The sequence below is a fragment of the Sebastes fasciatus genome, chromosome 4, assembly GCF_043250625.1.
Source record: "Sebastes fasciatus isolate fSebFas1 chromosome 4, fSebFas1.pri, whole genome shotgun sequence".
NCBI lineage: Eukaryota > Metazoa > Chordata > Actinopteri > Perciformes > Sebastidae > Sebastes > Sebastes fasciatus.
Window position 1 is genome coordinate 27,659,978 of NC_133798.1, and position 142,761 is coordinate 27,802,738.

General features: G+C 40.7%; 11 protein-coding genes and 1 long non-coding RNA gene across 20 annotated transcripts in view; 7 read left to right on the forward strand and 5 right to left on the reverse strand.

Moving 5' to 3' along the window:
* Positions 1-5,506: 5,506 nt before the first annotated feature.
* Positions 5,507-27,207, forward strand: rpgrip1l (RPGRIP1 like). The gene is made up of 25 exons (XM_074633319.1): positions 5,507-5,614; positions 7,529-7,613; positions 8,332-8,476; positions 8,948-9,261; positions 9,519-9,618; positions 10,908-11,051; positions 11,418-11,523; positions 11,957-12,103; positions 12,733-12,806; positions 14,018-14,157; positions 14,480-14,586; positions 14,715-14,765; positions 16,006-16,185; positions 16,997-17,114; positions 17,618-18,070; positions 19,316-19,458; positions 20,579-20,933; positions 21,260-21,531; positions 21,662-21,757; positions 22,750-22,891; positions 23,434-23,531; positions 24,496-24,682; positions 25,567-25,651; positions 26,326-26,462; positions 26,747-27,207. The coding sequence occupies exons 2-25, from the start codon at positions 7,535-7,537 to the stop codon at positions 26,893-26,895; spliced, it is 3,822 nt and encodes a 1,273-aa protein (XP_074489420.1). The 5' UTR covers positions 5,507-5,614; positions 7,529-7,534; the 3' UTR covers positions 26,896-27,207.
* Positions 27,208-27,677: 470 nt separating this feature from the next.
* LOC141766443 (uncharacterized) lies at positions 27,678-28,256 on the forward strand. Its single transcript, XR_012593636.1, has 2 exons — positions 27,678-27,817; positions 28,164-28,256. It is a non-coding gene; the product is annotated as an uncharacterized LOC141766443 (long non-coding RNA).
* A 1,942-nt stretch (positions 28,257-30,198) lies between these two features.
* nox5 (NADPH oxidase, EF-hand calcium binding domain 5) lies at positions 30,199-51,291 on the forward strand. 6 transcript variants are annotated; one of them, XM_074633370.1, is made up of 18 exons: positions 30,199-30,330; positions 32,409-32,548; positions 33,457-33,607; positions 33,799-34,009; positions 34,727-34,964; positions 35,711-35,885; positions 36,021-36,193; positions 38,888-39,070; positions 39,748-39,880; positions 40,395-40,537; positions 40,625-40,864; positions 40,945-40,989; positions 42,237-42,361; positions 42,519-42,603; positions 42,738-42,837; positions 49,573-49,739; positions 50,857-50,992; positions 51,099-51,291. In XM_074633370.1, exons 2-17 carry the CDS (start codon positions 32,429-32,431, stop codon positions 50,986-50,988), a joined length of 2,421 nt encoding a protein of 806 aa, XP_074489471.1. In that variant the 5' UTR covers positions 30,199-30,330; positions 32,409-32,428; the 3' UTR covers positions 50,989-50,992; positions 51,099-51,291. The 6 variants fall into 6 exon arrangements, with proteins under 6 accessions (XP_074489471.1, XP_074489472.1, XP_074489469.1 ...); XM_074633371.1 differs by having other exon boundaries at positions 51,102-51,291; XM_074633368.1 differs by having other exon boundaries at positions 50,857-51,291.
* LOC141766479 (nuclear factor 7, brain-like) lies at positions 43,726-48,621 on the forward strand. The gene has a single exon (XM_074633374.1). It carries the CDS (start codon positions 46,911-46,913, stop codon positions 48,315-48,317), a length of 1,407 nt encoding a protein of 468 aa, XP_074489475.1. The 5' UTR covers positions 43,726-46,910; the 3' UTR covers positions 48,318-48,621.
* Positions 51,292-54,908: 3,617 nt separating the features above from the next.
* On the forward strand, positions 54,909-85,965 carry ambra1b (autophagy/beclin-1 regulator 1b). Of its 3 annotated transcripts, XR_012593637.1 has the most exons (20): positions 54,909-55,246; positions 61,954-62,159; positions 64,082-64,140; positions 64,472-64,655; positions 65,560-65,732; positions 66,506-66,572; positions 66,650-68,166; positions 69,508-69,594; positions 70,407-70,592; positions 72,140-72,220; positions 72,400-72,500; positions 73,618-73,728; positions 74,319-74,507; positions 74,691-74,845; positions 75,904-76,043; positions 77,118-77,222; positions 78,228-78,415; positions 78,880-79,020; positions 83,294-83,436; positions 83,657-83,796. XR_012593637.1 is itself a non-coding variant. In XM_074633320.1 (19 exons), the coding sequence occupies exons 2-19, from the start codon at positions 62,028-62,030 to the stop codon at positions 84,172-84,174; spliced, it is 4,134 nt and encodes a 1,377-aa protein (XP_074489421.1). In that variant the 5' UTR covers positions 54,909-55,246; positions 61,954-62,027; the 3' UTR covers positions 84,175-85,965. The 3 variants fall into 3 exon arrangements, 2 of the variants coding, with proteins under 2 accessions (XP_074489421.1, XP_074489422.1); XM_074633320.1 differs by lacking the exon at positions 83,294-83,436 and having other exon boundaries at positions 83,657-85,965; XM_074633321.1 differs by lacking the exon at positions 83,657-83,796 and having other exon boundaries at positions 83,229-83,364.
* Positions 85,966-92,126: 6,161 nt separating this feature from the next.
* chrm4b (cholinergic receptor, muscarinic 4b) lies at positions 92,127-96,183 on the forward strand. Its single transcript, XM_074633323.1, has 2 exons — positions 92,127-92,186; positions 94,768-96,183. Exon 2 carries the CDS (start codon positions 94,773-94,775, stop codon positions 96,072-96,074), a length of 1,302 nt encoding a protein of 433 aa, XP_074489424.1. The 5' UTR covers positions 92,127-92,186; positions 94,768-94,772; the 3' UTR covers positions 96,075-96,183.
* Positions 96,184-98,035: 1,852 nt separating this feature from the next.
* On the reverse strand, positions 98,036-99,788 carry LOC141766446 (nuclear factor 7, brain-like). Its single transcript, XM_074633322.1, has one exon. The coding sequence runs from the start codon at positions 99,547-99,549 to the stop codon at positions 98,146-98,148; it is 1,404 nt and encodes a 467-aa protein (XP_074489423.1). The 5' UTR covers positions 99,550-99,788; the 3' UTR covers positions 98,036-98,145.
* Positions 99,789-102,038: 2,250 nt separating this feature from the next.
* On the reverse strand, positions 102,039-116,514 carry LOC141766448 (uncharacterized). Of its 2 annotated transcripts, none has more exons than XM_074633326.1 (13): positions 115,912-116,514; positions 113,781-113,874; positions 113,376-113,463; positions 112,225-112,561; positions 111,989-112,082; positions 110,682-110,769; positions 109,604-109,910; positions 109,051-109,144; positions 108,301-108,388; positions 107,018-107,336; positions 105,810-105,903; positions 105,318-105,405; positions 102,039-104,692 (listed from the first exon to the last, which is right to left on the reverse strand). In XM_074633326.1, exons 1-13 carry the CDS (start codon positions 115,970-115,972, stop codon positions 104,123-104,125), a joined length of 2,322 nt encoding a protein of 773 aa, XP_074489427.1. In that variant the 5' UTR covers positions 115,973-116,514; the 3' UTR covers positions 102,039-104,122. The 2 variants fall into 2 exon arrangements, with proteins under 2 accessions (XP_074489427.1, XP_074489425.1); XM_074633324.1 differs by having other exon boundaries at positions 109,604-109,952; positions 115,912-116,477.
* A 3,145-nt stretch (positions 116,515-119,659) lies between these two features.
* On the reverse strand, positions 119,660-125,375 carry LOC141766449 (uncharacterized). The gene is made up of 4 exons (XM_074633327.1): positions 125,237-125,375; positions 122,140-122,233; positions 121,965-122,052; positions 119,660-120,819 (listed from the first exon to the last, which is right to left on the reverse strand). Exons 1-4 carry the CDS (start codon positions 125,262-125,264, stop codon positions 119,752-119,754), a joined length of 1,278 nt encoding a protein of 425 aa, XP_074489428.1. The 5' UTR covers positions 125,265-125,375; the 3' UTR covers positions 119,660-119,751.
* A 2,244-nt stretch (positions 125,376-127,619) lies between these two features.
* On the forward strand, positions 127,620-135,055 carry kcnj11l (potassium inwardly rectifying channel subfamily J member 11, like). Its single transcript, XM_074633328.1, has 6 exons — positions 127,620-127,822; positions 128,992-129,154; positions 130,106-130,345; positions 130,428-130,697; positions 131,957-132,164; positions 133,065-135,055. Exons 2-6 carry the CDS (start codon positions 128,996-128,998, stop codon positions 133,505-133,507), a joined length of 1,320 nt encoding a protein of 439 aa, XP_074489429.1. The 5' UTR covers positions 127,620-127,822; positions 128,992-128,995; the 3' UTR covers positions 133,508-135,055.
* A 1,482-nt stretch (positions 135,056-136,537) lies between these two features.
* On the reverse strand, positions 136,538-137,567 carry LOC141766894 (CD59 glycoprotein-like). The gene is made up of 3 exons (XM_074634066.1): positions 137,532-137,567; positions 137,196-137,307; positions 136,538-136,764 (listed from the first exon to the last, which is right to left on the reverse strand). Exons 1-3 carry the CDS (start codon positions 137,565-137,567, stop codon positions 136,538-136,540), a joined length of 375 nt encoding a protein of 124 aa, XP_074490167.1.
* Positions 137,568-138,472: 905 nt separating this feature from the next.
* cd59b (CD59 molecule (CD59 blood group) b) overlaps positions 138,473-142,761 on the reverse strand; it is a 9,141-nt gene continuing 4,852 nt past the window's right edge. Inside the window, exons 3-4 of the mRNA XM_074633329.1 lie at positions 140,466-140,567; positions 138,473-138,851 (exon numbers count right to left, since the gene is read on the reverse strand). Coding sequence (XP_074489430.1) covers positions 138,643-138,851; positions 140,466-140,567 — 311 coding nt within the window. The 3' untranslated portion in view covers positions 138,473-138,642. The remainder of the gene's footprint in view (positions 138,852-140,465; positions 140,568-142,761) is intronic.

The following is a 142,761-nucleotide window of genomic DNA, read 5'->3' on the forward strand; positions in this document are numbered from 1 at the left end:
TTAGTGGTAAAATGAATGCCCAAAATACAATTCCAAATCGGAAAAGTGAGCTAAATGCAAGCTTTGTGTAAAATCTTGTCACAGCATCCTCCCCGAGTCAGAAAGTCAAATACAGTTTTAAAATTCTACAGAGAAGTCTGGAAATTTGAGTCTGGAAAAGTCTGGGATTTTTAAATGGCAAATGTGTAGAAACCCTGAATCCAGTTCACACTCTGGTCCTGCTAGCAGCTCTGTGAGGCCAGACTGAGAGAGGTGCTTTGAGCTTAATGCTAGCATCAGCATCCTAACAATGCTAACATGCTGATGTTTAGGAGTCGTGTGTCGAAGCTAACCCCCAAGGTGCAAAACTCTCGTGAGATGGTGAAGGTCAGGATAGGTCGTTGGACAGCGAGACTTCTTGCATGTTTTCGCAACTTGTGGGTTACCACTTAGGCATGACCAGCAGGTACAATGCTGCGTGAATGTGATATTGGAAATATGGAATTTGGAGCGATGGCGACGGATAAAACCAAGATGGAAACAGATAAAAACCAGGATGGCGACACCCAAAAAGTTAATTAAAAAGTTAATTCAGTGTCAACAAACTTGACTCTAACTTAACATTTCAAAAATACATTTAAAGTGTTGTGATTTATTATAAGACACTGGATATCAGACATATTAAAACGTAATTTCTCCTGTTTTATTTTATTTTATTTTAGTAAGTATCCCCATTAGTTGGTGCCATAGCAACCGGCTAATCTTCCCGGGGTCCACATTAAGCACATATAAACCGGTAGAATACCACACAAAATACAAATGCAAGATTAAAAACCTCAGAAATAACTAGTACAGATAAACCTTAGAGATATGAGACCTGAGATAACATAACAAAAACAAAACAAACACTACCGCCGCAAACGATTTACAGTCTCAGAGAAAACCTGAGTTTCTTTTTGAAAACTGATATACTAACAATGCAGCAGAGACTCTGAGGCAAAATTATTATTATTATTATTATTATTATTATTATTATTATTATTATAGAGAGAAACTGATCCATAAATAAAAGATTGTAGCAACACATTAGTTCTAGTGATTTTATTAGATTTATTATTATTGTGTCATGCATAGATAATCTGCCCAAACAGGCTTACTAGACACCATTATTTAGAAAATAAAGAAAAGACAAAGGCAGAAAACCAGGGTAGCAGCATAAATTACAAATAATATAAAACAAATAAACCATACTTACATTTTCTCCAAGCTTGAGAAACAAAAACTAATAAGCATTAAAATTAAACAGCCGTTTAATTTTGTCATCATCCGAGCACCAAAACATTTTTGAATTTTTCCAATTTTTTCAGATATTTCATTTAAAATAGAGATTAACTCATCATAGTTTGGACAATAAAAAAGAAAATGTGATTAATTTTCAACTGCACACAACCTGTTGTCCTCATGAATGTTTTTAAAATCTACCAACTTCAAGGGTCAGAGGAAGGTTCCTGTTCTTAACTAAAGACATCTGACTCCTTGATAAGTTTGCTAGAACATCAGATTCAGAGCAAAAATTGTGCTTGATTTGAATATATGTTCATAATTTTAGTTTTAACAATATATATTTCAACCATTTTCCTTCAAATCTAGCAAGTGACTTTCTTCTAATTGTGTTCATTCTGCATGACAAATTATTAATATACTTATATTGTAATTCAGCTTCCTCAAAAACAGCATGACGTTGTGTAGCCCATGGAGCATTTTGTGATTTACTCCAAAGAAAAACCTTCTCATTGATCCTGTATTGTAGTTTACTCTAGTTTACTTTACTGCACATGTATAAATACAGACACAGTGCAGTAGTAGTTTGTGAGGTTGTTAATGCTGCTGCCCTCATCACAGGTTAAATGTTGCTCTCATCCTGAAGCTGAACACCATCACAGCTCGTCAGACGTGTGAACCAGCTGCCACCTAGTGTCACATCCGATCCACCGATGATGATCAAGATCAGCTCCACGCTGCTCTCAGCTCACGTTCAACCTGCAGCGCTGCACATAAATCTGTTAGTAAAGCAGAAAACACATAAATATAAAACATATATGTCAGTCCTGTAATAATACATCCTCCACATGAAGGTGATCATGTTCAGTTTGTGTTGATTCAACGAGCATTTTGGAGGCTTTGTGCTGCTGTTCAATAGTTATACTGAGAGGTGTTTCTATTATTTAGTCCACCCTCCCTGAAAGAAAAGGGGTGGACAAAATATCTGAAACACTTCTCACTATAATCCTCATAGATTATTAAAATCATTTTGGTTCTTTTATAATCCAGTAATATATATTATTCTACCATGCATGGTGCATAAATGTGGTACTTTCAGTACATTTTGATGCTTTTACTTTTATTTTAGAATTTTTAAAGTTTACTTTTACTTTTACACTGTGGTATTACTACTTAAAGATCCATCCCAGACATGTTTTAAAACACATAAAAATACTGAATTAGAGCTGTCAGTCAATTAAAATATTTAATCATGATTAATCGCAAATTAATCACAATTTTTTTTATCTGTTCAAAATGTAACTTAAAGGGAGAGTTGTCAAGTATTTAATACTTTTATCAACGAGGGAGTGGACAAATATGCTACTTTTGCAAATGTATGTATATTGGAAATCAATTAACAACACAAAACAATGACAAATTTTGTCCAGAAACCCTCATAGGTACTGCATTTAGCATAACAAATATGCTCAAATCATAACATGGCAAACTGCATTCATACTGCATGAAACAGTATTTTGTGAGGACAGCTGCAGTACGTACTGAAAGTAAAAATAAAAAGTCTTGAGATTTGGAACTCAGTGTTTGTGACCTGGAGGCTTCACGTTTCATACTGGACCGTGATTGGCTCTAAACTAGTGGTGATATCATAAATCCTGCAGGTACGTCCAGGTGTTAAAGTGAGATTTAAGGTGAGAAACTCAGAGAAAGTTTCCTCCTTCAGCAGATCAATGAAAACAAACTTTGCACAGAGAAGGAACAAGAAGAAAAACTGAGTGAACGTGGACTCTAAGTAAAAGATCTCACTACAATAAACAGATATTGCCACGAATTGTTCGTTCCATGTCAACGTCAGCGCCCAGCAGCAGAGCTACGCTTCCGCCATTTTGGACTGAAAGCGACTACCGAACGCCAGTAAAACGTCCACCTCCAAAGACAAATTCTTGAAAATTACTCAAACCGATGAATCGATTATCAAAGTAGTTGGCAATGAATTTAATAGTTGACAACTACAATACACTCTACACTGAAGGAGGAATCTGAGCAACAGAGGATGTTAGAGACTTTTATTCTCTAGTATGGATCAAACTCCAAAAACACAGTCCAAAAGGGCTGTTGTAAAAAAAGAGTTACATCTCTTTGCTTCTATTCTCTTTGTCAGTACTTCTGCCATCAAAGTTAAATTGTGGATGTCATATATTCAGATGGACGTATCATAAATAAAGTTATTATTATTATAATTAAACAGCCTGACTCTCTCCCGACAGGTCTGAGCTGTTCAGATTTTTCCTTGAATAAAAGCCCAGACAGGCCGTGTTGGAGGGTAAATCTGCCTATATTACAATAGGAGGGTGAGCTGAAGGTAACATGGCCGCTGTGCTCGTCTGATCGAGCTCCTGACAGTCGTTGCGTGGAGGTGGAGGCACGGCCTGCTGAACAAAAGGTCGGCAGGCATCATAGATTTCAACGACAGGCTGACTCTCTGACAATCTGCTGCTGACAGACACACATTTCGCTCCGTTACTGCAGCGTCCCGGCTCGCCTCGGCCTAAAGAGACGGGGGGGAGGGGTCAAAGGTTACGGCTGGAAGAAGCAGCGGTGATGGGGAGACGGTCACGGCCCAGTGGTCGCTGTGTAGCAAGCCGTGAGCCTGACATGCAGAGTGAACTCATTCTGTCTCATCTCAGGCTACTAAATTAGATCCATTGCCAATTCATGAAAGGCAGACATCTGACAGCAAGCCTGTCAGATTCCCCCGGATGTACGTCTGTATGCCAGTGAGCCGTCTCACCGCCACGCTGCTCATAAATAGGCCTACATGTAAAGTCAGGCCAGACAAAGTCCTCAAATTGGCCCAATGTCCCTCCAGAGAGATTGTCATGGGTACAAGATAATAGAAAGCAGCTGAAATAGAGCTGATGGGTATTCACAGGAGACACAAGAGGGAGCACTTTAATGGAAATATACACGAAGAATCAGGACCAAGTAGAAAGAGGTTACAGTTACACAGTCACTCACAACCAAAGTGACTTTATTCATGATTTAAAGGGACTGTTTGTAACTTCTTAGAAGTATAAATCACCCGGGTCGGTGTCCCATGCGCGCTCGCATATGCGCGCTCCCGTGTGGCTACGCTGTTCAGACAAGATTCCAACACAAACTACACGGAAGCACCAAAACTGCAAAGTTCTATCCAGTGAAGCCCGTCTTGCAAAACAGTGTTGGCCGCAGTAGGAGGACGCGGGGGAGACCGTAGCTTTGGTCTCCAGGGCAGGAGTCTCTGCTGTATTCTGCTCCTCTGCCTGCCTGCTTGCCTTCACTCAGCTCGCTCCACCTCACGTGCATGCGCGCTCACTACTGCAGAAGAGTTAGTTTAGCTCTGTGAATATCTAGTGAACGTTTATGCAGAAATAAATGTGCAGCTCCTCCAGAACAACAGAGGTTTCCCGTGTTTTGTGAAGTGACGGGGCTCCGCAGCGAGAAACGTTATTGTCTCCGACCGGGTGCCGGTGTCTCCCGTTCCCTCCGACCGCGGTCTGGAGGCTGAGGCAGGAAAAGCCAACAGTAGGATCAGCAGTGATTCATGGAGAGACCTTTGTCTGATCAGCTAACATTACTTCCAAGCAGGTGAAATATAGAGTGATATTGTGGTTTTAGCTGATGTGTGTCGCCTCACTGTGTTGAGCAATGCTCGTTCATGTCTATGTAGAGCGAGCACAAGCGTGAACCCGACGCTGACTTTCGTTGACTTAACGGCGTCCGCAGGGAGACACCAGAGTTTTGGTCAGAAATGATAACGTTTCTAGCTGCGGAGCCCCGTCACTTCACAAGACACGGGAAACCTCTGTTGGTCTGGAGGAGCTGCAGCAGTTATTTCTGCACAAACGTCCACTGTACATTCACTAGATATTCTCAGAGCTACTAACTCTTCTGCAGTGTGTAGTGTGCACGCATGCACGTCTAGAGGTGGAGCGAAACAGCGAGAACGCGCGCGTTGTGTGAGTGAAGGCAAGCAGGCAGAGGAGCAGAGACTCCGGCCACACGCAAGCGCGCATATGCGAGCGCTCGCATGGAATCCCGACCCGGTAGATTTATACCTGTAAAAAGTTACAAACAGTCCCTTTAAGTGTTATAAATAATCGTATATCTGCAGAAGTGAAAGATAAAATATGTTTGGAGTAAATATCAAGCAACTAAAAGCACCTACAGTGGCAATAAACTTTAATTTCAGGGGAAAACTACATTTCCCAGAAAGCTCCTCACTCAAGCTGCGCATGCGCAGTAGCATCATAACGACGATGTTCTGTTTTCAGTAGCAACCGTTACTCTGGACTGAATAAAGTCGTTTTAAAAGGTAAGAAATGTTTAAAAAGTAAGCATGTAAATCCTCTAAAATGTTTTTTATAAAATACGGAGACACATATATCACTCCTGTGATATTTAGAAGAGTGAGCTAGATAGAGCTTTAGCCCTTTTCAGTGAGCTAGCTAACGAAGCTAACGAGGCTAACGTGTAGAGGATGTGACGCCAGACTGCGTTTAAATTCAGCTTTTCTTTCTCACTGGATAAAGTAATGTTTCACATTCATTCAGACATGTGGCTCATAACAAGGAAGAATCATGACATGTCTAACTTCAGTTCGGCACATATCCAACACAACAAGCAGCACGTATTTCTTTTATTTTTTTAACTTAGTTTTTATTGCAGTTTCAGCAACTTATACAATCATTATAAACAGAATAGAATATAAAGCTTTATTGTCATTGTATTAAATACAACCAGACTCACAGTTGCCACTTCTGTCAGTGCTTTAAAACAAATACTTTACAAGACTAAACGAGGCAGATAAAACATATAACTGGTAAAACACACACACAGTTATATAAAGCAAATAAAACAGGTAAGGTAGATGTAATAAATAAATATTTACAGAAGTGTTACACTAGAGGTATAAAATATAAAAATGCATGTAATGTAAATAGAGGTAATTTAACTTGTAAAACAGGTAGGGTAGATGTAATAAGTAAAACAATGTAAACAAATGTAGTTGCACTTGAGGTGTATATTGCATCAACGATATTGCACAGACACATTTTTCACATTCTTTACCACTGTATTTTCATTTTACAGCTGTCTCTTTGTTTTTACACAAAATTACACAACTTAAAACAAGGAGAGGAGAGAGAAATCACAAAATAAAAAAAACAAGATTTCATCTTAAACTGTAATTTCAATTGAATTCAGAGAAAAAGGGAGAACACATACTTTAACAATCCAAAGAATTTAAATAAAATAAAGTAAAATAAATAAATGAATTTAAATTAAGAGAGAGAGAACACAAAAAACAAAATAAGACTTCATCTTAAACTGTAATTTAAATTGAATTCAGAGAAAAGGGGAGGACACATACTTAAACATCCACAGAATTAAAATAAAATAAAGTAAAATTAATGAATTAATTAAAATTAAAATAAATGTGGTGAAAGGTCAGGGGTCAAAGTGTGTGAAGGGTGTGTGTTTTATAGGTGTGTGTATGTGCTTAGAGAGATGACCTGGGTCAGGAAGACAAAGATACAAGTATGATCCAGGATATATAAAAATATTCAGATCACCAATCACTGTATTAGTATAATCATGGCAGGGCTCCACCTTTTAATAAATTTGTCTTTTTGGAGACTTAGGGAATAGGTTATTTGTTCCATGTGGTAAATTTCCCATACCTTCTCAATCCATAATTGTGTGTTGGGGGCTCCGGTTTTAGCCACTTAATTGTGATACATTTAATTGCTGCTGTTAGCAATATTTGTAAGAGATATTTGTTGGCTCTTCCATCAATGCCTTCCGGTATTGCTCCCAGCAGAGCCAAGCAGCACGTATTTCAATGAAATATATATATATATATATTTTTAAGAACCAGCTCGCCTCATATTGCTCCAGTTTTCAAACAAGGCGATGGTGAATCTTTCGCATTTCATTGGTAGATAATATTAAAATGAAATGCTCTTCGTGTATAACTTGTACGCCGAATACACTAAGCTGTCAGTAAAATGTCTTATGTTTTGCTCTGCCGTGTGTCTTTTTTGTTGTTTAAATCTCCACAGGGATATCAGTTTTAATCTGATAGATATACAAATGGAGTTTGGTGTAACTTTTTCCCCCACTACTACAGAACGCTTTATATTCATTTAAGGCTATATATCGACCCAGTGTCTCGGTCATAAGGTGAATAATATACATTCTGTTTAATGAAGACTCTTTTCATTTTCAGATAAATATGTCCACTTTACTTGATGAGACAGCAGCAGATGTGCCAGTCAGAGACATCACAGTGAACCTCTCCAGACTCGCAGCAGGTTTCTATATATGTTGTTTTATATGTTCTGTTTTCACCGAGAGATAACTCATTAGAGGGGTTACCCTGGTCCCTAAACATTCTGCCCTCTTTTTTAGAGGGGTAGGGGTACAGGGGGTCTTTAGGGGGAGATAAAAAGTCAAAAGTAGATGTTGCATAGAAGTGGTGTACATCATCTGAAAGCTGGGAACCCGACGATTAATTTGAGATGCAGCTCAGCACTGTGTGTCAAGTGGTTCTAGTCATTAATCAGAAATAAACATGAATTCATTAATTAAGATAAATAGTGAAAGTGTATAAGGGTTTAGAACATGATGATAGAAGTTTATGATGGTCATTCCCATGCTCTATTATGTCTCATATTTTTTGGGTTGATACCATTTGTTACACAGATTTGGTGCTAAATTTAAAAAACATTTACGTCTGGAGAATTGATTAAAATGAACAATAATCCCTCCAAAATACCACATTAAGACATGAAGACCTTGAGGAACACCATAGAAAAAGCCATGCTGTGATTTGGGATCAAAAACTTTAGACATTTGGAGATTTCTGCAAGAATTGCATTTTTCTTTGATTAGATGGCATGCACCTATGTTGTGTAATCTGCTGAGAAACCCCCTTATTGTCAATCTAGCTAGGAAAGCCACTCACAGCTGCATGTTTGAAAATGTTAAAAACAACAACAAATGAGTGTGTTTTTTTTGTCATGTTGACAGATTCATCGCTGTATCAAAATGTTCGGACGCGACAGGACATCTCGCGGGTGTCCAGGGAGGAGCTGGAGGACCGGTTCCTGCGCCTTCATGAGGAGTCCCTGCTCCTCAAACAGCACATCCACAAACAGGACGACAAGATCAAGAAGTGAGACACACACACACACACACACACACACACACACACACACACACACACACACATGTTAGACTTGAGACTTTAATTCTCTTGTATGGGTCAAACACAGAATCCTACATTTCCCATAATGCAACAACTTGGTGGGGTTTTTCATTAGACGGCCCAGTTCTTCCAAACCTCCCAACTCTAATTTGTTACACAGGTTGTCTGTTAAAAAGTCTCAAGCCCAAGCTGATGACCCTGATGACATCACTATGACATCATCAGGGTTATTTATATTATACAGCTGTTTTTACAGGTTGTTAATGAACTGATCTCTTTCACCTCCAGACGACGACACTATAACTTTTCTTTATAATTCTCACCTCTAATCCCCCGTCTCCTCCTCTTCTGCCCTCTTCTGCCCTCTTCTGCCCTCTTCTGCCCTCTTCTGCCCTCTTCTGCCCTCTTCCTCCTCTCCTCCTCCTCTTCCTCCTCCAGGCTGGGCACTAAGCTGATGAGGCTGGTGAAGGACCGGGGTCGTATGGAGCAGCTGGCGGTGGGCGGAGGTCAGCCGTTCTCCAGGGTGCGGGACGTGGAGATGGAGGAGATGATGGAGGAGCTCCAGGAGAAAGTCCGGGGGCTGCAATCCGAGAACGAGGGGCTGAAACAGCGCCTCCTCTTGACCAAGCAGCAGCTCATCAACTCTCAGAGCAGGAGGCCGTTGCCGTACGGCCGCGTCCAGTCACGGGTCAACTCAGGGTTAAAGAAGCTGCGAGATGACGCGTCCTCTCCTTCTCCAACACGACCAAAAAGTACGTCACAGATATTTCTATGTGAAGTACAGTAGAGTACCTAGTACATAGCAGTATACTAAAAGATCATAATATACTCAATGTGTTGTATTTGTGTATTTAAATTTACTCTGGTGCTGCTCACAGAAATCCTTTATCTCATGTCGGGTCAGATAAAACCATAGATAGAAACCCTGTTTTATATTTATGGATAGAACAATCACTGTAGTAATGAACTCCCTGGTTCCTGGTTCTGTACCTGATTCTGTCTCCTGCAGGTACCAGGAGTTCAGAAGGAGGAGGGAGACCTCCGACCGGCCTCTTACCTCGATTTGGACACAGCCTGCTGGAGGAGACGAGGGCCGAGGTCCGCAACCTGTGAGTACTGCACGCCATCGCCAAGCATCTGTCCATCAGACATGAGACATTGAGCAGTTCAGCATTTAGTCAAAGAGTCGAAAGAAAGCAAAAAGACGAAACTCTGGTACTTTTTTGACAACAGCCACTAGATGGCGCTACGGTAGCGCTGACGCCATTTTGGACTGAAAACACCAGTGAGTCTGTGTCCATGGATGTATAAAGAGACGTCTGTAAATCAGAGGATATAAATCAACTTCCCAGTAGGAACACTTAAATAGCCCTCATTTAAATCATTATGTCCTAAAAGTAGTAAAATGAACTAACAGCTGAATCCAGAGTTATTATCCTCGCCATAATGAACAGTCATCAGACCCACGGGACTGCACCGCTCTGCACGCTTATATGACATATCCGGTTCTGCCAGCTTCCTGCTAGCTGTATGCGGCTGTAATAATGGATATATGGGCTGTAATTCATCACTTTTATTATCTTTTAATACACCCATGGGCTGTATGCTGTCAGCCTGTACCGTGGTGGATGTATTAACGTCTCTGTTCCCAAACAACCGGCTATCGGCCAGTAGCTAGTAGTGCTAGTAGCATGACATCAACAGAAATTAATGGAGTTGTAGGCTATTAACTAACACGCAGGGCAAAAGCACAGGACACAACCTCTTCTACATCCATGGTCTGTGCTCTATTGGACTCCATTTTGGATCCTTGACATGAAAAAGTTTGAGATTGATCTGGATCTGCTGTATTTTTCAAACTTCCATTTATGTCCATTGCTCACTTTATGCTCCTCTGGGAAGCAGCCGGGCAAAAAGTTTACTAAATAAATAAGTAAATAGTTATAATAGTATGAATATTTATAATATTTTATTGTTCAACACTGGACATTTCAGTAGAGACATTAAATACGACAATAGAATAGAAATAATTTAGTTTTACTTTTGTACGGCTCTTTGTAGGCGGACGTTTTACTGGCGTCCGGTAGGCGCTTTCAGCCCTAAATGGCGTAGGAGTCGCCCTCTGCTGGCTATTAGAAAGAATGCAGGTTTAAGACACTTCAGCATTCAAATCAAATCAAATCAATTTATTTTTGTATAGCGTCAAATCACAACAGAAGTTATCTCAAGAAGCATTGGCATTGGCTTCACTGTCAGACCCGGACGTTGACCACTGTCTTTGACATGCAGAGTTTCTACTCATGCCATCTGACTGGAGACACTATCATATTTTCCATATCTGTAAATAAAGTAAGTTAAAGTGACTAAAGTTAACCAGTTATCGTTTTCTGTGCACCAGAGAGAACGTGATCGAGCTCCAGCGGAACCACATGGAGGAGATGGAGGGAGCGTCAGAGCTGCTGAGGGAGGAGCTGAGGAGGAAGGAGGCCGAATATGAGGAGAGACTTCTGCAGGTCCGACAGCAGCAGACCTCCAAACTCAGGTAAAATAGGTGAACTGACCCTTTAACCTCATAATGCTTCACACAAACAAATATCATATTAAATGTTGATGAAACGTGTGGAAATGTTGGTGTATGTTAATGAATCATTTTGGAAGACATGTGAACAGTGTGCGTTGCTGTCATCATTGTTAGTGTTTACCTACAACTATTATGCAAACCCAGTTCTGTTAGATTCTGTAGGATATCTTTGTGTTTAACAATCATTGTTTGACAGTGTTTGGACCTCCCCATCTCACCAGACAGAGGATGGAGGTCATACACATGTATCTGCTCTGTAAACAAACATCTCAGGGTTTCACACATGAATGCACACTAACTGTCGTGTGTTGTTGTGTTGTCTCTCAGGTCACACGTCAGCAGCAACGTGACGATGATCAAACTGCAGAAGCAGCTATCCGACCGGTCCAACGGCGTCACAGAGCTGGAGGGACGATTTCTACAACTACAAGAGGTGAGACAAAGCTTTTACAGCTGAAATCCTGCAGGAATTTTTATCTGTTGCCATCTTGGTTTTTGGTCGTTATCATCTTGATTTTTGGTCTTGACCATCTTGGTTTTAACAGGAGGAAATAGTGACTCTGTTGGGGACTATTTTCAGTGGCAGATTAATCCACATGTGGTGCTCTAGTGAGTGTTAGTGGCAGCAAGACGGTGTGTGTGTTGATGGTGATGAAGGAACAACAGTGAAGCACACTGATGCGTTTTAATGAAGAAGAGATATCAGGATACTAAATTTCCTTCGGGATCAATAAAGTATCTATCTATCTATCTACTAGTTAGGAGATACATTCATGGGGTTTATTGATGAGAAACATAGAATATCACATTATAGTTGTACTATAAAATATGTTTTTTTTCCTGATGAGTGAATGTGTGTATTTCAGAGTCAGAGGACGCTGAAGGTCAGTCATGATGCAGCGATGCTGAAGGTGGACGAGCTGTCGACTCAGCTGAAAGAAGAGAGAATGAAGAGTTTGGACCTGGAGAAACGGCAGCAGAGCTCGACCATATCCAGGATGAAGATGGAGCAGGTGACCGACACAGATTGATATCAGTCACTTTTTACAGTAACGTAATCAACTGTCACTCTGTCAGCATCAGGTTATTATAGTAAAACTGAAACTAAATAAAATCTAAATCCTTTAAGAAGAAAACTAAAGTGAAACTATATTGCCTGGTTAAAAACGAATGAAAATATAATAAAAATGAATGTAAATTAATTTAAGTTTTTTTAGCTATAATATATCACTTCCGAAAAAAAGTAGACAGCATGAATTTCCATCAACTCTCATGACGTTGAACCACACAAACTGAACGGACTTGACCTTCCAGGAGATGGCACTATGATGCAATGCTTTGCTGAAGTAGCGCGAAGATTAAACATTACACATTAAACATTATGGCCATTCCTACACAGATCTTCATACTTACATCTGAGGTATTATAGCTGGCCCTAACAAAAACAAACTAAAACTAAATATTAGGGATGTCAAAGTTAACACTGTAATAACGTGTTAACGCAAATTTGTTTTAACGCCACTAATTTCTTTAACGCATCAACGTAACTTGTGATTTTTTAGGTTGTAGTAGGCTCAGTTTTAAAGCTAGAGTCAACCTCAGGACAGACTCATCTCTTCTTCTCGTGTCCTGTGTTGTGTAGCTGCAGGAGAGGATCAATGAGGTGGAGCAGGAGAGAGACCTGCTGAAGGACAACAATGAAAAACTGGTCAACAGGTGAGAAGCCTCCGATTTGTTTACCTGTTTGTTTTTATTGTTCAACACAGGCCATTACAGTAGAGACTTTAAATCTGACAATAGAATAGAAATAATGTAGTTTTACTTTCGTACGGCTCTTTGTAGGCGGATGTTTTACTGGCGTCCGGTAGTCGCTTTCAGTCCAAAATGGTGGAAGCATAGCTCTGCTCCTAGTTGTTGACGTTGCAATGGAAATAACTATTTACTTTCACGTTCTTTGCTTGTATTGCAAACAGCAAAAATGACATCCCATAATATGAGTGCAGAGGAAACATTTTACAGTGTTTTGGCTGACTCTGATATTCGATCATATTTATTGGAGCGAGAGTAGAAGTGCAGCGGAAAGAGGCCGAGGCTGCATTAGCCGTTTAGAGGATATGGCCGACCGGCGGGGACCCCTCACGCGTCAGAAGCTCTCACGCAATGCATCCTGGTACATGTAGGCACTGCCAACACGGCGCTGCGAGCAGGAGAACTCAACTTTCTGGGTCAATATAGCAGCACTGAGGAATTACTGCATTTACCATCAACACTGATTGAACATCAACATCAAAGGTGGAGAGTTTTCCATTTAACTTACATTTTTTTATGTTAACCCACACATTTTGATTTCTCATTAAAACCAAAGAGTTTAGAAGCAAAGAGATGAAACTGGTGTTTTTTGACAACAGTCCCTGCTGCCATTTTGGACTGAAAACACTATGTTTATAATATTTTTTATTGTTCAACACAGGCCAGGCTTTGGTAGACTATGACAATAGAATAGAAATATATATATATACATATATATATATTTTTTTTTGTACGGCTCTTTGTAGACGGACGTTTTTCTGGCATCCGGTAGTCACTTTCAGTCCAAAACGGTGGAAGCATAGCTCTGCTGCTGGGCGTGATGTTGCAATGGAATGAACTATTGACTTGCACTTCTTAGTGACATACGTTCTTTGGTAAAACTGGCAAAGTCCCATTGAGTTTAATGCTAGTTAACAAATGTTAGCATGCTAAGCTAAGATGGTTTTAGTACATAAAGAAACATTCAGACATGTACAGTATGTTTTCGGACTCACTGCTTGGTGTACAGAGCTGCTGACAGGTCACATGTGATGGCTCAGGTCTTCATGGATGATGACGCTGACAGGTCACCAGATGTCACTGTGATGTCATCATCGTTATGTGTTTGTGTGTTTCAGTGCCTTCGACGTGTCTCGACAGCAGAAGTGGCAGATCCAGGAGCAGCAGCTGAAGCTACAGATCGCCCAGCTGGAGACGGCGCTGAAGGCCGACCTCGTCGACAAAAACGAAATCCTCGATAAGATCAAGGCTGAGAGAGGTGCTGCTTTTAACTACATATTATACAGTAACTGAGCTGATTACTAAATATGTTTAATGTGTTGCTGTGCAGGTTGAGAGATACCAGAAGAGTGAACAAAACTGACACGATAATTATCTATTTATTAATAATTTAAAGTGTCTGACCTGGTTAAAATATTCCTCACTGATTTTATTTATTTGTAGAGCTGCTGTCATTTGATTTATTGTCATATGAAGGGATGTTTTTTTGCTAGTGTAAATCAAACTAATATTGGAAAGAAAGCATGAATAATGATAAAGAGATTTAACCCCTGATTTAATCAACGTGATTGATTTTTCAGATACAAGTGAGAAGCTGTCGGAAGAAAATAAGAAACTTAAGCTCCAGTTTCTGGAACAGAAGCAGCAGCTGGAGGAACTGAATGATCGTCTGAAATTCTACAGCAGGGTCAGATGATTAGATGTTATTATTAATAATAATAATAATAATAATAATAATAATGATAATAATAAAATGTATCCTCTCGTTCTTCAGAGTCACTGCATCTATAAAGTTGAATGTTGTTTTTGTTAAAGGAGAACGAGTACGACGTGGCCGAACTCACCGAGGCTCTGCTTCTCATTAAGGTTAGTGGAACGTAAAGCTTTTAAAATATAGTGGACCATCATATACTTATATCATAATGTTCTAATCCCTTATACACTTTCACAATTTATTTTAAATAATGAATTTATTCATGTTTATGACTGATGTATGACTAGAACAACTTGACACACATTGCTGAGCTGCACTGCTAATCTTCAGGTTCCCAGCTTTCAGATGATGTACGCCACTTCTATGTGACATCTAATGCTGACCTGCTATCTCCACCCTAAACACCCCCTGTACCCCCCTAAAAAATGTCAAAAACTGGTCCATGTGGGTCTCAGAGGGTTAACAACATTATGATAGAAGTCTATGATGGTCATCCCCATGCTCTATTATATCTCATACATTTTTGCAGCAATTTTTGGGTTAACACCATTTGTTACACAGATTTGGTGCTAAATTTAACAATTTTTTACCACTGAAGAATTAATAAAAATGATCAATAATCCCTCCAAAGTACCACATTAAGACGCCAAGACCTTGAGGAACACCATAGAAAAAGCCATGCTGTGATTTGGAATCATTGGAAACATTTGGAGATTTCTTCAAGAATTGCATTTTTCAGTGATTGGATGGTGAGCACTTCTGTTGTGTAAACTGCTCAGAAACCCCCTTATTGTCAATCTAGCTAGGAAAGCAATCCATCCTCTGAATGCTCTAGGTCTCTAGTTTGTGGCTGTAAAGATTCATGAGGCTGTGATTATCCTAGAGGTCACCACAGGTCATTTTATACACAGAGGTCAAATTTCAAAAACTGGTCTCACTACAATGAAATGGCTACTATGGGAACAAACATCATCACACATGAATACAGTTGGGCTCATTGGATCCACAAGAGTCTCAGCTTTACAGTCATACCCAATTTATGTAATTCAAGACTGTTTAGGGACCCCAGTATGCAGAAATATTCAGATACACCATTTTAGAATAGGAGAGAATAACACATTTATACTGCATTCAAAACACTGAATGTGATTATCATAAAGTGCGCATGTCTGTAAAGGGGAGACTCATGGGTACCCATAGAACCCGTTTTCATTCACATATCTAGAGGTCAGAGGTCAATGGACCCCTTTGAAAATGGCCATGACAGCTAGCCTCCTTCCTGACAAGCTAACATGACATGACTTTTATTTTATGGCCGTGTTCTTTCATGATGAACCTGGCTCACTGAGTCTCCCTCCTGGACCTAAACTATAAATTTCGTCTCCTCCTCAGAAGCGTAAATCCCAGAGGAGCGGAGATCTGGGCTTCCTGAAGGAGGTGGAGGAGGGAGGCAGCAGCAGCACTGAGAGCGCCGTCCGAGAGCTGCGAGCCGCTCACGCTGAAACCATCCAGGAGCTGGAAAAGACCAGAAACATCCTCAACATGGAAAGCAAGATCAGCAAAGACTACAAGGTGCACACCAACACACTTCATATTATACCTGTCTTTTCTATCCTTCATCATCTTTTTACTTCCTGACAATGACTGATATATTTGACTTCAGGACATCTCTCACTACATACATGCTGAAAATCAAACATTTTTACTGGATTAATTTAGAGATTTTCCAAAGTAAAAGTCCCTAGAAGTGTATGATTCAACTTTTTCCCCATGGTCTAGTGTTAAAAAAGTTAACAAAAATCATGATTAATCGTAATATCGAATCACAACACTTAAAAATCGCAATATATATTGAGTCGGCACCCAAGCCGAAGTATCGTGACAGTATCAAATCAAGAGATAGGTGAATCGTCCCAGCCCTAACACCTTGGGTATGTTGAACTCACTTTGTAGTACAGGCCTCTGTGTGGCCTTGTCAGCAATTTAGGAGCTTTTATTGTTGCTGCTTTGTTCTAAAATATGTGTAAAGATGCTATAAGTTCTACACTGTTCACACAATATAGATGTGAAAACACTCAAACGTCCTCAAAGCTGATAGTCAGCAGTTTAACCTCATAGTCATACTAGTAGTAATTCAGATCCAGAGGATTAAGACCCTGACCCTGTAACCTCTGGTTCAAGTCCTGCTGGGGGCCTCTGTTGTCTCCTCCTTATTTCCTGTCACCTCTCTGTTGAACTTTATCCAGTAAAGTCACAAAATGTGTCGGAGTAAATCCAAAACAGTGACGCATGTTGAGCTACGTGTGAAGCCGTTGATGTAATCTGATTACAGAGAGTAAATGCTCAGTAGAGTTTGTTGTGAATCTCTCCTCTCGGTGATGAGGTGGAGCTGGAAGCTGTGATGAAGAAGATGGACGTCAACAAAGTGGAGTTTGATCAGAAGCTGGAACGACAGGCCACTCTGCTCGACACCAGGGCCGCCAAGATCAAGAAACTGGAAGGTATTTATTCATTAGGGGTGTAAGAAAATATCGAATATTGGGATATTATGTTTTCTGATACTGATTCCGATTCCCAAAACCACTGTATTGATTTTTAATTATTAGTTTACAAGCAAAGATTAACTCAGTCAATACCTGATTTAATTTGCAAAGATATGTGCTCTTTCAAAGTCGTGCTATGATGTTGGATGTTACAGGGACTGTGTTAAATGCAAATGCAGATCCCACCGTTGTGATTGCATAAAAAAGTATTTTTTTTACTCGGGTTTTATGCATATGATGGTGTGTTCTTTATACTGACAGTTTTCTTAAAATTAGATTAAAAACATCGCAATATAAATCGCCTGTCTTACAGTATCGCAATATATTGAATCATAACCCTTGTATCTTGGTATGGTACAGAGCCCTATTATTCATTATTATATTTCTATTGATCTCACCCAGCAGCTCATGATTAACTCTTTCTGTTTTCCGATTAAATCTTTGCGGTTTTCTCTCCTCAGCTCAGCTCAGAGACGTCGCCTACGGCACCAAAACCTACGTCTTCAAACCAGACGTCACAGATGAAGATGATGCCGATGAGTTTGAGGAAACTCTTCACCTCGAACGTGGAGAGAACCTCCTCGAGCTTCAGATGGTCAGCGCCATGCTGTCTCCGTCCGCCCTGCAGGCTCTGGGTGACGGCGAACCTTCCACCTTCTGTACCTACACCTTCTATTTGTTTGAGCTCCACTCCACTCCGGTGGCGACGGGCCAGAAGCCAAAGTACGGCTTCACCTCGAAGTACGTGGTGAGCATGGACGAGCGGTTCCTGGACTACCTCCAACGGTGCTCTGTGAGCGTGGAGCTGCACCAGGCTCTGGGTTTAGACTGGAGGACGCTGGCGACCGGTCAGCTTCGACTGCAGCAGCTGTTAGAGCAGGACGGAAAAGTTCATGGCACCGTGCCGCTGGTCGGTGAGTGAGATCATATCAGACTAATGTTGGCAGGAAGTGGTGGAATAAAACACAGTAGAAACTTTAAACAACAAAAGAAACTAGCTGATATTTGGAGAATAGATGAGACTAAAATGTCCAGACTTTTAGTCAACTTAAAAAACAGGATGAGGTGACTAAATATGATAAAAACTAACAAGGACATTTGATACAGGATGATGACTAAATAAAAATAAAGCTGCAAGCAGCCCTTCTGGGGTTCAAGCCAACACAGACCATTAGAATTTGAAAGCTGCGAGGGGTCTCGACCTTTGACACTTTCCGACACCTGCATTAAAGATAACTAACAGGTTTTATGATGATTGGACAGACGATCATTAATTTACCTCCAAATCTGTTGCATTTGTAGCGCGCCCTAGTGATTGATGATTGAATGAAACCTTCAGGGTATGTTTCAGATACTTATGTGGAAATATCCTGCTAGTTTCGAGATGATTGGCCCAACGGATGTGGAGTTAGATCTGTTGATATGCTGAGCCACGCTCTTTTAAAGTTTAATGGTCAATATCTTCAGAATGCAATGAGATATCAACAAGCTTGTGTTAACTTTTTATGAGCTTCGCCCAATAATGATCCGCAGAAAATGTGATGGTTTTTGTGTCAAAAATGTGTTTTTCAGGCGGACTTTAGTGGTCCAAGAGGCTTTTTTGTAGAGTGAATGGAGATGGATGTTGCTACCAAGTGTAGTGTAAACAGTGTAGTAGTTATGATGTATGATGTTTTCAAAGATCAAAATTTTGACCTTTAATTATAGCACGCCCATCAGACCAATTGGGATCATATTTGTTGAGCTGCATTTGCACACAACTTCTGATCATTGGTGAAAATGTCATATGTCTACGATGTGCCATCACACGGGAATTTACACAAACATTTCTGAAGTCTGAATCAATAACAACAAAAACAATAAGGGTTCATGCCCCTCTCCATGCTGATTTTATTTTTTTTAAATATTTAAAAAACAATATTTAATTATTTTTAAAATATTATTAAATATTACAATATTATTGATAAAATATTATTAATATTTTAACATATTTTAAATAATATTTTCAAATATAATTTTACATTTATTTTAAAACAATATTTTGAAATTATAATTATTTTCAAATGATACAAAATTATTAATAAAACATTATTAATATTTTAAAATATTAAAATTGTAATTGCAGTTGTTATTAAAACAGGTTGTCATGTCTTTGTCAGGTGTGTGTGATGAGGCTCGGTCCTTCGGCTCCGTGGATTACTGGTTGAGGTTGAGGATCCCGATGACGGAGACCATCCGTCTGTATAAAGAGAAGGTGAAGGCTGCGGGCTACATCAACACCGCTCTGAACCAAGACACTCAGGTACCGGCAGGAACAAGGAAAACTACCGTCTACTACAGCGTGGGTTTTATTTCTGTAGCGCCGGCCGTTAGGGGTGGGTGAAACGGCCAAAATCTTCTATCCCGGTACTGTAACAGTATATATCCCGATACCGTAATTATTCTAAATTCAATTATGAAATGGTTTAAAATGCAGTACTTCATCACATTTGATTATTTTCTTCTTCTATTTGGAACAACTGCCTCACATGAGACAACACTTGAGTAAAACACAAAAACACAAAAGACTCAGACTTTGAATATGAACTGGTGATCATGTAAGCAGAGTTCTTCCTCATCTTGAGTTGGTTGGGATCAGGTTGGGATGCCTCCGTCTGCTTTGTATTTACAACTTCACTCCTCTCCTCCATGTCTGCCCAGATCACGTCTGCGGTGGAAATGGTATCGCCAAATCTCTACCGGTAGACACATTTCTACCGTTGTACAACGTATAATCTCTGAGATTATAAAGTAGTAAATTAACGGGGGGAAAACTTAAATATTGTCTGAGATAAAAAGTTGTACATTTCTGAGAAAAAACTCACAAATTTACGAGAAAAAAATTGTATTTTCTCTGAGATTATAAAGTCGTATATTTATGAGGAAAAAAATAGACCGTCGTACTGCCCAACCTTACCGGCTATCAGTTCTATCAGTTCTAATAACAGCGTACGATCCAAGGTAAGCAGCAACAAACACCAACAGTCACATGATCAGACACATGAGCTGCCACTTAGAGGTAAAACTGAAACTCCTCATCACACAGAAGAAGGCAGGTCAAAGTTGAACCCGTCTGGAGGTTTCAACTGTCAGTTTCAGTAATAATTTCAATATTTGTCTTCGTTTTCTCTCCCAAATAAGTTTGACTGAGTTTGTTTACAACCTGATCATGGTTCTTGACTCATTGGACTTATTTTTAGCAAAGTTTCTGCGTTTCCCAGATCTTATTTGGTGAGTAGAGTTTTATCATAACTGATGGCCAGAGCTACAAAAATCAAACCTATGTTGTAATAAACTATTTACTTTAATTCTCTCTTACAGTAACTGAAAGTTTCTGCAGAATGATGTAACCTCAACATAAACCTTTGATTGTTGCCCGTCAGCTGCGACCACCTGGCGGCGGTGGCGGCGGCCGGAATGAGCTGTGTATCACAGTCCAACGCTGCAGAGACCTGAAGAAGTCGAGAAGCTCCCAGCTGCCGAGCCCCTACGTGGTCTACAAGTTCTTTGACTTCCCCGACTACCCGACCGCCACCATCCACAACAGCTTCAACCCACACCTCAACGAACTCAAGTCCTACCCGGTCCCCATGGACGCAGATCTGGACCAGTACCTGAAGTCTGAGGTCCTTCAGCTCTACGTGTTTGACTACAAGGAGGAGCAGATGGACACGTACATGGGGAAGGCGAGAGTGCCTCTGCTGCCGCTGGCCCAGGACCAGGACCAGGGGATCACTGGTGAGGGTCTACTGGGTTTGAGTGACTCTGCCGGGGCTTCAGTGTCCCAGCTGCTCCTCCTAGACTTTTACTTTCCTCAGATTCCTAAAATAGACTTTTACTTTCCTCAGATTCCTAAAATAGCCACAATTTGATGGTTACAGGTTTTCAAACTTTTGTTGCTTTTCTTGACCTTACTTTACAGTAAATAAAATACAATAGAAGAAAGCTTCTACAGTTCCCTGACTGCTGGCCAACTCTCAGCGTTTCTTTAAGGTCGTCTTTGTACTGCTTCAACCTTTATTTCAACGTTTTGTATGAGGTAATTTCTCTTATTTGTCCCTCAGGTGTGTTTGAGCTGATTAATCCCTCTGGACTCCACGCCGGCCACATTGAAGTGACGCTGAAGTGGAAGTTCTCTTACGTCCCTCCATCAGCCGCCATCGTGACTGTTGAAGAGCCCAAGTTCATCCCAAAGGAGAAAGAAAGCAAGCCGGCAGAAGAGCACAGCGTGGAGGACGAGAAGACAGACAGAGATGTTGATGAGATGCTGCAGGAGGAAGACAAGCATCTTCTTCATCACCCCCCCATCTCACTCCCTGGGGTCTCTGCGTCTAAGGTCAGCAGATGATATTAATACATCACAAAGATGCTGAGAGGTTCCCAGTCTGAAATACATGTTAATATCTACCTTTTAAAGGTGTGTTTCTATAAACTATTCATTAATCTGAATGTTTTCTTCCCATCAGGCCCCGCTGCCAAAACTCAGACAGAGGACACTATTAAAGGACTTACCGACTGCCAAAAAGGTCACGTTTATAGATACCTCAACTACAGATGACGAGGTGAGAAACATGCATGTCCTGTTTCATGTTTTAGGTTCTGAAAGAGAGATGGACCAGACTGATAATGAGCAGCCGTTTATATAGTCACTGACACCTATTTGACACCTCTTCTGATAACTAGAGAGAAACTACAACCAGAACATTTCAGTCCATACAAAATAATCTGGTGCAAACTTGAAAATGCAAATGTATTTCCACAATAGTGTTTTTTAGTAAAAATTGAAATGAAAATGCAATAATCCAATTTTTCATTTTCACGTACTCGTATGGGCGTTGTATGGCCATATTCAAATTAAAATAGAAAAAGCTGTTTGACATTTCATTTTTAATAAAGTGGTACCCCGCTGTACTGTGGACAATATTCAAATGTTAATTCAAATTTGAAAATTAAAATGTAATATAAATATTATATAACCTAATTTTCCATTTGTGTAAGCATTTTATTAAATATATATAAAATAAATGATTAAATAAATAACTCGATAAATGAATAGATGTCATTAAATATAGCAAAAAATTATAATAAAAATGAATGTAGCCATTAATTAATTGATAAAATGTGACATAAATTTATATTTCTGTTTTAATTTGCTTATTTTGTTATTTTTTTTAATCTTTGTATCAATTATTTTATTTATTTACTCTTCTGTTTAATTTGACCTTTATTAATTTATGTATTTATTTTTTATTAATTTGTTTTACTCATTTATTTTTTATTTTGGTAGGTTTGGCCTCCATAGGGCTGTACAGTGGACAATATTTAAATGCAATATAAAAAATGTAATTTAATGTTCCATTTGTGTAAAGATTATTTAAGTCAAGATTTACATCAAAATGCTCTATTTTTCTAACCATTTGAAAATGAAAACGGCATTTGACATTTCATTTCAAAGATTCACCCTGCTGTATATACACATAACACATAAAGCAGAATAATAATAACAGAGTGTTAATCATAGCTGATTTGTAATAAATCTGTTGTGTGTTTGCAGGTTTCGTCAGCTCCGGCTGCTCACAGCAGCGCAGTGGAAGAGGATGAAGAAGAAGAGTCTCACTTCTCTGAAGGTCAGCTGGTCCCGGCCAGCTCTCAGTCTTACTCCGACGACTCGGACATCTCTGAGGAAATCATGGAAGGTGAGGAAGTATTGATTAACAGACTCTCCAGAGATATTGTATGATATTATTAAGAACAAGACTGACACATGATGGTGGGTTAAATCCTGCTGGGGTTAATAAACCTGAACATAATCCTGTTAAATAATGAATGTTATTGTTTTTGTGTGGACTCCAACAAAGTTTTCTGCTTTTTATTCAAGTCTCTGTTTACACGATATGATCCTTGTTATATTTACACTGAGGAAAGAAAACAAGTGTTTATCGAGGGTCAAACTCCAACATCAGCTCCCCAAACTCACTCTGTGTTAAAGTTTGTGTTTTCTAACAGCGTTTCCTGAGCAGAGCAGACATCAATAATGAATGTGGCTGCCAATAATCTTTAGAGCAGCCTTCATAAATGATAACGACGGCCCTCTGAGAGACTCCGCTGGTTACTTAATGTCAGCAAACTGCCTTTAATTTAGGAAAACGATGCCTTCAAATCTGATTTCTTTCTTTAAAGAGACTCACTCAGAGCTGTCAGTCTTCTTCTATATGATGTGTTTTATTCCTCCGTCCAGATGTTGAGGAGGCGCCAGCAGCCAGAGAGGATCAGAGTGAATCGACTCAGTCCGACAGCGACGACTGCATAGTTCATGGGCAGACCGCGGGGAGGAAGGTCAGTGAACGCCTCTGTTTACCTGGATGGAGTCATTGAGCAGAGGAGGAACAGAAGGAAGGCTTGTTGTGTTGTTATCACACAGCTCAGTTGAGGTGTTTTGTTTTTGTTGAGGTTCAGTTCAATTTTATTCTGCGTACAAGCAGAAGGTTGTTTCTGAATCCTGGTCTGAGTAAACACCACCAACCTCCAACTGAAGTCAGTCTGCTGTTGGTACACAGAAGACATGAAGTCAACAACAGAGACGGACTGTAACACCCCTAATTTCTTTAACGCATTAACATGATTTTTAGGTTGTAGCGGCTCAAGCTAGGGTGAAGATACTGGTATCATATGAAATTATAAAAAACCTAATGAATCCATTGGTACCAACCATGTCATACTAGCTTGTCATGAAGGAGGTTAAATAACGCTCCAAACTTACGCTAAATGTTCATGAGGAAAAACTGTCATGCCCACTTTATGATAATCACATGCAGTTTGGGGCAAGTCATAGTCAAATCAACACACTGACACACTGACAGCTGTTGTTGCCTGTTGGGCTGCAGTTTGCCATGTTATGATTTGAGCATATTATTTTATGCTAAATGCAGTACCTGTGAGGGTTTCTGGACAGTATTTGTCATTGTTTTGTGTTGTTAATTGATTTGCAATAATAAATATATACATATATTTACATAAAGCAGCATATTTACCCACTCCCATGTTGATAAGAGTATTGAATACTTGACAAATCTCCCTTCTAGAAATCACAAGTTGCGTTAATGCATTAAATAAATTAGTGGCGTTAAGCGAATTATCGTTATGATCACGTTAACTTTGACATCCCTACTACAGTTGAACAGATCTGATCTTTGTGTGCAGCCACACTCGACCATCACAACACAAATACAGAGTAATAGAAGAAGTCCATCCTATAATAATGCTGTGAATCTGATGACTGATTGTGTGTGTTGGCTGTCAGCCGTCGGAGCGAGTTCGGGTGGAGGTGGTGTCTCTGAGCTTGAGGCCGGAGTCTCGGGTGTCTCGGGACGCCAGCGTGGTGCGTCTGTTTGTGGAGTACTCTCTGCTGGATCTGCCCACAGAGGAAACCCCCCTGTCCCTCCCCAAACCGCCACAGGGCAAGACCATCAACTACAACTACAGCAAAGGTCAGAGCCTGTACTACTTCTACTATTACTACTACTACTACTACTACTACTACTACTACTACTACTACTGTCTGTTACAGTACATGTACTGTGTGTAGCAGCACAGTAACCTTCCTCACACATCAACGTCACATCGGTGCAACAATCATGTAAAACTCCATTTTGTCCTCCTTCCTTTTCTTCCATCTATCCATCCCTCCTTCCTTCCTCCCTCCTTCCTTCCTTATTCCTTTCCTTCCCTCCCTCCTTCCTTCCTTCTCCTTTCCGTCCTTCATTCCTTTCCTCCCTCCTTCCTTCCTTCCCTCCTCCCTCCTTTTCTTCCACCCATCCCTCCTTCCTTCCTTCCCTCCTCCCTCCTTTTCTTCCACCCATCCTTCCGTCCTTCCTTCCTTCCCTCCTCCTTTCCTTCCCTCCCTCTTTCCTTCCTCTTCCCCTCCCCTCCCTCATTCCTTCCTTCCTTCCTTTCCTCCCTCCTTTTCTTCCATTCATCCCTTCATCCATCCTTCCTTCCCTCCCTCCTTCCCTCCTTCCTTCCTTCCTCCTCCCCTCCCCTCCCTCATTCCTTCCTTCCTTCCTTTCCTTCCTTTCCTCCGTCCTTTTCTTCCATCCATCCCTCCAGCAATCCATCTTTCCTTTCTTCCTTTCCCTCCTTCCTTCCTCCTCCCTCCTTTCCTTCCCTCCCTCCTTCCTTCTTTCCCTCCTTCCGTCCTTCCTTCCTTCCCTCCTCCTTCCTTTTCTGCAGCAGCAGTAGTAGATATTGTTTTCAGGGTCGTGTTGAATCACAGCGCTCGTTGTTTTCTGTGTGTGTTTCCAGATAAATTCAGACTCCGTTGTGTCGTGTTTTTAATGTTTTAATGAGGTTTGACCTGTTTGTTGTCCTGTAGTCATTCCTGTGGACGCAGAGACCAACGGGGCGAGGCGGCAGCTGCTGAGGGGAGTCCTGCAGGGACGAAACCCTCAGATGGAGAGGTGGGAGAAAAGTTTGAGGTTTTAGTTGTTGAGACAGAAATGTTCTGGTCAGAGTTAAACTGTCCTCCTTTCCCTCCCTTCCTTACCTACTTATCAATATCTACTGCATATCAGGGCAGTACTGAATAGTTGGAAGCTTCATTCATAACATTGACATTTGAATTCCAAATCAATAGATAAAGATAAAGATCAGGCTCCACTAATATTATTAGTATTCTACTATTAGTAGAATTAGATTCCAGTGGTGGCTGCGTGGGATTGTTTCTGACTCTGTGATCCAAACATTTCCAATAACTCCAGAGCGTTGTAAAGGCCAAAAGTCAACATTTATTGAAGAAAGATAGATGTAATCATTTCCAAAATTCACAACATGTTTTTATCCAACAAAATATCCTGCTTCAGTCCATATTTGTTGGCATTTAGTCTTTCAAAAACTACATTTTCACTGAGGTGAAAAAAAACAACACACAAATATTTGTCCACTCCCATGTTGATAAGAGTATTAAATACTTGATAAATCGCCCTATAAGGTACATTTTGAACAGATAAAAAATGTGAGATTAATTTGCGATTTATCGCGATTAAATATTTGAATCATTTGACAGCCCTAGTAATAACATGAATCATACTGACTGATATTAATAATGACTAAATGTGCTGTTGTTGTTGTACAGGATCCGGTTCACGGTGGTGAGCGAGCCTCCGGAGGAAGAGGAGCAGGAGAGGGAGTGTGAGGACGTAGGGGTGGCCTTCCTCAGGATCCCCGACATCCTGGAGAGACAACGAGACCTGACCGAGACCAGCTTGATAGGTCCGGTTTAATTCATTTGATAACTTAAAGGTCTTAAAGGTTTTTTTGTCTTTAACATTAGGTCAGATGGTGCTGTGTTGTTGCAGGAAAGTTGGCTTGGTTCCTGACCATTTTTTCTTATGAATATGGAATTTTTCAAAAAGAGTAAATAATGATGTGATATACAGCGTGTACTAACCCAGCACAGGCCGAAGTATGAGAGCACTCTCTCAGCTCAAATGAAACACCACAGACGTCTTCCTGCTGGTAGTCAGTGTCTCTTTGTCTCTGTGTGTCTCCTGCAGTGTTGGACGTGGACGACAGCAGCGAGGTGGTCGGCAGTCTGACTGTGTCTGTGGAGGGACTGGAGGCTCTGCAGGCCATCATGGAGGACCAGCACCAGGACCTGGACCAGGAGAGAACCCCGGTCTCCTCTCTGCTTCCATCAGCATGAGGCAACAACACCAACTCAACATCACCGACACAAAACACTCCAGCAGAGAGAACAATGCTACCAGTATACTAACGCAGATATCATCTGGAGTACTTTATACCTGCAGGACTGACGCAGTACTTCAATAGAGAAACTTTCCTGTCTATCAAACACTTTATTCAGATTTTGCACTGTTGTGTTGTTATTAAGAAGATATTTTACAGATATATTGACATATTTTTAAGCATGAGGGAACTCTAACTGTCACTTTGCTCTGTGAGCACAGGGTTGTTTATTTGCAGGTCAAAATAAATGCGGGTTTAAAACTGTTAAGTTTGGTTGAAAAGTGTAAATGTTTTCGCCGTGTTAGCAGCGTCCACTACTTTGGTCCACATCTCAACAACTATTTTGTACAAATGTTCACGTTCCCCAGAAGATGAATCCTAATGACTTTAATGATCTTCTGAGCTTTTGTCTAGTACCATCATGAGGTTCATATCTGTGGTTTTGAGTGACAAACATCTCAACAACTGTTGGATTGATGGTTATGAAATGTGGTTCATCATTCATGATCCCCAGAGGATGAACTGTAATAACTTTGGTGATCCTCTGACTTTTCATCTAGCTCATAAAGCTGCAAGCTGTAAACTATATTCCAACAAGATTTCAGTGTGTAGTTGGGACTTGTTTCACATTGAAATACAGTCATTATGTGTAAACTTGATGCTTAAAAAAAACTTAATCCAAATTTTGCCCACATTTTTTATCCTGTAAATCATCAAATTAATGCTTAATATGAGGTCAAGATTGTAAAGAAGCTGTGGACAAATGAAAAAGTGACTTCCTGTCTCAGTCAAGTTGGCAGGTAAACAGCCACCATGTGGATGTCTAATAACCACTGAATAAAGCCTCCCACGCCAGAGAGGAAGACGAGTCTACTGAGGTACGTTTGATAAAGCAGCTTGAAATGTAAATGATCTTATTTAATATATAACTGAACTCAGAATGTATCATGAAGTAAACTGTAAAGGTTTGTTGATATACGGTACACCAATGATCTATTTATAAATGTGAAAATGATTTAAAGTTTGTACACTGCAGTTATTGTGTTTCAGGTCTGTTTATGTGTTTTTTAGGCAGAAGGGATTCGTTAGTGAGCCCACATGTGTTCATGTAATATTGACTGTAGCTCAGGTGAGCAGCAGGTAGGGGCTCTGGGTTTCTACAGGTGGATGTGATGGTGTCAATGTGTTGCTATAATAGATATTTTGTTGGTTTGTTGTTTCTAGGAGAGACCGAGAAAGAAGTCTTACAAGCATGCCTTAAATTTGATATTTCCTGTATGATGTTTTGTATTGTGCTCTAATAAAGAGTGTTTTTTTCTGTATATCTGGGGAACCAAATAAATTTTTTACACAAGTTTAGCTTCATACATATGATGAAACTAACTACACAAAGGCATTCATATCAATAAAAGCTCCACATAATTTAACGTTGTATTAATATGAACAAATAACAAAAGTTTCTTGCTGCAGAAAAAGGTCAACTGAGAGACTTTTATAAGACTCTGAATGTTGGACGTCTTGACTGAACAGCTGAAGCCTTTAAAGCTAAAGTTCAACGTCTGCTGAAATCCTGAGAATCAGATGTTCAGATTGATTCAACTATAATGTCTATGCTAAAGATGAAGCTACAGCCAGCAGCTGGTTAGCTTAGCTTATCATAAAGACTGAAAACAAGGGGAAACAGCTGGTTAGCATGAAGACTAAGCATAATATTGTAGTTATTATTTGGGGGTTTTGTTTGTTGTTGTTGTTATTATTATTATATGTGTGTGCTATTATTTTTATCAATTTAAAAAAAGAAAAAATCCCTGTAGAAGGGCTGTCAAAAATCAGCAATCATTTAGATTATTGATTATTCATCTCAGTCATTTTACAAGCAAAAATGACAAATCTGTGAGGATTTGATGTGTGATGGAATTTTCCATCAATTCCTCTCTTATTGGTAGAAAGGTCAGAGTGTTTGTCAGAGTGTCCCTCTGTTGACATTCTTGGGTTGGAGTCCTGTCTAGAGGAGCCACCGTTATCTGTACAGCTGTGCCTGTAGTGGAGACCGTAGAGCCAGTCGCTAGGGCAACCAGGGTCAGAGATGCCAGAGGAACGAAGTAAGTCATAACATGATAAGGGGTAAGACACTGAGCACCGGGGAGGAAGGGCAGAGTTGTGAGGCCTTCACGCAGAGAGCATCTATTGTGGAGACCTGTCAATTCTCCTTGGCCAAGCTTCAATAAACCTTCTTTTGTAAGACATCATCAGCTCCGGACCTCTTCCTTCCAAAGATAACTTGTATATCAATTATTCTATCACATGATGCTTTTCTTTATTTTATAAAATAAGATAAAATAAGATATTCCTTTATTAGTCCCACAGTGGGGAAATTTGCAGTGTACAGCAGCAAAGGGGATAGTGCAAAAAACAAGATACAACATGGTGCAAAAAGCAAAACAAAAGTGAAACAAAATATGAACAATTTAAATAGAGGGAAATATAAAAATAGGAACAATATAAACAAGGTGAAATATTAAAAATAGGAACAATATATACAGTATTGACTATTACCAGACTATTAACAGAATTGTACAAGTGGAAAAAATGATATTGCACAGTGAGAATGAATATTGCACAGTATGAATTACACCTGAGTAGTAGTGATATTGCACAGTCAGTGTACAGTATAGTGCAGATCTATGATCTATCTATATAGTTAGTTTATTTCTCTTAGGGCAACGGTTCCATCTGTAAAGGTCTTCCTCAGGCCCAATAAAACAACATTTCATAGACTAAATGATTAACCAAGAAAATAATCTGCAGATTAATAGATAATAAAAATAATAATTAGGTTTCAGCCCTCGTGGAATTTTGCGTGTGGATCCTGAACTCTTTTATTCTAAAGGGAATAGAGCTAAATGATTAATGGCAGCTGTAGAAAAACAATTAACATTATCATTATTTAGTTTGTTTTTATTAGTATTATTATTAGTGTGTGTGCTGTTTGGACTGTTGGTCAGTCACTGTGGGCTTTGAGAAACTAAACAGTTATTCAGGAAAATAATCGGCAGATTAATGGATAGTGAAATGAATCATTAGTTGTAAAGTGAAGGCTGAATGGTGAACTGTGGTTTCTGTGTCGGGGGAGTTGATGTAAGACTAGTTCTGGTCCTGCTGTAGTCCAGTTCACTTTAGATCACCGTCGGCTCTGGTTCTGTATTCTCATGTTTACTCCTCTAGTGTCCCAGTTTGTCCACAGAGGAGGTTCAGTGAGCATCAGGGTGTCATCTCCAGCTGACACTGACAGCAGCTCTGAGGAAGAGGAGGAGATGAAGATGAGGAGGGGGTGAAGAAGGAGCACTGAACAGAAACATCAAACACACCAACAGGATCCAAACAGCAGCAGGTAAAACTCTTTTTCATTCACTGTATTTACTGTCAGCTTTGAGCAGCTTGTGAAGTTATGAAATGTAGATCAGTCAAATTAACCCCCAACTATTTTCATAATTATTTCATCGTTGAAGTCATTTTTCTGAGCAGAAAGCTCCAAAATTTGATGCTTCCAGCTTCTTAAATGTGAGAATTTGCTCCTTTTCTTGGTCTTATATTTCAGTAAAGTGAATAATTCTGGTTTTGGGAAATTTAATGACATCAAATTGTGCTTTAGGATGTTCTAATGAACATGTTTCACTGTTTGCTGATGTTTTATCGACCAAATTAATCCAGAAATGAATTAGCAGACGAACTGATAATGACAATCAATGTTAGTTGTTGTAGCCTGAATGATACGAGCTGTCCGTCTCTATTCAGACTTTAATATTTCAGTAAATGCAGTTTGTTCACTTCAAAACTGGAACAAAAGAACCTGAACTGCACAGAAACTGCATGTTGTTTTTTCATCACAAATCAGATTCATAAACGTACAACAGGTGAATGTTTATTAAGCTATTGATGATGCAGATGACGATGATGATGATGATGATATGCTTCTATCCACCCTGTGCACTGCCTGTCGGTACCTGTGTCCGATCGGTCTTGAAGCCATTGTTGTTACTTACTCCCATTATTCCCTCCTATCTAGATCCTTGCTTGTGTTGTACAAACTCTCAGATGTACGTCGCTTTGGACAAAAGCGTCTGCCAGATGAAATTGTAGAATTATAAGAGTTCAGCAGATTGTCTCATTATTAATATTTGTAGGATATTTAATAATATTCTGACAGAGAGGAGCTGGAGGATGAACTGAGTGTTGTGGTCCAGTCTGAGTGTTGAAGGCTTGTTGTCTCTGATGGTTTTCAGCCAAACTGTGTGTGTGTGTTGTCTCCGTCTTTCTCTGTGGCTGACATCTCCATGGCAACCTGCTGAATGCTGCTGCAGTCTATCAAGTGGTCCCTGTGTAGGAATACAGCAGGACGTCCACGGGACTTCAGCTGTTCATGAAGGCTGGACAGAGGAGCTGAGCGCAGCCTCATCGCCACAACCCTCCTAAATACTATAAAGGCAATAAGGACATTATAGGGCTGACCTGTGAGCTTCCTCTGGGGTTTATTCTTTGCTGGTTTTTAGTTCTGTTAAAGTTAACGCGTTAAAGTTAACACCTTAAAGCTGAAGTAGGCGAGATTGGAGCAAATAGGATTAAAAAAAGTTATTTTTATAAAATAGTCGCTTTATCGTGACAGTAGTGCATGAGACAGGTAACCTGAAAAAAATCATGTTCCTCTGTGTCCTCCGGTGTCCTCCGGTGTCCTCCGGTGTCCTCCGGTGCCCCTAACGGCATCTGCTTGATTTCACCAATCGGAGGAAAACAAGCAATAAGAGCTCATCTGAGGTCTGCTGTCCATCTGCCGTCTATGAGAGCCGGCTGTCAATCACTCGCGAACTCCGACGAAATGGTCAAACTAGGCAACGCTGAGCAAATATGAATCAATATTATGTTACGTTAATGCCTATTTCTCGCCTCCAATGTTTTCAGAATCATCTTGTAGTGCACGGTTTGGCTGTAAAATGAGAAAGTTTGTGACTTGGCCGCCATTGTAAAATCTGTTGAAGGAACGCCAAGTTCCGGTCAAGACCGGAGCACAGCCAATAGGAACGCTCTCTCATTGAAATGACCTGTGATTGGTCAAAGTCTCCCGTCACGGGATTTTTAAAGCCTGAAAAACAGAGCCATGAGGAGGTGCAGAAGTCGAGTAATCTCTCAGAACACTTCAATTACAATATGCTGAAAGGTTATTATGGAATTTTTGCCCAATGATGCCAAATATATACTGCCTACTGCAGGTTTAATGCAAATTTGTTTTAACGGCACTAATTTCTTTTAAGCATTAACCCAACTTGGGAGTTTTAGGTTGCAGTGGGCTCAGTTTTTTATGTGTATATATTAAAGAAGCGGTGTGTCATCCAGCAGCAGCATATATATATTTATATATATGTATATGTACAGTATGTGTGTATATTAAAGAAGCGGTGTGTTTGTGTCGTCCAGCAGCAGCAGAGCTGGTCATCATGAGTCTGGACGAGGACGCCCGCTGGCTGGAGTGGGTCACCAAACAGTTTGAGAGCATCGCCGGAGACGACAAAGAGATCGACATCGACGAGTTTAAAACAGCTCTCAAGGTCAAAGAGGTGAGAATACCGCCAGTACTCACATCCTCTACTTTAGTACAAGTACTACTACAAAGTATCAAAAGTAAAAGTATTCATGTTGTCCCTGGAACTGATATGTGATGCTGTGTGATATTAATAATGTTACTGCTGTAGCTGCTCCAGGTGGAGCTACTTTAACTACTTTATATACAGCTAGTGCAGTCAAGAAGAAGAAGAAGGACGAGGAGGAGGAGCAGCAGAAGACAAAGAAGAAGAACGAGGAGCAGAAAAAGAAGAAGAAGTAGTAGAAGAAGAAGAAGAAGAAGAAGAACAAGGAGGAGGAGCAGCAGAAGAAGGAGTAGTAGAAGAAGAAAGAGGAGGAGGAGCAGAAGAAGAATAATAATGAGGAGGAGGAGCAGAAGAAGAAGAAGAAGGAGAAAAAGAAGAAGAAGAAGAAGAATGAGGAGGAGGAGGAGCAGAAGAAGAAGAAGGAGAAGAAGAAGAAGAAGAAGAAGAAGAACGAGGAGGAGGAGGAGGAGAAGAAGAAGAAACTAAATTCTCAGATATAAATCTGTTTTCACAAACATGATAGTTTTATAGGAGAGATCTCGAGACCACCACTGGTTTCATCTTTAATGAGTTTTTGTATTTTATAAGTTTATAATATGTTTTTATCAGACCTGTCTCCTAGAGATTACGTTCCCCTACTACTACTAAACTGCATCCTCAATTATGTTTGGAGGGAAATGGATGGGTCCAACAGACACAGGACTTTCCCCCAGGAGACCGCTGTTCACTTATTTAAAATAACTTAACAAACGTAGTCATTTTAAGCCAAACCATGAAGTTGTTTTTCTGAACCTGACCAAGTAGTTCTGTTGTGTTTTGTTGTCTTGTTTTAATTCACAGCGTGTCTAAACTTGTTGTTTTGTGTGTTTTGTCTGCAGTCGTTCTTTGCTGAGCGTTTCTTTGCGCTGTTCGACTCTGACGGCAGCAGCTCCATCAGCCTGGACGAGCTGCTGAAAGCTCTGGACCTCCTGATCCACGGCAGCGAGACGGACAAGCTCAAGTTCCTGTTCCAGGTCTACGATGTGGACGGTCAGTGATCCTGATAACTCCTCTTCCTCCGTACCATAGAGGTCCTTCATCACCATACAGAGACCGTCCTGCTGCCGCTAATACTCACTAGAGCACCACATGTGGATTAATCGTAAACAGAGTCTCTATTTCCTCTGCTGGTTCCCTACTCCTCTCCTCTGTTAGTTAAACAGTAGTTGTTTTTGTTTCAGGCAGCGGTTCTATCGATCCAGACGAGCTGCGAACAGTTCTGAAGTCGTGTCTGCGTGAGAGTGCCATCTCTCTGCCGGAGGAGAAGCTGGACGACTTGACGCTGGCGCTGTTCGAGTCGGCCGACAAAGACAACAGCGGCTCCATCACCTTCGAGGAGCTCAAAGCCGAGCTGGAGAACTTCCCCGAGGTGATGGAGAACCTCACCATCAGGTCAGAAGATCACAACAGCTACTGTCTGCACTTATTCCTCCAAGTCTGAGGCCATGGTTTTCAGCCGGACTGCTCCCTCCAGGTTGGGAGTGAGTCTTTGCCCCAAGCGAGAGAGTTTAAGTATCTCGGAGTCCTGTTCACCAGTGAGGGTAAAATGGAGCGGTCACTGGCGGTTCGGTACAGTGTCAGCAGTTATCGGCGCTGTACCAGACTGTTGTGGTTCAGAGGGAGCTGAGCCGGAAGGCAAAGCTCTCGATTTACCGGTCCATCTACGTTCCAACCCTCACCTGTGGTCATGAGCTTTTTTCCGAATTTTCTGCTCCTTCACCTCTAAAGGGGCCAGCTGAGATGGTTCTGGCATTTGATCAGGATCCTCCTGGACGCCTCCCTTTGGAGGTTTTCCGGGCACGTCCAACTGGTAAGAGGCCCCGGGGTAGACCCAGAACACGCTGGAGAGATTATATATCTGGTCTGGTCTGGGAACGCCTCGGGGTCCCCCAGGAAGAGCTGGAAAACGTTGCTGAGGAGAGGGACGTCTGGAATTCCCTGCTTAGCCTGCTGCCCAGATCAGAGGAAGAAAATGGATGGATGGATTAATTCTACTCTTTAATTAATTATTCTCCTCCTCCTCCTCTTCTTCCTTCTCCTCTTCCTCTTCTTCTTCCTCTTCCTCCTCCTCCTCTTTTCCCTCCTCCCTCTCCTCCTCCTCCTCCTCAGTGCAGCTAACTGGCTGAAGCCTCCTGATGTGGATCAGGGGAAGCATCATGCTCCTCGCTACCTGACCAGAGCCTACTGGCTCAACAACAGCAGGAAGCTGTTCTTCCTCTGTCTCTACGCCATCCTCAGCCTGCTCCTCTTCATCAGCGCCATGCAGCAGCACAGGCAGGGCGGCGTCTGCTTCATGGTGGCCAAGGGCTGTGGACAGTGTCTCAACTTCAACTGCACCTTCGTCATGGTACGGGACAGAGGAGAGAGGACAGGGGAGACGGGACTGAGGAGACAGGAAAGAGCAGACAGGAGTGAGGAGACGGGATTGAGGAGGCGGGGCAGAGGAGACAGGACTGAGGAGACAGGACTGAAGAGACAGGACTGAAGAGACATGACAGAGGAGATGGGACAGAAGAGGCGAGGAAGAGGAGACAGGACAGAGGAGATAGGACTGAGGAGACAGGGCTGAGGAGACAGGACAGAGGAGATAGGACAGAGGAGATAGAACAGAGGAGATAGAACAGAGGAGACGGGACTGAGGAGGCCGGGCAGAGGAGACGGGACTGACGAGACAGGACAGAGAAGATAGGACTGAGGAGACAGGGCTGAGGAGACAGGACAGAGGAGATAGGACAAAGGAGACGGGACAGAGGAGGCGGGACAGAGGAGACGGGACTGAGGAGACAGGGCTGAGGAGACAGGACAGAGGAGATAGAACAGAGGAGATAGAACAGAGGAGACGGGACTGAGGAGACAAGACTGAGGAGACAAGACAGAGGAGATAGGACAGAGAAGACGGGACGGAGGAGGCGGGGCAGAGGAGACGGGACTGACGAGACAGGACAGAGAAGATAGGACTGAGGAGACAGGGCTGAGGAGACAGGACAGAGGAGATAGGACAAAGGAGACGGGACAGAGGAGACGGGACTGAGGAGACAGGGCTGAGGAGACAAGACAGAGGAGACAGGACAGAGGTGTTTAGTTTTCAGTTAGTCTGTGTCTACCTGTCTCCAGGTGTTGATGCTGCGTCGCTTCCTGACGTGGTTGCGGGCGACGTGGGTGTCGAGGGTCTTTCCTCTGGACCAGAGCATCCTGCTGCATCAGATTGTGGGCTACGCCATCCTCTGCTACACGCTGGTGCACACCACCGCGCACATCTGCAACTTCGGTACTAACTCATCGTCACCTCATGTTGTTGGGTTTAGTAAAGCTTTACAGTCAGATAGTTCTGGTCTTGTTTTAAAGGGTTAACGGAAGTATTCATCCAGGTGAAGTGTTGATGTGTTGACGTTGTGTGTTCCAGTGCAGCTATCAGAGAGCGGCGAGTACCGGCTGTGGGAGTACCTGCTGACCACGCGTCCGGGGATCGGCTGGGTGAAGGGGACGGCGTCGCTGACCGGGATCGTCCTGCAGGTGGTCATCTGCCTCATGGTGCTCTGCTCCAGCACCTTCGTACGACGCAGCGGACACTTTGAGGTGAGAGGATGCGAGGAAACGGACTACCAACAGGCATACTTGCCAACCCTCCCGATCTTCCCGGGAGACTCACATTTTTCATCGCCCACTAGCCGGTGCTGGACCATTAGAAGACAGCAATGAAAAAAATAGAGTGCAATTTATTGACACATCTTCGTAACGAAGATGTCCTGTTGCTCGCGCTCGCACTTGTACTCGCTCTACATAGACATGAACGAGCCTCGCTCAAAGCAGTGAGGCAACACACGTCAGCTAAAACCACAATATCACTCTATATTTCAGCTGCTTGTCAGTAATGTTAGCTGATCAGACGGAGGTCTCTCCATGAATCAATGCTGATCCTAGTGTTGGCTTTTCCTGCTTCAGCCTCCCGACCGTGGCCGGAGGGAACAGGGGAGACACCGGAGTTTTGGTCAGAGACGATAACGTTTCTCGCTGCAGAGCCCCGTCACCTCTGTTGGTCTGGAGGAGTCAACAGGCTGGTGATGGGTTATACTGGTGTGACCGGTGGACTTCTGTGTTGTGTTGGTCAGATAGTAAAGATGCCGTGACAACAGGATCTCTTTATGGCTGTTAATTCTGATAAACACACAGGGAAACAGAACATCCATGTTAAATCTCCTGCCCGCTCCAGCTCCTACTCAAACCAATACATTATACAGAACCGAAGTTAGCTTAATAGGGAAGCATTCTGGGGCGCGCCGCCATTTTTAGAGGGTAACGTACGGAGCTACGGTAGACTATTATTATCTGTCACGGGTTTAATCATCTGTCATCTGTCAATTGTTCATCATCAGAAATGTATAAAGGGGCGATATATTACAAAATTGAAGTTAGTTTCGGATATTGATCCTTATGAATTAGGAGCACCTTGACAGCTGACCACCCATAACAGTCACTGATGTGTTTTGGCGTTAGTGAACACCTGTCAGCAGGTACAAATATTAAAATCTTTGGAGGCCGATGTCCAGTTCACAAACTGGTAGGTATATGACATTAAGATCTACAAGCCAAATACCAACTACACAATTATCTGGACAAATATAAGCTAGCTAATGTTATGCTAACTGAATACTAACAGATAACTTCTGTTGTGATTTGACGCTATATAAAAATAAATTGAATTGAATTGAATTAACAAAAGGTCGGCTAACACTGTATCTTTAATCTACCGGTATCTTGTAAAATGAAACCCATAACGTTAGTCTGCCTTTGTGTCTGACTGTATACCATACATATACTACAATTCAACTTTTGAATCGTATTCACTGTGCAGTGTTTTGTGTTCTCTTTTGACACTCGCACGAGGCTGTTAAGGAGGACGAGTGTCATTTAGCCACTTGTTACTGTAGCAACCACCTTTTTGAAGACACATAACGGCTTCAAAATTCGCCAGTGGGATATTTACTGGCATATTTTGTATTGTAGAACAAAACATTAACTCAACCACAGACCTTTTTTCTGACATCTAACTAAAAACCCATTGACATCCAGACGAGGGAACGGGAAGTGATAAAGTCCTGACTCATTTCCGGGTTTTAGGACTCATTCCTGTAGCTCTGTATTGTACAGAAGGGGAGCGGGGAAGGGGCAAAAGGGATTTATAGTACCACAGAAGAAGAGATGAAGGAGGACGGACTCTGAACTTGTTCACATATTCTGGAGTTTGGAGGTTCTTCCAATCCAAATAAAGTGTAACCAGATAACAGAGGTACATAATGACCCCGTTACACTGGTATATCAACATGGACCTTATGTTGGTTAGGTTCATAAATGTGCTGAAAGGAGGAAGTCGGTGTTAAAACAACAGTCAGGTGTTCAACAGGTTCTAATCATTCCTTTTGTTCATACTGGACAAAGATACTGAAACACTAAACCATGTTTACTTGTAAGTACAAAGTGATTTTGTTGTGTTCAGCTTTTTCAAAAACAACATGACTCAGTTAAAAATTTTGTTTCAAAACAAAGCTTCTCATCTTTTCTCTGACATGATTTTGACATCAGATGATTTGCTACGACTACACTTCATAGTAATGTTTGTCTAAACTGAGAGAGACTGAAATCTCATCTGTCACGGGATTTAAATTAATGCCTCTGACTGCAGTAAATACAGAAAAATAAAAATTGTGTCCAGGTCCTAACATCTGTTGTTAAAGGAATGTATAAAAATAAGTAAAAAAATAAGATAAAAAAAAATCTGATTAATCTAAAAATCTGAATTTTACAGAGAAATTTGTAGCTTTGTGTAGTAAATGTCAACTTTATATATATATATGTATACATATATACGTGTAGACGCGGTGCGAGGGTCCGTTCATCGCTACTTGCAGCTTTAATTGTCATTGTTTTGTGTTGTTAATTGATTTTCAATAATAAATGTATACATACATTTGCATAAAGCAGCATATTTGTCCACTCCCATGTTGATAAGAGTATTAAATTCTTGACAAATCTCCCTTTAAGGTACATTTTGAACTGATAAAAAATGTGCAATTAATTTGCGATTAATTGTGATTAAATATTTTAATAGATTGACAGCCCTAGTTTGTCCCATCTCTGATCTAGAGCTTAAACACACATGGAGTTGTCAGTGAAACACTGAGCGTCTCCGTGTTACATGGCTGGAAGAGATAAAGATGATCTAAAGATGTTTAACAGAGTCCACTCTCAGACTGTGTGCTGTGTGTCCTCCAGGTGTTTTACTGGTCTCACCTGTCCTACATCTGGGTCTGGTCTCTGCTGATGGTTCACTGTGCCAACTTCTGGAAGTGGTTCATGGCTCCTGGTTTGCTCTTCCTGCTGGAGAAGATCGTAGGAATCGCGGTGGCTCGTATGGGAGGTCTTTACATCGTGGAGGTCAACCTGCTGCCGTCCAAGGTGCTCCACACAGCGACTCACCTGATCAGTCATCACATTCACATCAGTCAGCGCACATCATGACAGTTTATATATTCAGACAGCAGCAGGCTGGTTTTAAGCTTGTCTGTATTACATCAGTTATGGTTCGTGTCCACAACCTCCATCCTTTTCATGCTTCCCATTCATTGTCTATGTAAGCAGCTGTGCAATGCATTCTGGTAGCGTGACGGCGCGATTTGAGAGACGGGACGTCACATCGGCCGCTCTTCATTTGCATAAAGTTGAGGTCTCGGCTACTTTATGCAAATCAGAGGCGTCCGGCGCGACTCGCCGCCTCTGGAAACTCTGAGAAACTTTTAAACTAACCGTTGTTGATCTAAAATAAAGACAGATTCATCAGATGCATGGATTATTTCTCTCATTAAATGTTTTCAGAAACACATTTCAGTGAACTATTTTCATAATATAAGAGAAGTTTCCAAACGAGCCGCCATGTTGGTTCTGGTTTGAAAGCTGGGAGCAGCAGCCCACGAGGGAAAGAGTTCGTCCAATCAGATGCCTAGTGTCTAGTGGCAGCCCATCAAGCGTCCAATGCTGGGAAGCAAGGCGATCCCTCGTCATGAAAAACACCCCTGTTGAAACATACAGCTCAATCAGATAGTGTTTTAGTAGTTATTTTCTATGTGTGTGTGCAGGTGACTCACCTGGTGATCAAACGTCCTCAGTTCTTCCATTTCAAACCTGGAGATTACGTCTACATCAACATCCCGGTGATCGCCAAGTACGAGTGGCACCCGTTCACCATCAGCAGCCCTCCTGAGCAGTCAGGTACGCCTCACCTCACACACAAAGGTGGAAAGTAACTAAGTACATTTACAAAAGTACTGCACTTCAGTACAATTATGAGGTTCTTGTACTTTACTTGAGTATTTCCATTTTCAAACCCCTCCTCCACTACATCTCAGAGGTAAATACTGCACTTTTTACTCCACCACATTTATCTGGCAGCTTTAGATACTTTACAGATTAATATTATTAAAACTCAAAATGTAGCGTAACTTTGTAGTGTTCTTTCTGACAGGATAGTATGACATGTTGGTACCAATGGATTCATTAGGTTTTTTAGTTTCATATGATACCAGTATCTTCACTCTAGCTTTAAAACTGAGCCCACTATGACATCCGAAAGATCGGCGGCCTGTCAGATTAAATATGGCAAATTGCGTTAATGTGTTAAAGAAATTAGTGGCGTTAAAACTAATTTGCGTTAACGCGTTATTATAGCGCCAACTTTGACAGCCCTAGTTTAAAGTCGTTGACTGCTGTGACCTTTGACCTGCAGACAGTCTGTGGCTTCACATCCGCTCCATGGGTCAGTGGACCAACCGTCTGTACGAGTACTTCAGGCAGCCAGAGAGCGAGACGCTCAGCCCCAAGAGACTGGCCACCAGCCTGAGGAACCGCCGCCAGCTGGGGAAGGCCCAGGTCCAACACACACACACACACACACACACACACACACACACACACGCTCTGTCAGGTTATAATTCATCATGTGTTTCCTCTTTACAGGAGGAGTTGTTCAGCTCTACAAACTGTAATGGAGCCGTAGCTTCTAATGAGGACGACGCCATCGAGCTGATGATGTACCGTCAGAACGGCTCCTGGTGCGATGTGGCCTCGGCTCCCGCCTCGGCTCCCGCCTCGGCTCCCGCCCCGGCCCCACCGCCGTCTGGACCTCAGGGCCCAGCAGAGCCTATTCCAGACGGGCTGGAGCCGGCAGAGCGAGGCGAGGCTCCTCCACTCAGAGAGGTCCAGACACGCGTCCTCAGTATATTCACAGTTATGTTGAATCAAACTGATTTTAACTGCTTCTCCTGTTGAAACTGCAGGTTTCTGCCAAGTTTGGTGAGAATCACAGGTTCTGCAACATCAAGGTGAGCAAACACAAATACACCAAAACTGACTGCAATACTGAGAGCCCCTAGTGTAGGATGTGTAGGAACAATATTATTAATACACACATAAACACAAATACAGACAGATGCAACAATACCAACAATCAACAGCAGCCACCGGAACTTAACATCTGATATAGGATGTAAACACACTGATAAATATCACGTGGAAGTATAAATAGGACATATATATGTATATACAGTATATACATATATATGTATGTATATATATTTATATATGTATATATATGTATTAGGGCTGCACAATTATGTCAGAAATGATAATCATGATTATTTTGATCAATGTTGAGATCACGATTAATTATCACGATTTTAGGGACAAAATATTTGTATTCACATTTAAATAAACCAAGCACTGCTTTCATTTCCATGTTGAGCTACATTCCTGCTAATTAACATGTATTTGCATCAAAATAAGACTTAAAATCAGGATCTCCTTCACCTGAACCAATTTTTAAACGTCAATAACGCAGTCGATCATGTGCATGTAATTGTCGGAAGCCATAATCGTGAACGTGATTAATATTTGATTAATTGTGCAGCCCTAATATATACAGTATACAGTATATATATATATATACTGTATACTGTATATATACACATATGATAGAGTTAAAAGACGTTCTATTCATATTACTGTTTTTCACATAATGCAGATTAGCAAACAGTCCATCATGGCGGACTTCTATGGGCCCCCTTTGGTAGGGCTTCACAATTAATCAAAATGTTATCGAAATCACAATATGACCTCCTCCTCGAAGGCGCAATATTTATTAAAGGTGAAATGTGTCAAAATAGCATTTTAAATTAAATATTGTGGTGCTACAGAGACGTTCTTGCCTACACATCACATTCTACAAACTAAAGAAAACATCTTTGTTTGGCACAGATCCCCACAAAAATCACACCATAATCATTCATGTTTAATTCAATCATGTTTTTCAGTGAAAATGAGAATAATAATGTAAATATGATCATTCCCCCCAATACCGCAAATCATATTGCAATTATAATATCAGTCAAAATATTTGTAATTACATATTTTTTCAAAATCACACGCGCCCCCCAGTTTGGGAACCACTGCTATAATGTAAAAAGTCTGCACACCTTGGCTTTAATACTGTAAATGTAATGAAATTAAGTACCTGGGTATGTTTTTAACAGTATTCAGATGCAGTATTCTGAGTGTTTACTGTCTGTGTCAGTGTTATGTAGACGGACCGTATGGGACTCCTACGAGACAGATCTTTGCCTCTGAGCATGCCGTCCTGATCGGGGCCGGTATCGGCATCACACCATTCGCCTCCATCCTGCAAAGCATCATGTACCGGTGAGATACCAGACTGTTGTTCTGTCCATCAGGTTACATCCTGGTTCAGAGGCCAGCACAGCATCACACAACCTCCTCTTCTCACGACACCTCTTCCTCCCAACGTGGTTAAATATATAAAAGTAGCTTCATGTGATGTTGTGTTTGTGTTCTACAGATACCGCATGAGGAAGCAGAACTGTCCCAGCTGTAACTACTCCTGGTGTGAAAACATTAAAGACAGCGAGATGAAATTACGCAAAGTAAGAAACCACCACAGAGGACTAGTCTTCAGGGATGTTTGGTGGCACATATCATGTTGTAGTGTAATGATCTGATTGAGGAAATATGTTTGATGTGAATGATCGGGGACATGAGTCTGTTTTGGACCCTGCAGGTCGACTTCATCTGGATCAACAGAGACCAGAAGTCCTTTGAATGGTTTGTTAGTTTACTGACTAAACTGGAGATGGACCAGGCTGATGAGGAGCCAGAAGGTAGGAAAGAGTGAAATAAACGTTTATTTATATAAATCAATATATAGATCAAATGTATCGATTAATCACGATAAATCACAAATTAATCACACATTTTTTATCTGTTCAAAATGTACCTTAAAGGGAGATTTGACAAGTATTTAATACGCTTATCAACATGGGAGTGGACAAATGTGCTGCTTTATGCAAATGTATGTATATATGTATTATTGTAAATCAATTAACAACACAAAACAATGACAAATATTGTACAGAAACCCTCACAGGTACTGCATTTAGCATAAAAAATATGCTCAAATCATAACATGGCAAACTGCAGCCCAACAGGCAACAACAGCTGTCAGTGTGTCAGTGTGCTGACTTGACTATGACTTGCCCCAAACTGCATGTGATTATCATAAAGTGGGCATGTCTGTAAAGGGGAGACTCGTGGGTACCCATAGAACCCATTTTCATTCACATGTCTTGAGGTCAGAGGTCAAGGGACCCCTTTGAAAATGACCATGAAATTTTTTCCTCCACAAAATTGAGCCCAGAAATTAGTGGCGTTAAAATGATTTTGCATTAACGCATTATTAACTTTGACAGCTATGTATATACATTACTGTTCAAAAGTTAGAAATTTTCTGCTATTTGCTGCTTTGCGCCAGGTCCAAGTTAGGGCCCATAATATGGGATATCACGCCTCGCGTGACTTAACTGAAGACACCTCTATTCAAGCCTTTTACAGCAGATGACCTGTGGTGATGTATGTGAGGCTCCGCCTGCACATATATATACACCCGTCCCAACAGTCATCCTTCAGTTCGAAAGCGGGGTTTATGCTCATCATATTGAAGCTGGAGCGAGGCGCTCTATCGTGCACATTTTAATTTCTGTAACTACACACCGACTGCACGCGTTGCGCTTTTCATTTGAACATAGACGCCTTCGAGGGAGGACTGGCCGAGCGGGTTGGCCTGTACAGACGTCTCTACAACTGTTCACTGAGAGACCACAGGGACAGTCATATGACATTAAATACTTTCATTAAAGAACAGGACGGTGGTACAATGCAGCTCTGAAGGACAAAGAGGAAGTAGACCAGTTCAGGAAGGATGCCGTGAGAGGCCCTGAGAGCATCGACAGGACTATGCTCCCCTGGCAAGTTGAAGCTCTGGTGCATGCAGTTCAGAGGCCTAGAGCTACCCATCTTTAGTCTCACAGAGGAATACAAGTACGCCAAAGTAAGACTAGAGATGACGCTAACTGAGTCACGTGATCCATTTGTAGCCCGAGCTGCTCCCACCCTCCCACTACTTTATTTCTCAGAGACGCAGGCTCATGGTGGAGGAGCAACAAGGTGTGTAACAGCCGTGGCTCAGGCAAGGCAAGGACAATGGATGAAATGGGAGGGAGTAGAGAAGAAAAAGATCTCCTGGAAAGAGCTGTGGGAAATGGAGACATTCAGAGCAAGCTTCACCATCAAGGCTGCCTATGATGTCTTGCCATCTCCCAAGAATCTCAGCCAGTGGTACGGAGAAGACCCAACGTGCTCCCTTTGTCCTACACCAGTGACTCTAAAACACATCCTAGTGGGCTGTAAGACCTGCCTCACTCAGGGCGGATACACCTTGTGGCACAACCAAGTGTCACGGTGTCTTGCAGCAGTGCTGGAAAGTCAGCGTCAACTCCCTTCCTCCCCCTTCATCCCACTGTCCGAAACCAAATTTGTCCGGGACGGTGAGGGTCAAGCCAGACTCGGCCAGACCAAGGACAGACACCGGGCAGCTGGGCGGAGCTCGCGACTGGAAGATGGTGGCAGACTAAGACCAGAGGCTCTGCTTCCCAGCTGAGATTGCATCAAACAACCTTGTGCTATGGTCAGCCTCACTCTATCTCGTTTATATTGTCAAGCTTACAGTGGCCTAGGAGGATGCAGTGGAGGAGGCTTAAGAGCGTAAGAAACTGAGGTACGCTGAGCTTTCAGCCGACGCTCAAAGCAAAGTTCTGACCAGTTGAGGTAGACTGCAGAGAGTTCATAGCCACATCCACATCAGCTTCTCCGGGAGATGGGAGTCCGAGGCAAGCAGTCAAAGACCTCTCCAGAGCTGCAGAAAAAGGCAGTCAGTGGCTCTGGATGAAGAGGAAAGACTCCACCTGGGCCCCCCGGTGAGCGGTGGCATCTAGAGGGTGATCCTGGGATGCCGGGAATCATTGCTGAACCCTCTGGAGGTGTCGTGGGCCTATCAGCAAAACACTGAGGAAAGAGAGCGCCCACTTGATAACCCAGATGATGCCATCGCTCACAAGTTCACCCTACTTAAACTGGGCATACACTGTACGATTTTAGAAATGTTGTGTAATTCCTACTCCTGCTGTACGAGTACATCATTTTGTGATGTAAAGCCAAAGCTCACGATTTACGTGTAAAATACAAAGAAAAAACACAGCCCGTTGGAACCTGGGAACGGTTCTTGCCGTTGACAGTTGTCAATAAAGATTGGTTTGAAAGTTCCGAGGCAGGTAAAGTTTGTTTGCCAGCAGAGGTCTGTACCAACCCCCCAGGAAGAGCGCTGGTCGTTGATGCAAATTTTCGTAGTGGCCAAACGGTGGTACCACAACTTCCGTGTCTGTCACGTGATGCCATTTGGGCCAAGCCAGCAAGCCGTGACGACAGCGCGACGGCTGTGACCCCGTGACCGAGCCATGTGACCAAGCGGAAGCTACTGCGCCTGCTCCATGGGCCCAATGGATGCGGAAGATCGCCAGAAGATCCGGGTACTTTTCCAGTCAGAGTCGAGCCATTTTGGCTTCATGCGCCACTGAGACACTCTCATAGTAATGAACAGGGCCCCGCCTCCAACGCTGTATCCAGTTCTCTTTATTCATCCATGGTTTGTACAGGTCACAATGCTAACAAGGCAGAAACGTGCTGCCTTGATCAGCGGTGCCATCCTGTCTGCTGAAACGTATATATAAAAAAAAAAGAGGCGCCAGCATGTATGGACTCTCAGGTGGCGAGGAAGACGTGGCCAGTATGGCTTGTGCATTTTGCAGAGAGAATTGGAGGTAAGCTATTGTCCATTGTTATCTTGATAGCTACGCTCGGATTACTGTAAGAAAAGTTGAAAAAAAGTACTGACGTTGGGGAATCGGCTGCTCTGCTTCAGCTCTCGCACTTCAACTGTGCGAGAGCCTGTGGTCCGCAGACCAAAATTTGTGACATGTCAGAAATTCAACGAATGGCCGGTAGCCAGGAGTTAATCGGTTCTCGGTCTCCCCTGTACACTGCACGGCAAACGACGCTGAAATTCGGTCCGACTCTAAAAGGAGTCGTGCGGCTCAAAATTCTGGCCAGAAACGGGCTCAAATCGTACATTGTATACCAGCTTTAGTTTAGGTAGCAGGCCTAAGGTGTGCAATTTAAGGGAAACCAACAACTAGTCCTATCGGACAAGTCTGTTGCCATGGTCACAGTCATCATCTCTGTTGTACCAGGTGTAAATGGGGCCTGAGGTTCAGCTTTATGACGTTTCTAGGACATGACAAATTCATGATTTTCAGTCAGTTTGAAGAAAAAACTGGTTATTTCAGTTTGAATGCTGAGATTATTATTTTATTATTATGAGATTATTTGATATGATTTATTTTTGGATCATTTCTTGTGTGAATGAACTTCATACTCAAGACAGAAGTAGTTAACAGTATGTAATGGGGATAACACAGTGTGGAATGAAACTCAACATGACAAACTTGAATGATGAAGCTCCGCCCATCACCTGACTCACCTGAGACAAACCAGGAAACAGGTTGTTATTCTGCCTCACTGAGACGACACACACACACACACACACTGAGAGACGGACAATAAGATTCACCTTCAGACCAAAACCACCACTTCCACTGAGAGAGGACATCTACAGGAGGGAATACTGGGAATACTGGAATACTACCACTTCAACCAGCTGCTGAATCCACAAACTGAACCAGAGTTTTACAAGAACAAAGTCTCAAAGTGAAAGTAACTTTCAGGGAACAGGGAGTGGCTGAGCCGTCTGCCTGCTGTGTTTTCAGCTTCACTCAGAGACTAAATGGCTTCCAGATTAGAGGACGATCTCTGCTGTTCTGTTTGCCACGACATCTTTAAAGATCCTGTCATCCTGTCATGTAGCCACAGCTTCTGTAAAGTCTGTCTGCAGAGCTGGTGGACAGAGAAACACGTCCAAGAGTGTCCACTTTGTAAGAAAAGACATTCAAAGGACTTCCCACCTCCTAATTTGGATTTAAACAAGGTGTGTGAGAGTTTCTTACAGGAGAGAGCTCAGAGATCTTCAGAGGCTCTCTGCAGTCTGCACTCTGAGAAACTCAAACTCTTCTGTCTGGACCATCAGCAGCCGGTGTGTCACATCTGCAGAGATTCAGAAAAACACACAAACCACAGATTCAGACCCATCGATGAAGCTGCACGACAACACAAGAAGGAACTTCAGGAAACTCTGGAGCCCTTAAAGGAGAAGTTAAAGGTTTTTGAAGAAGTTAAAGTGAAGTTTGATCAAACAGCAGAACACATGAAGGTCCAGGCCCGACACACAGAGAGGCAGATTAAGGAGCAGTTTAAGAAGCTTCACCAGTTTCTAGAAGAGGAAGAGGAGGCCAGGATGGCTGCACTGAGAGAGGAAGAGGAGCAGAAGAGTCAGATGATGAAGGAGAAGGTGGAGGCTGTGAGCAGAGAGATAGCAGCTCTTTCAGACACAGTCAGAGCCACAGAGGACGAGCTGAGAGCTGAAGACGTCTCATTCCTGCTCAACTACAAGGCTGCAGCGCAAAGAGTCCAGCAGCGACTGGAGGATCTGCTGGAGGATCCACAGCTGCTCTCAGGAGCTCTGATAGACCAGGCCAAACATCTGGGCAACCTGACCTTCAACATCTGGAACAAGATGAAGGACATGGTCTCCTACACTCCTGTGATTCTGGACCCAAACACTGCTGATCCAGAACTCATCCTGTCTGAAGATCTGACCAGTGTGAGACCAGGAGAGGGACAGCAGCTTCCTGATAATCCAGATAGGTCTGATGGTTACTACTCTGTCCTGGGCTCTGAGGGCTTTAACTCAGGGACTCACAGCTGGGACGTCCAGGTTGGAGACAGTACATACTGGGAACTGGGTGTGTTAGCAGAGTCTGTCCAGAGGAAGGGATACATAGAGTCTGGATTATGGAGAATATGGTTCTTGGATGGTGAATACAGAGCAATCTCCCCACCAGGTACATTCACTAATCTCGTAGTCCAGAAGAAGCTCCAGAGGATCAGAGTGAATCTGGACTGGAACAAAGGAAAGCTGTCGTTCTCTGATCCTGATACTAACACACACATACACACCTTCACACACACTTTCACTGAGAGGATGTTTCCATATATTACCACTTATGATGATGATGAACTCCCACTGAAGGTTTTACCAGTGAAGGTCTCTGTGACTGTAGGACAACAGAAATAGATGATGATGATGATGATGATGATGATGATGATGATGATGAAGATGAACATCAATCAGTATATTTCAAGACGTACTGAATTTTCTTCTCTTAGTCATTGAGGAACATGTGACTGTGTTGTCCTGATGATGATGTTGGTTGTCATGGCATTGATTTGTTTATTGATGTAAAGTGTTAAAGAGATTTTATTTCACATCATGTGTTCACTGTAATTCATCATTAAAAATGAGATTAAAGCTTCAACTGGAAAATTAAAGTGACTCATGAAGCAGAAACTGGTGGTGCTTTTGATTTTGATCTGAGGTTGTAACTTTAAAATGTAATATATAGTGTGTATATATATATATATATATATAAGGGCTGAAGAGTTTCTGTTCTAGTCCTCAGTAAAACTACCTGTCAGAGTCAAAGCATTATTGAATGTTGCTTTATACATCAGGCTTCAGTCACACAGTCGGGCAAACCTACTGTTAGTAATCTGCTGCAGTCAGATGTGTGAGAGGGCGACTCTATATGTCTGAATGGTACAACGTCCTTTTTACTAACTCATGTTATTTACTTTAGTTTTCACATAATTTACACATGTTTTTTCGAATATTTGTTCACATAATTTACAAATAATTTTCTGATATTTTTTACATTTGTCTGAATGGTCTTTGATGCTTTCAGCTTGTAGAAAAGTCCTCTTTACTAATAGATGTTATTTAGTTTAATAGATGGAGAACAAAACGCCGTCCAATATTTCAACCAGACTAACCACTGAAAGAGACGTTGATCCCTCTGAGCACCAGTTCAATCAGAACAGAAGAAATCAGCAGTCACTGGTGAAAGAAACTGGAAGCTGCAGATTTAAACAGGAACAGTTTCCTGTTTCAGTGTCAACGTCACAATAATGCAGCCGAGAACAGTTGGAATTAACAGCTGCAACGTGTTGCTTTAACAAAGCAGAAACAGAAGGTTACTCTAGGGTTAGCACTACTGGAATATCAGATGAACATAACCCCAGTTTAAACCTCTAGTCTAGGATATTTTAGGGCATTTTGGAAAATGGCTGCCACGGCCCTCAGGGCCCAGATTTGCAGCGCCCTGATATCTATATCTTTTCATAACATATAAACCTACATCTGTGCCACATTTGTTGCTTTTGCACAATTGTTATGTTGAGCTGCCGCGCTATAGAGAACACCATGTAGAAAGATAATCCTGATCATGTTCAGACAGAAATGTAACCTGTGTTGACCCTCTGCTGTGTGTCAGGACGCTTCCTGGAGATGCACATGTACATGACGTCAGCGCTCAGTAAGAACGACATGAAGGCCATCGGCCTGCAGATGGCACTGGACCTGCTGGCCAAGAAGGAGAAGAGAGACTCCATCACCGGACTGAGGACCAGAACCCAACCTGGACGCCCTGAGTGGGGGAAGGTGAGGACAGTTAATGTATTAAACATAATTAAAAAGGAGAGTATCAATATGTAACTGTCCATATACATCATATAAGTTGCTGCTGTTAATGATTGTTTTCATTATTGATTAACCTTCTGAGACCCACAATAGACCTGTTAAGTCTTTTTTAGGGGGGTACAGGAGGTCTTTAGGGGGAGATAGCCGGTCAACAATAGATGTCACGTAGAAGTGGTGTGCATCATCTGAAATCTGGGAACTTGAAGATTAATCTGAGATGCAGCTCAGTACTGTGTGTCAAGTTCTTCTAGTCTTATAACAGAAATAAACATAAATTAAATAATTAAAATTAATTTGAAAAGTGTATAAGGGTTTAGAACATGATGATAGAAGTATATGATGGTCATCCCCATGCTCTATTATGTCTCATAAGTTGTTGCAGTAATTTTTGGGTTGATACCATTTGTTACACAGATTTGGTGCTAAATTTAACCATTTCTTACCACTGAAGAATTGATAAAAATGATCAATAAACCCTCCTAAATACCACATTAAGACACCAAGACCTCGAGGAACACCATAGAAAAAGCCATGCTGTGATTTGGGATCAAAAACTTTTGACATTTGGAGATTTCTGCAAGAATTGCATTTTTCGGCGATTGAATGGTGAGCACTTCTGTTGTGTAAACTGCTCAGAAACCCCCTTATTGTCAATCTAGATAGGAAACTCATCCATCCTCTGAACACTCTAGGTCACTAGTTTGTCAGAGGTCAAGGGACCCTTTTGAAAATGGCCATGACAGTTTTTCCTTGTTAAAATGTTAGCCCCTCATAGCGTTATTTAACCTACTTCACGACAAGCTAGTATGACATACATGGTACCAATGGATTCATTAGGTTTTTCTAGTTTCGTATGATATTAGTGTCTTCACTCTAGTTTCCAAACTCTGCCCACTACAACCTCCGAAAGACGAATAGCCGCCGGGCCGTCGGCGTTTTAAGGGGGTAAAGAAGGGGTATATTTTATTAATACATATAAATATGTACATATATGACTACTGTATGTCAATGTTCAGTTTCCAGTCAGCTGGCTCTAATGAACCAGGTGTGTGTGTGCGTGTGTGTGTGTGTGTGCCAGGTGTTCCAGAAGGTGTCGGAGGAGAATAAAGGGAAAGTCCACGTGTTTTACTGCGGCTCTCCTGCTCTGGCTAAAGTCATCAAAGCTCAGTGTGAACGCTTCGGCTTCCACTTCTACAAGGAGAACTTCTGAGGAGGTCACCTGCTGTGTGTGTGAGTGTGTGTGTGTGTGCGTGTGTGTGTGTGTGTGTGTGTGTGTGTGTGTGTGTGTGTGTTTATACCGTGTGTGTTTATGTCTCCCAGCAGCTCCATGACGACCGTCTGCGTTGTGTTTCCTGCCTGTTTGCTGGACAGTAAAGAAGAGCCATACTGTATGTGTGGACTGGTGTGGTTTTACATAAATATATATATAAATATATATATAAAGTACCTGCGTAGATGTTGTGATGACTCATTTCTGTCTGAATGTAGAGAATTAATCAGGTAATAAATGATGATTAATGAATTCCCTCTGATCTCTTCACTGATCTTTGACATCCATCACAGTTCAGCTGATGTTACTTTGAACTCTCGTCTACATGTGCTTTGTAATGTCCTACATTTCCCAGAGTGCATCTCAACGGGAAAGCATTTCTGTGTGATATTGTAATGGTTTATAAACATAAGACATGTCAGACGGAGGGTCAACAACTGTTCAATTTTTCTTGTTAAATGTTGGATAATTTAAACAGTTTCCTAAATGAAGCCATGTGAGAAGTTTAGAGGGGAAATGTCTCTTTGGTATAACTGACAACAATTCAGGGGCATCTCAAGATTTTATCTTTTTATAAACTGATTGTATCTGTTTCATTTAAAATCTTAATCTGAGAAATAACCACTTACTGCAGCTGTCAGATAAATGTAGTGCAGTAAAAAATACAATATTTCTCTGAGGTGTAGTGGAGTAGAAGTATAAAGTGGAAATACTCAGGTAAAATACAATACAATAATTTGTTGCCCTCAATGTAGTTGTATGTCTGTACAGAAACAGACATACAACTAAAAACAAGGACAACAAAGCTGAACAAACTTAAACCTTTAACTGCTATGTACAGAATAAGTATATATACAAAATATATGTGTGTGTATATATATATATACACACAGTATATAAAACAACAACAAAACTTGGAAACAGTACTTGAGTGAATGTACTGGTCTTAATAGGTTCTGACTGTTTGCAGAAAGCAGCAAACTCATCTGAGCACAGCAGCAGATGAGAGCAATAAAAGCTGAAATGCACCTGCAGTATGTTCACACCTGTCATCCTGCTGACATCACCTGTGCAGGTGTCTCTGTCAGAGTGTGTGTGTGTGTGTGTGTGTGTGTGTGTGTGTGTGTGTGTGTGAGAGAGAGAGAACATCCGTCAGCATCACTGCAGGAAAACTGCAAACCTCTACAGGAAAGAACCTTTTCAGACGTCTGTGAACCACTTACTGCAGCTGTCAGATAAATGTAGTGCAGTAAAAAATACAATATTTCTCTCCGAGATGTAGTAGAGTAGAAGTATAAAGTGGAAATACTCAGGTAAAATACAACACAAATACCTCATTATTGTGCTAAGTACAGTGTCAGAATCAGCTTTATTCGCCAAGTGAACACACCCAAGGAATTTTTTTGTTGCCCTCAATGTACTTCCACAGAAACAGACATACAGCTTAAAACAAGGACAACAAAGCTGAACAAACATAAACCTTTAACTGCTGTGTACAGAATAAGTATATATAAAAAGTATACGTATGTATATATATATATATGTATATATATATATATACATATATATATATACAGTATATAAAACAACAACAACACTTGGAAACAGTACTTGAGTGAATGTACTGGTCTTAATAGGTTCTGACTGTTTGCAGAAAGCAGCAAACTCATCCGAGCACAGCAGCTGATGAGAGCAATAAAAACTGTACACCTTCACAAAGTATTCAAGATTCAATTCAAAACGCAGTATAACTTACATATACAGTATATATATATATATATATATATATATATATATACAGTATATATATATATATAGTTGCCTGTTGGGCTGCAGTTTGCTATGTTATGATTTTAGCATATTTTTTATGCTAAATGCAGCACCTGTGAGGGTTTCTGGACAATATTTGTCATTGTTTTGTGTTGTTAATTGATTTCCAATAATAAATATATACATACTTTTGCATAGAGCAGCATATTTGCCCACTCCGATGTTGATAAGAGTATTAAATACTTGACAAATCTCCCTTTAAGATACATTTTGTTCATTGGTATGTTATACATAATAGCTAAATGTTTATGAATGTTTATGTTTGTTCTGGTTTGTAGCTGTATTTCTATTTCTGTGTATGTACAATGACAGCAAAAATATATCAAAATGAATCAAATTCCTGGTATATGTATACATACCTGGCCGATAAAACTGATTCTGATTTAATTAATTCTTATTGTAATTTATTTATTTTTATTTGCATTCTTTTTGTAAAATAGTTAATAGGGACCGAAATAAATCACTACTACTTCTGATACTACTAAATAATTAAAAATAATAAAGGAAACCTTATCATTATTTCTTCAATAAAATAAAAAAATTGACAGCTTGATAAAGGCAACTACTTCCAGGGTTTCTAGTCGATTTAAGAGTAGCCTCTTGCTGGCACAAATTATGGTGTTTCCTACCCAGTGGATTTAAATGTATTCATATCTCAAAATAATTATAGTATTATAATGATTTAATTAATTCTTATTGTAATTTTTTTTTTGTAAAATTGTTAATAGGGACCGAAATAAATTACCACTACTTCATGATTCAAAATAATAAAGGAAATCTTATCATTAATTCTTCAATATAATAAAAAAAATTGACAGCTTGATAAAAGCAACTACTTCCAGGGTTTCTAGTCGATGCAAGAGTAGCCTCTTTCTGGCACAAATTAGATCTATAGATAGATAGATAGATAGATGGATATAGATAGATAGTAACTTTATTGATCATGAGGGAAATTCAAGTTTCCAGCATCACAGTTGCATAGTGCAAAACACGTTAGTAAAAAGGCAGTAAAAAAGTTAGTAGTGCAAAGTACAAAAAATATACCAGATATAAAAAAACAAGGAGATGAAGAAAAACTATTAAAATTGAATATAGTGCAGGGTAACAGCTGTGTTACAGGACTATTAAAAAAGTGAATATAGTGCAGAAGAGACTGTTAAAAAGTGAATATAGTGCAGAAGAGACTGTTAAAAATGAATATAGTGCATTATTATCTGTCCTGTTATTATAGTGTTTCCATCCCAGTGGATTTAAATGTATTAGTATCTCAAAATAATTATAATAATATATAATATAACAATATTTCTAGAAGTAGTCAGAACATATATTTTGTTTCGTTACTGGATTACAGCAGATTCTGTACTTTTTTAATAGTCAGCGGATTCTGCACTTTTTTAATAGTCGTGTATCAAAGCTGTTACCCTGCACTATTTTCATTTTCATTTTTTCTTCATCTCCTTGTATTTTTATATCTGGTATATTTTAAGATATAGATATAAAAATACAAGGAGATGAAAAAAACTGTTAAAACTGAATATAGTGCAGGGTAACCGCTCTGATACACGACTATCAAAAAAAGGGAATATAATGCAGAAGAGACTGTTAAAACTGAATATAGCATACGGTAACAACTGTGATACAGGACTATTAAAAAAGTGAATATAGTGCAGAAGAGACTGTTAGAAAGTGAGTATAGTGCAGAAGAGACTGTTAAAAATGAGTATAGTGCAGAAGAGACTGTTAAAAATGAGTATAGTTCAGAAGAGACTGTTAAAACTGAATATAGTGCTTTATTATCTGTCCTGTTATTATGGTGTTTCCCACCCAGTGGATTTAAATGTATTAATATCTCAAAATAATTATAATAATAATATTATATTATAATAAAAACATTATATTATAATATTACAATATTTCTAGAAGTAGTCAGAACATATATTTGTAGTTTCGTTACTGGATAACAGCATAGAAATGTGTTGAATGAAGTGGTTGCGTTCGATTAGTTGTGATCGTCGCTCTGTTGATAAGCCTGTGTGTGTGTGTGTGTATGTGGCTAGCTCCTAGCAGCTAGCTAGTTACGCAGTAGCAGCTTCTCGTCGGGCAGCTAGTGAAACATTTGGACCAATGCCTTAGAAAACATCTTTTCTCCTTCTCCCTAGGATTAATAAGAATGCTGTCCATGTAATTAGATGGACACGGTTCGTTAGAGTAACCGTAAATCCCCGGTGAGAGCTCGTTTTTCACCGCGGTCACATTTTACCGTTTTATGGCCGAGCTAGCTAACTAGCTAACTAGCTTAGCATTGCTACTGCTAGCCTGTTAGCAACGCCTATGATGGCACAGCCGAGGAGCGAGTCCATAAAGGAAGGTAGGCCACACAGTTATTTACTCTTTTATATCAGTATATGAACGTTTATAATGTGTTTATGGTTGGAAGTTAACGCCAATCTTATTAAACCTCCTAGATAAAGTCGTTTTTTCATTTCCCCCATTTGTGGTTGGCTTGGTAACTAAAGCTATCTATATCCGGGAAGGGCTAATTTAACGTTAGCTCCTGTGTTAGCTGCCTGGTTGTTTTAAAGGCGAGCTAACACCGCCTACAGTGCCCTGTTTAGGTTGTTTACTGTTAAAACTAACGTTTAGCTGGCTGTCATGTTAGCCAGAGAGCTAACTGTGAAGCTAACTAAAAGCACACATTCAGCTAAATCAAGTTAGATATCATATTAATGAGCTGCCCATTGATCTTAGTAAGGGTCAGGGAGAATTATTATTAGCATTGAATATTGGTATTAGAAGGCAGAGATGGAGAAAGTAACGTTATTCAGATCCTTTACTTAAGTTAAAGTACTAATACCACTGTTTAAAAATACCCTGTTACAGTAGAAGTAGTAATACCACACTGTAATACACAATGTTATAATGAAAGTACTAATACCACACTGTTAAACAACTATGTTATAGTAAAAGTACGAACATTACACTGTAAACATACCTTGTTACAGTTAAAGTACTAATACCACACTGTTAAACAACTATGTTATAGTAAAGGTACTAACATTACACTGTAAAAATACCTTGTTGCAGTAAAAGTACTAACATCACACTATAAAAATACCCTGTTTAGGTGGTTGTTTACTGTTAAAACTAACGTTTAGCTGGGTGTCATGTTAGCCAGAGAGCTAACTGTGAAGCTAATTAAAAGCACACATTCAGCTAACATTATAAAAACTGCTGCCACAGGAACACATTATTAGTGTTAATGGGATATACAACTGAGACTGTGTTTATTTTGGATTGTGTGGTATCTGAAATGGCTTATGTGTCTTTTTACGTGCAATTAATCAAACACAGGTCAGACTTTTAACACAGCTAAATCAAGTTAGATATTATATTAATGAGCTGCCCATTGATTTTAGTAAGGGTCAGGGAGAATTATTATTAGCATTGAATATTGGTATTCGAAGGCAGAGATGGAGAAAGTAACGTTATTCAGATCCTTTACTTAAGTAAAAGTACTAAATCACACGATAAAAATACCCTGTTACAGTAAAAGTACTAATACCACACTGTAAAACACTATGTTATAGTAAAAGTACTAATACCACACTGTAAAACACTATGTTATAGTAAAAGTACTAATACCACACTGTAAAACACTGTTATAGTAAAAGTACTAATACACACTGTAAAAATACTCTGTTACAGTAATAGTACTAATACCACACTAGAAACATACCCTGTTACAGTAAAAGTGGTAATACCACACTGTAAAACACTATGTTATAGTAAAAATACTAATACCACACTGTAAAAATACTATTCTATAGTAAAAGTACTAATACATACTGTAAAATACTCTGTTACAGTAAAAGTACTAATACCACACTGTAAAAATAATTTGTTATTGTAAAAGTACTAATACCCAGTAGGGCAGCACGATTATGGCAAAAATGCTAATCACGATTATTTTGATCAATATTGATATCATGATTATTTATCACGATTATTCTTTGACAATCTTGCGACAACATTTTTATTGCACTTTCACATTAAAATAAACAGAGCGCTGTTGTCACTTCCATGCTGTGCTACATTCCTGTTAATGTACATTTTGGGCTGCACGATGTTCGAAAAAACTAACATTGCAATACTTTCTGTCAGCACTATGAAAAAAATACAGGAATATTCACCTTACCCTTTTGTTAGCTACATTTTAAAGTTAAATGCTTCAATGTGGTGCACTTTATGAGCAAAATTAGCAACATTAAGAAGCTAGATAAATCATTTTATGTTCTCAATTTAAACATAAACACATTGGTTGTATAGATAATATCTATCCCCAAAAGTGAAGCCAAAACATCTGGATCACCGGCTGGCTGTTAGTTTAGGAAGCGTGTGATTTGAGCAGAGTTTTCTATGAGCAGAACGTGCATTTTAAATGTCAATATCTCAGGCGATCATGTTCATATAATTGTGAGAAGCCAAAATTGTGATCGCGATTAATATTCGATTAATTGTGCAGCCCTACTTCACGTATGCATTTTAGTCTGTTGTGCCTGCCTTGTATAAATCAGCACAATTTTACATTATAACATATTTATTTCTGTTATTTATTTTTTTCTTATTGCCAATATGCCAATATTTGAGTGCCTTAAATGTTTACAGTAAGAATTATGGCCAATGAGCCACTGTTGAATGTTTACATTTTTTAAATAAAAGTAAAAGAATATATTAATTAAACGGCGTTCTTTGTTTCACTGAAAACATGAAAACCGAGGTACATACCGAACCGTGAATTTTGTGTACCGTTCCACCCCTAGTCAACTGACTTTCTTTCGGGTGTATGAGAATATTGAAAAATCAAATATTGTAATATTATGATTTGTGATGCTGTATTGATTCTCAAAAACTATTGATTTTTAATAAATAGTGTACATGCAAAGATTAACTCAGTCAATACTATTTTATTTGCAAAGATATGCGTCATCTCAAAGTGGTGCTGTGATGTTGGACGTTACAGGGACTGTGTTAAATGCAAATGCAGATTCCACTGTTCTGATTGCATAAAAAAAGCATTTTTTTACTCAGATTTTATTCATATGGTGGTGTGTTATTTATACTATGACAGTTTCCTAATCGCAATATATCGCCTTGCTTACAGTATCGCAATATATTGAATTGTAACCCCTGAATCACGATACGTATAGTATCGTCAGATTCTTGCAAATACACAGCCCTGGTTTTGATAATTCATAGTTTAAATCATTTACAAACAAACATTTGCTGTTTCCAGCATCTCCACTGTGAGCGTTTTGTCTTTTTTTCTGTTTAATATCATAATAAACTGTTGACCAAACAAAACCAGACATCTTGTCACCCAGACAGTTATTAAATGAATGAAACAGATGAATCGATAAGTTGCAGCCCTAAAGTAAACTCTAGTTGAATTGACATTCTTGTTGTGCTTTATTTAAACTAGTGAGAGTTGATTGAACTCCTCTTTGCTCTCAGCCCCACTCCCCTCCACATTCATACTGTTCCAAAATATTCCACACATTCCCAGTGGGAAGCGAGCAGTGTGAGCACTGGAGCAGGTGGGATCAAGGACGGCCTGATGGAGGCTGTTGACAGATTGTTCCTCGTTAACTTGCGCTGCTTCGCCTCCCATGTTTTCTTCTCTAAAATTCAGACCATAACAGACACGTTGACATTAAATGACACTGCTCAATCTAAATTCAGTTTGTGATGTGTTGTGTCATAGAGTAGCAATGATAATGTGCTCTCTCTGGAGCATGGTGCTGTTGATCTGACTACATCTGTTTATTAATGCTAATATTGCGGACTGGAATAACTGCCTCACATTAATTTTTTGCATAATTTTTTACAAAACAATTTGTTTGCAGAGTCTCTGATATATTTTCACAAAATTAACACTAGATATTTATGATAAAAATGATAATAAATGTAATAAATACTTCCTGACAATGACTGATATATTAGACTTCAGGACATCTCTGACTACATACATGCTGAAAATCAAACATTTTTACTGGATTAATTTAGAGATTTTCTAAAGTAAAAGTCCCTAGAAGTGTATGATTCAACTTTTTCCCATGGTCTAGTGTTAAAAAAAGTTAACAAAAACAGCAATTAATCCTAATATAGAATAACAATACTTAAAAATCGCAATACATATCGAATAAGCACCCAAGTATCGTGATAGTATGGAATCAGATAGGTGAATCGTCCCAGCTCTAGTGTTTGTTGCAGCTCTTTAGAATCATAACTTCGGAGATTCAGCTCTCCCTTTGTGAGGGTTCATATCTGATCTCTGCAGCGTTGCATGCTGGGATTTTTGGCAGCAGCCAAACTGAAGAAATGATCCAAAACTCAGTGAAGAATATCTGTGAAGAACACAAACCTGCCTGGGCAGACTTTTTCAATATTTTTTGCTTGAAAATGACTAAAACGATTAGTCCATTTTAAAAATACTTGATTATTTTCCTATTGTTTGACTAATCGATTAATTGCCTAATGATGTCAAGTTTAAACCAAATGAAGAGAAATCACACCTGAACCAAGACATACAGGATTTTAAACAGATGTAAACAGACAAAAATAATCTCTTAATGTTGACTAGAGACGAGGTTTGATAGCAGAGACGAGCTGAAAGGAATAGATAACTTTCTTCTGATCGATTAATTGATTAATCTGCCACTATTTTGCTAAGTGATTGTTTGTTTGAGTAATTGTTAGCTGTAATGATTAGCTGTTTTTCCTTATTTTACATTATAGTAACTTGAATATCTTTGAGTTTGAAGGCATGGCATTTGAAGGCGTCACCTTGTGCTCTGAGAAACTGTGATGGCATTTTGGACATTAAACAATAAATCTAAATGAGAATATAATCTGCAGATCAATGGATAGTGAAAATAATTGTTAGATAGCCCTAAAATTCATCTTATCTATCATATCAAATCTTATTAGGTTTAGTTTTCATCATTTGCTTGTAACTAAAGGCTGAAATAAGTACAGCCCTCCTCCCAGTGTGCCTTCTGTTCCAGCATCAAGGTGTGAATCACATTTGGGAAACAGGACATGTTTCCATCAGTGGGAGGCGTTGGCTGCAGTATATTCAGCTTTACAGTGAATTTAACTGGCTGACCAACATTCAGTTATCTTATCTCTCTAATGGAGATCACAGGAACACTTTTCACTGAGTCTCTGATGGGTTTGTTGTGCCGCTAATCAATAAATGTGTGTTGAAATCGGCAGGAGGAGAGCTAGTTAATAGGGGTGGGGGGGGGGGAATGATTCACTTATGTATCGCAATTTTTCTTTTTCTTACGATGTTGAAATATGTTTTTTAATGCCAGAATCGATATATTTGCTTCATTTGTGGAGGTAGAAGGAAGTTACCGCTTGTATTGTTGTTGTCTGAGTAAACTGACGTCATATCCGTTCCGTATCCGTCAACCGAAACAAACCACAGCGAGCTGAAACGAGAAAGTAGAAAACGGCGGAGGGTCTGCGTGGATACGACCTGCACCCTCCCATGTTAAATCCAAAGTGGTAAACTCTACACATCCAGTAAAGTATGGAAACACTTTAGGTTTCACACATTGCAGGAAAAGCAGAGCTAGACATCATGGCTAAAGCTGCATGCTAACTCTGTAATGGACAGGAAATGTTATCGTATCGCGGTAGCGTGCGGTCAAACCGGTCGCCACTCTTATCTCCGTGGTCAAATGGGCCGACGCTACAACTGTATATCACCCATATACTGACATTTATGTTAAATGCATTCAAACGGCCCCGATGGAGCTGACCATGGATGTATAAAGAGAACGGAGCTGACGGGAGAGCTAGAGACCACCTTGAACAAGTTAGAGGAAATAACACGCGTGACTACGTCCGGTTTTCAAAATAAGGTGTTGACTCAGCACCCAAGTATCGTGATAGTATTGAATCGGGAGATAGGTGAATCATCCCAGCGCAGCACAGTCCTGCTTAGCTAAATAACAGAGTTAACAGCTAACGTTAACAGAGGTTCCATTGAGTTGCATTATGGTTCTCATGTTCTGGTTCTATTCAGTAAAAATTAGTACTGGGCGAAATTCTAACGTTATCATGATGCGTTCAAATGTAATCTAGTAAAATGTAGTTTTTGGTGAGAAACTTGAACAAATCCAGTTGTTTGAAGGCGATGTTTTCACAGCAATATAAAATAGATGAATAGAATTATGACCTGTTTAACCTCCTTACACTAGCTCTAAACAGCTTATAATACATTGTAGTGGCCATTTGTTGGAAATCAAAATCAAACTTAAATCAAAGGGCCACTGATGCATCATGGGTATGATGTGGTTTACGCAGGCAAAATAGTCCATTGTCCATGCAAAATGTATGTGTTTCTAATGGTTTATTTATCCAAAGCAAACAAACGAAGCACAAAGAAAACATGGATGTTGCTGCCTCTCTTGTTCTGGTGAAAAACCATAAGCCCACCCAGGTGCATGCTGGTCCTACCTGCCTATATAACCACGGATGCCCACAGTTTTACCCAATTCATAAACAAAAGAAAACAAAATACTAATTACGCAAAAAACTAAATATACTAAACAAATAACTAGCAAAAGAAAACACTATCAAAAATGATATCTAAATAAAGTAAACATCTAGAATAATAAATCAAACAATACTACTTATTCAAATAAATAGCTCCTACATACATTAAAACTACTAATGCCAATCAAATCAAAACAAAATTAATTCCTTAGTTTTGACTGATTTGATTTTAAATCTTAGTCTTAATATTCAAATCTTGTCTTTGTGTTAAACTCAGAGAGTTTGACTGACACAGAGTGAAGTCTGTCCAGAGATATCTGAATATGGTTTGACATCCTTAAATGAACTTATTACAGCATCACACTGTCAGATAAACTAGATTTCCTTTAACTGAGTTTTCTCATCTGTTTGTGTTTGTGTTGGGTTTATTAAGCAACTTGACCCGCGCTCATGACACCGTGGCCAACTTCCTCTCATATGTATTCACACTGAACCACTCTCTCTCAGCCTAGACTCTGCATGGCGACGGACTGGCAGCAGTGGGAGTGAGCAGCCAATCAGCCAAGGCCACCTGTAGCAACATGGCGTCCCGTCAGCGGAACTCGGTCCGGATCCTGTCCAGCCGGGAGCGAGGCTCTCAGACCTTCGGCTCGCAGAGGCTCCTGCAGCTGCTGGTGGAGGAGAAAGTCCGCTGGATGAAATGGCAGAGTCAGGTATGAAAATAACATCAGTTACTACTTTAATATTCGATCATGTTATTCTAGTATTCATTCAAATGTGTTGAGATCACTAGAAGTAATCTTTAGGCCCTTTCAGAGCCTGCACGTTAATATCATGGTAGTTTAACATGCCAGTCTCATGTGTAAATGAGCACACAAGACACTTTTATGTAAAAGTCCCTACGACAACCTTACTGTCGGACCTGAAACGTCTTCAACTCAAATCTGAACTGAATGATGTCAGAGTAATGTAAAGACTGCAGCAGCTAAACGCAGAGAGAGAGATTCCACCTTCTATGATAATTTTAATAAATATAATATCCCAATCTTCAGCTGTACTGCAAAAAGAAAAGAAAATCAGTTTGATAAACTAGGAAATGCTGTAAAAACCAATTTAACCACTAATAAGCTGACCAACAGTCTCCTTATATTTTCACTTTTCATTCATGCTAACTGTGTGGATGAATAAAGGAATGTCCTGCAAAATGCTTTAAATTCAGCACGAGAGCAACGTAACAGCGTGCTCTGTCAGATAAAAAACAGGCTGCAGAATTCATTTTATAAAAACTAGGGCTGTCAATCAATTAAAAGAGTTAATCTCAATTAATCACACATTTTTTATCTGTTTAAAATGTACCTTTTAAAGGGAGATTTATCAAGTATTTAAAACTCTTATCAACATTGGAGTGGACAAATATGCTTGCTTTATGCAAATGTATGTATATATTTATTATTGGAAATCAATTAACAACACAAAACATGACTCATGGGGAGACTCGTGGGTACCCATAGAACATATCTGGAGGTTAGAAGTCAAGGGACCCCTTTGAAGATGGACATGACAGTTTTTCCTCGCCAGAATTTTGTGTAAGTTTGGAGCGTTATTTGACCTCCTCACAACAAGCTAGTGTGACGTGAAATTGGTGGCGTTAAAACAAATTTGCATTATCACGTTAACTAAGACAGCCCTAGAATAATAAAAATATTTTTTTCCCACCCCTAGTTTTCACAATCTTGGCATCGTCTTTGTACTGAAGTATCGTTTCTTGTGACATCCTTAGTAGGAATATTGTCGTTTTCTGAATAAGGGGAAGAAAAAAAAATATTTATTGTATGTAAACGTAGTCAGTGATACGGCGTCCTACTTCTGCCAACAATGGCCGTCCTTTCTCTTCATCACAAGCTAATGTTGTTCAAAGTGCAACACATTATGTCTCACTTCAGTGTTGTTAACTTGAGCTCTGTCGTCGGTGTATTTCAGACCAAAATGAGCCAGACTCTGAACCAACAGTTCGTCCCCTCTCTCGCTCTCTCTCTGCACCAACACTGGTCTTATTGTGTATGTACCTCTGAAGCCGGGTCAGACCACGACACTATTCACATGTTGCCCACTGAGGCCTGTTCAGAATAAAAGTCCAGTGTGTGAGTCCAGGCTGCAGGGCTCACATGAAGACCAGTTCATGATGTGATACTAAGCTGGGATGTTTTGATCGAGTCATTGATGATGTGTGACTGACTGACTGACTGACTGACTGACTGACTGACTGACTGACTGACTGACTGAGTGGCTGTGTGTGATGTGAGTGGTAATTATTTTTTACTCCCACACAGGAAACTTGTATCAGGATGTATCCAAAGTAAAAGTCCCTAGAAGTGTATGATTAATTTTTTTCCCATGGTCTAGTGTTAAAAAAGTTAACAAAAATCACAATAAATCATAACATTGAATCGCAATACTTAAAAATCACAATACATATCGAATTGGCATCCAAGTATCGTGATAGTATCGAATCAGGAGACAGCTCTAGTGTTGAATATTATTGACCATGCAGTTCACCTGGTTTTTGATAATACTGTCTCTTGTTTCTCTATAACTACTACTTAACTGAGTATAAACGTGTTTGTGTCCCTGACAGAAAGTGGAGCTGCCGGACAGCCCTCGGTCAACGTTCCTGCTGGCGTTCAGCCCCGACAGGTGAGAACATCCACCCACACTGAAAAGTAGAGAACGTTTCAGAAAAAGTATTTATTCGAGCTGGAACACTGTCAGACTAAATTAGTAGTAAAGAGCACAGTGAGTGTTTCAGTTCCAGCTCTTTTATCACCTTGTAGCTTCAGTAGAAAAAGCCTGTCTTTAATGATGAGTGAATTAGTTTCATGTTGAGATGTGCATGCTAGTTGTGTGTTTAAACAGAGCTGACAGACAACCATATGTTTGTTATTAGCATAGCGACAGAGAGCTGAAGCTAATATTAGTTCAGTAGTTCTTTAATTATAGTAGTGTGAACTCTTTTTGCTTCTCATAGGACCCTCATGGCTTCCACTCACGTCAACCACAACATTTACATAACGGAGGTGAAGACTGGAAAGTGCCTACATTCCTTAGTGGGCCACCGTAGAACCCCCTGGTGTGTGACCTTTCACCCCACGATCCCCGGCCTGGTGGCCTCCGGGTGCCTTGATGGTGAAGTCCGCATCTGGGACCTGCATGTGAGTATTACTCTCTGAAGAAGTGTAACCTCTGAGGTCTACTGAACCAAGTAATGTTACTGGAGCGGTCAATTAACATATTTAATCGCAATTAATCACAAATTAACCACACATTTTTTGTCTGTTCAAAATGTACCTTAAAGTGAGATTTGTCAAGTATTTAATACTCTTATCCACATGGGAGTGGACAAATATGCTGCTTTATTCAAATGTATATATATATTATTGTAAATCAATTAACTGATTAAATGTGTGATTAATTTTCGATTCATTGTGATTAACTATTTTAATAGATTGACAGCCCTAGTTCAAATGTGACTTGGTTTTTGGTGAGAAACTTGAATAAATCCAGTAGTTTGAAGGAGACGTGTTCAAAGCATTATAAAATGGATAATAGAGAGAATTATGACTTGTTTAACTTCATAACAAAAAACAGAATGCAAATGGTAATAGAGGAGTGGATGTTGAAGTACATGGGATTTATTGTTTTATTTTTGTTTTTTACTGTGGTATTGAACTGGTTCGATTGAGAATCGTGGAATCTCACTGGTATTGGTACCAACTGATACATTTCTGGTATTTTGACATCCTTTGTTGCAAGTTTTGCTTTTGTTTCTTTTCTCTGTCTTGTATTGCAGTAAACTAAAATATCTTTGGACGGTTGGTCAGATAAAACAAGACATCAGATGACATCACTGTGGACTTTAGGATATTGTGATGCATTTTCATTGTTTTTTAATATTTCAGAGACTAAATGATTAATCAAGAAGTGAATCGATAGTGAAAATAATCAGGTTAATTAGTTGCAGCTATAGAGATTTGCTCTGAAGTTAATAAAATAAAATAAATGCACACGTTTTTGATTATCTGCAGTGTTAAAGAGGACTATGTTTTCTTTCTGCAGGGCGGTAGTGAGAACTGGTTTACGGAGAGCAATGTGGCCATTGCATCGCTGGCCTTCCACCCGACCGCTCAGCTCCTCCTCATCGCCACCAACAACGAGCTCCACTTCTGGGACTGGAGCCGTCCGGAGCCCTTCGCCGTGGTCAAGACGGGCAGTGACACGGAGAGAGTCCGGTGAGTTAGGCATAGCCGGGTTCCGGCTACAAAGGATCTGTCTTGTGTAAATATGACGTCACGTTCTCGTTATTGGAGTGAAGGGAGGCACAGGAGAACCAGAACCAGGACTGAGCGGGACAGACTGTCAGACCCTGCTGCAGTAAAATAAGAGGTTTTCTAAAGGGACTCTGGTGATAGGAAACACTACCGCTTTTGTCCGTAGGGACCCCCAAAATCAACACAAAATGCTAATAAAATGAAATGATAATATAAATTTACGTTAACCTTGAACTTAATTCATGACTTTCATGACATTAGAACCTTAATCTAAAACTTGTTACACACTGCATCCAAATTAGCATGTTCACACAGAACTGCAAATGCAGCCTTCCTATAAGTGTAGAGATACAGGATGTGACGGTCAGTCTGTGAATTTGTGGCTAAATTGTTACACTAATAGTCAGTGGTCATGTCTATAATGTTAAATCCAGTGATGGTGCGTGTCCACAGCCTCCGTCCTTTCCCATTCATTGTTTGTGTAAGCAGCCGTGCAATGCATTCTGGTAGTGTGGCGGCGTGATTCGGAAGACGGGGCATCACGTTCGCCGCTCCTGATTTGCATAAAGTTGTGGTCTAGGTGCCTAGTCCCAGTGATGATTACACCCCTCTCAGTGTTTTGCCCGTACTTTATTAGCGACTGGTCTTTATTTGTTTGTACTGGTGGTAAAAAAGTGTGAACACATAAACCTGTGTTGTCCTTTTTCATTTCTTTGTACCTGTGTTCCTTTCAGGTTGGTGAGGTTTGATCCTCTTGGTCACAACCTACTGACGGCGATAGTGAATCCGTCCAATCAGCAGGTGAGCACCGTCAACTGTGTTTCTGATGTTAATCGCATGTTTGAGTGGCGTTCTCAGAGCTGTTGCCTCTCTTCCAGAACGAGGAGGACTCTGAGGTTCCCATGGACAGCGTTGAGATGCCTCACTTCCGTCAGCGCTCCTTCCTGCCTTCCCAACCAGTTCGCCGCACGCCCATCCTCCACAACTTCCTCCATATTTTGTCGTCTCGCTCCCCGGGGGCTCAGGCGGGAGGCGAGCAGCCGCGCGCTCTCGGTGATAATGTGAGCAATGTGGGAGAATCTCCCAGCATGCCTCTGGCCCAGTACCCCAGCTCTGAGCGCGTGCCTCCGTTCCCGGGCTGCACCCAGCACCTGGGCATGGTCTGTCTGTGTAGTCGCTGCTCCGTCAGTCGCAACCCTTCCCTGGCTGTCGATCCTACCCCCTCCGATCCCAGGGCCGCATCTGACGCCCCCCAGCCTCCCCCAGCTTCCACTTTTTCCTCAGCCCGTACGGAGCCCAGACAGCCCTCAGAGCGACCCTCGGCCTTTACCTCAGTCTACTACAGCGCCGGCACTTCTCTTAACCCCTCTGCACCGAGCGGCATGGAGTCCCACTCCACCTCCAGGCCGGGACCTGACTGGACACGCAACCTGCTAAGTATGAGGGAGGGTGGGGTCGGTCCAGGTATGCTGCCTCCCCGAACCTCATCCTCCTCCATCAGCCTCCTTTCAGTGCTCCGTCAGCAGGACGGCTCCTCCCACTCCCCCGTCTACACCTCTGCCTCTGAAGGACGGGGTTTCCCCCAACCAGGAGAGCCCGGCGCCCGAGATGCTGCCGGCACTAGCAGTGGGCACCATCCGTTCTGGGATGGCTCTCGCAGCAACACGGCCTCCTTTCGCAACGTGCTGCAGTGCAACCTGAGCCGCTACTTCATGGAGTTTGACCGCATGCAGGACCTGGAGCCGCCGCTAGGGGGCGGCATGGCGGACGGAAGTCAGGAGCAGAGCCAAGAGCTGCTGAATAATAACATGGACCCAGAGAGACCTGGGCCTTCCTCCTCTTCCTCCACCTCCGCCCCTACCATCATCCACTACCAGCCTCCTCTCCCCCCTCCTCCTGCCCCCCACAACCTGGAGAACAATGTTCCTCCCCCGGCCTCCCGAGGCCATCTGAACCGCTGCCGGGCCTGCCACAACCTGCTGACCTTCAACCATGACTCTCAGCGCTGGGAGCGAACCAACCAGGCCTCCTCCACCTCTGCCTCCACTCTGGAGCCCTCCTCCTCTTCCTCCTTCCCTACTTCTTCTTCTTCCCCTTGGCAGCCTGAGGAGGGCAGGAGGACACTAGAAGCCCAACCTCAAGAGAGTCGGGTGCCTCCAGATCCCAGCGAGCAGCCGCCTCCCCCTGGAGGTGGAGGAACAGGAACAGTGGCCTTCCCGATAGCCCCGTCCCCAAGCCAGACTGGAGAGCAGACAGTGGGTTTGGTGTACAACCAGGACACGGCGCAGTGGGAGAGGGTGTACCGGCAGGCCGCTGCCGGCAGATCGGCAGAGCCACCAGAGGCCTTAAGCCAAGAAATGCCTGTTGACCCCCCAGATGAGGACTCCCTTAGGAGGTACGATCTTTGTGTCTGTCAGTGGCTGATACCAGCGCTCTTACTTTGATTACAATCATCACTGAAAATGAAGCCTGAGATTCAAGTGACCACATTAGTGTTGCACCGTATACCGATACTAGAAAGGTGTCCCGATACCCTGCCGTTAAAAATAGTACGATACTCCGTTTTATTAGTACCAATACTTTAAGAATGAACTGCGATCGCGGGGTCGTGTGTTTGTGCAGCGCTCTGCGTTAGAGGACGCCATTAGGAGTGGGATCCCGCGGGAGCAGGAAGTTATAACTTTACTGCTGGTGGAGCGAGCGGTCAAAAACAAAACTGTACTGATAACCAAGAAGGATGGTGTCAACAAGTGAAGATTAAAGCAGCTCATGAAACCCAGTCTCACTCTGAGCTGGTGTCTCTATCAGCAGAAGTCCCTTAAAAAAAAAAAGGAAATAACAGCGCGGCTCTAATTACCGATCAAATGTATCGATAACATTAGTTTCACCATCTTTTCTGAATCTGTCCAAACATCTCCTGTAATTCAACAAACACATAATCCACAAAAGAGCACGTGTTAAAGTCTTATTTTACCGTGTGTCTCTGTAATGTGAAATGGACGGAGAGGAAAATCAGTTCGGTGAGAGTGACTCCTCTCTCTTCACACCAGCTCTTTCTACAGTTACTGTGGTGTCTTCCTGATTTTAGCAGCTTTTCTCTTATCAACTTCTCACAGAACTTCATCTGAATTTATTATTGTTTTGGAGGTTTTTGTTTTGGAGCCTCTCGTCGTCTCCCGTGCTGCAGTACCACTCTCCGCCTGAACTGTTACTAATGTGCCAGCGGGGGCGCTGTTTTACAAAAAAGCCTTTCTAAAAAATAAAAAAAAAGCCTTATTAACCGCTGTTTAATAAGTGACGTCAGAATCAGAAACACTTTATTGATTCCCGGGGGGGAAGATTACAGTTGTTCCATTTTAGAATAAAAATATATATATATAAACATAGATAAGTTATAAGAAAAATAAAAGTAAGTCCATGTTCTGTCATCTATTATTCCATTACTTTTCCTGATCTTTTAGATTTTTGCCGTGGTATTGTTTCAGTATCCGTATCGAGATTTTTAGGCAGGGTATTGTATCAGAGTCAGAATTTTGGTATTGTGACAACACTTGACCACATCTGTGTGATGAGTAGACCTACTGTGTGTATCTGGCTTTGGGGCAGTTTCTGTTTCACAGCCTGTCAACCATTTATGGCTGACATACACAGGGTAAGTTAAATATTAACATTTATCCAAATCATTTTATTTACTAACTATTTCTCTTGTAACACCTGTCCTGTTTCTTTCATACAGGCGACTGTTGGAATCATCTCTATTATCATTGTCTCGCTATGACATGTCAGGATCAAGAGACCACCCCATTTACCCTGATCCAGCCAGGTACACCAATACACTTCATTTACCCTGATCCAGCCAGGTACACTAGTACACTTCATTTACCCTGATCCAGCCAGGTACACCAATACACTTCATTTACCCTGATCCAGCCAGGTACACCAATACACTTCATTTACCCTGATCCAGCCAGGTACACTAATACACTTTATTTACCCTGATCCAGCCAGGTACACTAATACACTTCATTTACCCTGATCCAGCCAGGTACACCAATACACTTCATTTACCCTGATCCAGCCAGGTACACTAATACACTTTATTTACCCTGATCCAGCCAGGTACACCAATACACTTCATTTACCCTGATCCAGCCAGGTACACTAGTACACTTCATTTACCCTGATCCAGCCAGGTACACCAATACACTTCATTTACCCTGATCCAGCCAGGTACACCAATACACTTCATTTACCCTGATCCAGCCAGGTACACTAATACACTTTATTTACCCTGATCCAGCCAGGTACACTAATACACTTCATTTACCCTGATCCAGCCAGGTACACCAATACACTTCATTTACCCTGATCCAGCCAGGTACACTAATACACTTTATTTACCCTGATCCAGCCAGGTACACCAATACACTTCATTTACCCTGATCCAGCCAGGTACACCAATACACTTCATTTACCCTGATCCAGCCAGGTACACCAATACACTTCATTTACCCTGATCCAGCCAGGTACACTAGTACACTTCATTTACCCTGATCGAGCCAGGTACACTAGTCCACTTCATTTACCTCAGTATTACCTCTGCTAACCCGGTCTAACGTCCTCTGTGCTGTCCAGGCTCTCTCCAGCTGCTTACTACGCCCAGAGAATGATCCAGTATCTGTCGAGGCGGGACAGCATTCGCCAGCGTTCGCTTCGCTACCAGCAGAACCGCCTGCGGGCCATGTCGTCTTCATCCGATAGTCCTGCCAGCAACCCATCCAGCTCCATGGACAACAGCGACGTGGACTTTGAGGAGCTGGAGTGAGTTTCATTTCTTACATGAGTTAAACTAGTTTTTCTCAGATGTGATCATATATTTTGCCTCATCAGCTTCATCCGACGGAGTGTGGACATTGTCTGAGGCCGGAGAGAGAAACACTGTTTGCTTTGCACAAAGACAAGCTGGTATTCTATCAAAACAGCAGCTCTAGGGAGTTGAAGCGTTATGGTATGCAAGTGGTTGAGTTTTGCCAACACAACTGATGTCACACTGTTATATTTATACTGCTCTAATGTTACATGCTGCTTTATCACCTATAATGTTATTAGTAGGGATGTCCTGATCCGAGTCTGATACTTAATATTTGCTTAAATTAAGTTAAATGTGTATCTGACGCGTTGAAATAACAGCTGTAGATACCTTAAAAATACTGAACGTTCTGATTGAAAAATATGAAATTTATAAGGTTACATTTTTGATCTGATATGAATGAAAGATTAACTGACGGAATGCGACTCCTGAAACTGACCTGAAGTTTGTCATTTTAACTGGTGAACGTGACGGTGTAGCATAATCATTTTCTACATTCACACAGACACTGATTTTAACTTGGATATGCAGAAAGCTGCTGTTGTTGTAGAGGAGAGCAGTGCTGCAACACCAAAGAAATTCTTGTGACGCTGTGTGGTGAAATCCTCGCAGCGTTGAGATCCTCCTCCTGTCATCACTGACGTCCTGACGTTGTTGAATCAGAAATGGAAGAAATAAATCTTGTAGCTACCTGGCACTGATCCATCCAAACTCCATTCAGAAAACAAGCATTTTAAAAGTTGTTTGCTTGTCATCTTGTGGACAGACCTGACATAGCATGACTTCAGACTTTTTACTAATCAGCATCATTATGCAATTATTTCAGTATCATTTTGATCTGTTTATTGATATTAAATCACAGCACAATCTGTTTATTTTGGGTTCATACTGCAGCAGCGACGTGTGGCGGCTAGATACAGTCAGTGCAATGTCACTGCATGTAAATACAGCTTGCCGCCGGGTGATGTTATGAACCCAGACATGATGGCGTTTGGTTTTCTGACATATCTGGGACTTTCACAACATGTATAAAGCAGCAACAATGGTTATTCCATCCATGGTTGATGGAGGGAATGGAGGAAAGAAAAGTTGTTGGTATCTATGGAGACTAGCTCCTCCTCCTCTCCGGTGCATCTAGAGCGAATGAACAGAAATGACACCGGTGGTCCAACTCACGCGAGTAAAGCGAGGAGAAAATTTACTTTGCTCTTGGTGTGAACGCAACATAACTGATTTCTCTGCCGTCTACATTGATGATCATTGGCGGTAACTGGCAGCAAACTGCTGTATTAAGATTTTAGTTTTGTCCACTTGTAACTTGTCAACACAAACTTTAAATAGGTTTTCTTCCATTTTTGTCAGGAGGAGGAGATGTTGTTTCTATAATTACTTTGTATTGGCAGCAAAGACGTTTCCTAGCATATAACCTGTACTCTGTATTGAAGCGGTGCTTGTAGTTTTGTTCTTCTATGTAGCCTTATTGTTTTCCTTGTTCCAGTGATAATGGAGACAGAGCGAGGCACAGGTCTCCACGTAACGCCAGGATGTCTGCACCCTCGCTGGGTCGCTTTGTCCCACGGTGAGTCAGCTCTAAGATCTAATAGATCTAACTATCTGTAATGATCCTTGGAGTTTAAAAGATGAAGAAATACCTCAACTTGTTTATATCCTTGGATGAGCATGTTTTAGTTTTCATTGTTCTGTGTGCAGACTTTAAACCAGGTTTGGTTTTGTATCTTTTGTGCTGTCGTCCTTCAGGCGTTTCCTCCTCCCAGAGTATCTGCCCTACGCTGGGATCTTCCATGAAAGAGGGCAGCCTGGCCTCGCCACACACTCCTCTGTCAACAGAGTGCTCGCTGGTAAACACACACACTTTGCTCCGCTACGAAAAGCACCATTTTAGGTTTGGAAATCACCACCAGCTGAACGCCAAATGCTGATAAGGTTTGGTGCATGTTGTTCAGTTAACCAGAAATATTCAGTTCTGAAGTCTAGCCAACTGGTAGCACAGTGAAAATAAACAGTAACTCTTGTATTTTAATTAGATTTGATCAGACAAGAGCCTGACCAGCTGTATTTTCCTGGCTCGAAATGAGGCAGAGATGGTACCATCCACGATTTTATAAGACTGTTCTGGGTGGACCTCGGCCCATCTAGGGGGGTACGGGGTCATGCTCCACATTTTGTATATTTTAAAGTTAAGTGCATCAATCTGGAGCACTTTGAGAGCAAAATTAAAAGGCCAGATCAAACAATTTTGTGCTGTAGCAGTGGTGGAATGTTACCAGTACATTTAGGCTAGTACAAGTACAATTTTGAGATACTTATACTTTACTAGAGTATTTTAATTTGATGTAACTTTGTAGCCCACTTCTACTCCACTACATCTCAGAGGGAAATATTGTACTTTTAACTTCATTACATTTATTTGACAATATTAGTTACTGGCTACTTTGCAGATTCAGATTGTTAATGCAAAATATAAATCAAGAAATTAACGATGTTGTATTATTAAGTAGTATATAAATAGGTATATTAAAGTAGTTTAAAGTAGCTCCACCTGCTGCAACATAAAAGTGATGAACATATTAATGCATCAATAACTAAAATGATATAATATAGATTATTCTGTTTTATACTGTTTTACTTTTACTGTTGTGTCCGCTTTGCTGCGGTCCAGCTGGTCCACTGTGCTGATTATGATACAGCGCCAACACATCTGCGTAATGCCGAAATTGCAGTTACAAATGACAGAAATCCACTAAGTGCAACACTTGTTAGAAAATAGTGTTTTCCAGGAAGACACCCGTCAGAGTTTTGTCAGGAGCTGTAGGCGGGGCTAAATTTAACGGTGGCGGCCGTGTCGTAATTCTCTATATGCAGGAAAAACCCTGTGAACTTGCTTATTTTCTCATGTCTCCTCTGTGTGAATGTCCCCAGGTTTTAACACTGACAGTGTTGGCTGTTGTTTTTCAGGTGCATCTATCGGAGACGGTCAGTCTGCAGTCGCCAGCAACATCGCTAACACCACCTACCGTCTGCAGTGGTGGGACTTCACCAAATTTGACCTGCCGGAGATCAGCAACGGTACAACAGCTCCTCCACCTGCACCTTTCACTCTGTCCTGTAGTCTGAGGCTGTTAATGATGCAGCATTACTGACATTTAGTTGAAATGAGGGAGGTTTCTTGGGACGTTTCTATTTATTTATGCCTTTTTTAATCCCATTTATGTCCATTTGTTCTTTATTTAGTGGCAGCAGTGTCGTTCCCCATAGATGAACTTACATTCAATAGGTCACCCTACATTCAGGCTACGTCCACACTAATAAAACAATCTCCGTCCAGACGAGCATTTCAGGGCCGTTTCAGAATGAATCTCCATCCTTTCTACCACGCCTGGAAACGCATACCACATGACCTTTCACATACACTGGGCAGCATTTTCAATTATCTCAGTATCGGGAGGTGAAAAAGGCCTAGGGTCGGGACTGATGGGTCACAATATGATCAAAGGATTAAAGGAACACTAAATTTTGTTTATTATGAAATGTCTTTACTTTATTCTTACAATATAATCATCTATACAGATGATATACAGATATAATGCATCGATGATGAACATGTGTGGAAAATGCTGAAGAGAAGATGTGTTTGTGTTTATTTGTCTCCTCTCCAGCTTCAGTCAACGTCCTGGTGCCAAACTGTAAAATATACAACGACGCGAGCTGCGACATCTCTGCAGACGGTCAGCTGCTGGCGGTCTTCATTCCCAGCAGTCAGCGGGGTTTTCCAGACGAGGGCATCCTGGCCATCTACTCTCTGGCTCCACACAACCTGGGAGAGATGCTCTACACCAAGAGATTCGGTACACTAGCCCTCGACACAGACTGTGTGAACATGTTTATGTTTTATGAAACTAATTATGCAGAAATGCTAAATCACATAAAAGTCCAATTTGCATTAATTTTTAATGAAACCCCCCAAAGATAAATCTCTCTGATTTGTCAGATTATAGAAATGAGAAGGTTTGTTATTGTCCCTTCAACAGGTCCGAATGCTATCTCTGTTAGCTTGTCTCCGATGGGCTGCTATGTGATGGTCGGCCTGGCCTCTCGCAGGATCCTGCTGCATCCCACCACCGACCACATGGTGGCGCAAGTCTTCCGCCTGCAGCAGCCACATGGAGGAGAGACCTCCATCAGGGTGAGACACAACAACCAGTCCTGTTATTACTGCTGCAGTTTATATTTGTTTATATTCATTTTTTTATCTGTTAAAAATGTACCTTAAAGGGAGATTTGTCGAGTATTTAATACTCTAATCAACATGGGAGTGGACAAATACGCTGCTTTATGCAAATGTATGTATATATTTATTATTTTAAATCAATTAACAACACAAAACAATGACAGATATTGTCCAGAAACCCTCACAGGTACTGCATTTAGCATATCAAATGTGCTCAAATCACAGCATGGCAAACTGCATCCCAACAGTCAACAACAGCTGTCAGTGTGTCAGTGTGCTGACTTGACTAAGACTTGCCCCAAACTGTATGTGAACCCATTTTCGTTCACATATCTGGAGGTCAGAGGTCAAGGAAAATGGCCATGACAGTTTTTCCTCGCCAAAATTTAGCGCAAGTTTGCAGCGTTATTTGACCTCCTTCATGACAAGCTAGTATGACATGGTCAGTACTAATGGATTCCTGAGATCACCTTCTTGGTTTTTGTCCGTCGTTTTCTTGGTTTTCGTCCGTCGCCATCTTTGATAGTTCACACTTTATTATTATTACAGCCCTACTTCTAATACTAATGCTTATAGAAGTTATCTAACACCATGACTATTAATACTTTAATACAGCAATCTGAAGACACCTCTTATTGTTGGGTGTTAATTTGAGAACATTTCTCACTCATTGACATTAAACTTTGGTGCTATATAAATAAAATAGACTTGACTAAACCAAGACGTCACTTCAAGCTCTGTGAGCGACATTTTTCACTCTTTTCTAACATTTTGTTGATGAACCAATTAAATAGATCAACAAATTAATTGATACTGAAAATGATTGTTGAATGCAGTCCTAAAATATATCAATTCAGTGATAAATCATGTTATCATATTCCTCAGTCTTGGAAATGTCTCAGAAAATTGTCTCAGTTTTTGAAAAAAACAACTGTTTGAGTAAATTTGGCAGCTGCAGTAGTTGAATATCTGTGTGTCGTCTCTGTGTGTGTGTGTGTGCCGATGTGTTTCAGATGGTGTTCAACGTGGTTTATCCGATGGCTCCAGACCAGCGGCGCCATGTCAGCATCAACTCAGCTCGCTGGCTGCCGGATCCAGGGATGGGTCTGGCTTATGGAACCAACAAGGGAGACCTGGTCATCTGCCGGCCTGTGTGAGTCTCATAACTCCTGACGGAGACCTGTTTCAGCTGTTAGCTGTCACACATGTGAATATGGGCTTCCTACGCTGGACCGCCATCTATCAAACATGTTTAGAGTTAATGTGGGACTGAAACCACTTCTACCTCAGAGTAGAACTGAGAGTTACGTATAAAGTTTCCTACTTGAGTGTGACAAAGTAGAAATGATGATGTGTGGTAGTTTTAGAGTATTAGATGAGGATTTAAGTAAAAATGCATGTGTGCATGTATGCAGTGAAAATGGCATCGTTTTTTATATGTACATTTTATGCGCAAATAACAAATAACACACAATACATATTGAATCGGCACCAAAGTATCGTGATAGTATTGAATCGGGAGATAGGTGAATCGTTCCAGCCGTAAAGAACATGGACGTTGGTGGAAGGTCTTATGTCTGTCATGTGTGTTGGGAAATACACCATAACAACATGAACACATCTCTTCTCACTCTGCATCTTGCACAAACTCAGTCACAATCATATCAAGTGTTCCCAAAACACCTCTCTTCTTATAGAGGATCTCTGCCTCTGTACAGGTGAAGACGCCTCTCATGAAGTTTGGCTGACATTGGAGTCATTTCCTGAGTTGTAAAGTTGATAAAATGCTTTTACTCTTCGTTCTAGCAGTAAAAATGCGTCAGTCTTGAGCTTTCCTGTCCAGTGAGGAGTAATTTTCTATGTGATAAATATGGACCCTGGTCTCCTTTTTCCTCTGTTTAGCTGAGTTATTAATAACCTGATTGGATTTAGCCCTTTGTGCTTCCACACGAACTCAAAGAGAAAGCGCTGCAGTTGAACTAGAATGAATACAGATGTCAGCGTGACTTCAGTGGTCCTCGTGGTTTGTTGGGTTTCCCTTCCACCTCCTCCACAATAAGAACTCAGCTGATGTGATTATCCTAATGGTCACTCTGAACAGGAAGACCATTAATTGGAGAAGGTCAATTAGTGCTGTTAATGAGGTTGTGGTCTGTGTCCCTCCTCTGCTTTTAAGACTTCCTGAATAGAAGTGAATTAACAAGCGTGTGTTTGTGTGTGTGTTTAGGTTCTACCGGAGCGACGGTGAGAGCCCCGCGGAGTCAAGCAGCGAGCCTTTATTCTCCGTCAACAACAGTGGAACCAGCCGGACCCGAGGTTCTGACAGACCAGGGTGAGAACCTGGAAACACCAATACTCAGATTTTCTCATTTTCAGGTTCAACAATATCACATCATATAATTCAGTGTTTGTTGAAGTCCAATAAAACCACTGAGACTAAGGTTTGCCCTTAAGTTTTCAACTAATGATCATACTTGTCAATCCTCCTGATTTTCCCGAGAGACTCCCGTTTTTCATCGCCCTCTCCCGGTTTCCTCCCGGGGTCACAACTCTCCCGTATTTCTCCCTATTTATGGCAATTTTTCACACAATTTTTTTTTTCCTTTAGGTTTGAGATTTTATTTGTTTACACATATAAAAAAGGTACAAATTGATATTACATAAACGACAACAAATGTGATGAAGAGGTACAAAAAACCCTCTGAGGGGCTTGATCAGGGCACTCTCCGGTGAATACCTTCATCAAATATAAAAAAAAATAATAAAATATTAAAAAGGATGTTAAAGAGAGAGAGAAGAGGATTACACACACACAAGCAGACATCAAATATTTATATTTCCATTATCTCAACATGTTTCTGGCGCTGTACAGCTTGTTAATACTTGCACTACTGTCTCCACCCAGACTGCAATACAGCTACTAGGGATGCTAATTTTGAATTATTTTTAATAAGAAGACTTCAGGACGTCTCTGACTACATACATGCTGAAAGTCAAACATTTTTACTGGATTAATTTAGAGATTTTCCAAAGTAAAAGTCCCTAGAAGTGTATGATTCAACTTGTTCCCATGGTCTAGTGTTAAAAAAGGTAACAGAAATTACAATAAATCACAATATCAAATCACACGTTTGAGGAAATGCTTTTGGATGTCAACTTCTTCCACAAAGCATGAGTGTTTATGTGACCAAAAATGAACCAATACAACATTTGGTTTTTAACCACTAGACGAGTGTCTCCCTCCTCATCTTAAAGAACCTGAAGTACCAACTGTTGTTAGTTGTTTATATTTGTGCTGCACTAACCCACATATCATCCTTCTGTGATGTTATTTCAGACCAAATCGCTCTGGCTGGAGACTAGACAGAGACATGGGTTTGATGAATGCGATTGGTCTTCAGCCCCGACACCCCACCCCTTCAGTGACATCACAAGGAACCCAGACGCCAATCATCCAGCTGCAGAACGCCGAGACACAAACAGAGAGGGACCTATCGGAGCCCAGCGTCCCCCAGCCTGCACCCAGTACTGATCCTCTATATTACCTTCATTATAATACTAACTAGGGCTGTACCAATAGTTTAGCTGTACCAACATTGACATTCAAATTCTAAATCAACAATTTACTTTATTTTCTTCTCCTTCTACTTAATATAGTATATAAAATGTTATAATGTGTTCAACAATAAACTGTTAAAATAACATAAATGGTGGCATTACTAATCATTAGTAAACATTAATTTTGTTTTTTTTTAACAGTAAAATAACTATTAACTAAGTTTAATTAATTATCAATTTACCATTTATTAATGATGGTTATTATGAACTGTTACCGTCTTTTGTTTTGAAGTCAGGTGAACATATTGTTACGTGTTGTACGGTCTCTGCAGGAATCATTAGTATCAATGACTGTAAGAAATAGTCATTGAAAACACAGTGAAGGAAGTATCCCATGATATCTAATTGATTGATGTTTCGTCTCTCCTTAGCTGTTCCTCCTGAGACTCCGTCGACGAGCCGAGCAGCTCCGGGGCAGCCCGAGGCGTCTCAGACCAGCAGGGCGACGGACGGCGGGGGCAGCCAGGGAGAAGCAGCTTCAGCAGAGGCCAACACATCCACAGCTAGTACTGGTACTGCTACTCAGCCACACTGACGGCTTAACACCACTTCTGTTGACACTTTGCAGCTTAATTTAAACCGGTTTCCGTATTCCAAAATACTTTTATAGTCGTGTGCGTGAAATTGACTATCGTGTGTTTTGAGAAAGTACGTCTTGATTTGATCTCATTTATATGTTTTTCTTTCTGTGGATCTGTGGTCTTGTATTGGCTTTTAGATGATCAGACTGTTGACAGCTGTGTTAGATGTTGATATCCAGAGGTTTGTGCTGTCTGCTGCCATCTCGGGCCTCATTTCACTGCTGTCTGATCACTTTCCCGCGTTTGACCTAATTAAAGCTCAGTTACAGATCCTCATTCCCTGGATAGAAAGACGTCTTTTTTGTGTTCTCGTTGAGCTCTGCTGTCGTCTCTAAAACAACTTGTCTGATGAAATAATATCATGTGTCACTTTAAGTCACTCCAATGTGATAAACCTCTTGTATAATATCTCTGGTTTAAAACCGATAAACGACTGACGGTGTTTATTCCCAGACTTAGACTTACTTAACCATAATAGATCAACTATATAATAAACATCTGCGTAACTGATTCTACTCTTGTTTATACTGATAATTAGGGCTGTACCGAATGTTTTATTTTACATCTGAAGCTTCTATTTGAGGAATGAAGCTTTGAATGTCTGTCGACATATTTTATGACGTCATCACCCTAAAAAAAAGAGAGAAAAATAGATTTTGTGTTATTGTGGTTATATAAATGTTATTTATGGTGCTGTTAGGTTGCTGTTAGACCGCCCCGTTAATACAGGTGCATCCTTTGTCTGCAGCGAGTGGAAAAGTAAATTTTTTTTGACCTCAGTGAAAATGTTGTTTTTGAAAGACTAAATGCCAACAAATATGGATTGAAGCACAATATTTCGTTAGATAAAAACATGTTGTGAATTTTGGAAATTATTACATCTATCTTTTTTCAATAAATGTGGACTTTTGGACTTATATATAGTATATACAGTGGAGGTATTATAGAGTTAGTATTAGGGCTGTACCGAATGTCATTGTTTTTACATTTAAAGCTTCTATTGAGGTTTTCAAATGAAGCTTCGAATGTCTGTCGTCATATTTTATGAGGTCATCACCCTAAAAAGAAAATAGATTTTGTTTGTTAATTTTGTTAATACAGGTGCATGACTCCCTTTGTGTTTTTTGACCTCGGTGAACATTTTTTGAAATGCTAAACGCCAACAAATATGGATTGAAGCAGAATATTTCGTTTCGATAAAAACATGTTGTGAATTTTGAAATGATTACATCTATCTTTTTTCAATAAATGTTGACTTTTGGACTTTACAACGCTCTGGAGTTATTGGAAATGTTTGGATCAAAGAGTCAGAAACAATCCTACGCAGCCACCACCGGAATCTAATCCTACTAATCTCATGCTAATGATATTAGTGGAGCCTGATCTTTATCGGAAACTACAGAAATACCGATGAACACATTGAATAGACATGCAAAAAAAAAGCTGCGTAGCATTCAGATGTGAATGAATCTTCGAACTATTCGGTACAGCCCTACTGTAGTGATTATAGACTTACTGAACTATAATAGAGTACGGTCTAGACCTGCCCTATATGAGAAGCGTCTTGAGATAACTTCTGTTATGATTTGACGCAATATATATAAATAAATTTAATTGAATAATAGATAGACATCTGCGTGACTGATACTACTCTTGTTCATATTGATAACCAATTTGTTGCTACAACGCTGCTAAACACAGGGCAGGTATTAAAAGGTCAACTGATTCTCATCTTGTCTGAAGATATTGCAGAAGAGGTGCGCAGGATGTTTTGCATGTAGAAAAAAATGTAATATCGAATATCGTCTTTGTGTATTCTGAATTAAGTGCCTGCTTTTAAGGAGTTGATCAAGAATCTCCCTTTTTGATCTTTTGTATTTAAAATAGCAGCTTAAAGGGATAGTTGTGGTGTTTCTCAGTGTGGTTGTATGAGGTGCTTCTCCATAGTTAGTGTATTACCGACAGTAGATGGAATTTCTGGGAGGTAAAATTGCTGTTTTTGTCAAAAGAGTCTGGTGGCTTTGAAGAGAGCATAGATAACAGCTTCAGTTCCCCATCAGAAAGGGCTGTCTGACAGCGAGGTAAAGAGATGAAAATATTCTAAATATAGCGTAAACTTAAACTGATATCGATTTTTTTTTAATGTCTAAAATGTGTTTAGCTGCTGCCCCCGTCCACAGCAGTACATTGCTTTGTTCCAAACTCCATCTACTGTTGTAGTAATACACTGACTATGGAGAGGTAGCTCATACAACCACACTGAGAAACACCTGAAATATCCCTTTAAGTAACGCTGAGGTGTAAATTGTCTTACCCAGGAGACCTTGTGAACCAGGCGTGTGTTATGGTGTGTTCACACCAAGAGCAAAGCGAATTCTTCGTGAGGCGCGATACATACAAAGTCAATGCAAAGAGGCGAATAGATGCGAATTTGCATCACTCTTTTATCCACGGGAGTTAAAATAGTTCAGCTGGAGCGAGACATTTGCGTGACGCTGTGTCATGACAGCCTTTCAGCATTGAGATTGTCCTCCTGTTGTCCTGACGTTGTTGAATCAGAAATGTAGGAAATAAATCTTGTATGTGTCTGTGGTCACCCAGAGCTACGATAGTACATCATATCTGTACAGAGACCAACCCAAACTCTGTGTACAAATCACAGACTGTCTATGGTAGAAACAACAACGTCGCTGCCGTATTTATGCTTAGATGACTTTATGTTGAGTGTTGATGGAGCAGCTGCATAGCCTGGCACTGATCCCTCCAAACTCCATTCAGAAAACAAGCATTTTAAAAGTTGTTTGCTTGTCGTCTTGTGGACAGACCTGACAAAGCATGAGTTCAGACTGGAAATGGAGGAAAGAAAAGTTGGTGTATCTATGGAGACAAGCTCCTCCTCCTTCTCTGGCAGGTCTAGAGCGAATGAACACAAATGATACTGGCGGTCCAACTCGCGCGAGTAAAGCAAGGAGAAAATTCACTTCGGTCTTGGTGTGAAGGTGACATTAGCCTTTGTTGATCTCACCTGTTGGTGACCACAGACAACAGGTTGTTTAAAATTGCTGCTGTCCGGATGCAAAAAGGTGCAGACGTGTCTTTTCTTCATGCTGCATGAATGCTCATCATCTGTGTTTTCTTCTGAAGCTTTAGTAAAGATTCTTTTCTCCAACTTGGACATGAGTGAAGTTTTCTTCAACAAAAATATTTCTTCTACAATCAACAGTTCAAGCTACTAAAACCAGATGCATGACATGGAGGAGATTAATGTACTTTATTACACAGCTTTGTTGAATACTTGATTCTGATTGGTCAGTCACAGCGTTCTACGGTCTGTTATTTCTTTATAGCAGACCATCACTACATCTAAAAGACCGTTGCTACGTCTAGTAGACCGTTGCTACGTCTAGCAGACCGTTGCTACGTCTAGCAGACCGTTGCTACGTCTAGCAGACCGTTGCTACGTCTAACAGACCGTTGCTACGTCTAACAGACCGTTGCTACAATGTATAACAGACCGTTACTACGTATAACAGACCGTTGCTACTTATAGCAGACCGTTGCTACGTATAAGAGACCGTTGCTACGTATAAGAGACCGTTGCTACGTATAACAGACCGTTGCTACGTATAGCAGACCGTTGCTACGTATAGCAGACGGTTGCTACGTATAGCAGACCGCTGCTACGTATAGCAGACCGTTGCTACGTATAGCAGACCGTTGCTACGTATAGCAGACGGTTGCTACATATAACAGACCGTTGCTACGTATAGCAGACGGTTGCTACGTATAACAGACTGCTGCTACGTATAACAGACCGTTGCTATGTATAACAGAGTTTGTCTATGTATAACGGACCGTTGCTATGTATAACAGACCGTTGCTATGTATAACAGACCGTTACTAAGTATAACAGACCGTTGCTATGGGCGCAGTTCTGATGTTGTATTCTGGCGGACAGTTTTTTGTGTCAAATTATTGATTTCTTCAGTAAGTAGCCGTGTAATAAGCAGGATAATGTACAGCTAGCAGGTCATTGTTGTGAAACAAACCCTTTCAGGACGAGAAGGGGTTTATTTCACAACAATGAGTAATGACTTACTTAAAACACTTGGAGCTCTTCTTCTTCTTCTTCTTCTCAGAGTCAACGCAGACAAATCAGAACTTACCATGATATAATGACGAAGTGTGACTTCCTCTTCCCCAGGATGTCATTATCTCTGATGTCCATCCACAATAAACGTCCATAAATCACCTTAGAAATCAGAGAAAGAAGAAGTTTCAGTCAATAGACTGATCACAGATCCGTCTGTGAATGGAGACACTTTGACTACATGGAGACTAATATAGGTGAAGACGGGGGTCAAGTTGGAGCAACATGGGAACTGTATTTCCAAAGCTTAGAGCAGGATTATCTACCAACTATAATAATAATAATAATAATATGTGAGCTCACAGTGTTTGTCTTTGTATCAGATCATTGAGACACTGAAGGATAAAATGTGTGTAACATGACGTTTAAATACTCTGAGTAACCGTTTAACCTTGATGTGACCTCTCGTTGGTCCAGGAGAGTCTCCAGAGTTCGGCTCGGGTGAAGATGCTCTGGCACGAATCCGCCGGCTGATCGCTGAAGGCGGTATGACGGCGGTGGTCCAGCGGGAGCAGAGCACCACCATGGCCTCCATGGGTGGCTTTGGAAACAACATTATCGTCAGTCATCGCATCCACCGCGGCTCCCAAACGGGCGCGGGGGCCTCCAGGCCCGCCGTGGACCCCACCATGACGGCCCCCTCCACCTCAGGTCCTCTCCTCCTCACCCAGACCTACGCCCCTCCCCAGGCTTCCAGCCCGTCTGAACAGCTCGCCCCCTCGTGGGCCCGCCAGCCCGCAGGCCTCTCTCTGGCCGTGGACATGGACGACGTGTTCGACGGGGGGCGAACAGACGACGACTCCCTGCCGGGTCCCTCCTCTTCCTCCCTGCTGTTGTCTTCCCCCTCTTCCTCCTCCTCCTCCTCTCACAGCCCCCTCCCCGGCAGCGGCGGGGGCGCCTCCAACAGTTACCCCGGCGACCCGTACAGCAGGTAGTTCTCCTATTGGCCAAGAGAAGCAGAGCGTTGGCCGACGGGTTTAGCAAAGGGCGCTCCTCAAAGCCTTATTCACAAAGAAATGGGTGCTGCTTTGACTCTGCACAGGGTCTCCTGCCTGGAAAAGAAGGGACACAAGAACCCCGCCTCACCTCCCCACCCCCCAACACCCACCCACCACCCACCCCTCCCTGGCGTTGGCGTGCACTTCCTCTGCACTTATACAAACTGGACTGAAGCTGAACCGCGATCATTCCTCGTCAGAAAGGGCTTCTACTTGAACGGAGGCCAGTTAGCGCTGAGCTCCTCTCCGCCCGAATCTCTACAAGTGTCAGCATGATGGAAGACCAGGTTTATCACAGTGCCATGTCTGAGGGGGGGGGGTCACATTTACTCCAACGTACTGCATTCGGTGCCATGTGATGTTGAAACTTGATGTGAAATAGTGCGTGATTGAAGTGTTTAAAAAGTGAATTCAGCACTACTTTATTTTGAAGCCTGTTTTTGTACCGTGTGTAATTATGATGTTTGAAAAGAAGAAACGGAGGCTGCGTGTGCCTGAGGCTGGACTCTGGATCAGGACTCTGGTCAAGACTCTAGATCAGGACTATGGATCACGACTGTGGATCAGGACTCTGGATTGTGGCTCTGGGTCACGACTCTGGACCGATTGCGACTCTGGGTCGAGACTGAGTCAAGACTCTGGATCACCACTTTGCATCCTGACTCTGCATTCTAACTCTGGCATGACACAACCCAGTGAGTCTGGAATGTGAGTCTGGATCGCGAATCTGGATTATTGTGACTCTGGATCACGACTCTGGATATCGCGGCTCTGGGTCGTTACTCTCGGTCGTGTCTCTGGATCGCGTCTCTGGATTGCGTCTCTGGATCGCGCCTCTGGATCCTGACTCTGGATCTCGCGACTTGGGGTCGTTACTCTCGGTCGAGGCTCTGGATCGCACCTCTGGATCCTGACTCTGGTTCAAGACTCTGGGTTGTGACTCTGGATCGCGCCTCTGGATCAGGACTCTGGATCATAGCGTGCAGCTCATGGAGGAAGTTACTGTGTCCCACCAGGAGAACAGATCATCGATGACTGAACTGAATCTACTGCATGTCTGTTCAATAATGCTGCAGATCATGAAACATTTTATTTAAAGGCTGAAGAACAATTTCCTGTTTGGAGAGAGATTCATCATGTCCTGCTCCAAACCCCCCACCCCTCTAAAACCACCGACCCAGTTCATCATGACCTGCTCCAAACCCCCCACCCCTCTAAAACCACCGACCCAGTTGCACTATAGTGTGTTTGTGTTTGTTTGGAGTCGCCAGGAAAGTTTCATGTTCTGTGTGAGCAGAAAGTTTAATGAACGCTGCAACTAACTATTATTACAACGGCATATCAGGATTATTGAAGGTAAAAAAACAACAATACAGAGCCAGGAGAGAGGGATAATATTCAGAGAAAAAACTTTCCAGATTAAAGTGGTAAATTTAAGAGAAAAAAATATATATATTCTCTGAGATTATAAAGTCATAAATTTGTGAGAAACGACTCTGAAATTTGTGAGAAAGAACTTGAATATTCTCTGAGATTATAAAGTCCTACATTTATGAGGAAGAAAAATCTGAAATTCACGAGAAAACGTGAATATTCTCTGAAATTATAGTGGTGAATTTACGAGAAAAAACTCACAAATTTACAATAAAAAATTGGGATATTCTGAGATTATAAAATCATAAATTTACGGAAAAATACTTAAATTCTCTGAAATTATAAAGTCATAAATTTTAACGAGAAAAAAATCACAAATTAGCAAGAAAAAGCTGATAGTGGTTTTTTTGTCAAGAAACCACGTCACTTTTTAACCTATATTTGAAAATTCAGCAAAATATAAGCGTTGAAGTGAAATCTGCTCACACAGAGGAACTATTAGATGATAAAAGATGCCGGATGGGAACGTGTGTACTGAGCGTGCTCCTGTAAGTGGGTGTGTGTGCAGTAGTGTGTAGTTGTGGGGAGGGCAGGATGTAGCGTCTCTCAGCTCCTTCATGTCACCAGTTTGGCGGCGTGGTCCCCATCTGACGGCTTTTTCCGCTGCAGGAACTGGAACCTGAAGCTGTTTTTTTTACAAACCAGAACGTTTAAGATAAACGCCACTGAAAAGGCGACGGAGGGACGTACGTCCTCATTTTATGTTCCGTTTAGTCAGCGAGTTCTGGGACGAACAATAATTGAAAAAGTGGCGCAAATAGAGAATTTCTTTACGTTTCCACGTGGTTAAACGTGAGTGTTGTTCCATTAACTCTAGAGCTCCATCTGCAGCAAGAGGTCAGCTGAATGAAGTCCTGGAGGTCAGGTGACTCTCTGCTCGGTACCGCTCTGTTCTCCTCCTATGAATATTCGCTCTGTTCACTTCTATCGAAGCCTGAACCACGTTTCAGTTCCATCTCCAGCTGCTCTGATGGATTTGCAGCTTTGTCGGTAAATAGAAACACTGCTCTGTGGTTGTAAATGCAGAAAAAGTTATTCTTGTTTCCTCATTATTTTCAGTTCGTTATCACACTACAGACTATAAACTGTAATTAGAAGGGCACTCTGAGAGCGCACACCAACGCCAAATGTTCTATCTCGCAATGTCAACGAAAGTGAAAAATAATGTGTGTATCCGCCTCGTGATTCGTAATCCTGCTGACAAATCAGTCCGTGATCGCTTCGATCAATATTTATTTATTCCCTTTTCTTTGAACGGAAACGTAAAGCGACGAAGAAGACGGTGAAGAAACCGAGCGGAGGAAATAGTTTCTGAATCTTTTCTCTTCAGGAGAAAGTAAAATATCGTGATGGTAGCGTTGGATTTACCACTGAAAGGGCGGTACTGGGAATGTTACAGATATACCTGCGCTACCTGACCGTTACTGGGAAATGTAATTCAACTTTTAACCCAGAACAAACAGCAAAACACACATGTTGATGTGGAGAATGAGAATATGGCGTCTTGCTCTCAGTGTTTATCTGGAACACGTGTCCTGCATTATTAACAAAGAACGTATATCGCTAAGAAGTGAAAGCCGGTTGTTTGTTCCATTGCAGCAGCAGCAGAGCTACGCTTCCATCATTTTGGACTGAAAGCCACTACCAGACGCCAGGAAAACGTTCGCCTACAAAGTGCTGTTCAAAGTAAAACCAAATTATTTCTATTCTATTGTCATATTATTTATTATTATTGTCTCTACTGTACAGGACGGTAAATTTACAAGAAAAAACTCAAATATTCTCTTAGATTATAAAGTCATAACTTTGTGAGGAAGAAAAATCTGAAATTCACAAGAAAAGAAACTTGAATGTTCTCTGAAGTTAAAGTGGTGAATTTACGAGAAAAAACTCAAATATTCTTTAAGATTAATTAGTCATAAATTTACAAGAAAAAATTCAAATAATCTCTGAGGCTATAAAGTCATACATTTACGAGAAAAAACTTGCAAGTTCACTGAAATGGCCCCGGTTGAACAATAAAATATTGTAAATATAATAAGCGTTTTCAGTCCAAAATGGCGGTAGCCGCTGTCAGAAACACACGGGACTTTCGTCTCTTTGCTTATTTACTCTTTGTTATTAACAAACACCTGAAAGCACCTGATCCAGGATCCAGAGTCCAGGTTTAGTTCCAGGAACTCGCTCCACGCGATGGATCCACCTTCAGCCTCGGCTCGTTAACTTCCTGCGGTGGAAAAGGCCTGTGATTGGTGCCTCCACACTAAACCCCGCCCCTCCTGACTCCACCCTCCTCCCTTAAGACTCCTGCAGAAGAGGAGTGATAGATCAGGCGCTCCTCTTTCCTCTCCAGCCGGTCTGAGACTGTAAAGCTCTGCTGCTTTTAATCTGTTTTTATTCTTATTCCACATGTGCTTCTTCACACACACACACACACACACACACACACACACACATACAGCTGCATAGAGGTTCATGTACTGGTAGTGTTTATGTGTGTGTTTGGGGGTTATAATGGGGAGGTGGGGGTGAGAGGGGGTAACGGACCTATGAACATGAAGAGGAGGAGGAAGAACTGCAGAGACACTGTGTGATTCGAGACAGAGCTGTTTACTTTTTATTTTTTATTTAACCTTTATTCTCTGCAGGTGAGAACAGGTTAGTCCAGGTGAGACCAGGTTAGTCCAGGTGAGACCAGGCGATGACAGCGGCTGCATGTAAGAAACAAACTGATCTGAATGCTCCTCCTGGCTTTATACTTGATTCATGAACATTTTAAAACCATGTGTTTGTGTGATCTCGTGTCTGTTTTGTGTGTTTGTCGGGGTTATTGGGGGGGCGGTTTCTGCCCCCCGTTTCCTGTGAATGATGAACTGAGCGCCGCCGCCGTATTCAACGATGCACCCGGTCAATAACAAAGGTACAACTGTGTCAGCAGACCCCTGAGTTTGTACAGCTCGATTCTTTGCTTTGACTTTTAGACGTGATGTAATTAAAGAGCTTTGAGAGTTACTCTGTGACTGGTGGACGTTATTTAGACCATCAGCTGGTTCCGTTTGGACCACAATGTGTTAAAACAGGAGACTAACGATCCAATAATTGAAGGATTGAAGGTTTTGTTTTTTTTATTATTTGCAGACATGGTAAAGGTCATTTTATCAAATGTAGAACATAATTCAGTGTACATGACATGAAATAAAAAACAGAAAAAGGACCACCCGACACCCAACCCCATGTTGGTCTTGGTCACACAAAAGGGAAAGAAAAAAATTAATAAATAAAATACTTTTTTTTTTAATAAATTTAAATAATTAAAAAGAAGTAAATGTCTTTTATTAGCAGACTGGTGTAAGAACACACTCAGGAAGGCATTTAGATTAGATAATAAATAATTAACATGAGTTTGTTCGTGTTTGAGGTAATAAACTCTTTAAGTTGTTTAACATCTAAACAAATGGATTTAATAAAGAATTCAAAAAGTTCAAAATAAAAGTCATAAAAGGAGCCATTTCATTGACCTCACTGTATAAAATGAGCTGTGGTGGCCTCTAGGATAATCACAGCCTCATGAAACTTTACAGCCACAAACTAGAGACCTATAGTGTTCAGAGGATGGATGGCTTTCCTAGCTAGATTGACAATAAGGGGGTTTCTGAGCAGTTACACAACAGAAGTGCTCGCCATCCAATCTCCAAATGCCAAAGTTTTTGATCCCAAATCACAGCATGGCTTTTTCTATGGTGTTCCTCAAGGTCTTGGTGTCTTAATGTGGTATCTTGGAGGGATTATTGATAATTTTTTTACCAATTCTCCAGTGGTAAATATGGTTAAATTTAGCACCAAATCTGTGTAACAAATGGTATCAACCATCAAAATTATCAAAATTTCAAAAATTTTGGCCACCCTGGACTTGAGGAAAGTGATAAAAAGCTACATTGTGCTCATAAGACTAATTACATTAGTTCCCAATGGGCAAAACCTTTGGCCCTAACCTTCAAGCGGTGAGCAGGGGTATGTGAGGCATGCTCACTTTTGCCTTGTTTAAAATAATAAATTAATTCATGTTTATTTCTGATTTGTGACTAGAACACCTTGACTCACAGTGCTGAGCCACATCTCAAATTAATCTTCAGGTAGCTTTCAGATGATGTACACCACTTCTACGTGACAGCTACTGTTGACCTGCTATCTCCCCCTAAACACCCCCTGACCCCTCTAAAAAAGACTATAACAGGTCTATTGTGGGTCTCAGAGGGTTAATCAACTGCAGGTTATGATGTGAATAACAGGTCTGTAAGTAAGGGATAATGTAAGGGATAGAAACCCGACAGGGGGATGCACAACAACAATGACCCGCTAGCTGTACATTATCCTGCTTATTACACGGCTACTTACTGAAGAAATCAATACTTTGACACAAAAACGGTCCGCCAGAGTCCGACATCTGAACTGCGCCCATAGCAACGGTCTGTTATACATAGCAACGGTCTGTTATAAAGAAGTAACAGACCACAGAACGCCGTGATTGACCAATCAGAATCGAGTATTCAACGCCGTATGACAAATCCTGATAAACATCAACAAATATCAATGATTTGAGTCTCAAACCCAAATATTTATCAGTCAAAGGCGACAATAAGAACTGTTTTATTCAGTTTATTGATAACTTATCAGTTACATAATAAGTCACGTAGTGCAACAAGAAGCACAGAAACATCAGCTGCTGTAACTCTCTGTCTGCGCCGGACGCCCCTGATCTGCATAAAGTAGCCGTGACCTCAACTTTATGCAAATGAGGAGCAGCCAACGCGACTCGCCGCCTCTGGAAACTCCCTAGAAACTTTTAAACTAACCGTTGTTGATCTAAAATAAAGACGGATTCATCAACATGGATCATTTCTACGTAAAATGTTTTCAGAAACACATTTCAGTGAACTATTTTCGTGATATAAGAGAAGAAAGTTTCCAAACAAGCCGCCGTGTTTGTTCTGGTTTGAAAGCTGGGAGCAGCAGCCCACGAGGGAAAGCATTCGTCCAATCAGGAGCCTTGTGTCTAGTGGTTAAAGAAACAACTTTTTCAGTCCCGTTACCGATAGTGATACCTGGGCTTTGAGTATCGGCCGATACCGAGTACCGATCTGATACCAGTGTTTAATTAATCAGCTGTATGTCCCACTGTGTGGACGTGACTGGATCATTCTGTTATGTGTAAGGAAACATCAGGTTGGACTTTAACATTACTTTTCTCACTTTGTAAAACAAAATGTGAAAAATAAATACATAGATATAAATCTACTGAATTGTTATTTATTGTTAAAATAATAAATCGTTCACCAGCAAAATCTTCAAAATTAACATGAATTACAGTTCAGGTGTAAATCTTTTTAATGCAGCAACAAATCGGTCAAAACTTCAACAGGAACTAAATTTCCAGTATATAATGTAGATAGTATATAAACATTAGGTCTGCCGTACTACTGTACACATAACAAACATAATAATTAATGTTGAATATGAATCATTAATCATGTTGTGCGATTATTCCTTATTCCATTTGGGATTTATACATTATGATTATGTACTTGTATATACAAAAAACAAAGCATTCGAATAGTGACTTGAAGGTCGATTACCATGGCAACGGTCGAAGCTTTGAAGCGTTTAGGTCAGCCCTAATAAACATAGAATAGAATTTAATAAATCTGCTCCATTGTCACCGATACCCGATCCAGCTATCTGAGTCAGTATCAGTCCGATATCCGATCCGGTATCGGCGCTTCCCTACTAGAGCCAGCCAATCAAGTGTCCAATGCTGGGTAGCGAGGCGATCCCTCGCCATAGAAACGCTCCTGTCGACATGTACCATAATAAGACAAACAGGAAATATAAACAATGATGATGGAAGACTTTTAGTCTAAACATACAGGATCCTTCATTTCCCATCATGCAGCTGAATGTCAATTCCACAAACTCCAATTTTATTATTTCTATAAATTATTATATTTATTATCTCAGACTTTATACGTCAGATTTACAGGCTGAGTTTGACTTTTTTAGACACTAAGTTCCTCTCCGTGAGGTGTTTCCAGTATTTTGTCCACCCTCCCTGATGGTTTGACTGCTGAGCGTTGTGTTTATGGTGTGTTTATAGGTGTTGGCATGCCTTCATAACTGATCCAGATACAGCCTGCAGACTGTTTACAGGCTGTACTAGCATCTGTTCTCAGTCAGGAGTCATAACATCCCACATGAGTCTGATCGGAGGGCTGGTCTGAGGTCTGAGATCTGATCTGAGGTCTTTTCTGGTCTGAGATCTATTCTGAGGAGCGCTACAGCAGCAGGCGGAGCATCCTCTCCGCTGATGACTGAGGCTTTCCTCCGCTGCATATAAACTACTGCTGGTGACTGACGGAGGAGACGGAGCTCAGGAAGAGAAGAGAGCACAGACTGCAGGTCAAAGATCAGCAGGTCCAGCATCAGCAGCAGGTCTAGGATCAGCAGGTCCAGCATCTCCAGTAAGTTAAATTGAACTCACTTACTGCTCTTTTCTTGCTTCATGTTATAAGAAAATTGTTTTGTTCTTTCTTTAATTTTGAGAATTTATATTGAGGCTGTCAATCGACTAACATATTTAATCGCGATTAATCACAAATGGATCACGTTTTTTTTCTGTTAAAAATGTACCCTAAAGGGAGATTTATCAAGTATTTAATACTCTTATCAACATGGGAGTGGACAAATATGCTGATTTATGCAAATTTATGAATATATTTATTATTGTAAATCAATTAACTACACAATCTTATGACAAATATTGTCCAGAAACCCTCACAGGTACTGCATTTAGCATAAACAATATGCTCAAATCATAACATGGCAAACTGCAGCCCAACAGGCAGCAACAGCTGTCAGTGTGTCAGTGTGCTGACTTGACTATGACTTGCCCCAAACTTCATGTGATTATCATAAAGTGGACATGTCTGTAAAGGGGAGACTCGTGGGTACCCATAGAACCCATTTTCATTCACATACCTGGAGGTCAGAGGTCAAGTGACCCCTTTGAAAATGGCTATGACAGCTTTTCCTCGCCAAAATGTAGCGTCAGTTTGGAGCGTTATTTAACCTCCATAACATGGCTGGTACCGATGGATTCATTACGTTTTTGTAGTTTCATATGATACCAGTATCTACACTATAAAACAGAGCCGCTACAAATTTACGTTATTATCGTGTTAACTTTGACAGCCCTAATTTAAATATGTTTTTTTAAATGTCATGTTGATATAGTCCTTTATTTTGGGGTTTCCTAACGTAGGTTTGGGGCCCTCTGGTGGTCGTTGAAAGTTGAGAAACAGCGATGACTGAATTTTAATTTCAGGTTTATTTCTTTATTTGTGGTCACAACGATCAGAGAGAAGCAGTCGGTGGAGATGAAATTTATTTATTTATTCAATTAATTAACTTAATTATATTTTCATTATAAATCTATATTGTTTTTAACTTTATCTTTAACTATTTACTTTCAAGGGTTTATTATTATTATTATTATTATTATTAATAATCAAATTATTATTTTTATTATTATTGTTATTTTTTATTATTATTTTGTACACTGCCATATGTTCAATTCGGGGGAAGTTTCTAGGTTTTATGTACAATGTGTTAAATGTGTAAAATTAATAAATATATGTTTAAATAATATGAGAATCTAAGAGCAGAAGATAAAATATAGTATATATAAAATAAAATATAATACTGTGGTCGACTGGTTTAAGGCTGCAACTAACAATTATTTTCATCATCAATTAATCTGACGATTATTTTCTTGATGAATCTTAATAAAAGACTGAAAAATAAAAAAATCCCAGTTTACCAGAGCTCAGTGTGAACTCTTCACATGTTCACTTTATTTCAATAATAAGAGCGGAAACGTAGCCGTCACATCTGACAGTTTGGAACCATCGTATTTTAAGCAAAATATTTGCTTATTAACTTTTTGTCGATCAATTAATCAACTAATCGTTGCAGCTCTACTGAAGGTTGCTATTAAACAGAGTGAATTATAGATCAAGCTGTGTTTTAGTGGAGAAATTAGTTATTGTGTATTAAAATTGACGAATGATCCGATATCGATTGAACATCTTCAATCTGCTTCCACGCTCTCAAATGTTTCAGATTTTCAGTTTTTCTATGTTTCATATCTCAGTGATGTGAATATTCAATGCTCCACTACATTGAGTGTAAACTCTATAATACGATGCTTCAGCCGTCTGGAAGATCTCCTCTTGATTTGTTTAACTCAAAATGAATTCCTGCTTTTTATTACTGTCCTGGAACACAACTCGTCTGTGGACACTCTTAACTCTATAAACATGATTCCAGGGGAAAAGGCAAACACATTTTTTAAAGGAAACTTAATCCTTTTTTTATTTCAACATAATTAGGAAATGTTAATGAACTGGTTAATGAAATGGTAGATGTGAACTTATTGTTCAGTATTTCATTAGTTTTCCAACACAACTTGAGCTGGTAGCAACTCTCACAGCTCTGTGCTCACGCAGAAAAGTGTTTATTAATATTCACCAACATTAAAGAGTTTCTATAGTTTGAACTGAACGTCCTGCATAAATGAACATAATCCAGATAGAGATGAAGTAGTTTAGTCCATTATTAAGTTGAAAAATCTACAAAAATGCTGCCAAAATGGGTTTGATTGTTTCCAAAACATAAAAAAATAAATAAAAAAATATTTTTCTTGATTGTAGTGAAGCAGCCTGCATGATTTTTATTATCTTTGTTTATACAGGAACATGAAAATGGTGATATATGTAGATGAGAGAGGGCGCTATATCATTAAAGTTATTATTATAATTATAGTTATTAATTATTATTATTATTATTATTGTTATCATTATTATTATTGTTATTATTAATATTAATATTATCATTATCAATATTATTATTATTATTATTATTACTACTAATAATAATAATAATAATATTATCATTATCATTACTATCATTATTACAATTTGTATTATTATTATTATTATTTTTATTATTATTATTATTTTGTGTGTGTGTGTGTGTGTTCAGGGAACATGGGAGGAGTTCCTGATCCCGACCTCAACGCCTCCCTATGGCTCCGCCCCTGTGTTAACGCCTCCTGTCAGCCTCCAGTCAGAGCTGCGTGTCCGTACAAAACGGTCCAGTTGGTCCTCATCGTCATGGTAACCGCCTCCCTCAGCGTGGTCACCATCCTGGGCAACACGCTGGTGATCCTGTCCATCAAAGTCAACCGCCATCTGAGGACCGTCAACAACTACTTTGTGTTGAGCCTGGCGGTGGCCGACCTGATCATCGGCGTGCTCTCCATGAACCTGTACACGATCTACCTGCTGCGGGGCCACTGGCCGCTGGGGGCCGCCGTCTGCGACCTGTGGCTCGTTGTGGACTACGTGGTGAGCAACGCCTCCGTCATGAACCTGCTGATCATCAGTTTGGATCGGTATTTCTGCATGACGCGGCCGCTCAGCTACCCGGCAAGGCGGACAGGCGGCATGGCTGGTCTGATGATCGGCGCCGCCTGGCTTGTGTCCTTTGTCCTCTGGGCCCCCGCCATCCTCTGCTGGCAGACGCTGGGGGGCGAACGTGTCATCCCCGATGGATATTGTTACACGCAGCTCCTCGCTAGCCCCGCTGTCACCCTGGGCACGACCCTTCCTTCTTTTTACCTGCCGGCGCTCGTCATGGTCATCCTGTACAGCCGTCTGTCCGCCGCCAGCCGCAGTCGACTGAGCGCGCTCCAGTCGGAGCAGGGTCCGCTCAGGACGTCCAGTCCGTCCATTAAAGACTTCCTGTTGAAACGACGGAGCTGGGTGACCAGCGACCTGTGCTCGGACGTGTCTCTGAACCAATCAGAGTCCAGCACCCCAAAGCCCAGAAGGAACCGGAAGCTGTCCAGAAGTCCAGGTGACACCAAAGAGCCTCAGCAGTGTCAGACCGCCGCCCGCCACGCCACCAACAAAGACTTCAACAAGATTGAAACCGACTCCTCGTCCACCGCTGACCTACACAGGACGGCGGCGGCGGCGTTCTCCGCCTGCCCCAGCTTCAAGTCTCAGGAGAGACGGAGGCGTCGTGTGATGGCGAGGGAGAGGAGGGTCACCAAGACCATCCTGGCCATCCTGCTGGCCTTCATCCTCACCTGGACGCCGTACAACATCATGGCCGTGGTTGCCGCCTTCTGTCACGTGTGCATCCCGAGCGACCTGTGGACGGCGGGCTACTGGCTCTGTTACATCAACAGCGCCATCAACCCGGGCTGCTATGCCCTCTGTAACGTCACCTTCAGGAAGACCTTCTGCAGCCTGCTGCGCTGCCGCGGCAGGCAAGGCCTATAGAAAGGAGGCCGGGTCCCGCATCATCAAGGCGTCATATCTTTGGGGGTATAACACATGCGCAGTAAAATCTGGTCTGCACTTGCCGAAATTGAGCCAATCGCAACGCACGACCGCAGCTTCAGTTAGACTGCCCATGTGTTGTACCCCATACCCCAAGACCCAACCTCCTTTCCATAAGGCTTGGCGAAGGAAGCTGCAATAACGCCGCCACGTGACGCGTCCAGTGGTCACCTGACAGGACATGTGAGGATTTATTTCTGACACTTGAGTGGTTGAATCCGCCGGTTCCACAAGTATTTAGTCTTTAAATACATTTTTTACAGTTTTCTCTGAACGATCTCGTCGATGTTCCTCACAGCTGATTGATGTTCATGATCCTGATCAATAAAACTGATTAAATCCTGTATTGATACACTTTATGACTGAAGCTTTTTCTGTTTTGTGCGGTTCCTGAACATGACATGAAATGCATTATATTTTAATCACCATATGTTAAAAAAAGGGATTAAAAAAAAAACTAGAGCCGTAAAATGAATGTGAAAAATAACGCGTCAACTCATTTTAACGCCACTGATTTCTTTAACTCATTAATGTGATTTTTAGGTTGTAGCGGCTCAGGTTTAAAGCTAGAGTCAAGATACTGGTATCATATAAAACTACAAAACCTAAAGAATCCATTGGTACCAACCATGTCATACTAGTTTGTCATGAAAGGAGGTTTAATAACGCTCCGAACTTGTGCTAAATTTTGGTGAGGAAAAACTGTCATGTCCATTTTCAAAATGGGTTCTATGGGTACCCACGAGTCTCCCCTTTACAGACATGCCCACTTTATGATAATCACATGCAGTTTGGGGCAAGTCATAGTCAAGTCAGCACACTGACACACTGACAGCTGTTGTTGCCTGTTGGGCTGCAGTTTGCCATGTTATGATTTGAGCATATATTTTTATGCTAAATGCAGTACCTGTGAGGGTTTCTGGACAATATCTGTCATTGTTTTGTTTTGTTAATTGATTTCCAATAATAAATATATACATACATTTGCATAAAGCAGCATATTTGTCCACTCCCATGTTGATAAGAGTATTGACAAATCTCCCTTTAAGGTACATTTTGAACACATTAATGAATGTGTGATTAATTTGAAATTAATCATTAACTATGGACAATCATGAGATTAATCGTGTTAAAACATTTTAATTGATTGACTGCCCTACTACAAATAATAATCAGCATAATAATAAACTTTAATTCTAATTTGTTGATGAACAGTTTGACTGGGATTTTGTTTGTTTTCTTTTCAGTACTTAGAGACGATAAAAAGGAGTGGAGTGATGTAACACAATTATGTGAACATCTTCCAGGAGAATATAAAACATGTGAACAAATATCCGGAAAAAAAATGTCTGAAAAATCTGTGTAAAATATGTAAAAAACAACATTGACAAATATCAGAAAATGATTAGGAAAATATGTGAACAAATATCTGACAAATATGTGTCCAATATAAGAAAACTAAACTAAACATAAGTAAAGAGGACGTTGTACCATTCAGACATATAGAGTCGTCCTCTCACACATCTGACTGCAGCAGATTACTAACAGCAGGTTTCCACGACTGTGTGACTGAAGCCTGATGTATAAAGCAACATTTAATAAAGCTTTGACTCTGACAGGTAGTTTTACTGAGGACTAGAACAGAAACTCTTCAGCCCTTATATATACTGTATATATACACTACATATTACATTTTAAAGTTACAACATCAGATCAAAAACAAAAGCACCATCGGTTTCTGCTTCATGACACACTTTAATTTTCCAGTTGAAGCTTTAATCTCATTTCTAATGATGAATTACAGTGAACAGATGATGTGAAATAAAATCTCTTTAACACTTTACATGAATAAACAAATCAATGTTTGAACCTGCTGTTCAAATACACAGAAACTTCACATTAAAGATATAATCACCACCACCATCATCATCATCATCATCATCATCATCATCATCATCATCATCATCATCATCATCATCATCATCATCATCATCATCATCATCATCATCATCTATTTCTGTTGTCCTACAGTCACAGAGACCTTCACTGGTAAAACCTTCAGTGGGAGATCCTCATCATCATCAGTGTTAATGTATGGAAACATCCTCTCAGTGAAAGTGTGTGTGAAGGTGTGTATGTGTGTGTTAGTATCAGGATCAGAGAACGACAGCTTTCCTTTGTTCCAGTCCAGATTCACTCTGATCCTCTGGAGCTTCTTCTGCACTACGAGATCAGTGGATGAACCTGGTGGGGAGAATGCTCTGTATTCACCATTATAGAACCATATTCTCCATAATCCAGACCGTATGTCTCCCTTCCTCTGGACAGACTCTGCTAACACACCCAGTGACCAGTATGTACTGTCTCCAACCTGGACGTCCCAGCTGTGAGTCCCTGAGTTAAAGCCCTCAGAGCCCAGGACAGAGTAGTAGTAACCATCAATCCTCTCTGGATTATCAGGAAGCTGCTGTTCCTCTCCTCGTCTCACACTGGTCAGATCTTCAGACGGGATGAGTTTAGGATCAGCAGTGTTTGGGTCCAGAATCACAGGAGTGTAGGAGACCATGTCCTTCATCTTGTTCCAGATGTTGAAGGTCAGGTTGCCCAGGTGTTTGGCCTGGTCTATCAGAGCTCCTGAGAGCAGCTGTGGATCCTCCAGCAGGGGGCGCTGCTGGACTCTTTCCACTGCAGCCTTGTAGTTGAGCAGGAATGAGACGTCTTCAGCTCTCAGCTCGTCCTCTGTGGCTCTGACTGTGTCTGAAAGAGCTGCTATCTCTCTGCTCACAGCCTCCATCTTCTCCTTCATCATCTGACTCTTCTGCTCCTCTTCCTCCCTCAGTGCAGCCATCCTGGCCTCCTCTTCCTCTTCTAGAAACTGGTGAAGCTTCTTAAACTGCTCCTTAATCTGCCTCTCTGTGTGTCGGGCCTGGACCTTCATGTGTTCTGCTGTTTGATCAAACTTCACTTTAACGTCTTCAAAAACCTTTAACTTCTCCTTTAAGGGCTCCAGAGTTTCCTGAAGTTCCTTCCTGTGTTGTTGTGCAGCTTCATCGATGGGTCTGAATCTGTGGTCGGTGTGTTTTTCTGAATCTCTGCAGACGACACACACCGGCTGCTGATGGTCCAGACAGAAGAGTTTGAGTTTCTCAGAGTGCAGACTGCAGAGAGCCTCTGAAGATCTCTGAGCTCTCTCCTGTAAGAAACTCTCACACAGGTTCTTTAAAGCCAAGTTAGGAGGTAGAAAGCCCTTTGAATGTCTTTTCTTACAAAGTGGACACTCTTGGACGTGTTTCTCTGTCCACCAGCTCTGCAGACAGACTTTACAGAAGCTGTGGCTACATGACAGCATGACAGGATCTTTAAAGACGTCGTGGCAGACAGAACAGCAGAGATCGTCCTCTAATCTGGAAGCCATTTAGTCTCTGAGTGAAGCTGAAAACACAGCAGGCAGACGGCTCAGCCACTCCCTGTTCCCTGAAAGTTACTTTCACTTTGAGTCTTTGTTCTTGTAAAACTCTGGTTCAGTTTGTGGATTCAGCAGCTGGTTGAAGTGGTAGTATTCCAGTATTCCCAGTATTCCCTCCTGTAGATGTCCTCTCTCAGTGGAAGTGGTGGTTTTGGTCTGATGGTGAATCTTATTGTCCGTCTCTCAGTGCGTGTGTGTGTGTCGTCTCAGTGAGGCAGAATAACAACCTGTTTCCTGGTTTGTCTCGAGGATATTAAATGAAGGCTGAGACGCCGTCTTTGGCCCCGTGGAGTTCTGACTCATGCTCAGTGTGACTGGAGCTGTGATGTTGGAGGGTTACAGCAGAGGGTGCTAGAAATAAAGGGATGGTTCCCACTCAGGTGCTCTTTGGGTGGACTCGGACTGACTGAACGTTTTGGGTATGATTTCTATTTTTCAAATACTATGGTCTTTTATTAAAGATCTTTAAATAATTGCAGAGTTGTATTTCTCACCCGTAAAGTAGGCTAGTATGACACCCTGCCTTTATTTGACACAACATGCCTTTTTTATTAACCCTCTGAGACCGGACCAACTTTACTGTCTTTCAGTTTTAAAGCTAAAGTGAAGATCCTGGTATCATACCAGAATAGCTGTCATTGTTTTGTGTTGTTAATTGATTTACAATAATAAATATATACATAAATTTACATAAAGCAGCATATCTGTCCACTCCCATGTTGATAAGAGTATAAAATACTTGATAAATCTCCATTTAAGGTGCATTTTGAACAGGGTGCATTCACTATAGAGCTTGATGGTAAAAGCCCTATAGTACGTCGAAACATTTTATGAAAAAAAGTCATAGTATAGTATGTCAAAAACATTAGTAGAAAAAGTCATAGTATAGTAGGTCGAAAAATTTCATTGAAAAAGTCAGTCTTTTTAAAAAATTTCATGGAAAAGTCATAGTATAGAATGTCGAAAAATTTTGTGAAAAAAAGTCCTAGTATAGAATGTCGAAAAATTTCATGGATAAAGTGATAGTATAACATGTCGAAAAATTATATGTTGAAATGTTTTATGAAAAACATCGGTTTTAGTGTGTCGAAAAATTTTATGAAAAAATTCATGTCAAAATTTCATGGAAGAATAGTCAGTATCGTATGTCAAAAATGTTATGGAAAAAATGTCATAGTATGGTATGTCGAAAACCTTTTATGCAAAAGTCATAGTTTAGTATGTCAAAACATTTTGTGAAAAAAAGTCCTTGTATAGTATGTCAAAAATTTCATGGAAAAAGTTAGATTATAGTATGTTGAAAAATGTTATGAAAAAAAGTCATAGTATAGAATGTCCAAAGATTTCGTGAAAAAAAGTCATAGTATTATACGTTGAAAAAGTCATTGTATAGTATGTCGAAACATTTTATGAAAAAAAGTCATAGGATAGAATGTCCAAAGAGTTCGTGAAAAAAAATCATAATATAGTACGTCGAATAATTTAGTGAAAAAAAGTCATAGTATCTATTTTATACTTTATACTGAAAATGTTCAACATACTATACTATGACTTTTTATTGCATAATATACTATGACTTGTTAATAACATTCTTACACATGCTATACTATTCCTTTTTTTAATGAAATTTTTCAACATGTTATACTATGACTTTTTTCAAAAAAAAATTCGAAATACACCATGACTTTTTTTCATAACATTTTTCGACATACTATACTATGACTTTCCTTCATACATTTTTTTTCTAAAAACTTTTTTCATGAATTTGTTTGACATACTACACTATTTTTTTTCTCGATATGTTATACTATGAATTTTTGTCATAAAATGTTTCGACACTATACTATGACCTTTTCCATAATTTTTTTTGACAGACAATTTTTCGACATACTATACTACGACTTTTTTCTACATATTATACTATGACATGACTTTTTCAACATTCTATGCTTGATCTGTCTTTTTTCAATTTACTATACTATGACTTTTTTAGGATTTCTTTTGACATACAAAACTATGACATTTTTATTACTTTTCCACACATACTATTTGACTTGTTTCGACATACTATACTATGAGAGTACGTGGAGTGACCTAGATTAGTTAGAAAAAATATTTATTGGCATTAACCCTGATAAGACGTCATGTAAAGCAAGAGTTTATTTTCATTGTCACGTAAATACTGCACACAACTATCAACTTGTTGTTTAAACGCTTTTGAGCAATAAAATCAATGTTGTTTCCACATGACGACTTAAAGCTCATGAACACCTCAAAGTCAAAAGAACGACTTTTCAACTCGGGAAACGGGACCATCTGAGGAGCACGTGAATGCAGCATTAGGGCCAAAACGTTCGTGCAACGCATGAATAAACAATCAAAGTGGAGTTATTTTCCTGCTCCCTAAAATAAAGACACGTAACATCACCACAGACAAATAAGCGATAATGAAACTTTTTAATCTCATGTCGTACAAACTGAGCGAGAAAGAGAAGTCAGTTCAGTCTTTGTTTGGAGGAAACGAGGTGAAACTTGTTAAACATGTTAAAAATTGTGTTCATGTTGCAGCAGACAGAATATTTTTCTTCTTTTGAGGATTCTGTATAAACATTCAGTTATTTATTTTTCTGATGCTTCGCTCCGTCACTTCAGTGTACATGAGAGGAACAAACGTAGCTTTGTCTGTCATCACCACTTTTAAATAAAAAATAATACAAAAGAACATTTTGTAAATAAATACAAAAATGGGGAAACTCTCTTTGGGTGGACCGCCCAAATAAATTCTGTGAGTAGGAAACGCTTGAATGCACGTTACCGTTTGTAAATTAATCTAGTTTGATGTCCTTTGTTTGGCTCCACATAATCAGTCCAAAGTGGTCTATATCCCAGGTTAGTCTATGTACAGTGGTGGTCCACTGGTAACACTGGTGTACACATGTAGGGTCGTATTAAACTTCAACAGGTAGAGCTGCACAATTGTTTAAGTACAATAATCTGTTTTAAATGTTAAACGTATCAGCCCGCCACACATGACAAGTATGTTTTTAAATCCAGTGATTTTTTTATATATATATATATAAATATATATACTGCCTGCCTTTGTGTAAATCATCATCTTGTTATATAACAATCAGTTTCATACATCAAGTTATAAAGCTTTTAAATTTGGGAAAAGAAAAAACGCCCACACAGGCAGCCTGCGTTTTGATTTGCTTGGAAACGGTCTGAGACCACCTCTCGGACCAGTTGTCTTAGTCCGCACCATAGTACGATTACTGCGTTCACAACTGCCCAAAAAAACAACACACCATAGTTTGATTAAAACGGACTAAATGTTGGCTTGTGAGAGAACCCTTAGACACTTAAAAAGTGCACGCTACATTTAGGTGGCTTTTCTTTCAGATGATGTCCTCTTACCGTAACTCATACCACCTGACCTCAGGATGTCCATACTAGAGTAAGAACAATAAATCGATATTAGCTTATTGTGTCAGTGTCGGTTTATATCGGCCAATAAATGCAGAACAAAAATGCCAAATGGAGAAAACTGACAAATTGATTTTTCAGATGTAAAAATGTTTGATAAATATTAGGGCCGTCAAAGTTAACCAGTTAATAACGCATTAACGCAAATTTGTTTTAACGCCACTAATTTCTTTAATACATTAACGCAACTTGTGATTTTTAGGTTGTAGCGGCTCAGTTTTAAAGCTAGAGTGAAGAAACTGGTATCTAAAAACCTAATCTAAAACCTAAGAAATGCATTGGTACCAACCATGTCATACTAGCTTGTCGAGAAGGAGGTTAAATAACGCTACAAACATTTGCTAAATTTTGGCGAGGACCACTTTATGATAATCGCATGCAGTTTGAGGCAAGTCATAGTCAAGTCAGCACACTGACACACTGACAGCTGGTTGTTGCCTGTTGGGCTGCAGTTTACCATCTTATGGTTTGAGCATATTTTAATGCTAAATGCAGTACCTGTGAGGGTTTCTGGACTATATTTTTCATTGTTTTTTTGTTGTTAATTGATTTCCAATAATTAATATATACAAACATTTGCATAAAACATATTTGTCCACTCCCATGTTGATAAGAGTATTAAATACTTGACAAATCTCCCTTGAACATATATTTTGAACAGATAAAAAATGTGGGATTAATTTGCAATAAAATATTTTAACCGTTTGACAGCCCTAATATATATATTGATATGTTCTAAAAAAGATCCAATAACAGTGTGTTGGTTGATTTAAAGATTTTAAAATTTTCCGTATTGGCCTAAAAAATTAAAATCATACCTTAGACGAACGAGGCTGAACGAGATTTAAGGAAGTGTGCAGCCCTCCTGTTGAAATGGTCTACATCCACAGGTGGTGTACGTCTCCAAGACCAGCTCTGTGAGGAAGACCAACCAGGTCTACGTTTCCTGTGTGGTCTGTCAGTGAGGTTTACAAGGTCCAGACCTCCACCACAGACCAGAATGTCTCTACAGGGACGGTCTACGTCCCCAGCTGGACTACATGAGGGAGTTGAGGTGTCCAGAGTGTCCTACAGAGTTCAGCATCAAGGCCCTCTGGTCAAGCACCTCCCTCTCTCGGCCCAGCGTGGCCCTCTCCTGCTCCACCATGGCTCTGTCCCGCTCCACCGCCGCCCTCTCCCTCTCCAGCCACAGCCTCTCGGCCTGCACTGCCGCCCTCTCTCTCTCCACCGACGCCCTGTCTCTCTCCACCATCTCCCTGTCTCGCTCCAGCGCCGCCCTATCCCTCTCCACCATCTCCCACTCCCTCTCCAGTCCTCCCAGCGGCCCGTCACACGCCTCTGAGACGCGCTGGTTCTGCTCGCCGGCGTCGCTGAACGCCTCCTGTCCGTAGTCCGAGGAGGATGAGGGGGGAGGGGGAGGGGCGGGCCTGGATCTGTGTCTGGGGGCGGGGTCGGGGTGCTGCTCATCGTCCTGGGTGACGGGGGTGAGGAGGGGGGCGCTGCCCGTCAGGCGGCCCTCCATGGCTTCATTCATCAGGTTAAACCACGGCCAGGAGGACGTGCTGTCTGCTACGTTCTCCATCCCAACAGGAGGATACTTCAGATCCTACAGGGAGGAGGGGGAGGGGAGAGGGGGTTAGGGAGAGGAGAGAGAGTAGAGAGGAGGAGAGATAGAGAGCGAGAGGAGACAGACGGTAGAGAGAGGAGGTAGCAAGACGAGAGACGATGTGGGGAGAAAGGAGAGGAAAGAGAGACGGTGGAGGTGGAGAGAGGAGAGGAGAGAGGAGGTAGCGAGAGGAGAGAGAGGAGGTGGGAGAAAAAGGAGAGTAGAGAGAGAAGGGGGAGAGAGGGAGGACAGGGTAGGAGGAGAGAGGAGGACAGAGGAAAAATAAAGGAGAGAAAATAGTCCTCAACAAAGTCACTATTTCTTCCTGTTGGTTTGATGTAACTACAGTGAGCAGCTGTTTGAGGAGATCACTGATGGATCTATAGATCAGTGTTTTTAAAGATCTTCAGTAGGAACCAATGAGCTAAGAGCCACAGACAGGAAGTCAGACGGTACAGAGGGACGGACCAACAGACAGGAAGTCAGACCGTACAGAGGGACGGACCAACAGACAGGAAGTCAGACCGTACAGAGGGACGGACCAACAGACAGGAAGTCAGACCGTACAGAGGGACGGAACAACATGTTGTTGGTTTGATAGAGAATAAAATCAGTCTGATCTAACCTTGTATCTCCTCTTCAGATTGTCCCATTTCTTTGCCATCTGGTAGGTTGAGACTTTCCCCTGCAGCCCCAGCTCCTTCAGGATGGCCCTGAGAGGAGAGAGGTGAGAGGAGAGACGAGAGGAGAGACGAGAGAGAGGAGGAGGAGGGAAGAGTGAGAGGAGGAGAGAGGTGGGAGGAGGAGGAGGGACGAGGAGGAGGGAGGAGAGATGAGAGGGAGGAGGAGGGAGGAGGAGGAAGGAGAGAAGAGTAGAGTGACACCATGAGGGGAGGAGAGGAAAGGAGAGGAGAGGAGAGGAGTGAGAGGAGAGAGGAGAGACACCATGAACACCAAGACAGACTCAGACTGATGTGAGACTGTTGTACCTCTACAGGAACAGACGGCACCATTATATGTATGTATTCACTATATAACAGACGGCACCATTATATCTATTCATGATATAACAGACGGCACCATTATATGTATTCTTGATATACAGACAGCCTCTTACTTCCAGGCAGCTTTGGCAGCGTTTCTCCTCCCGGTGAACAACGCCTCGTTGGCAGCTCTCAGTTTGATCATCCTCCTGGTGTCCTGGTCCGTCACTGTGGCCGACAGACACAAACATCAGAGAGGCTAAGAAACAACATACAGCTGCTAAATGTCAGCTTGATGCCGGTCTTATTGAATGTATGCTCTGTGGTGAAGCCAAAGACAATTTTCAACATGGAAGACAATAAAGTTAAGAGCAACACACACCGGTTGTATGGAGGACGGAACCTGACAAAATAATAATAAATGTATATATGTATGTATTTATTTATATGTTTAAGCATTTATTTCTTTAATTATTTATTTATGCATGATTTTCCCTTTGCATTTGACCCCTTATTTATTTCCCCAAACTTATTTTTCGCCGATTGGATGGCGAGCACTTCTGTTGTGTAAACTGCTCAGAAACCCCCTTATTGTCAATCTAGCTCGGAAAGCCATCCATCCTCTGAATGCTCTAGGTCTGTAGTTTGTGGCTGTAAAGTTTCATGAGGCTGTGATTATCCTAGAGGTCACCACAGGTCATTTTATACAGTGAGGTCACGTTTTAAAAAAAAAAAAGGTCTCCCAATGAAATGTCTACTATGGGGACTACCATCATCACACATGAATACAGTTGGGCTCATTGGATCCACAAGAGTCTCAGCTTTACAGTGATACCAAATTTATGTAATTCAAGACTGTTTAGGGACCCCAGTATGTAGAAATATTCAGATACACCATTTTAGAACAGGAGACAACAACACATTTCTACTGCATTCAAAAAAACTACATGTGATTATCATGAGGTGGGCATTTCTGTGAAGGGGAGACTCGTGGGTACCCATAGAACCCATTTTCATTCACATATCTGGAGGTCAGAGGTCAAGGGACCCCTTTGAAAATGGCCATGACAGTTTTTCCTCGCCAAAATTTAGCATAAGTTTGGAGCGTTATTTGACCTCCCTCACCTTCACTCTAGACTGAACCTGCTAAAGCCTCTGAAAGACAGAAAAGTCTGTCGGGATCGCCCATGTTAAAAGACAAAATCTAAATATCCATAAAATAGAATATAGCACACAAAACACTATAAAAGGTCTTTAACAATATAGATACACTCAAATAAAACACTAAATAAAATCATCTGTATCAGAGACATTTCTACTAATAAAGAAGGAGCCATCTTACTTTTATAGGAGAGGTCTGAGGGCGTCGAACACTCCTCTCCACTGGCGTCGATGTAGGTTACGTTCCCATCAGCATCGGCGGTGTCGCCTCCCACCATGCTCTCCAGCTCCGACACGCTGCTCCTCTCCGCCATCAGACAGTCTCTGTCGGGAGGCGGAGACGAGCCGAAGACACCGTCCTCCTCGCTGCTCCAGACGGGCGTCACTCTCGGAGCTTTTCCCGCCAGCCGTCCCTCCAGAGCGTCACTCATCAGCTGGAACCAGGGCCAGGAGGCCGGGTTAGTCTGGCCCTCCATCCCTCGAGGAGGGAACTTCAGGTCCTGCACACACACACACAGTCTTTACAGAGGAGAAGCTGGAAGCAGCACATGTTTAACAGGGACGATTAACTGATTATCGAAACTCCAGTTTAACATAACTGAAGACCAAATTCTCACATTGAGAACTTGGAACCATCAAATCTTTGATCTTGAAAAATGGCTTAAACGATTAAATCACTATAAAAAAAATGTTCTGTCGATCAAACAATCTATTAATCGACTAATCGTTGCAACTCTAATCTTACATTTGTGCAAACAGGACACAAGATGTTTCAATGTAAATAGATTAGGGCTGTCAATCGATTCAAATATTTAATCGTGATTAATTGCATGATTGTCCATAATTAATCTCAATTAATCGCACATATTTTATCTGTTCAAAATGTACCTTAAAGGGAGATAGTATTTAATACTCTTATCAACATGGGAGTGGACAAATAGGCTGCTTTATGCAAATGTATGTATATATTTATTAATGGAAATCAATTAACAACTCAAAACGATGACAAATATTGTCCAGAAACCCTCACAGGTACTGCATTTAGCATAAAAAATATGCTCAAATCATAACATGGCAAACTGCAGCCCAACAGACAACAACAGCTGTCAGCGTGTCAGCGTGTCAGACTTGACTATGACTTGCCCCAAACGGCATGCGATTATCATAATGTGGTCTTCGCCAAAATTTAGCACACGTTTGTAGCGTTATTTAACCTCCTTCTCGACAAGCTAGTATGACATGGTTGGTACTAATGGATTCATTAGGTTTTTCTAGTTTCATATGATACCAGTATCTTCACTCTAGCTTTAAAACTGAGCCGCTACAACCTCCAAAATATCGATTGCGTTAATGTGTTAAAGAAATTAGTGGCCTTAAAACAAATTTGCGTTAATGCGTTATCGCCCTTAAATAAATAAATACTGCCAACCTTCCTGTACAGGTAAGACTATTAGTTGTCGTCACCTTGAATTTGGTCTTCAGGTTGTCCCACTTCTTGGCGACCTGGTCAGGTGTTATCTTCCCCGTCAGACCCATCTCCTTCACTATCCCCCTGAGGACAAAACAAAACTAATTAATGACATAAAAACAGGATTATTCACAATGTTGGCTTTATTTACAACTGGATGGGGATTATAAGAGAATCATTTAAACAGCATTTGTATAGGAATGATTCTTTACAGCAGCCCACTGCTCCTTAAGCTAAGGATGGGTTAAATGCAGTGATAAAGTGGCTTCAGTTCGCTGTCAGAAAGGGCTGTCTGATGGCCAGGTAATGCTGTGACAATATTCTAAATATAGCGTACACTTAAACTGATATTGATTTTTTGAAGTGTTTGAAATCCGTTTTTCTGCTGCTCCCGTCCACGGCCGCTTTACCTTGCTGTCAGACAGCCCTTTCTGACGGGGAACTGAAGCCGTCTTCAAAGCCACCAGACTCCATTCACAAAAACAGTAGTTTTACCTCACAGAACATGGGAGTACACAAACAACCCTACTTGGGAAAATCTGAACCCTTTCAGTTATTTTCAAACTTAGCACAGCTAACGTTGAAGCTAGTGCTTCACATTATTCCTAATCTTATTGATTAGTCTACTGTGGTAACCTACATCACTGCTCTCTGCTGACGGCTGAGTGGGTTTTTCCATTTGAAAACACCAGAACAGAACGCAGATGGACTGCCCTTTAAAGAGATTATACTTAGTGCTCCTTTACCTCCAGGCCGGCTTGGCAGTGTTCCTCCTCCCCGTAAACAGAGACTCGTTAGCGGCTCGTAACTCAATTAGTCGCCTGGTGTCTTCTTCTGTCACTGGAATGAAGGTTAAAGGTCAAAAACTCAATTACAGTTCTGATTTTAGAGTTTGCTAACAGATGAACATCTCATCACTTTAACATGAATGATTCCGGCAGTCATTGAGAACACCCAGCATATTTTTTATTTACTTGGGTATTTCCATTTTATGCTACTTTATACTTCTACTCCACTACCGTAGGTGTGAACGTGAGTGTGAATGGTTGTCTGTCTCTATGTGTTGGCCCTGTGATAGTCTGGCGACCTGTCCAGGGTGTACCCCGCCTTCGCCCAATGTCAGCTGGGATCGGTTCCAGCCCCCCTGCGACCCCGAATGGGATAAGCGGTTACGGATAATGAACAAATGAATGAATGAATAGGTGAATTGAATTTTTTCCCACCCCTTTAAGATATACTGACTCAAAATGTGCTCAGAGCAGAGCATTAAAGGGTAAATAGTTTTCTAGCATTTCTTACGTTTATAAGTGAACTCGGCCATCCGCTGCAGATCTCCCAGAGCCGTGGACCCGTTCTTGTCTTCATTATCAACCAGCAGGTCCATCTCCGACTCCGTCAGGAACTCCGCCATCCCCCCTCGGCTGCGGCGGGCTCGTTTCTTGGGCGTCGGCGACAGCGGCTCACAGTCCTCATCTTCATCCTCCACGATAGGCGTGAGGATGGGCGCCCCCCCGGCGAAGCGCCCCTCCATGGCGTCGTTCATTCGGTAGAACCAGGGCCAGGAGCTCGGGTTGGTCTCCACACCTCGAGCGGGAAACTTCAGCTCCTGGTAGAGACAGAAAGCTCTACAGATCGTCCACAGAGGGACCTTATCCTCCTGTCAACACTCCTGTTTATCCACAACTCACAGCGACATCACTGCGTCTCTACACCATCAAGTCATTAACCGTTTTAATTTGTGCACCGTAACAAAAGGATGTCACGTATTTAAAAAGTGATGGTGATGGCAGGAAGATTTGGTCACAAGCTGTGAAGTAATGAGGGGAATTAACCCTCAAACATCAGGCCTCATGCAAGAACCTCTTATCCTAAACCTCTCTGCGTTTTCCTGTTTGTACGGTTGTTCCAAGTCAAATTCACCAAACTCTCTTAAGTCGCTCGTTTCAACTTGATGAACGTTCATGAGTCAGAGACCATTCTAGAGATCTGATCATCAGTAGAACTGATATGGTTTGGTTTTGAAATGTTGGTGAGAACCGTGTCGAACGGACTATTTTTATAAGCAAAATTATTATTTTTTAAATCAATATTTGTGTTAAATTATTGATTTCTTTAGTACGTAGCTGCTTATTACATGGCTATGTTATAATTAACAAGTCAAACTAGTGTGTTCCCCCTGTGAAGAGAGGCAGGCTGTCTGTACTCCACCACTTCTCAACTTTGTTCTCCAAGTTCTCTAAATTCTCTCATGCGTTCCACTAAAGAAGGAATCTGTTGGTACGAGCGGTTCTTGCACGAAGCCCAGTGTCACCTAAACAGAGACGTCGCTACGAGTCGTGGATAAGTGGTCTGTGGAGTGGGAGGTGGTAGGACTTACCTTGTATCTCCTCTTCAGGTTGTCCCACTTCTTTGCCAACTGATCGGTGGTCAGCTTCCCCTGCAGACCCAGTTCGTACAGGATGGCTCTGAAAGAAACCACATGAAGGGTGAATCCCTGACTGAAGGCTGTAAATAAACAAATCATGGTTCGCCTTTCTTAACACTTTAATGTTCTGCTCGACTGTTTGGTAGAGCACATTTTGAGTCACTATATCTAATAGAAAAATGTGCTGAACCTGAGCCTCTCTATCGCTCAGTTTAGGTACGTTATGCTAAAAGAATTCCACTAGATGACGCTGTGTCTTTAAATAACATGCCTTTTCACTAAATAACAACAATGAATATTCAAAAGTTTTTTTTAAGATGATACAGTTTATATTATATATATATATATATATATTTTTACTAGGGATGTAAAACCGAACCGTAAAAAAATTAACCGTTCAATGACTGTACAAACTGAACCGAACCTTGTTGAACCGTTGCACCACTATTAAATACAGGCCTGCTAATTATCTGATGAGTTGCCAGAGACATAGAAGAGGAAGTTACCTAGTTAGCTAGTCCAACTTGTTGCTTTAATTAACTGAGGGTTTTCATTTTATTTTTAGTTTCCTCCACCTTAGCTTAGTGTGTTTATTTTCACAAAGAAAACCAGATAAAAGTCCCGTTATAGAAATAAGCGAATCTCAGTGCAGCCCGGTGCGGTGTCGGTGCTGGAAGTGAGAAGACGGTGAACTTCCAAAAAGTCCTGAAACTGCATTTCAAACGTCGGACCTCAGCAACATGTCTATCTGTCCTCCGGTGCGCTGTGGCTGGCGTGTGGCAGTGTGGCTCCTCGGTGCAGCAGCAGCCAAACGGCCGCCTCGCCAAGAGGAGGCGGCGAAGAAGAGAGCGAGTGAGTGAGTGAGAGAGAGTCGGTGTGTTGAGATAATTCTGGTCTCATTTGTGGTCTGATAAACAGGAAATTCATCGAAACTGGTTTAATCTAAACTGGGTTGAAAAACTATGCAATCTGGTTGCCATGGTAATAAATTACGTCTGACTATTAACCACACCCCCATTCTCTGTTTGAGAAAGAACGTTAACCAAAAAACAGGAAGTAACTCTAGCTGGAGGGGGGCTTTAATATCATTTGTTTGTCTGCACAAATCTTGTAGGTGACCTATTTTGGATTCAAAACAGCGCATTTCGTCTAAAGGTGACAAGTTTGCCTGCCTGTTAAGCGTCTCACAGCTCTACATGAGTGAGGGGAAGCTGTTCTGCTGGTGCAGGTAGTGAACACAGGAGGGAAACCTGACTCACCTCCAGGCTGGTTTGGCTGAATGTTTCCTGCCGGTGAAGAGAGCTTCGTTCGCAGCTCGAAGTTTGATCATTCTTTCCGTTTCTGGTTCGGTCACTGTGAACCAGAACAACAGTTTTTGGTTACGATGGTTAAGAGAATAAAACAGATTGGAAGAGAAAGAAAATAACTTTGCAATAGATTAAATGTGAGTTATATTTCCACCCACTGTGTGTCTCCGTATCGCGGTAAAACCTACTTTTATAGGAGCACTCGCTCATTCTCCTCCAGCCCATAGGGACTCCCTCAGCAGGAGCAGCCTCAGCGTGGCCCGTCCCATCATGCTCTGCAGCCTCCTGCGCCACCGTGTCCTCCATCTCCGTTTTGATGAGGAACTCCAGGATGTCGGTGTTCTCCTGGTTCTGGCTGGGCTGGTTGTTGCAGCGGTGGCCGGCGTTACCGGCGGTCTCCGGGCTCAGCACCAGGTTGCTGTTGTAGAGGCGACCGTGCATGGCTTCATCCATGATGTGGAACCAGGGCCACGACTCGACGACACCCCCGATGTGGTCCTGGCCCTGGTAGGGCTGCTTCAGGTCCTGCAAAACACAGCAAAGACTTACAGACATCCCGTCCTCCAGGCTAACATGATTCTGTTAACACTCATCCAGCTAACTTGGCTCTTCAAACACAGCCAAAGGATTGATTTGTTAACCCTGAATCTAGTTATATTGACCAACAGTGCGCTCTTATTTTGAAATAAAGACAACAAGATCAGCTTTCATATGATTGGCTGATCATGAACAACAGATTCATGGCCTTAAGTCTCATTTGATGACACTTCCATTATTGTTATAAAGTTAGTTATTATGAGTGAATGCTGTTAGACTGTGAGTGATGTGTGCATTAATGAAGCAGATTTAATTGCATGACTTTAATCCTTTAGCTTTAATTTAGAAACTCATTCCAATTAAAACATTTTTTTTTTCAATCCAAGTATATACAGTATATTTATGAGGCAAGTAAATTTCATACATTTCAGTGTTCAAATGACAGATTCCCTTTATAATATCATAGTAAAATCTTTTCTTTTTTAAAAGTGTACCTATTATATTCTGTTGTGTATTTTATCATGTACAATTATTTAACTCTTTATTGTCAAAAGTGTGACCAACAGATCAGATCAGGTCCCCACGGAGCAATTCAAACGGGATCAAAAAATATTTGTCCTCTCCGTTGACTACCGTTCATATTTTTTCACCACACCCATGGTGGTCCACCTGAAGGGGCAGGACTTCGCCTCTCTATTTCAGAGAGCAGTTTTAACAAACTGTGATGGTGGTACATGCTGCTGTTTCAGATAAACACAGATGGTTGTGGCTAACTTAAAGCCTCAGCGTATCACAACGTTACCTTGTATTTTGTCCGAAGGTTGTCCCATTTCTTGGCGATCTGGTCAGCTGTCAGCTTCCCCTCCAGACCCAGGCCCTTTAAGATGGTGCTGAGGAACAAACAGGAGTGTCAGCTGAGAGGAAACACTCACCAACAGACCACGGGGGAGGGAGTATTTACATCCTTAATTAATTTATGGACTAACTGATTAATGGACTAATGGTTTCAGCTGTGTGTGGGGAGTTTGATTTATACCGAAACATCATACTTTATAAGCTCTTTATATGTTTTATGTGCAGAAATCTAGTAACTAAAGCAGATAAATGTGGCATGAAAAGAAAATACTCAAGTAAAGTACCTCAGATTTGTACTTAAATACAGTATTTGAGTAAATGTACTTAGTTAAACAGAAGTTTTGGTTCATACCTCCACGCTATTTTGGCAGAGTTTCGTTTCCCCGTGAACAGAGCCTCGTTGGACGCCCTGAACTCAATCAGCCTCTTCACATCCTCCTCAGTCACTGCAGGTAGAGGGGTCAAAGGTCAAGAGTTAGGGTCGAGATCATCTGATGCATCAGTTAACATGCAAAGGGACACTGGGAGCACGGGACACTGGGAGAATAGGACACTGGGAGCACAGGACACTGGGAGCACAGAACACTGGGAACACAGGACACTGGGAACACAGGACACTGGGAGAATAGGACACTGGGAACACAGGACACTGGGAGCACAGGACACTGGGAGCACAGGACACTGGGAACACAGGACACTGGGAGAATAGGACACTGGGAGCACAGGACACTGGGAACACAGGACACTGGGAGAATAGGACACTGGGAACACAGGACACTGGGAGCACAGGACACTGGGAGCACAGGACACTGGGAACACAGGACACTGGGAACACAGGACACTGGGAACACAGGACACTGGGAGAATAGGACACTGGGAACACAGGACACTGGGAGCACAGGACACTGGGAGCACAGGACACTGGGAGCACAGGACACTGGGAGCACAGGACACTGGGAACACAGGACACTGGGAACACAGGACACTGGGAGAATAGGACACTGGAAGAATAGGACACTGGGAGCACGGGACACTGGGAGAATAGGACACTGGGAGAATAGGACACTGGGAGAATAGGACACTGTGATCACAGGACACTGGGAGAATAGGACACTGGGAGCACGGGACACTGGGAGCACAGGATACTGGGAACACAGGACACTGGGAGAATAGGACACTGGGAGCACAGGATACTGGGAGCACAGGACACTGGGAACACAGGACACTGGGAGAATAGGACACTGGGAGCACAGGATACTGGGAGCACAGGACACTGGGAACACAGGACACTGGGAGAATAGGACACTGGGAGAATAGGACACTGGGAGCACGGGACACTGGGAGAATAGGACACTGGGATCACAGGCCACTGTGATCACAGGACACTGGGATCACAGGACACTGGGAGAATAGGACACTGGGAGCACGGGACACTGGGAGCACAGGATACTGGGGACACAGGACACTGGGAGAATAGGACACTGGGAGCACAGGATACTGGGAGCACAGGACGCTGGGAACACAGGACGCTGGGAGAATAGGACACTGGGAGCACAGGATACTGGGAGCACAGGACACTGGGAACACAGGACACTGGGAACACAGGACACTGGGAGAATAGGACACTGGGAGCACAGGACACTGGGAACACAGGACACTGGGAGCACAGGACACTGGGAGAATAGGACACTGGGAGCAAAGGACACTGGGAGAATAGGACACTGGGAGCGAAGGACACTGGGAGCACAGGACACTGGGAGAATAGGACACTGGGAGCACAGGACACTGGGAGAATAGGACACTGGGAGAATAAGGACACTGGGAGAATAAGGACACTGGGAGCACAGGACACTGGGAGAATAGGACACTTGGAAAATAGGACACTGGGAGAATAGGACACTTGGAGAATAGGACACTGGGAGAATAGGACACTTGGAGAATAGGACACTTGGAGAATAGGACACTTGGAGAATAGGACACTGGGAGAATAGGACACTGGGAGAATAGGACACTTGGAGAATAGGACACTGGGAGAATAGGACACTGGGAGAATAGGACACTGGGAGAATAGGACACTGGGATCACAGGACACTGGGAGAATAGGACACTGGGAGAATAAGGATACTGGGAGAATAAGGACACTGGGAGAATAAGGACACTGGGAGAATAGTGGACACTGGGAGAATAGGATACTGGGATCACAGGACACTGGGAGAATAGGACACTGGGAGAATAAGGATACTGGGAGAATAAGGACACTGGGAGAACAGGACACTGGGAGAATAGGACACTGGGAGAACAGGACACTGGGAGAACAGGACACTGGGAGAACAGGACACTGGGAGAATAGGACACTGGGAGAATAGGACACTGGGAGAACAGGACACTGGGAGAACAGGACACTGGGAGAACAGGACACTGGGAGAATAGGACACTGGGGGAATAAGGATGAACTTCATACTGTTTATTCCAGGATGACTTACTTTTATAGGAGTTTTCTGGGAACTGTGGCAGCGGGTTCAGGGCTGACTCCATCGTGATCATGGAAGAAGAGGGTCTGTACTCCTGGGGCAGCTAGGGAGCGAGGAGAGCAGGGAAGGAAAGGAAGGAAGTGTGCTGGTACTCAGGCCTGATGCTAACTAGCTACATCCGCTAGTTAGCATCCTGCAGGTTTTACCGGCTCCGTTTGTCCCAAAGCAGCAGCGCTCCTCCGTCCATCACGTGAAGCAGTCCCGGTACAGATTTAACCGTTAACTTGAACCGGTTATCTGTCTCCTCCCGAGGCTAACTAACTCCCGGTAAACCGTTAAAAACAAGCAGCTAAAGCTAAGCTAAGCTAAAGCTAAACAACAAACAGTTTCCCGCCACACAACGACACCGGTTTCCGTTAGCTGGGGCTGATTCCGACATCCGTTGTCTAACGTGATTGTGTGCCATCGTCGCTGTAGTGAATATAGCGGTAAACAAAGCCGTTTTCCCCGTTACCGGAGCTTAGCACCGCACCGTTACCGGAGCTTAGCACCGCACCGTTACCGGAGCGCTCTGTCTGAGAGGAGAGGGTGCGCTCGATCACCCGCTCTGGAGATGCCGTCCATCACGTGACCTACAACCGGGGAGGGCGGGGTTAAACAGAAACAGTTAAAGGGACTGTTTGTAACTTTCAGAAATGCTTGTTGACAGCGACACCTGTGGCCGTTAAGTCAACTAAAGTCAGCATCGCGCTTGTGCTCGCTCTAAATAGACATGAACGAGCATCGCTCAAAGCAGTGAGGCGACACACGTCAGCTAAAACCACAATATCACTCTATATTTCAGCTGCTTTGCAGTAATGTTATCTGACCAGGCGGAGGTCTCTCCATGAATCAATGCTGATCCTAGTGTTGGCTTTTCCTGCTTCAGCCTCCTGACCGTGGCCGGAGGGAGACACCGAAACCCGGTCGGAGACGATATCAGTGGGGCTCTCCAACAGCCCCTCTGCCCCCCTGTGACTCTCTCCGTCCCACACACACACACACACACACTATTGCCCCGCCGACACTGGCTCTCCCCCTCTTTCATACACTCTAAATAACACCCCCTACTGTATCCCTCTCTCTCCCTCTGTTACCTGATTGTTTGCACTCCGGCAATATTTGCACTATCTGTTTATATCATGTTTATTTTTGTTTATAGCTTATTTTGTATATTGTATATTCTTAAAATTTAAATTTTTTTTATTCTAACTTTTTATCTATTTTGTTATTATACTGTTTGACTTGCACCAACATAACCAAAGTAAATTCCTAGTGTAAATCTCTTACACCTGGCAATAAACACAATTCTGATTCTGATTCTAACGTTTCTCTCTGCGGAGCCCCGTCACTTCACAAGACACGGAAAACCTCTGTTGTTCTGGAGGAGCGGCAGCATTTATTTCTGCACAAACGTCCACTGTACATTCACTAGATATTCTCAGAGCTAAATGAACTCTTCTGCAGTGTGGAGTGAGTGCGCGTTCACGTCTAGAGGTGGAGCGAGACAGCGAGAACGCGCGCGGTGTGTTAGTGAAGGCGAGCTGGCAGAGGAGCAGAGACTCCAGCCACACACGAGCGCGCATATGCGAAAGCGCGCATGTGTCCCGCCCGGTACATTTATACGCTTAAAAAGTTACAAACAGTCCCTTTAAGGTGTATGATAATAATAAAAACATTTTTTGTTTTTTTTCCCTGAATGCTTAAAACACTAAGAGTGATTATTGAAACACGATTTTAGTTAATATAATAACAATTAATTAACCCTCTGAGACCCACAACAGACCTGTTAAAAACTAGAGGATATTTATTTATGTGTTTATTTTTATTATGAATTTTTTAATTAATTAATTAATTTTTGCATTTATTTATTTATATTTATTTTTAAATACATGTATTTATTTACGTGTTTAAGCATTTATTTATATATGCATGATTTGCCCTTAGCATTTCACCCATATTTATTTATCTATGCATTTATTGTTTTTATTTATTTTATATTTATTCTTCAATATATGTATGTATTTATTTATATGTTTAAGCATTTATTTATTTATGCATGATTTTTCCCTTTGCATTTTACCCCCTATTTATTTCCCCAAACTTATTTGTCTCTGTATTTTTTTCTTTATACATTTATTCATACATTTGTTTTTAAATTTCTTCATGCATTTTTGCTTCATTATGCAAATGAGGGGGCGTTGCTTTCATGCTTTCATGTTGTGCCATGCTTAAGTCTTAGCAATCAAACTCAAGGTGACATCTTGTTTTGTCTGACCAACAGTCCAAAACTCAAAGTTGTTCAGTTTTCTGTGATATAATACAAAGAAAAAAAAAATATATTCTTCAATTGAACAAGAAAAAACTAGAGGATATATTTGCTTAAAAAATAAATAAATTATAACCATAGTTTTCTGTTGATTGACTTATAAATTAATCAGTCTATTTATTCATCAGTAGAATCATTTGAATTACAGCACTGATTAAAAAATAAAACCATAGATAAAAAACAAATATTCCATAATAAAAACTGTTAAAAAAGGGAAGGGGGTAAATAATCCTACAAACAACAGAATAATTTCACAAGGGTTAACCATCTGAGACCCACGATAGACCTGTTTTAGTCTTTAGTCTTTAGGGAGGTGTAGGGGGTCTTTAGGGGGAGATAGCAGGTCAACAGTAGATGTCACATAGAAGTGGTGTACATCATCTGAAAGCTGGGAACTGGAAGATTAATTTGAGATAAAGCTCAGCACTGTGTGTCAAGTTGTTCTAGTCATTAATAAGAAATAAACATTAATGAATTAATTAAAATAAATAGTGAAAGTGTATAGGGTTCTTAGAACATGATGATAGAAGTATATGATGGTCATCCCCATGCTCTATTATGTCTCATAAGTTGTTGCAGCAATTTTTGGGTTGATACCATTTGTTACACAGTTATAATAGCACACTTGGATGAACTTGTTTTTGTTAAAGGAAGTTAAGAGGACACACACAGAAGACTCTTCTTATTTTTTTATCTTCATCTCATCTGAGCATTCCAACACCAAGGCCTATGGAGAGGAGGCTGGGTCATGGGCGGACATGGGTCTTGGGGAATGGGGTATGACACATGCGCAGTGTAACTGAAGCTGCGGCCGTGCGTTGCGATTGGCTCAATTTCGGCGAGTGCAGGCCAGATTTTACTGCGCATGTGTTATACCCCCAAAGATATGACGCGTTGATGACGCGTGACCTAGCCTCCTTTCCATCGGCCTTGTCCAACACACGGATATTTTCATAGCAACATGAACATCTGGAATGAAGCTAAGTGGTGAGTGAGAGTGGTGTGAAAATGGTCGGCAGACTCCCTTTTTTTCATGTACGCATCATAACAACGGCTTGTATATCCGCCGTCCTCGCTCTTCCTGTTTCATTTTTTCAATGATGAATACAGACTACCTCCACCTGCTGGTGTGGAGAGTTATTTCCACTCACGAAGGCACAGAACGTACGTGCTAACCGGCCGTCGACTGTTATCTTTGTGATGTGATCAAGTGCAACTTGTCGGCTAATACAAAGGTAACGTGAGGCGACTCAACAGTCGGCCTTCGTCGCCGCTAGTTCTCTGATGTCGGGTTGGTGTGTCCCCAGCTTAACCCTCCAAATCCGAATTTCACAAGCTAGAGCCGGCCCTGCAGAATCACACGGAGGAAAGTAAAGAGGTCTTAAATGGAAGTTGGTGCACCAATCAGAGTCTTTATTAACACATGAGCAGCGGCTGGAAACAGAATCAGAAAATCTGTGACATGTAATCAATACATCCTCCGCTCACAGCTTCTCAACCAGCCTCTGGAACAAAGACAGCAGTCTCTGTCTGGTCTCCAGCTGCTCTAGATCCAGATCTGCAGCCATCAGACTCTGGTAGAACCTGGTCTGGAGCACGACCTCCTTCTCTGTGGTCATCTCGACCTGATGTCCGTCCACCGCCGCCGCCCCCTCCCTCTCCAGGACGGCCCTTTCTCTCCTCAACAGCGCTCTCTCTCTCTCTAAATCCTCTCTGGCTCTCTCTAGAAACACCCGGTCTCTGTCTAAAAACGCCCGGTCTCTGTCTAGAAAGGCTCGGTCACGATCCAGGACCACTCGGTCTCTCTCCACAGCCGCTCTGTCTCGTTCTACAGCCGCTCTGTCTCTCTCTAGAACCACTCTGCCTCTCTCCAGTGTGGCCATGTCTCTGTTCAGCATCTCTCGGTCTCTTTCTAAAGCTATGAGCTCTCTGTCGAACTCGGCCTGCTCTCTCTCCAGAGCCCGCCACTCTCTCTGCAGCTCAACCAGCTTCCCGTCGTCCTCGGCGTCCTCCCTGACGGCGTCCTCCCTGAAGGCATCCTCCCTGATGGCGTCCCCCCTGCCGGCGTCGTCCCTGATTGTGGGTCTGTAGGAGGAAGGCGTCCTGCTGGTCTGGAAGGTGCAGGCAGACAGTAATTTGGAGTACAGTACGGCAGTCTGGTTTTTGATCATCACAGGTTGCGTCTCACACTCGGGGCTTCTTCTCATTTGATCTCCGTCAACAGCCTCAGCGGGTGATTGTGTTCTGCTCATCGCCTCGACGCTCCCGCATGCTTCCATCCCGCTGAGCTCCAGGACATCCCCGAGCATCTCGACGCCCTCCAGACTTCCTGTTTCAACTACACTCAGATCAGAAAAAACTGCTTCTGTTTTTGGAAGAATGAGCGTAGGCAGGGCTGCGTAGGCCTCCTCGTCCTCGCTCAGAGGGGACGGCTGGACGATGGCGGCGGTCCCAGCCAGGCGGCCGCTCATGGCCTCGTCCATCAGGTGGAACCAGCGCCACGAGCTGGTCTGGGCCAGGGTCTCCATGCCCAGTGGAGGGTTCTTCAGCGCCTACACAGGAAAAGGACGTGAGAATCTAAAGGAACCTTGTGGAGTTTCATTAGTTTATATAACTTTATTTAAACTGACAGCAGCAGCTCATAGAACATGAAACATAGAGGTTAAAAAATATAGACCATAAAAACTGAGAGTGGCACTATGGAGCGATGGTTTGATGAACGGTTCCCCGTACACAAGCATGAAGGTAGTGTGAAACATGTTCTTGCTGACTGCAGGTGGCAGTAAGGCGTCATTAAAACATGAAGAAAACCAATTTATTATATTGTCAACTGTGCAATACTGACTTAATACATCATTAACATGACAAATATTCGTATTTATTTATCATTTGCACTGTTGTTTTACATATTTCTTATTACCTCCGCCAAGACCAAAGGCCTAGGAAGGAGGTTATGTTTTCACCGGCGTTGGTATGTTTGTTTTTCCGTTTGGTAGATTACCTCAAAAGTCCGCAATGGATTTGAATGACATTTTATGGAGGGTTGGGGTGTGGTACAATGAACAATCTATTACATTTTGGTGGCGATCCGGATCATGGTCCGGATTCAGGAATGTTTTTAAGGATTCCAATCAGCCACATTAGGACCTCTGGGTATAACACATGCGCAGTGACAACTGTAGATTCAACGTTTTTCACATTAAACTTAGTGAAATTACAGTTGAGTTTGACCAAAGCACACTTGGTGATTGTTGGAAAAAGTGACGACGACGGTTTAAGGTGCGTTTCACTTTGTTTCTGTCCAGTTTGAATGAAGTGTTTTACGATGCTCCGCTGCGTACAGCTGATCTTATCATAAACAAAAATACACGTGGATGATGGCGCAAGCTGAACGGGGGGCGGAGGTCTGTGCTCTCCAAGTGTATATATAATAATAATAATAATGAACTATCCCTTTAAGTCCGCCTCCCATCACGTTATCCCTCTGCAGCTCAGCCTCCTCACAGTCTTGATGTGATGGCGGTGAACACGTCACAATGCGTATCACTGAGGTGCACATTTTGATTCAGCCAAGATACCAAGAAGAGGACGGTAGTCCCAAATCCAGACTACACACTAAATCTATGTGAGTCTGAGACCTCGAGGAAACACACAGAGAAACACTGAATGTAAACACAACAAGAATAGTTGGACTGACCCGGTACTTATCTTTCAGGTTGTCCCACTTCTTCTTCAGCTGCTGTGCTGACAACATCCCCTGGATGCCCATCTCTTTCCTTATGGCCCTGCAGCAGAGCAGAGAGTCCATCATCAGTGATGTGGATCACACAGATACAGGATCTGAATGTAGTCTGGACCCAGACCAGACTGACCTCCAGCCTCTCATGGCTGAGTTCTTCCTTCCCGTGAAGATGTTGGCGTTGGCGGCACGAAGCTGTATCATCAGTTTGATGTCTCTGTCTGTCACTATGGAAACACATTTATCATCAGCCTGACATCTGTCATTCAGATTTGTTATTATTATTATTACATTTAGCTGCCTCGTCTTTAGAGTCATGTTTCCTACTGAAAGTCAAAGAAGACTTCAGTATCTGTAACTAAAGCAACACTCTCATCATAAAAATAATTTCTTATATCAGAATAAAACCTGTTTTTCTTTTGAAGACTTTGAGGAAAACCACCGTTATCAAACATCACGTCTGTCCTCTCCCTGCTCATCCATTCAGTTTACCACTGTGCCCTGCGTTTCGTTACAGGGCATAAATATCATCACTGTGTACTGTATCACTGTGTATGAAACACACACTTGAGTTGATGAATGTCTCCTACTAAAGCTGTCTTCTCTAATTTAAGACCCCACCAGTGAACACTGAACATTAAAACCTGAAAGTTAATCCCATTGGATGAATTTAAACTTTTCATTTTGAACATTTTAGAGATGTGTGTGATTGTTTCTCATGCTATTGTTGTTGTTGTTGTGTGTCTTATCTCTGGTCTATTTCTCCTATTAATTAGAAATCAATACAAGGTTTTGAGAATTGATACAGTATCATAAAACATAATATTGCGATATTCTATATTTTCTGACTATTTTTAATTAAGGAATTGCTTTTTAAAAAATAATATTTAATATAAGGAAAACATATCTGTCATGGTGGCAGGTGACCTGAAATTTTAACCTGCCACAGCCAACATTTAGCCTGTATTTGGCAGGTTGCAGGTGCTAGTATCATTCCCCAGATATCGTCTATCAGAGGGTAAGAGCTCATAATCGGTGTGGAAAAATAAAAAACAATGTTCTCTGTGCTGCTAGAGAGAACAACTCATATATTGACTGGAGGGACTGGAGTTCATTCCTCCCCATGACCTTCATGGTAGTCTGTACCAGACGAACAAGAATGAGATTTTTCTGTGGCATTACAGAGAGATTACCATGCCATGCTGACATCCCATAAGGTTACCTGAATATAGGGCTGCATAATTAATTGAATATTAATAGCGTTCACAATTTGGGCTTTCCACAATTAAATAAACATGATCGCCTGAGATATCTACGCTTAAAATGCACGTTCTGCTCATAGAAAACTCTGCTGCAGAGCAAATCAAGTGCTTCCAAAACAAACAGCCACCAGCTGTTGATCAAGATGTTTTGGCTTCATTTTTGGGTATAGATATGATCTATACAACCTATGAGTTTATGATTAAATTAAGAACATAAAAGTATTTATCTAGCCTCTTAATGTTGCTAATGTTGGAAAAATACATACATACAGCACATTCCTACGGTCTTGGCAGGTGACAATCATTGCCCTTGAAGTCTATTTCAGTTTCTGTGTTGCATACCTAGTCAACAAACATGTAGTGCCTATTTGAGGACAAGTACCTTAAATGGACAGAAGTGTCAGACAGAGAGGACAATGTGAGATATACGACTGTGAGCATTCATGCAAGGTTATAAATGTCGCTAAACTGAGAGACTCAGTGCTCTCAGCCCTGAACATTCTATGTTGATGGTTGTGTGCCCACTTGCAAGTGTGTATTAAAACTCTGAAAGATGCTCTCTTGTTTTTTAGTCCTTTTTCAACAGAAATTGCCTCCAAATTTTGCTCTCAAAGTGCACCAGATTGAAGCATTTAACTTTAAAATGTGGCTAACAAGAAGGTAGGGTGAATATTCCTGTATTTTTTTCATATTGGAATAAATATAGCAGAAAAGATATATTTCAATGTGAGTTTTTTCCAACATTGTGCAGCCCTAAATGTACGTTAACAGGAATGTAGCACAGCATAGAGGTGAAAACAGTGCTCTGTTTATTTTAATGTGAAAGTGCAGTAAAATATGTTGTCGCCATAATCGTGCAGCCCTACCTGAATATGCTCTCTAATACAGCCTGGTAGAATAAAACACCCTGAGTCAGTGTAAATTGTAAAATCTCTGCTGTAAACTTTAAACATGAGCCTCCCAGTTTTATATTGTTTGATATTAGTCCGTTACTTTACTGGTCTTCCTAAAAAATGGATCAGACAGCTGCAGCTGATTCAGAACCTGCTGCTGCTAGAGTCCTCACTAGACCAAGAAAGTGGATCATATCAGTCCAGTTCTGAGGTCTCTACACTGGCTCCCTGTCTCTCAGGGAATTGATTTCAAAATACTCCTGCTGGTTTACAAAGCACTAAATGGTTTAGGGCCAAAATACATTTCTGCTATGTTATGAACCATCCAGACCTCTCAGGTCATCTGGATCAGGTCTGCTTAGTGTCCCCAGAGACAGAACTAAACATGCAGAAGAAGCAGCATTCAGTTTTTATGCACCAAATATCTGGAACAAGCTCCCAGAAACCTGCAGGACCAACTCCAACTCTGAGTTCTTTTAGATCAAAGCTTAACACTTTCCTGTTTGCTGCTGCCTTTTATTAAACCAGATAATGATCTTATACTGCACTAGAGCTTTTACTCTTGTGTGTTATTACTCTATTTTAGCTTCTATCCTAGCTTTTATTTTTAGCTTGTTTTTATTTTCTAATCTTTAATGTTTTTATAACTGTTTTAATTATGTCTTAATGTTCTTTTGCACTTTGTAGCAATGTTCTTGAATGTTTATGTAAAGCACTTTGCATTGCCCTGTTGCTGAAATGTGCTCTACAAATAAAGCTGCCTTGCCTTGAAGTAAAGGATCTGAGTACTTCCTCCAACACTGGTTATAATAATAATCATTAACATAAACATGTTATTAAACCCTCTGATGTCCCTGTCACTACATGCTTAATGAGCTAAGTCACCTGCCCAGTGAGAGGAACGTTATCTAGAAACACAACAGTGTTTTATCACTATTAGCTAGCAGTAGCATCTCCATCACAACACCAACGACTCAAAATACATGTTTAATTAAACATCTGTGAGTCTGTTCACAAACTATTATCACAAAACATCATCTTTAATATGTAAATAAATATGTTTAAATCACATTACTTCTGTATGTGCTCTCCATTTTTGCCATTTTTCACGCATTCAGGTGATTCAGGTTCCTCCCTCCAAAACACCAAAACATCCGGTGTGGACCGGAAGAGGAACTGCTTCTCTTCTTCTTCTGTGTATAAACGGCAGCTGAGACTCGCCGGCGGCGCTTTCCGCCACCTACAGGCGTGTATATATATATATATATATATATATATATATATATTACGGTGTTTCTGCAACTCCGAGCGTTTTTACAGTATTATTTTATTTTATTTTATTTTATTTTATTTTATTTTATTTTATTTTATTTTATCTTATCTTATCTTATCTTATCTTATCTTATCTTATTTTATTTTATTTTATTTTATTTTATTTTATCTCATTTTATTTTATCTCATTTTATTTTATTTTATTTTATTTTATTTTATTTTATTTTATCTTATCTTATCTTATCTTATCTTATCTTATCTTATTTTATTTTATTTTATTTTATCTCATTTTATTTTATCTCATTTTATTTTATTTTATTTTACTTTATTTTATTTTATTTTATTTTATTTTATTTTATTTTATTTTATTTTATTTTATTTTATTTTATTTTATCTTATCCTATCTTATTTTTTTTTTATTTTATTTACTTTTTAAAATTATTTTATTACTATTTTTTTTTAAACAGAGTTTATTTCTGAATTTTGTTATTTTGTTAATACAACTCTGACAATCCATTGCACAAACATGTTTGGACTGACAGAGATGACAGATTTTCTGTTTTTAATTTCATGTCACAGGCACTGAGTAATGTTCTGCATTTGATGAGATGACCTTTGCCTTGTCTGCAAAATAAAAAAAACAATAAAAAAAAGATTTGGATAAGAAACATTTACAGGGTTGACATTTTGACCAGTATACGGCTCACACGATGACAAAACAACTTTTCATTTTGTCAGTTTACTGACACAATAACTGGTTTGAAGCATGAATGAAGTGTTGTAGGTTAGTTACTACGTTTTGCAGACATGCAATAGAGTTGTGATGTCCCATCAAACAGTTGTGATAATTTCATGTACAGTTTAGAGAAAGTTAAGACTGTTTCAGAAAATGAGCAAAAGCGACTGAGAAAAAAGTCCCAGGAATGAAATTTTATGTTTAAATTTGCAGTGCAATGCTTGATAAATATATACACCGTGTTATTACCCATCTTGATAAAAAATAAATAATTACTAAATATTGTGATTTAATAAAAATGATGAAGCATTTTATGGGTCCAAACACCACTTTTCTTCATGTCCCACTGTGTTTTCAATGCTGAGATAAATGAGCTAATTCAATTATAATATGACATTATTTCATATTCACATTACTCTAAACCATATTAACATTATTTATTTGTTTACTAATTATTTAAATGATTTTGTTTCATCTAAATGCACTTGTCCCACACTTCTGAGTCCTTACCGCCACACTGAACAAATACCATAGTAAAAGTTTTATTCAACACCAAACACATCTGGTTTCTATGGAAATTACATATTCTGATGGTGAAAAATAATGAATTGATTAATTAATTGATTAAAATTCATAAAGGGTGATTTTTTTTTTATCAAATAAATATCACTCAAACTCAGTTTTTCTGTGAATAATTAACTTGATTTATTTCACTGTTTACCGGAAGTCAACAGGTCTCTCGTGCCCTCTATGGGCGGCAGGAAGCCTCTGCAGTGTGAACCTCAGCATCCTGCAGCACGAGCAGCTGTCAAGATCGAAATATCCGATCACATAACACCGGAAACGAGTCAAATATTTCACAAAAAAGTTTTTTTATTTTTTTATTTAAATTCCTTGAAACTAAACTGGAAGCCAGCACAGACTCTGACTCACCTGTCTGCATCAAAGCAGCACCTGGATTACGAAAAAATGAAATTGTCATTGAGAAGGAGTGAAAACAAATTCCACCAGATCTGGCAACCCTCCACTTCAATAACAGTATAATCCTCAACACAATCTAGCCCAATTAAATGTGACTCACAGTGCAATTGTTAGTATAATTAATAAAGTTTAATAAAGATACATTTTCAAGACACATGAAAATTAATTTATTATTATAATTTGATTTATTATAATTTTCTTTTTTATTATTATTATCATTATTATTATTATCATTATTATTATTTTATTTTATCCTCAACACAAACTAGCCTAATTAAATGTGACTCAATGCAATTGTTAGTATGTTTAATAAAGATACATTTGCAAGACACATTACAATTCATTTATTTATTATTATTATTATTTATTATTATTATTATTATTATTATTATTTTACTTCATTCATTTATGTATTTTTGCTTGAACATCTGGCTTTCTCATGTGACATCTGCCCTCTACTTGGGAAGAAAAAAAAGGGTGTGTTAGTATTTTATTTTGTAGGTCTTGACCGGATTCTGTGCCAGGTATCTGGTTCTACCTTGACTCTGGTCCTGGTGCTGAGGTTAGATGAAGAACCTGATGGGTGGATGATGGAGTCCTTGTTGTGCTTCACGTCGACGTAAATAAATCAGATAAATCAGGTTTTTATTGGAGCTGCTGTTTCCTGAACAGGTAACTTTACTGAGTTTATTCACCTGCGTTTACTCTGACGTCATGTGACGCTCATCTGATAATAAACACCTTCCATGTTGATCATTCTGAGGCAACGATATGGATATTATACAACTGCTGCTGGTAGAATATATTTAATTAATGTTAATATATAGTATGATTTATATAATGATATTTGACGTTTTTGGTCCTCATTCTGTCTCTTCAATAATAATTTGTAATATAATAAACTATTATATTGCTATTACACATACCTCAAAGCATATCCTGCTAAAAAAAAATAGCACCATTTTGGTGACAATTATTCCTTAAACTACAATTATGGCTCAAATATTCCACTGTTTGCTGGATTGACATTCATTAAAATAAATAAATAAATGATCACCCTTTTATCTAAATCTGTTCTCTCGATCTCAACTGAGAAGACAGATCGTGGACCAGAAACGCTGTCAGATATTAAATCATATTATATAAATCATACTACATATTAACATTTATGAAATAAATTCACATTAAATACCACAGACAGGAGGACTACCAGCAGCAGCTGTAATATCTATAACTATATAGCCTATATACTCTATAAAATAGTGTAGAAAGTGGCTATAGGCTAAGATATAGTATAGAATTGATTATTTATAGTCTATAGTTTAGAGAATATTATAGATGAAATCAAGATGAAACTGACAGAAGGGCGGGACTCTCCTACTTCAGCGCCGCGGACAGCACCATGGATTTATCAATACACAGCACAGTTACACTGCTGATATTTATTGATTTTTGTTATTTTGAGATGGCACCCCCTTATCCCCCATAATTTACAAAAAGCAGCTTTCATTACATCTGGCCTCCCGACAGAAGCTGAAGTTTCTCTAAAACTAGTCAGATAACAGCGTTAGTGCCAATAATATCACCTGTAATACTGCGTTATGTGTAGAGGGACATGCAGACCTCAACTACAGTACCTGGTGCTGACATGCAGTCTGACTTAATAGATCAATAACAGGTTAATAACATGATGCACTTATTTGACCTTAAACAAGTTCCATGTGAAATCAAAGACAGTTTTAATACTTACTGCACTAATGAGAAAAAGGATTTCTGTCTTCAGATACAAGCCTAACTCATTATCATATAATATTAATATAATAATGTTTGTGTGTATGCAGCATCATGTTGGCCAGGAAGGGCCTCCTGCCGGACGGTTTCCTGCTGACCCGTCTGGCGGAGGACCAGAACCAGCCGAACCGCAGCCGCTCCAGATCCCACAGAGCCCGCTTCATCACTAAGACCGGATCCTGCAATGTGGCTCACAAGAACATCAGGGAGCAGGTAGAGGAGAGGGGGAACATACAGAAACATACGATGATCAAATAATACAACATATACAGTAGGTTATCATTCTGATATGGAACATTCTCCATAATGAGTATAGTATAAGTATAAGTAAATATATTTTGATTCTAATACTTTTGTACTTATACTTAAGTAAGATGTTGAATGCAGGAATTTTACTTGACAGAGTATGTCTACACTGTAGTATTACTACTTTTACTTAAGTAAAAGATCTGAATACCTCTTCCATCATTGACATACAGTATATACAGTATATACAGTATGTACACATTTACAGCCATTAACAGATATATAAAGTGTTGTTCCTTTCCTGAACCAATATGTTATAACTCTCATCACTTTGACTTCATATCCTGACATCATCTGAAACATTTATTTGTTTACTAATTAAAAGAGACAAAAATGACCAAGAGACACAAAACGACCACAAAGAGATGCAAAACAACCACAGAGATAAAAATGACCACAAAGAGACGCAAATTGACCACAAAGAAACAAGAATCACCCCAAACACAGTAACACAAACAGTTATTTCATATTTCATTCAGCATAACTGTCAATCACACTAATTAAAGATATGAATGATAAAACAGGTAATCAGTACAGATCCTGTGGTTTCACTGTGTCCAGGCTCGATGAAAGCAAACTTGTTTCAACGCTGAAATGTGACAAAAATCTGATTTGGGCTGCGAGTCTGAACATAGTTAGAGGATCTTTTTTATAGTGTATTGATTTTCTAAATCTTACTCTCCAATAATATGAATGATTCCCATCTATCTTTGAAATATAAAGATGCTTTTGAGCTGATAAAATCGAGAAAAGTACATTTTAGACAATTTGCTTTCTGCACATACACAAGTTCAAGACCCAGTCCCTCTTTCCTTGTGGTCAGTTCTACTCACCTTCCTCTCCTTGGGTGTGTTTCAGGGTCGCTTCCTGATGGATGTTTTCACCACCATGGTGGACCTGAAGTGGCAGCACTCCTTCCTCATCTTCACCTCGGCCTTCCTCTGCTCTTGGATGCTGTTCGCTATGATCTGGTGGCTCTTGGCCTTCGCTCACGGAGACCTGGAGCCCCGCGACCCTGACGGCGAGCCGGGCCCCGTGCCCTGCGTCACCGCCATCCACTCCTTCACTTCGGCCTTCCTCTTCTCCATCGAAGTCCAGGTGAGAGCTGTCGCTGGTCCCACTGATCCAGGTGTTGTTGTTTCTGGTTGTGGTGTGAACTCTGACGTCCCGTCTGCTGCAGGTGACCATCGGTTTTGGAGGCAGGATGGTGACGGAGGAGTGTCCTCTGGCCATCACCGTGCTGATCATCCAGAATATTCTGGGGCTGATCATCAACGCCGTGATGCTCGGCTGCGTGTTCATGAAGACGGCGCAGGCCAACCGCCGAGCAGAGACACTTATCTTCTCCAGAAACGCCGTCATCGCTTCTCGAAACGGCCGGCCGACCTTCATGTTCAGAATTGGAGACCTGAGGAAGAGTATGATCATCTCTGCCACCGTCCAGCTGCAGGTGACGCCCGACACACTGGAAGTGAAGTGATTAACATGTCTTCATGGAAAGTCCCAGAGCTCAGTTAAAAGTAGGGACGTCCTCATCGTGTGGTTGTGCTCCTGATCTGATCTGAGTCTTTTAACATTTGAGTAACTCTCAATCAAACCCAATCCGATATCTGTTGTTGTTTATTTCATATTCCGGCTGCACAGCAGACTGCAGTAACATTACAGTTACACTAAATCAGTAAGGCAGCGGAATCTCAGGCTTCTTTGATGGTGTCCTGTAGTATTCAGTGTAGTGAGCTTTAGCATTAATATCATTCAGAGGAGTGTTAGAGTGGATTGTCTTTGGACAGCCTCTCTTCATTTCCAGTGTTAAACTAAATACTGAAGTCCAACGCAAAACGACCACAAAGAGACAAAAATTACCACAAAGAGACACAAAACAACCACACAAAGATGCAAAATAACTACAAAGAGACAAAAATTACTCCAAAGAGATGCAAAACAACCACACAAAGATGCAAAATAACTACAAAGAGGCGCAAAATGACCAGAAATATCCAAAAATTACCTCAGAGAGACACAAAACAACTACACAGATATGCAAAACGACTATAAAGAGACAAAAACAACTACAAAAAGATGCAAAATGACCACAAAGATACAAAAATGACAACAAAGAGACGCAAAACAACCCCACAAAGATGCAAAACAACTACAAAGAGATGCAAAACAACCACAAAGATACAAAAATGACAGCAAATAGAAACAAATCAACTACAAAGAGACACAAAACAACTACAAAGAAACACAAAACAACGACAAAGACACACAAAACAACTACAAAGAAACACAAAACGATGACAAAGACACACAAAACAACTACAAAGAGACGCAAAACAACCACACAAAGATGCAAAACAACTACAAAGAGACAAAACTGACCACAAAGAGATGCAAAATAACTCGGGAAAACAGGCTACCTTCCCCCTGTTTCCAGTCTTTATGCTAAGCTCTGCTAACTGTCTGCTGGCAGTAGCTTCATATTTATCTACAGACAGGAGAGTGTCTCAATCTGAACATCTAACTCTACACCAGGAAGCATATTTTCCAAAATATTGAACTATTCCTTTAAAAACTTTGAATGCTGTCAGAACTCAAAACTTAACGTTCATCAGAAAGTCTGCAAAGCTTATTTTGTACCAGCGAGTCTCCGTCCAGCTGTCAGTTTGTTAAAGACACTCACACTCTGTTTGGACGTTTTCCCTCCAGGTCATCCGGCGGACGGTGACAGCAGAGGGCGAAGTGATCCCGGTGTGCCAGCTGGACATCCAGGTGGAGAACCCTCTGAGGAGTAACGGCATCTTCCTGGTTTCCCCTCTGATCATCAGCCACACCATGGAGAGAGGGAGTCCCCTGTACGAGCTGTCCGCCCAGTCGCTGGCCTCCGAGGACCTGGAGATCATCGTCGTCCTGGAAGGTCAGCAACCACGCAGACCTCCTGCTAACGAACATACATACTGACACAGTTCTTCTAGAGATACAGTATGTCGACATATAAAAACCTTGAAAATTAACAAATAAATACAAATTTAAATGAAAATAGCACATTTTACAGGACTTACTGTGAATAAAATACAAACAGAATATTAACAATTACACAGTGGAAATAACATTTGTGTCGACTCAAAAGATGAAAATTCATCTGAAAATTTTAAAATAAGCTTAAAGCCGCATGAAGTAATGTTTTTCACTAGAGAACAGAAACACTCAGAGCTCTGATGTAGTATCATGTGATATATTATCATGTCATATACAATATAATATAATATAATATAATATAATACAATGTAATATGATAGAATAGAATAGAATGTAATATAATATAACATAGTATAGTATAGTATAGTATAACATAATATAATATAGTATAATAGGATGTAATATAATATAATATAATATAATGTAATATAATATAATATAATATAATATAATGTAATATAATATAATATATTATAATATAATGTAATATAATATAATATAGTAAAGTTTAATATAATATAGTATAATATAATATAATATAGTATAATATAATATAATATAGTATAATATAATGTAGTATAATATAATATAATATAGTATAGTTTAATATAATATAGTATAATATAATATAATATAGTATAATATAATGTAGTATAATATAATATAGTATAATATAATATAGTATAATATAATATAATATAATATAATATAATATAATATAATATAATATAATAAAGTACAATATAACGTTTTATCGAACGTGTGTTCAGTATTTGCTGGAAACACTGAGACAGGAAGTGAATTTCGGTCGCCATCATCAGTGTCTCTCTTCTTTTAGGTGTGGTGGAAACAACTGGGATCACCATGCAGGCCCGGACCTCCTACACTCCTGAGGAGATCCTGTGGGGGAGGCGCTTCGTCTCCATCATGACGGAGGAGGACGGCCGTTACTGCGTCGACTACTCAAAGTTCGGCAACACGGTACCCGTCAGGATGTCGTCTCTCAGCGCCAAGGAGCTGGACCAGACCAGGGGCGTCCAGGAGGGCAGCTCCTCCGACCCCGTCAACCTGCAGGGCTGGGGGCTGGTCCGAGCCGGCAGGGGGGGCTTCCGCAGAGGAGGAGGCCGGGCCTGCGATGGCACCTCCGCCCCTGAGCCCTGGTACACCCAATCAGAGAAGCCGGAGAGAGAAGTGGAGCAGAGAGGGCAGAAGAAGAAGGTGCAGCTGGAGGTGATTGGACGACAGATTGAAGAGGACGTACTTGGAGAGATGAGCGACTGAGAACTAGTAAACAGACAGCGTGTCCCAGTAACACACTTCATACTGGGATTATATACAATACATTCAGTGTCTTCAGCCCCATTCAGATTCACACTTCATTAATCATAAAGTGGTGTTTATTAGTGGAGATTATTTTACTGAACAAAACATGTCAGTGTCATAAACGTGTGTTTGCCACAGAGATTATTTTCTGTAATAATCTAAAACCAAATGGAACAATCCCATTGGGTGTTAGTGGAGGGAACCAGGGAGATGATCACTTCCTGTTAGTGGAGGGAACCAGGGAGATGATCACTTCCTGTTAATGGACAAGGCCTATGGTAAGGAGGATGGGTCACGGGCGGACATTGGTCTTGGGTATGGGGTATGACACAAGCGCAGTGTAACTGAAGCTGCGGTCGTGCGTTGCAATTGGCTCAATTTCGGCAAGTGCAGGCAGGATTTTACTGCGCATGTGTTGTACCCCCTAAGATATGACGCGTTGATGACGCGTGACCCAGCCTCCTTTCCATAGGCCTTGGAGGGAACCAGGGTGATGATCATTTCCTGTTAGTGGAGGAAACCAGAGAGATGATCACTTCCTGTTAGTGGAGGGAACCAGGGAGATGATCACTTCCTCTTAGTGGAGGGAACCAGGGAGATGATCACTTCCTGTTAGTGGAGGGAACCAGAGAGATGATCACTTCCTGTTAGTGGAGGGAACCAGGGAGATGATCACTTCCTGTTAGTGGAGGGAACCAGAGAGATGATCACTTCCTGTTAGTGGAGGGAACCAGGGAGATGATCACGCATCCTGTTGATCTATCCCTTCAGCACTTGATTAAACTAAACAAAGAGATCCTTCAAGGATGTAAAAGTTATTTCTTTGACAGGCAAAACCAAGAGATGCAAAATGACCACAAAGAGACGCAATGACCACAAAGAGACGTAAAACAACCACAAAGAGACGCAAAATGACCACAAAGAGACAAAAACGACCACAAAGAGATGCAAAATGACCACAAAGAGACAAAAACGACCACAAAGAGACGCAAAATGACCAAGAAGAGACAAAAATGACTACAGAGAGACACAAAACAACCAGAAAGATACAAAAACAACCAGAAAGAGACACAAATGACTACAAAGAGACACAAAACGACAACAAAGAGACGCAAAACAACCACAAAGAGACACAAAACGACAACAAAGAGACGCAAAACAACCACAAAGAGACACAAAGCGACCAAAAAGAAGGAAAAAAAACTACAAAGAAACTAAAGTTATTTATTTGTTTTTCCTGGGGCTGTTTTACAGTTTTGTTTTGTTTTTATGTATTCCAGCTGTGAGCCACTTCTACATAGTTTGTTTTAATGTTTTCCAGCTGTGAACCGCTCCTACACACTTCCTGTGTGTATTGCATGTTAGGCGTGTCCATTAACAGCACATTGAACAATCAAGTGTTCCTCAGTATGCAGACCAACTGGGACACTATGGAGGACGGAAGCTGCCAAAATCAAAAATAAATGAATAAATGACTTGATAAATAAACAAATGTCATTAAATGTAGCAGAAATAATATTACAAATTAATTTAGCCATTAATTAATTGATAAAATGTGACATAAATTGATATTTCTGTTTTAATTTACTTCTTTATTTATTTATCTTTGTGTTAATTCCCTTATTTATTTACTCTTTTGTTTAATTTTCTGTTTTATTTATTTATGTGCTTATTTTTATTAATTTTGAAATGTATTTATTTATTGTGACCCCAACACACACATTGAGTGACAGCCCCCTCATTTGCATAAGGAGGCAGAAGTGCATAAAGAAATGTAAAAACAAATGAATAAAGAAAAGAATACAGAAATAAATAAGTTTGGGGAAATAAATAAGGGGTGAAATGCAAATAAATAAATACATACAGACATTTAAAATAAATATAAAATAAATGCAAAACAACCACAAAGATACAAAATGACCAAGAGATGCAAAATAACCACAAAGAGACAAAAATAACCACAACGAGACACAAACCAACCACAAAGAGACACAAATAGCCAAGAGATGCGAAACCACCACAAAGAGACAAAAATAACCCAGGGACACAAAACGACCACAAAGAGAGGGCAAAACGACCTCATTTGTTACCTCAATGCAAAAAGTGAGGAAGGGTGCCAAGTGTCATTTTTTCAAATTTATTTTATTTTTATTTATTTATTTTTTCATTTGTTACCTCAATGCAGAAAATGAGGAAGGGCGCCCACCGGCATATTTTTTTTATTTTATTTTATTTGTATTTATTTATTTGTTCATTTGTTACCTCAATGCAGAAAATGAGTAAGGGTGCCCACCTGCATTTTTTTAGAGGGCGGTCAGCGCCCCCTAGAAGGTGGCGCCCTAGGCAACCGCCTATTTGGCCTATGTCTTAAGCCGGCCCTGTTTCTACGTAATTATAATGCTGAGGTACTTGGTCTTAATACTTTACTCTCAGACATCTCAGAGGGAAATATAGCATAGTGTAGTGAAAGGAAGATTTCTTGAGGAAGTTGAAATCAATCAGGCAACGAGGAGATTCTTGGTTCAGGCTGATTTATTCACACATGTGGACGGAGTCTCTGTGTACAAAGAACAACCAGAGAATCTGCCAAGAACACGTCCGACTGATTATATGTGTGAAGGCAGATGTTGTGTGAGTTGAGACCCTCCCAGCCATCAGTGTGTCCATTGAGCAACACAAAGCTCGATGAACACCAGATGTGGAGTTGTGAAACCTGTGGAGCCGGGAGGACACTGACCTGGAGTCAGCCTAAAGGACAGTCAATATAGAGATATAGAAGGTATATAGAATATCTAAAAGTTCATGATTACAATACTGGAATACTAAAAATATCTTATTTTCTTCTTGTATTTATTGTTAAACTGGAAAAAAAGTATAAAATGAAAAAGCCATTCTTTGTTGACCTGAGAACCTGTACGAGCCACAGGAGACTAAATTCAGTTTAGTTCATGTTTCAGTCATTAAATCCTGAAACACTGAACAGTTATTTTAGTCCCAGAACCACCAAACACTCAGCAGGGACCCCGCCACAGTCAGAATCAGAGCCAGGAACGGCGGGGCCGTGTTAGATACATCTCGAAAGTCGTCGTAGTCGTCAGAGTTGCACAAGTCGCCGCTGCAGCAGCTGCTGTGGGAGTAGATGTCCGTAAATATCTGGGAGAGAACAGATCTGTCGCAGTCCGTGAACCTGAAACACTGACGGATGATCTTCCCATCTGGACAGAATAAAAAAAAACACCATCATAATACTGTAGGTATTGTACTGTATACTATACTGCATGTAAAACATTTCATCAGTTTATAACATATTATAAATTCATAAATAAAACTATAAAACAGTGAATTAAGTAGTTAAATTAGCTCTACATAACAACCACAATTAAAATGCTTCTTACATAAATGCATCAATAATAATATTCCAATAATATATATAGTATATATGTATAACACACTGAGTGGGCTCATTCTGCATAACGAGTACTTTACTTTTCATACTTTCAGTACATTTTGATGCTGACACTTTTACTTGAAACAGAGTAGTTTTATACTGTGGTATTACTACTTTTACCTGAGTAAAAAATACTTCCATCACATATAAATCAACACACAGCAGCTTAAATACCTGAGTATTAGTAGTTGAGCTCACCTCTCTCAGTCAGAGATAAACAGGAGTCTTCTTCATACGTGCACTTTTGCACGTTCTGACAGCGTCCCGTGTAATCAGAGCAGTTGTAGCAGCGACAATCACTTGGCCAACGCTAACAAAAAAGAATAAAAGCAAGATAAAAAGATTAAATTGCCAGACCCAACAACTCACATATATAATAAATAAACTGGTAGCAGCATACAGTATATACAGTATGTGAGACTGCACATATACACAAATATTAGAGACTATAGAAACTCTTTCAATTCATCCAGATTTTACACATTATTTAAAGTTGAATCAAACATGTATATTATTAGAAAATGGGGCAAATACCTTGTTGGAGGGGTCCTGACACGGACCAGACTCCATGTTTAGAGTCTTAAAGGTGCAGTGTGTAGGATCTGGTGGCATCTAGTGGTGAGGTTGCAGATTGCAACCAACTGAAACCTCCCGTGTGCCAAACATGTAGGAGAACTACGGTGGCCGACGCCAAAGCGTAAATGTCCTGATATAGAGCCAGTGTTTGGTTTGTCCGTTCTGGGCTACTGTAGAAACATGGCGGCTAACTCCGTGCAGAGCTGTCTCAAGTTTTAAGTCATCATTAAATAGGCCTGAGTTCAGGGCTCAGGGCTTCGTCCCGGGGACGAAAAAAATAGGGTCGGAAGGATGAAAATTCCAAGTTCCAGCTAGCAGGGCCGGTTCCAGCTAGCAGGGCTGGTTCCAGCTAACAGGGCTGGTTCCAGCTAGCAGGGCCGGTTCCAGCTAGCAGGGCCGGTTCTAGCTAGCAGGGCCGATTCTAGCTAGCAGGGCCGGTTCCAGCTAGCAGGGCCTGTTCCAGCTAACAGGGCCGGTTCCAGCTTTTTTGGGGGGGCCATATGCAAAATCTTGTCTTTTGACCAGATGTTACTTTTTACACACAAAAAAATATTTTGATTTAACTTAGCTGCATCGTTAACATCAAAATAAAAAATTTAAAAAATGTATAAATAACAAACCAATAAATTACTTTTATAAAAAAAAATGTTTTGGGATGAATTATATTTTAATTAACAAAAATAAACCACTTTTGATGTTTTATTTATGTGAAAGGTCACTTTGAACGGATAACTAAACATGATGTAGAAAAACAAAGATTTTAAATCTGGGACGGTTTAGGTTGTATCTCAGGACGGTTCTGGGAGGAAGGTGAAAAAAGTTAGTTTAGAGCCCTGCCTGAGTTGTTACAGGAAGAGACTAGAATGTGAAATTGATGCAAAAATAAAACAAAACAAATCATCTTTATTTCTTCTTGTATTTATTGTTAAACTGGGAAAAGTATAAAATGAAAAAGTCATTCCTTATTGACCTGAGAACCTGTACGAGCCACAGGAGACTAAACACAAACACTCAGTTTAATTCATGTTAACTTTACAGTCATTAAATCCTGAAACACTAAACCGATATTTCAGACCCAGAACCACCAAACATTCAGCAGGGACCCCGCCACAGCCAGAACCAGAGCCAGGACCGGCGGGGCCGCGTTAGTGATGCCAGAGTTGCACAGGTTGCTACTACAGCAGCGGTAGGTGAAGCCGGAGATCGCCGGGAACATCTGGCTGAGACGAGAGTTGTCGCAGTCGGTGTACCTGATACACTGACGAATGGTCTTCCCACCTGGAAGGACACGCACACACAGTGAGGACACTCCCTCTAGATCCTTATCCTAACCACAACCTAACCTGATTCTAACCTGATCTTTAAACAAAGTCTGAACCTCTGAAGAAGTGAGGACCAACCAACATGTCCTCAATCTGAGGGTTTAAAACTCAAACTGGTCCTCACAAAGATAGATATACAAGTACACACACACACTGAGTGGATGAACATATGACCAGTGGTCGACCTCCGGGTCTGAGAAGTGAAGTCAATGCTGAAGAGCCTTAAACCTGCATTCTGTCTAACAGCCAGCAGGGGGCGACTCCTCTGATTGTATAGAAGTCTATGAGAAAATGAGCCTACTTCTCACTTGATTTATTACCTTAGTAAACATTGTATGTATACATGAGTTTATGGACTCAATCGCTAGTTTCAAGTCTTCTTCAATACAGCATGATATTCATTTAGTAAATTATGGTCCCATTTAGAGTCAAATAGACCATAAAACAGGGTATGCTTTTCAAGCTCATTGTTGGCTGTTTTGTTAGGGTTTCATGCTTGTTTTGCACACAAAACTCTTATTTTGTTACTGTCTAAATAGTCAAATAGTGAAAAAAGCTCATCCAAGTAATTGCAATGGGGAACCTTAAATTAATTTCTCTCAATACAAATGGACCTAAATCATCCAATAAAAAGGAAGCGGATACTCCAAAAACTTAAGAGAGAAGAAGGAGGAATTATTTTTCTTCAGGAAACACACTTGAGCAAAGTGGAACATGCAAAGTTCAAGAAATTAGCCTTGGCTTTATTATTATTATTATTATTATTATTATTATTATTATTATTATTATTATAATTATAAAACATTTTCCTCCTCCCTTGTTGTTGAATACTTTGTTATGGTTTAGGTTGTAGTCATTTTGCTTAAGGAAACAATAAAAACCATGATTGAAAAAAAAAAGGCTTTATCATCATCATTATTCTTATTTTTATTATTATTAATAATAATAATATGTTTATTTTATTTAGATTTATTTTTTATATTATTATTATTATTATTATTATCATCATCATCATCATTATTATTTCTCCTCCCCTTGTTGTTGAATACTTTGTTATGGTTTAGGTTGTTGTAGTCATTTTTCTTAAGTACAATAAAAAGCATGCTTTTTAAAAAGAAATAAATTAGCCTTGGCTTTATTATTATTATTATTATTATTATTATTATTATTATTATTATTATTATTATTATTATTATTTATCTAAAAACCTATTTTATTTTAGAATCTTTATTATTTTTCTATTATTATTATTATTATTATTATTATCATTATTATCATTATTACATTTCTTTTCTCCTCCCTTGTTGTTGAATACTTTGTTATGGTTTGTTGTAGTCATTTTTGTCAGGAAACAATAAAAAGCATGATTTAAAAAAAGAAAAAGCCTTGGCTTCATGCTACTTATATGAATGCATCAATAATAATGTTCAATAATGTATATAGTATATATATATATATAATACACTGAGTGGGCTCATTCTGCATAACGAGTACTTTTCATACTCTCAGTACATTTTGATGCTTTGACACACAGCAGCTTAAATACTTGAGTATCAGTGGTTGAGCTCACCTCTCTCACTCAGAGATATACAGGAGTCTTCATACGTGCACTCTTGCACATTCTGACAGCGTCCGGTGTAATCAGAGCACTTGTAACAGCGAAGTGCAGAACCTGAAGAAGAAGAAGAAGAAAAAGAAGAAGAAGGTTGTATTCAGCTCATTCAGAGTTCATATACACATCAAGTCATGAACAGCTTTATTTTCTCATCATTACAAAATAAAACAGTAACAATACTTTTAATGTTGAAAGTGAGACAACCTTCAAACACTGAAAACATTTAACAAACATTTTACTTTATTGTCCATTTGTGCGCTCACTGACAAACATATATATGACAAACATTAAGGTGTTATTTAAAAGATAATGTAAAATGAATGTATTCTCATCCAACATTAATAACTCCCTTACTAGAAGGGCGAAGTTAGAGTAAAAATTACTAATCTATTGTGAGGAATGTGTGCTGTGCTTTGTTTTATGTTTGTGACCATATTCTTAATTTAATTTATTTTATTTTTATTTTTTTTATTTAATTATTTCGTTTTTTTATTTGATTTACTTAAATTATATTTTAATTGTAAATATATATCATTTTAACTTAATGTTTAGCTATTTACTTTCAATTAAGATCTTTTTATAATCATTTTTATATTATTATTATTTTAGACACTGCCATATGTTCAATTTGGGGGAAGGTTTGGTGTTGTATGTTCAATGTGTTAAATGTATAAAATCAATAAATATCTGTTAAAAAACAACAACTCTATTTTAAAGGGGGGCTGGGTAACACTTTACATTAAGCAGCATATAAATGTATATATAACACACATACATTAATAAACACTTGTGTCCGCTCACAGCTACATTAGTGTTTGAAAAGCAGATGTTAATGGATGCTATCTGGTCCATTAGGGTAGAGTCATATTCCTTTTATTAAATAATAATAATCTATCTGCTCATGTGATCTCTTTCTTTGTTAACATCATAAATAAAAGCTCTCTCTTCACCATTACTTTTGTATTTAGTCAAAATAAAGAAAATATCCAGAACGTTTAGTTAAAGTAGATCAGTCAGAAATAGCAGCAAAAACTGCTGGTAATTATTATTATTACGGCTTGAGCACCGACAACGTCGGGCAGTGAAGGCCCTGTTGAAACTGAAAGAATTCATATTTTTTTTATCATTATTATTAAAATGAATCGTATGTTTGAGGGCCTTACAGTGCTCAGAAAGTTGTTAAACTGTTCATCGCTGCTTGCAGCTTTAATTCAGGTTGTATTTGAGATTATCTACAGTATATCCCTGATAGACAGTACAACATTAAAATATTCTGGCTGATATACTTCAGTGTCACTTTGATTATACTGCCACCTTCTGGGGCAGCAAATCTCCAGAAACTCCCAACGACCTCCGAAACACATTTAGACCTAGTATTATAAGAGGTAGTTTAACAAATATCCCAAAATATTAGTAAAATATCAGACAAACATTTGTAAAATATCCAAAATAATATGAGTAAAATATCATATAAAATATTAGTAATATATCCAAAAAACATTAGTAAAATATCCTTAAAATATTGGTAAAATATTCCAAAGATATTATTAAAATATCCTAAAAATATTGGTAAAATATTCCAAAGATATTAGTAAAATATCCCAAAAAGCTTGGTAAAATATTCCAAAAATATTAGTAAAATATTGGTAAAATATTCCAAAAATATTACTAAAATATCAGAAAATATAACTTAAATATCAATAAATATTAATAAATGATCAGACACAAATTCGTAATTCGTAAGTAGCTCCACTTTTACTATCTGCAACAAATTTTAACAGTGATGAACAAATAAAATATCCCAAAAATATTAGTAAAATAGCAGAAAATATTAGTAAAGTATCAGACAAACATTTGTAATATATCCAAAATAATTTGAGTAAAATATCCTTAAAATATTGGTAAAATATTCCAAAAATATTAGTAAAATATCCTTTAAACATTCGTAAAATATCAGAAAAGTAACATAAAATAAAAATATAAGTTAAATATCAACAAATATTAATAAATTATCAGACACAAATTAGTCAAATATGTAAAAAATTATTTGTAAAATATCCAAAAAAGAATTAAAAGTAGTTCCACATTTACCAGCTGCAACATTAAAGTGATGAACACATTAATGCATCAATAATTATAATACAATAATATGATATAGATTATTCTGCAGAATTTTACTTTTGCTACTTAAAGTGTATTTTTTGGTAAATACTTTTTACTTAAGTTAAATTTTAAATGCAGGACTTTTACT

Excerpts from the sequence above, each read along its gene's own strand:
- LOC141766449 (XM_074633327.1), bottom strand. The coding sequence starts at position 125,264 with ATGGCAAAAATGGAGAGCACATACAGAA. Across the intron at positions 122,053-122,139 it reads TCAGCCATGAGAGGCTGGAG|GGCCATAAGGAAAGAGATGG; the intron begins GTCAGTCTGGTC and ends GCTCTGCTGCAG. Across the intron at positions 120,820-121,964 it reads ACCTGAAAGATAAGTACCGG|GCGCTGAAGAACCCTCCACT; the intron begins GTCAGTCCAACT and ends TTTCCTGTGTAG.
- LOC141766448 (XM_074633324.1), bottom strand. The coding sequence starts at position 115,972 with ATGATCACGATGGAGTCAGCCCTGAACCCGCTGCCACAGTTCCCAGAA. Across the intron at positions 107,337-108,300 it reads ACCTGAAGACCAAATTCAAG|GACCTGAAGTTCCCTCCTCG; the intron begins GTGACGACAACT and ends GTGTGTGTGCAG. Across the intron at positions 105,406-105,809 it reads GCTGCCAAAGCTGCCTGGAA|GGCCATCCTGAAGGAGCTGG; the intron begins GTAAGAGGCTGT and ends CTCTCCTCTCAG.
- ambra1b (XM_074633320.1), top strand. The coding sequence starts at position 62,028 with ATGGCGTCCCGTCAGCGGAACTCGGTCCGGATCCTGTCCAGCCGGGAG. Across the intron at positions 64,141-64,471 it reads CTGGCGTTCAGCCCCGACAG|GACCCTCATGGCTTCCACTC; the intron begins GTGAGAACATCC and ends TGCTTCTCATAG. Across the intron at positions 69,595-70,406 it reads ATTTACCCTGATCCAGCCAG|GCTCTCTCCAGCTGCTTACT; the intron begins GTACACCAATAC and ends TGTGCTGTCCAG.
- kcnj11l (XM_074633328.1), top strand. The coding sequence starts at position 128,996 with ATGTTGGCCAGGAAGGGCCTCCTGCCGGACGGTTTCCTGCTGACCCGT. Across the intron at positions 129,155-130,105 it reads ACAAGAACATCAGGGAGCAG|GGTCGCTTCCTGATGGATGT; the intron begins GTAGAGGAGAGG and ends GGTGTGTTTCAG. Across the intron at positions 132,165-133,064 it reads GATCATCGTCGTCCTGGAAG|GTGTGGTGGAAACAACTGGG; the intron begins GTCAGCAACCAC and ends CTCTTCTTTTAG.
- LOC141766479 (XM_074633374.1), top strand. The coding sequence starts at position 46,911 with ATGGCTTCCAGATTAGAGGACGATCTCTGCTGTTCTGTTTGCCACGAC.
- rpgrip1l (XM_074633319.1), top strand. The coding sequence starts at position 7,535 with ATGTCCACTTTACTTGATGAGACAGCAGCAGATGTGCCAGTCAGAGAC. Across the intron at positions 17,115-17,617 it reads CAAGATCAAGAAACTGGAAG|CTCAGCTCAGAGACGTCGCC; the intron begins GTATTTATTCAT and ends TTCTCTCCTCAG. Across the intron at positions 22,892-23,433 it reads CTCTGAGGAAATCATGGAAG|ATGTTGAGGAGGCGCCAGCA; the intron begins GTGAGGAAGTAT and ends TCCTCCGTCCAG.
- LOC141766894 (XM_074634066.1), bottom strand. The coding sequence starts at position 137,567 with ATGGAGTCTGGTCCGTGTCAGGACCCCTCCAACAAG. Across the intron at positions 137,308-137,531 it reads GTCAGGACCCCTCCAACAAG|CGTTGGCCAAGTGATTGTCG; the intron begins GTATTTGCCCCA and ends CTTTTTTGTTAG. Across the intron at positions 136,765-137,195 it reads TTTATCTCTGACTGAGAGAG|ATGGGAAGATCATCCGTCAG; the intron begins GTGAGCTCAACT and ends TATTCTGTCCAG.
- LOC141766446 (XM_074633322.1), bottom strand. The coding sequence starts at position 99,549 with ATGGCTTCCAGATTAGAGGACGATCTCTGCTGTTCTGTCTGCCACGAC.
- chrm4b (XM_074633323.1), top strand. The coding sequence starts at position 94,773 with ATGGGAGGAGTTCCTGATCCCGACCTCAACGCCTCCCTATGGCTCCGC.
- nox5 (XM_074633368.1), top strand. The coding sequence starts at position 32,429 with ATGAGTCTGGACGAGGACGCCCGCTGGCTGGAGTGGGTCACCAAACAG. Across the intron at positions 40,865-40,944 it reads AGGCTCCTCCACTCAGAGAG|GTTTCTGCCAAGTTTGGTGA; the intron begins GTCCAGACACGC and ends TTGAAACTGCAG. Across the intron at positions 42,604-42,737 it reads GCGAGATGAAATTACGCAAA|GTCGACTTCATCTGGATCAA; the intron begins GTAAGAAACCAC and ends TGGACCCTGCAG.